At 39.7% G+C, this 144,179-nt stretch overlaps 1 protein-coding gene across 2 annotated transcripts; it reads left to right on the forward strand.

The window, feature by feature from the left end:
• Nucleotides 1-20,175: 20,175 nt before the first annotated feature.
• ZEB1 (zinc finger E-box binding homeobox 1) lies at nucleotides 20,176-119,719 on the forward strand (the record flags this gene model as incomplete). 2 transcript variants are annotated; one of them, XM_083376207.1, is made up of 9 exons in its annotated part: nucleotides 20,176-20,233; nucleotides 93,830-94,030; nucleotides 96,437-96,499; nucleotides 98,818-98,976; nucleotides 101,795-101,997; nucleotides 109,463-109,568; nucleotides 110,546-112,332; nucleotides 115,760-115,940; nucleotides 117,255-119,719. In XM_083376207.1, the coding sequence occupies 9 exons, from the start codon at nucleotides 20,176-20,178 to the stop codon at nucleotides 117,812-117,814; spliced, it is 3,318 nt and encodes a 1,105-aa protein (XP_083232333.1). In that variant the 3' UTR covers nucleotides 117,815-119,719. The 2 variants fall into 2 exon arrangements, with proteins under 2 accessions (XP_083232333.1, XP_083232334.1); XM_083376208.1 differs by lacking the exon at nucleotides 20,176-20,233 and adding an exon at nucleotides 78,333-78,355.
• Nucleotides 119,720-144,179: the final 24,460 nt, after the last annotated feature.

Here is a 144,179-nt window from a genome sequence, read left to right on the forward strand (position 1 = left end):
TAATCCTCCTGTTCGTGGACCAGTATTAGGCCATGGCATGCCAGCAATCAGTCCGCACAAACAAGCAAAGCTCCATCCACAGGATGCAGGCAGCATACAAAACCACACCCCCTCCGGTCCGCAGAAAAACCTCTCTCCACGGAACCAGTCCCTGGTACCCAAAAGGTTGGGGACCTCTGTTCTTGATGGGCTCTCTCATTTAAGTCAGCCTGGAACTCAGATTTTTTATTACCAAGTTCATACGTGGCACTATACTATATGTGATTTATTGGTTTCAGGCTGGTTGTCACCTGGCCACCTTGAGTCAGCAAAACCCTGGATGTTTGTAGCTGGTCTACTATTTTCTTAGTTGCAATACTCCATGGACTCCCATAGACTACTTTTCATTGAACTAAATGAGGATAACTTAGTAGGTATGTATGGATCACATTGTACATACAATATTTAAAACATTCTTCAAGTTATTTCTGGCACCTGCATTTTTAGAATAGGGAAAGGTGGTAAGAATTTGGGAGCAGATCACACATAGTGCAAAGTATTTGATATCAATTCTACTTTCGCATTCCCTTCAGCTGCTGTTAAATAACACACTGCTTGGTAATAAGACAAAGATCCATGGCAAAGATTATTATGGATGAGACAGTCAACCTGGCAAGTATTACTGAGACTTGAGTGCTTTGTAACAAGACAAAAATCCATAGATCTTAATATGGATAAGGCAGCTAACTTGGCAAGTATTACTGAGACTTGAATGGGCTCATCCCTCTTTGAAATATGCACACCCGGATTCTGTTCATCAACTGTACTTCCAGGACAAGAGAATGTATTGGCAATTGTCATCTAGAAAGCCTTCGCAGGTTTCAGAAAATCAGATGTGAGACCATACGGTTAAAGTTGGGCTCTAAGTAGTAGTTCTATGTATAATACATATGTATGTTTATCTATACATATTATACATACTGTATATATAATTCCATCGTATAGCTGGTAGTGAAGTCTCCAAAACTGATAGTTCTGGGAGAGTTAAAGTTACCCTCGTATGATGTAAAGCATTGTGGGGCTCAGAAGCTCACACCCATTATAGCAAGTGTCAGCCTCACTAGGTAGACCAGATCAGGAAAGCAACTCTATATCTCCATCAAAGTAATATTCTTTACTTTCAACATCAGGAATGGGTCTGACCCAGATTACTGAAGATCCAATACATATATGGCATCATATTCTAGATCTGTTTTTTTAATCTCGGTGAGGTTGAAATATGAACTAAAGGCAAAGGACAATACCATTATTCGTTAGTCAAGATCATGTCACTGTCTGGTTGTTTTTGGCTTGTTGATGCTATCTTTGTACTCCTCTCACCCCAGCAGTTAGGTCCTATTTGATCAATCTGCTGCAGCACCTAATGAATTTGAATTGATTTCAGAGCGAACTTGAGGTTTTTCTTGGGATCTGGTAAGCAGTTTGACAGCAATCCCTGCCTGGGATGGGTGCATAATCAGAGTCTCCCTATGCAGACTCCCTTGTTCATTGATCCCATGCAAAATCCTGATTTTTCATGGCACTTCAAAAGATGAAATAACAAGAAAACATCATTGAAGAAATAGGTAAAGGTAAAGGTTCCCCCACATATGCGTGCTAGTCGTTTCCAACTCTAGGAGCCGGTGCTCATCTCCATTTCAAACCCGAAGAGCCAGCGCTTGTCCGAGGACAACTCCGTGGTCATGTGGCCGGCATGACTAGATGCCAAAGGTGCACGGAACGCTGTTACCTTCCCACCATAGTGGTCCCTATTTTTCTACTTCCATTTTTTACGTGCTTTCGAACTGCTAGATTGGCAGAAGCTGGGACGAGTAACAGGCACTCACTATGTTACGCGGCACTCGGGATTCGACCCGCCAAACTGCCGACCATCTGATCAACAAGCTCAGCGTCCTAACCCACTGAGCCACCACATCCCAAACAGCCAAATCAACCAAGCACAGGTAAGAGTGTGAATCAAGAATTGCACTATGGCAATAAGAACAGCTAAACAGAGCTTCTCAGCCACTCTTACCACATACACAAACAGCCAATAGCCCTGTTTAAAGTGGGGAGGAATAGGTCACAAGAATATCTACAGGGCTGCTATGAATAATACTCTAGGAGTCTTAATTTTATTTTTAAAATTTTTAATAGCTTTGATATTGTTTTATTGTTAATTGTACACTGCTCAGAATCACACTCATTGAAATGAACAGGCATGTATATTTGTTAAATAAATAAAATAAATGTGATGAATAAACCTATTTAGATTCCCTTTGAATTAGAGCAGGCACTGTTGAATCAGCTGGACCATGTGCTGTTACCTGATAAATATTTCATCCTCTAATTCCTGAGAAAATATATAGGATCCTTATATAAGCCAGTCACTTGCTCAACAGATTCATGTATCTACAGGTGAACTGTGGAGAATCCATCTGGTGGTAAATTCATCCTTGAGAGGAGTTGCCTGTCTGGAAGACAATGGTGGTACATCCTCTGCTTGTGAGACCATTGCTGAACCCAACAATTCTAGGAAATTTTTACCTTCCTCTCTTGGATACATTTATTGAGAGAATAATTGGACTACAGCTCAAGCAAAGCCCAGAAGAAGCAGATCATCTGGGCCCCTTTAGTACTGTTTCATGCCAGGTTGCAGTGTACAAATAACTTTGTTCATTTGTTCATCTGGTTCTTTTTGTCAGTGGCTTTCAATAGCATTGATTATGGTATCCTTTTGGACTGTCTGCAGGATTTCTCTTTTTTTCATGATCAACTTTAATCAATACATTATTGGCAAGTGAAAAGCCTATACCAAAACCCGCAGTTTTAAGAATATCTCACAAGACAATACACTCTCCAAACCTGTTTAACATCTCCAGGAAGCCTCTAGGTGAGACTATGAAATCAGCTGTATATCTCAGCCTGTCAACCAAATGTGCTGCCAAGGTCTGGTCCCAGTCCTTGGAGATTGTTTGTATCTAAATGGAGAGCAGCAGGCTTAAAGTCAATTCTAACCAGACTTCACTATGCATTCATGGTTCTCTATCTCTGGTTTGTATGGGATGGCACTTATCCATACAGAATTTTGTGTAGTTTTGGCAGTGAGGGTGGGGTCCTTCTTGATTACAGTTTCTGTCTGAAGAACAAGTAACTGTAACCAGGAAGGCCTTTGCACAGATTTATTTAATGCACTAATTGCTCTCATTTCTGGACTATCTTCTTATAGTCACTCATACCTTAGTCACCTTGAGCGAGGATAACTGCAATGTGCTTTATATAGTGTCAAGTTTGAAGAACACTCAGAATGCAGTGGTACAAGCCATAATGACCACACTTTAGTACACCCATGTAACCCATCTGCTACATGAGATGTACTGGTTACCAGAAAATTAAGGTGCTGATTAACAGGCTGCATTAACAGAGGGATAGAATCAATATCATGTGAAGTGTTAATAACACTTTACAATACCTTGGTAATACTGCATCCAGTTTTGGTCACCACGATGTAAAAAAGATGTCGAGACTCTAGAAAGAGTACAGAGAAGAGCAACAAAGATGATTAGGGGACTGGATGCTAAAACATATAAGGAACAGTTGCTGGAATTGGGTATGTCTAGTTTAATGAAGAGAAGGACTCGGGGTGACATGATAGCAGTGTTCCAATATCTCAGGGGCTGCCACAAAGAAGAGGGAGCCAAGCTATTCTCCAAAGCACCTGAAAGCAAGACAAGAAGCAATGGATGGAAACTAATCAAACAGAGAAGCAACCTAGAACTAAGGAGAGATTTCTTGAGTTAGAAGAATTAATCAGTGGAACCACCTGCCTCCAGAAACTGTGTATGCTCCAACACTGGAGGTTTTTAAGAAGAGACTGGACAGCCATTTGTCTGAAATGGAATGTTTCCTGCCTGAGCAGAGGGTAGGACTAGACCTACAAGGTCCCTTCCAACTTTTTTATCATCATCATCATCATCATTTATAAAGTCGTTTGTGGCAAAAGGGCTGAGGAATTGGTTCTTTCCATCATTTCTGCCTACCCCCAGAAGATCAAACAGAGTTGGCATGCTAGATCAGGGGTCCCTAGTCCCCAGTCCATGGACTGGTACCGGGCCAGCAACTGGTCTACACAAACAAGCAAAGCCCCATCCGCAGATACAGGCAGCACACAAAACCACGCCCCCTCGTCTGTGGAAATCTCTCTCCACGTAACTGGTCACTGGTGCCCAAAAGGATGGGGACCTCTGAGCTAGAGCATTCTCCCTGCTTGGAAGGATATAATCCCAATGTCTAAGGACAGTATTAAATGCCCTTCTGTATCACTAACATGGTGATGTGTCATAAAGCCAGTTTACATAAAAGTGATATATATTAATGGACACATCTTTTCCTATTGGCTATTCTTACTATTCCTACTTACTATTCTTTCCAGTCAGTCTGGCTCCTCTAATCCTACTTGAAAACTAATTCTTCTTAAGTTGGTCATTTTACAAGAAATTACAAATCTTCAGCTTTTTGAGGGCTGCAATCTCTCTGATGGGCTATGAATATTCAATAGTTGCTGTCAACTAACATGCCTTGCCTAGAAACATTTTCTTCAGTGCCACATAAGAACATTAACAGTGCCTTACTGGATCGGATCCTGGCCCAACTAGTCCACCAGTCTATATTTACAGTGGCTAACTAATGGTACAAGTCCATTAGTCTCCGTGAAAATGCCCTTCAGAGGCAGTCACATTGCTGTGAAAACTAATAGCTATTGATCCCCTGGCTTCCATGAAGTGATTCAACCCTTGTTTGAAGAAGCTGTTAGCTCTTCTCACCCATTTCAGTCAGCAAGGTATCTCAACAAAAATGTAAAAGGGCCTTAGGTCTGGCTAGATTCAGCAGCTCCCAACAGCTGTTACTGAGGGGAGATATCAATTCCCTCTGTACTTTCTGTGTGTCCATGTGTTGTGTATGTACCCTTGTCATGTGACTAAACCTGATTTTTTTTTACATTTTTGTGGCGATCATTAAATGAATCAATTTTCTCTATGAGCTTTTTTCTTCCAGAAACTGGAAGTACATACAGAAAACTGGCAAAAACATCATAATCAGTTATGCGACCGCAAGACACCACAAATGGCTATAAAGGATCCAGTTGCCAAACATCCAAAATACGATCACATGACTGCAGGGGTGCATAATATCAAAAAAGGGCTTTTTATAATTTTAAAGATTTTTAATAACAGCTATAATACTTGTACATTTTGTCCACTTGTACTGAGCCACGGTGGCACAGTGGTTAGAATGCAATACTGCTGGCTACTTCTGCTGTCTGCCAGATGACTGCAGTTCGATTTTTCACTGGCTCAAGGTTGACTGAGGCTTCCATCCTTCTGAGGTGAGTAAAATGAGGACACAGATTGTTGGTGGCAATGTGCTGACTCTGTAAAACTGTTTTGAGAGGATTGTAAAGTACTGTGAAGAGGTATACAAGTCTTATTGCTATTGCTACATTATGTTTTTCAGCTGTTTTATGCCACTCAAAGTCACTTGTCTATTAGATGAACAGCCATGTAATTATAACAAATTAAACTAAATTTTAAAAATTCTGTAAGTAGAGATAATGTCCCTGCAGTGGAGGGGCTGCCCATAATATGCTGACATTTAGCAAATGTCCATTTCTAGCTAAAATCTGGTTGCTCTAAGTCTTACCTTAAGTTCTGTTATCAGATCAAACTGACCATATTTCACATTATTCTAAAAATATGCTGTAAAATAAAATCAAGCAACTTATATTTTTTCTCCAGTTTTACTACCTTCAGATATGGTTCTTATCTACCTGATTACCTACACTACTTAGCTGCAACTTAATGTATATTTTAATTGTCCTTCAATACCTTGTTTGTTGTAGTTGACTTACAACAGTTCATTTAGTGACAGTTCGAAGTTACAATGGCCCTAAAAAAAGTGACCTATGACTATTTTCCAGAGTTATGACTGTTGCAGCATCTTCATAATCACATGATCAAAATTCAGACACTTGGCAACAGTCTCATATTTATGACTGTAGTATCCTGGGGTCATGTGATCACCTTTCTGACAAGCAAAGTCAATGGGGAAGCCAGATTCACTATTTTGCTAACTATTTTGCTAACTTAACAACTGCACTGATTCGCTTAACAATTATGTCAAGAAAGATTGTAAAATGGGGCAAAATTCACTTTACAACAGAAATTTTGGGCCAAATGTTGCTGTAGGTCTATTACATTCATTCATTCATTCTTCTGAGGGGATCTAGGAAGCAAGACATCTCTGTTGCAATGCCTTTGGAATAGCATCCCTCATATGTTCAGAATGATCCAATCCTGCATGCCTTTAAAAAATTTCTGAAAAATCTGTTTTTTTCCAAACTCTGGCATAGGCTATATGGGCCCATCTGATCTGCACTGTCTATTTTGGTTAAGGTATATCTGTTCTCTGTTGTGTTTACTTTTGTGTTTACTTTTTGTTTTATTTTTAGTTGTTGCATCTGTTTTTAATCTGTACCCTGTCCAGACCTAGTGCTAAGTTGGGCAGCCTTATAAATCTAAATTAAAAATAAATAAATATGTACATACCTTAGAGAATATCATTTATCTGCACAGTAACTGAATGACAAAGCAAATTATATGAATTCACTACAGTGTCAGCTTTGCAGGTCAGCTAAATGTAGGTATAACATACATAAACACACAAAAATGGCAATGCTTTGTGTATATATGTGTGTGTGTACACACACACACATACACACACACACACACATACACTATGGCTAAATCAGGCTCATTTTCTATCAAAAAAGGAATTTCATATACAACAATAAAATTTATTCCTCTTTTACCACTTTGAGTGTTGAGTAAAATTGCTATAACTAAAGTGAAGGATAGTACTTAAAATTATATGTTATATACTAAAATATTTAAAGTTTCAGAATGACATCTGTGAATGTTGTGCATTTACCATATGTAATCTACACAAATAGAATTCATGGGCCAAGAAAATGTCTCTCTATTTAAGAATAGTTGAAGGAGAGGAAATATTTCAAGCAATTGTTTCTTAATTCATTTTTTCATTATTTTCATTAAAATGTTAATTTTACATACATACACATAGCTATTTACTAAAAGACAAGTAAGATTCCATACTCCTCTGATGCCTATAAAGTTAGATTTCAATTTTTTTCTGAATGAAAAAAGCAAGGAAAGCTAAAGCCGCTCTTGTTGCCAAAGGAAAGTTATATTTAACATACAAAAGAATATTTTAATAGTTCTTTTCTCACTTAGTTCTATTAACAAATTATCTGAGTAAGTGCATCATCATGATAGAAACAAATGATTATTATATTCCCTGCTATTTTGTAGGGCTTCTAATAGTCTTCTATAGAAATTTCTTAATTAGCTTCAACATTCCACATCATTTATTAATCCTGAGCCATTTACTAAGTAGAAAAGGTAACCTAAAGTTGGCCAAGTCCTGTTTATTGGAAAGTATCTTCCATAGAATATTTCTTTTTTGTTTGCATTACTCTTTTAAATTACCACATATTCTCTCAGTACGATTCACTAGCAGGGTTCTTGTGAGGATAATAGGAGGAGGATGGAGAATTAGGTATGTTTACTATCTTGAGTTACTTGTAAAAATAGTAAAGGTGGGATATAAATAAATACATATAAAATACTAATGAGATTCATGCTTTATCTATCTTTAGGCACCTGTTTAAATTAAACTACATATTAAAACATTAAACAATCCCAAGAGTACAAGTGTAGGTATGCCTAAAGCATTAACTTTACACTTGGGCCAATGTAATTTATATTTTATTTCACATAGATTGCTTTTTCCCAAAGAATATTCCTATACGTATATTTGTGTTCATTGCAAGTGTTTATTAAAGCCCAAAGCCTACCCATTTCTTAGATTGTATGGCACATTTTGGAAAATGCATTCAAGTGTAATTCAGCTAATGCAAGATGAGCGTCAGGTTCATTTACATCGGCTCTATTACCTTGTAAAAACATGAGATAGTCAGGTTGACCTCTAGTTTTTTCTAGGATAACATGTGAAAAGACAAGATGAGAATAATAGACATGGCTGTAAAGATCTAGAATGGCTTTTCCAACTTCAAAATTAACTTAAAAGAAGCAGAGCTTATTTTCAGATAGACAACAAAGTAGAAGAGAAAATACTTGTCATTGTTGTTCTCAAGAAATAAGAGTATCATGAAGCTGTGGCATATGCCCACTTCCAAAGTTGAGTGTACACAGGCACTTCCAAGTTGGAACTGTATCATTCCCAAAATTACCAAAAGCAATTTGAAAATCATCCATAATCATCTTCACTTCTCTTAGCTTTCAAATATAGAGAACAGGAAGTACAGAATATTATGAAATCATTGCCATGTCTAAGCTGGCATGAGTCTCAGAATTTTTTTTTAAAAAAGAACCACCTTAACTCCTTCAACACGAAAAAAGGAAATAAAATAAATTACTTGCACTTTCATGTCCTCACTTAATGTTATGTGCATTTCTCTGATCATATGCAAAAAATTATTCCTGAATTATTGGAAACTGCAAGGCTCTTAACTCACTTTAGGGAGTCTATAGCTCAGGAGTGGAAGTCATAGAGAAGCAAAAGTTATTGCAAGCAGGAAAGTCATGAGTTTCAGACTAGTTTTTCCTGCACTCTGCTGCAGCTGAGCCAGAAATAAATTAATTCAGTTGCCAAATAGAAGAGATAACAGTGTAAGATCATACAGACAGAACTGATTCGGGAATAGTACAGTGATTCAAGCACATGGGGATCATGCAGCACCTGTTGACAACGACTTAAAGCAGTAGGGTCTTTGCTTGAGATTGCACAGCTACTGCCTTCTGCAGCTATTGCTCTCTAGAAAGGATGCATAAGATTTAAGGATACGGACAGGTGCTACATGGATTGCCAATGCCTGCTCAGAGCACTGCCCACAAAATAACCCTTTGGCAATGCTTACAATGATATAGTCAGGAATATTTCGTAGTCTTGTCTAATCCAAAAATTGTGGGTTTTATTTGTGTTGCCATAATTGTTAGTATTTATAGTATTTCATCTCTATATGCTATGTTTCTATTACAAGATTATTTTTACGATGTGGTTTCAAGTATTGTACCTGTATTAATTAGCCTTACAATTTTAACACATCTACATAATAGTATTCTGTATTTCCGTGCATTATCATTTTATGTGTATTCTTACAATGGCAAAAATATTTTACTTGTAGTGTGCTGCAAATGGAATTAATTTAGTTTGGGTTATAAACAAATGTATTTGTTAGCGAGGATTTCCAAACTCCCAAATGGTACTTTCTTGTAATTTTTCAAAAAGCTAATCTATCCTTTTGTTCAAGTGAATAAAATGCTTCATGTATAGTATTTTTTTCTTCTGTTCAATCATGTCTGATTCCCAGAGGCAAAGTTTGAACATGGCAAAGTTTTTCAGAAGTGGTTTACCATCGTTTTCTTTCTAGGACTGAGAAAAAGTGACTGGCCCAAGGTCACCCAGTTGGCTTTGTTCTCAAGGCAGGACCAGAACTCACAAACCCTAGTTTCTAGCCTGATATTTTAACCACTATACCAAACTGGCTTTCAACTAGGATATTGTGTACTTCAAAAGCAGCAAACATCATTCAAAGGCTTTGAATAATAAAGTCATTCTATTATTTTTCATCTGTGAAGTATAAGCTTTAGATAGTGTCCACTATGGAAGTTTTCCAATAGATTGCCACTACAATTTTGTCAGCAGCCATGACTATTGTTTGGGAATTCTAGGAAACTACACACCTAACACATCTAATGGCAAAAAAGTTGAAGAAGATCGTTCCACAACTTGCGTTGAAATCCTATATTCATTCACCTCGTAATAAGTTCAGGAAACTTGTGTTTAGAGTATACTGTATAAGCCTAAGGCTGCATTTGATTTATGGTAGGACATTTAGTAGAAATTTTTCAACTTATCAGTCAAATTTAATCATAATCTTATAATTTTTTTTTAAAAAAACTACAGAATTAATGTTCCACTATATTTAAAATGTTTCAAGGCTAGTTACAGAATCTGTATAAAAGGACAAAGTGATAACAGCAGAATCTATAGTGTCTTACACACCTCTCAACAATTATACCAGTCAGCAGTTTATTCATTTATGTAAACAACATATAACATCCTTTCCTAAATAAAATTTTAAAAACTATCAAACAAAACTAAACACATACTGTGGTTTCCATGAAAATAAGACCCGGTCTTTTTTTTTTTTTTGTCTCCAAAAGAGGCACCAGGTTTTATTTTCGGAGGTGGGGGTGTCTGTTCCACGGTTTCACCTCACTGCCATGGCACCGACAACCCCACCCATCTGACTCACTTCTTTTGCGGCCGAAAGAAATGCCTCTGCAGCTGAGAATGGAGCTCTGGATTGAAGCATGCAGTGCCCTCAAGCCTGCATTTTGCCGTCAGAGGTCTTCCAGAAAGGCCTCCGCAGCCGAGAACCAAGCTAGGATTTAATCTGTTGCTTGGTTCTTGGCTGCAGAGGCATTTCCTGAAGGCCTCTGATGGTGAAATGCAGACCAGGGGGTACCGTAGAAGTGGGCTGGCAAGGCAAGGAAGTTGTCAATTCATGGGATGCCTGGCTGCAACGGTAAGCAGGTGTGGGGCATGTGGGGCAGCTCCACCCCCTCACCACTATCACTCGAGCTTGATTTTTAGGCCTTATTTTTGGGGGTAGGGCTTATATTAGGCCCAACCTCCAAAACCAAGCTAGGTCTTACTTTCAGAGTAGGTCTTACTTTCAGAGAAACACAGTACATATGACAAATGAGGTTTTTAGGAATTGAGTTCTTCTGAAGTAAATAACATATTTTATACATCAGATATTGTGTCTGCATGTCTAACATACCTATAGTTCTCATTTAGTGACTCTTCACACATGGTGAAAAAGTAACTTTGCGATTAGTCCTCACGTGTACTATCTCTGCAGGTCTATAAAGCCAAGGAATGCTGAAAATAGTAAGCATTCATAGGTTCACTGGGTGACTGCTTACTTAATGATCAGGTTGTTAATTACATCTGTGGTCACTAAACAAGGACTAACAATTTGGTTTGTCAATATAAACATGATAAACAGATAAAGAATATGTATACAATGCAAAGCAGGTTTATAATGAAATTGCAATCTAATTGTATTTTAAAAGTAATTTGGTAAATTTGTATTTCCAGTATGCAAAACAAAATTCAACTATCTTTTTAAAACCTGAAATTCAGATGTAACTCCCCAACAGATACACAATTATGTTTATCAGAACATTTACATAAAAATCCTTATGTCAATCAAGTTTTAAAGCGTTTTACATTGGGAGAAAAGCATACAAATATTTTATTATCTTTTTTCTTTTATGGAATGTGTATGAGAACAGTTATGTGGAAATGGTAAGTTATATATATTCTTTGTAGAAGCTTCTCTGGAATGAAATTCCTCTCAAGATTTGAATGGCTCCCAACCTAGAAAACTAAAGTTTGAGATTGCCTGGTGTCCTTTTCCTGAGGCCTTTGGCATGGGTGACTGAAATCCTCTTTAGAGGATGTGTCGTTTTCTTTGTTCTTATTATTTGGTTTTAACTTCTTATATGCTGCCGTCAGCACCAAAAATAGACCAGATGGGTAAATCAAATTCCCATGTGGAAAAAATCAGTTCTAGTTGAATGGGATTAAATAAAATGACTATTTAGAGATATAAGTTTATTATATTATTACAACAATCCCATAGCTTTGCAATGGGTAATGTTTTTTTGGTGTCTGACATTCCCAAATGGCCCCATCCTTTTGATTTATAAAGAGATGTTTTTATCTATTTTTTATCCTGTTATTCTTCCCTTTTGCTTTCTGAAGGAAAAATGGAAACCTGAGCTCTCTTTATCTATAGTAAATTGAGATCCTTTACTTGTGAATATGTATACTTGCATCATCTGTTACTTATGCATTAGTCTCTTCCACCTTTCTGAGATGTGCATCCAAGCATTACAAGCGGTGAGGCATCCCGAGGTCCCGGGAGCGAGGATGTGCAGCCACCTGAGCTCCGGCTGGTGTACTTGAATGCCAGGTCCGTTGTTAATATGGCTCCTCTCGTCCGGGATCTGGTTGAGGGTGAGCATGCGGACCTGGCTTGCATCACGGACTTGGCTGGGCCCAGAGGGTGGTATCCCTCTGGTTGATCTTTGCCCACCAGTTTTCCGGGTGCTACACCGGCCTCGGGCTCAGGGTAGGGGTGGGGGAGTGGCGGTAGTTATGAGGGAGACCTTGTGTCCGTGGGAGGCCACCGTTCTCGAGTCGGGTGTGAGTCTCTCCTCCTGAGATGTGGTCCTGGGGCGCAGTTGGGCTTGCTGCTGGTGTACCTTTCGCCTAGTCGTGCAGCAGCAGCCCTGCCTGAACTTCTCGACATCCTCTCGGGGTTGGTGATTGAGTTCCCCAAACTTATAGTTTTGGGTGACTTCAATCTACCATCCCTGGGAGGATCATCTGAGTTAGCTCGGGAGTTCATGGCTTCCATGATGGCCATGGACCTGACGCAAGTAATTCATGGACCGACTCATGTGGGAAGCCACACCCTTGACTTGGTTTTCTTATCTGGACAGTGGTTAGATGATCTTGGTGGGGGCTCCCCAATTGTTATGCCCCTATCATGGACCGATCATCATCTCCTGCGGCTGGTCTTCCGTTTTGCCACTCCCCGCCGTGGGTGTGTGGAGGCAACTAGATGGTACCGCCCCAGGCGCTTAATGGACCCTGATAGGTTCCAGGCAGCGCTGGGGTCCCACCTGCCTCCGTTGCTCACAACTCAGCGGATGCCTTAGTGGAAGCCTGGGAAAGGGCAGCCATGGAGGCACTTGACCGAGTTGTACCCTTGCGGCCCCTGACCCGGTGCAGATCCCAGTGAGCTCCATGGTTTTCCGTGGAGCTTCGAGAGATGAAGCGTCGGAGACGGGGCCTAGAGAGCTGTTGGAGATCCAGCCGATTCGAATCCGACCGATTGCGACTAAGAACCTATATTAGGTCTTATCTCGCAGCGATAAGGGCGGCGAGGTCTAATCAGTTCACTACCCTTATCGCGTCTGCAGATAACCGCCCGGCCGCCCTGTTTAGGGTGACCTGCTCCCTCCTTAATCAGGAGGTGAGGGAGGAACCCTTGCAGGGTCGTGCCAAGGAGTTTAGTCAACATCTGTCGGACAAAATCGCTCGGATTCGGAACGGTCTGGACTCCGACTGGGCAGAGTCTGACAATCAGGACACGGGTGGTCTTGTCGATGTTATCTGGGAGGAGTTTGATCCTGTGACTCCGGAGGAAGTGGACAGGGTTATGGGGAGGTTGAGCTCCACCACATGTTTATTGGACCCGTGCCCTTCCTGGCTGGTTTATGCGGCTCGGGAGGGGACACGAGGCTGGTTCCAGGCGGTTATATCTGCCTCTTTGAGTGAGGGCAGTTTCCCCGCCGTCTTGAAGGAGGCGGTGGTGAGACCTCTCCTCAAGAAGCCTGCCTTGGACCCAGCTGTGTTAAATAACTTTCATCCGGTCTCCAACCTTCGCTTTCTTGCGAAGGTTGTTGAGAGCGTAGTGGCGCATCAGCTCCCTCTGGTCCTGGATGAAGCAGATTATCTAGACCCGTACCAATCGGGTTTCAGGCCCAGGTACAGCACGGAGACGGCATTGGTCGCTCTGATGAATGATCTCTGGAGGGCCTGGGACAGGGGATATTCCTCTGTCCTAGTCCTATTAGACCTCTCAGCGGCTTTCGATACCATCAACCATGGTATCCTGCTGCGGCGTCTCAGGGGATTGGGAGTGAGAGGCACAGTTTTTCAGTGGTTCTCCTATCTCCTGGGATGTTTGCAGTCAGTGTTGGCAGGGGGGCAGAGGTCGACCTTGAGGCCTCTCGCTTGTGGAGTTCCTCAGGGGTCGGTCCTCTCGCCTCTCCTGTTCAACATCTACATGAAACCGCTGGGTGAGATCATTCGTGGTTTTGGAGTTGGGTATCATCAGTACGCTGATGATACCCAGCTTTTTATTTTGATCCCAAACCACCCCAGTGATGCCCTCAACATGATGTCCCGTTGCCTGGAAGCGGTTCGGGTCTGGATGGGGAGGAATCAACTGAACCCCGACAAGACTGAGTGGCTGTACATACCGGCATCTCGGGATATTCAGAATATTCCATCTCTTTCTATGGGGGGTGAGCTATTACCCCCCGTAGATAGGGCTCGCAACTTGGGAGTCCTCCTAGATTCACAGCTTACTTTGGAAGACCACATAGTAACTGTGACTAGGGGGGACTTCGCCCAGGTTCACCTGGTGCACCAGTTGCGGCCCTATCTAGACCGGGATGCCCTGCGTACGGTCACTCATGCGCTCATGACCTCTCGTTTAGACTACTGCAACACTCTCTACATGGGGCTGCCCTTGAGGACCACTCGGAGGCTCCAACTGGTACAGAATGCAGCCGCGAGAGTTGTGTTGGGAGTCTCCTGATACTCCCATGTTACACCTTTGCTCCGTGAGCTGCATTGGCTCCCAGTTGTCTTCCGAGTGAGATTCAAGGTTCTGGTAATGGTTTTCAAAGCCCTACATGGCATGGGTCCGGAGTACCTTAGGGATCACCTGCTGCTGGCATCAACTTCCCTCCGCCCTGTGCGTTCCCAGAGAGGGCCTCCTCAGGGTTCCACCGGTCAGAGAATTGTCATCTGGTGGCCCCCAGGGGGAGGTCCTTCTCTGTGGGCACCCCGGATTTATGGAACCAGTTGCCGGTTGAGCTCCGGATGGCGCCCGACCTTCGCTCCTTCCGACGCAATCTGAAGACTTATTTGTTCGAACAAGCCGGCCTGGCCTGATGGGGGATGGGTTGGGATTTTATTGTTGTTTTTAATATATTTACTTATTGTTTTAGCTTGGGAATTGTGTTTAATTCTTTTTTAACTTTTGTATCTTTGTACTTTTATATGTTTGCCCTGTTCACCGCCCTGAGTCCTTCGGGAGAAGGGCGGTATACAAATAAAATTATTATTATTATTATTATCCCTTTGTTGGGTCAGGCTCCCTCTCAATATTCTTTGGAGTTCCACCATCGTGTGCTATCTAATAAATACTGCAGTAAGCCATGATTATTTGTTTTGGGTCCTATGTCTTATTACACAATAGGTAGGCTATGTTCATTGAGATTGGCTATAATCACAGAATTTTGCAAATCTGATTGTGCTCTACCTCCTCCTACTACTTCAGAGAATTAGGAAGAGACTGAGCTGTTCTCAAATGTTATCTTGTTGTTTAGTAGTTTTTGGAATGGTTCCTGCATATTTCCATGAAGGTCATCTTTCTTATTCTCTACAACTATTGCATTAAGGTTAGAGTTGCAATTGGATGGGTGGGTGTGTAAATTATTTAAATGAAAAAATAAAATATCATTGTGACACAAACTGCTTCTCACCCAAGAACAAGAGGGCAGAATTAATATCATCAAATGACAGCGCACATTGTTTTGAAAAACAAATGCATTATTTTGAAATAATCAAGGTTAGATTGCTATGAGTCTGGGGCAAATAACAAATAATCAGATTTAATGAAGACACAGAAATCTGTAGAATGATAAACACTAGGGGAAAGTACACTCTCTTTAAAAAATTAAAGAACATGTATACAAGTTTTTATATTCAGCTACTAACCAAATTCTAGGCCATTTCAAAACTCTTGTACGGTAACTATTAGTATCGACTGTACAAATTATCCTGTGGCATAACCTATTTTTTAAGTACATGACAATAAATCACTATCACTAATCTGTAGAGGGGTTAGAGCTAACAATTAGACCAAATGAAGATGTAAAGTATTACAGATCTGGAGAAGAAATGGCACAGCTTTTTAATCAGAACTCTATTATTATTCTTGTAAATAGATGAAATTCATTATCCTTGTGCATTCCAATTTTACACTTTTATTCCAAAATACTTTAATAGAACTTACATTTTAAAGTGTGTTTTCTCTTTAAGATCTCAATTGCCTTTCTGGGTGTTCCAGAATTCCAGGTAATCTAGCAACCATAATTTTCAATATCACGCAAGCATGAAAGCAATGGCCACCTCTGCTGTTAAAGATATACTTACTTATACATTAGTGTTTGGAAAGTCTCTGATAATAGATGTCCTAGACCAGGGGTCAGCAACCTGAAAAAGGAAAAGAGCCACTGGGAACTGGTTCCATCACACACAAAAAAAGTGGGAGCTGCATGCGTGCGTCCATGCACGTGCATGCGCAAAAAAGTCTTGCGCATGCGCAAAACGGTTTTTTCTTGCGCATGCGCGGACGCCCGCGGTTACCACCTTCCTGTGTGTGTGATGGAACCGGTTCCCAGTGGCGCGGCGCCGCCGCCTTCGGCAGCCTGTAAATGTGCCGCGGCAGCTCTCCCAAAGAGAGGAGGGCGGCGGCCTGCAAACGGGCCGTATGCTTGCTTTTTTTTTAATTCCAAGATTTTGATAATCTTCAAAAACGTTCTTCATTTCCTTTTCTTTCCTTTTCTTGGGCCGAATGACTCTGTCAAAAAAGGCTATTTTTCACTAATAGGGATTTAACAGTTTCTTTAATATTAAGGTCATTATCATATTCAATATTATTTTGCATCATATTGGTCACTGAAAAGAAAGAAACATGAGAAGTAACTTCATACAGGTTCAAACTAGTAGTATGTTTGATTGTTAGTTCCAAAATGAACATTTTAACTGAAGATACCAAAGACTAAAGCAGGAACTTTTTGCATAAAAAGCACATGTGAATCGTGTGCTAAAATTTCTGCTCAGAAAATGATGTAAATATAATATCATTCCTGTGGGAAATTCCTAAACGCTGTACAATATGTTTTATGCCCTTTCGATATTCCCAAAGCAATTCAACATTCCCAGATATCTACATAAAGTAAGACAATTTTTATAACTACAGAAAGAAAACTCTTATACTATGTGACTGTTTAATAATCTAGTAATACAGCACAACTCTAATGCATTCATATTGCCTTTTGCAAAGATCTCTGAGTGGGAATAATGTTATTATAAAGATTGGTTATCTGATTAGTCCTCTGTGGTTAATTGGATAAATATTGGCCTTGAACACTATACATTTGTAAATAAATAAAATTTATTTTCATATAAAATAGCATTTCAGAAATAAATATTTTGTGATTTAGATTCTACAGGTCTGTACATTTGAATGGGAGAATGCATTCAGTATTTACTTTCATGTCTGCAATGACACTATAATTTATTATTCTAATATCATTGAAATTATGTTTTATTTCAATGGTTTATATCCTTATTTGTAGAAACTGCTCTGGAGCCTTTAAAGCCTTAAAAATAGGGCAGTAATAGGTTGAATGTGACTCAAATCATAAAATGAAAGTATAGTTTCTGGATTATAGTCCAGGATTGAAATAGCAATCTGTTCTTCATAGGGTTGTACTCTTACATAGAACCAGGTTCACAGCTTGGATTGTGTTGACATCATTCCTAGTGAATCAAGCAACTTTGGTCAAGAGCATCTTTGCAGCTTTAAGCAATGCAGCACTTGTGCCGCTCTCTGAAGATTGATTTTATATTGACCCATAACTTACACAAGTTGGAATTTATAGTATCTGTAAATACATGATTGATTTCGAAGACTATTTGAAAATTTCAGCTAAGACGGTTGTCAGAATGGTGGTGGTGGTGGTGTGTGTGTGTGTGTGTGTGTGTGTGTGTGTCTGTGTGTGTGAATACATCTTAACATTAATCCTGAAAAATAGCTTGAAAAAGCAAACCATTCCACTTTCACCTAGAATATCTGACATTCTACTTCCTGTATTAATCTATCCATAGTTTGGGATCCATTCCAGGGAATTTTTATATCTTTAACCAACAAGAAATTGGTGTAAGATCTTTTCAGTATATTTTCCTGATTGCAAACATTTCTCATTCAAGAGATTAAAGCTGGCCATTTCTTTCTTTAGTTTTAGATATTTTAGCAGGCTTTTTAAATTTCTTTTATTTACAGTGAATTTTACAAGGTTTAATTCTGTCATGTCTTTAATTGCAATAAAATTGTAACTGTAAATTAGTACTATTGTTATTTAATTTTATTATAGATCCCTGCTCCTGCAGATTTTGGGCAACTTATAATATAATAACACAATACAATAATAATAAAAGCAGTTAAAATTGTTTTATTCTTTCAAATTTATATACATTTCATACTTGCATATTTGCATAAAACTTATACCACTTTTAATTTATAGGAACTCATTTCTGGGATGGAGATTGTTTGACAAACAAGTTGACTATAAATAGATGTAATATTTTACAATATTTGTAATAGTTGCAGAATTTGTCCAACTACAACTACTCCTAGTTATGACAATAGAGCCCAAATTTTTTCTTGCTAAGTGAGGCAGTTGTTAAGTGACCTTTGGCCCATTTTATGACCTTTCTTACCACAGTAAATCACTGCAGTTGTTAAATTAGTAACATGGTTTTTAAATGAATCTGGCTTCCTCATTGACTTGGCTTGTCAGGTCATAAAAGGTGATCACCTGACCCCTAAATACGAAGCAGTTTTCAAACGTTCAAATTTTGATCACATGACCATGGAAATACTGCAACTGTCATGTGAAAAACAGCCATAAATCACTTTTTTCCAGTGTGCCTGTAATTTCAAACGGTCACTAAATGAATGGTTGAGTCAAGGACTACCTGTAATATTTATATTAATCAGAATTAAAACACAAGATTTTCTTCTAAGTGTATGTACTATCAAAAAATATGTGAAGAAATTGACCAATCATATAAAATTATGTTAGTATATATCAGGGCACTGACTGAAATTGCACTACAGGTGAGACAGTTATTATGTTTTAATTTTACCGATTCCTGATGTTTTTATTGATGTTATTATCAATAGTATTTTATATACTGTGGAATATTTGGATCAGAAATGGGATAGAATTTCACATGTACAGCAAATTCTGTGGGCCTTTCAAGACACCATGTATACAATAACGTTTTGCAAGAAAAAAAAAACTCTGTATTTGTCATGGCATAATTTTTCATGGACTTGAATCCATGTGCTAAATATTATATAGAGGTGTCTGGGATGTGTACTCTATTTACCTGCTACTTTCCCTTTCCTTCATTATTTCAAACATGAGAATCCACTTCACTTTGTTGTTAACATGACAAAAGAAACAAGTGAAAGGTTGTGTATATATGTTCTTCAGGGTCTTCTTTTGGAAGGGGACCAGTAACTCACCCCATACATTTTTACTAGCTAGCTTTTTTTTGGGGGGGGATGTAAAAGTAATGCACTCCTTGTGTATAGGAAGGCTGCAGGTTCTGGAATACGGTAGTTCGTGCCATTATAATCTTGCTCGTTTGCAAGAGGGCTGTTTTAGAATGTGTTGTTTTGTTTTTTCCTCCCTTTTAACTTTTTCCGCATTCTTTTTCCTCACGCTCTGTAACTCCGTTTTATTAAAAAGAGAAAGTGAGAAAAGAAGGAAAACTTCGCTAACGGAGTTCGGGTGGTCGTCTGCCGCCTTAGAGAACCCCCCCCCCCCAAACACACACGCCCGTCCTGCTCGGCGGCAACTCCACTCGGGCCATTCCAGCGCGGAGCCTGGCTTGGTGCGCCTGAGGAGACTCTCCGCTCCTCGCCCCTCCCCCTGGGCATCCCTCCTGTGAAAGGAAACTCCCCTGTATCCCTTCGATCCCATCCCGCTCCCTTAGGGGGTCCCCCCTCCCGCAATAAACAGTACCTGCCTACTGACGAGCTGAGAGAAACTTTTCCCTCCTGCCGGTTCAAACGCGCTGCCGTAAAGCGGCCGTCTCCCCTGGCAACAAGGTTCCGGCGGCCGAGCACTAGGTGTAGGAAGGTGATGTAAAAAAGTAAAAAAAAAGCACCACGCGCGCACGCATACACACACACACATACAGACACACTGACACCAAACCACCCAGTGTCGTAAACCAGGTCCGGGCGGGGGCTGAGGGGGGAGTGCAGGGGGAGGGGGGAGGAGGTGACTGGAGCATTTAGACACAAGCGAGAGGATCATGGCGGATGGCCCCAGGTGTAAGCGCAGGAAGCAGGCGAACCCGAGGCGCAATAACGGTCAGTCAGCTTCGCCGGGCAGCGGCCCGAGCTTGGCTGGGGCCGCTCAGGGCGCCGGGCCGGGTCGGGCTGAGCTTGGGTGGATCGGGAGACAAGTAGAGAGAGGGAAGGAGGCGAGAAGTAGAAAGTAATTGCCCGGGAGCTCGTCCCTAGGAGCCCGGTCCCTCTGCACCGTTAGATCCGCTACCTGCTGCCTGCCCGACCGCCTGCCTCTAGCCCGCTCTGCGCTCCCTCCCCGCCTGGCTGCTGCTTCTCCGCCTAGCGGTGCCTCCTCGCTCAGCCGGCTACTGCCCGATGCCTCTCGCCTGCCCGGGGACCGTTACTCGCCGCCCGCAGCCACCTTCTCTCCCCTGCCTCCTCTGCTTCGCTAGCGCGCCGTCTCCCTTCGCCCCCTTTTCGCTCTCCGCTCTCCGGGGGAGAACTGAAGGGTGCTTAGATCTCCCACGAGGGGCGGCGGAGGCCGCTCCTTTGCCTCTCGGCGACCTCCGCCGCCCCAACTTGCAAACTTATTACCTGAGCTGAGGCGGGTCCCGGTGGCTCTGAAAGGGGGAGGCCGCGTTGCCCCGCTCCCCAAACTTTTCTGGGCGAGGGCTGTTGAAGGAAGGGGACTCGATCCCGTCTCTTCCTCTTCCTCTCACGCCAGGAAAGTCAGAGGGAGACGCAGTGCTTTGGGGGAAACCCCTTTAGCTCTGCCCTTACTCTCCCTCTCCCCTTCCCTCACATTTGGGGTGCTTGGGAGGGGATATGGAGGTTCGGTGGGCTTTGAGCACTTTTTAGCGGAACGTGGGAAGGAGTGCGCGTAACTAGCAAACTCTTCGGGCAACGAAACGTCGAAGCAGAAGGAGGGCTGTAATGGGGACTTGGTGTCCGGGAGGGTGGCGTGTTTTGGCCCCGGCGGAGGAGGAGGAGGCGGCGGCGATGGAAGCACTGTTGCTTGCTGCAGTGTGTATCGATTTGATTTTATTTTTTCTTTGCAAGGGAAACGCGCCACATGCGCACCCCTGACATCGCCTTGAAAGGGACCCCCTCCTTTGCTCTCACTTTCCTCCCCTCCCTCTTCTGCTTTTTTCCCCCTCTTCTCTCCCCCCCCCACTTCGCCTCCGCCTCTTTTAGTGCCTGCAGTGCATGTTGATTTATCTCCGTAGCCATTGAACATATTGTTTCTCCTCTTACACCCCGCCAACCTCCAGATCTTGGCAGAACTAGTAGAAGTGGACTCCCCCTCCCCCCTTTTCCCTAATATCTTCTCTCCTTTATCAACCTGATTGGGGGGGAGCTCTCTTCGCTGTGGGTTAGGGAGGGAGCGTGAATCAGCCAAGTTTCTCTTTCTCTCGTCCTCTTCTTGGATTTCGTGGTACCTGTTTGTATAATAATCATAATAATGGGTGGTAACGATTTGGCCGCTGCGGCCCCCCCCTTCTCCTTCCTCCGCTTCTTCGCAATGAACTGTTACAGCCTATATAAGGAATGAGGCTTACTTCTCCCATTTGTCTGTTTTTGTTTTTTAGAAATGAGTTGAAAAGGGGGAAATAAAACACACGAAAGTTCTGTGTTGTTGGATTCAGTCCCTTAATTCTTACAGAAAATAACGGGAAAGCTGGTGATTTCAGAGGATGTCAAACGGGAGGTTTTGTAACCTTTCTTGGCAGTTTTTTGTGTTCGTCTGGCATTTCCTGTATACGGTTATGGATAGGAAGGTTTTTAGCGGTTGGTCCAAGATCATGACGTTTTGCATGGGGTTTTGATATCCCGGAGAAGGAATTATCGTTCCCAGGGCGGGAGGGCGCCATTGGTTATGAATCTTAACGTGCGAAATGCTCATATAAACACCGGCCTTCTAACCGACTAGCAAGTTGACCTGGTGTTGATTCTGAAGTAGTAGTTGTGGGTGGGTTTATTTATAGCACAACTGTGTGTGTGTATGTGTGCGTGTAGTTATTTTCCTGTTTTAGACCTGTGCATATATCATGATGAGTCTATATTATAGGTAAGTTTGGAGAGAGCCGCTCTCTTGTTACCTTATTTAAAATGTTAATGATAGAGAAAAGGGGGCTTTTCTTGCTGACGACATGTGTGTGTGACATGCAAATCTGAACCACCCAGTCTCTGGGCAGGATCTGTAAACATGTTTACCTGAGCAGGAAAGGAAATGCATTTTCTATTAAAATTACTTTTATTGGAATATTATACTTGTAAAGCTTATCAACAGATGCCTTGAGAAGTGCCTGAATATTTTGCTTTTGAGACCAGCTGGGAAAAAACGATTCTGAGGGCTGCAGCAAATGGCAACTTGTGCAGGTAGAAAAAAAATGGTGTGTGAGGTTTTTCTTGCATGCATGTCAGCCCTCTTCTGTCTGCTGCTTTCATTCTCAAGGGAGGGATTTATTTACCATGCTTGTTGTCAGTGTTTTTCCTTTGTGCTTAATACTAGAAAACCAGATTTGAGATTGTTTAGCACAAATGTTTGTCTGCAGCATGCATGATTTGTAGAAAACAAAAGGTGTATAGGATATGTGCTACTCCAGGTATTTTAAGCGTGATTTTTGATTGAAAATATCTCACCTTGTGCTCAGGAGCAAAACCTTTGATCTATTGTTACTTCTAATTATAATATTTTAAAATAAATAATAACTTAAGCTGCTATACATTCATCATCATTGGAAAAGACTAGATAATAGATTCTGGATACTAGAGATTTCCCAGCAGTAGAATCCTGTTTGACTTGCAAATGTTTACTGATCAAAATTACTGGGAGAAGTTAACCCTTAATCCTTTCTTGCAAATAGGCAGTTGAAATTATTTCTGTTCTTTATGTCTTCTATAAAGATGCCATTAATGAGTACTTCGTCTATTGCTAATCTTGTGTTTTAATTTTCTTTCATTAGTTTTAAGGCATACAGACTTACAAAAGTACATTTATTAGCTGCATCACAGATTAAAAGCTATTATTGTTTAATGGACTGGAATATTATTTTAAAGATGATGTTCATCTTTGCCTCTATTGATGGTAAATTGATGCCTCAACTTTTTTTTTCTTACTCACTCCCTGACATTTAAAAGAGTATACCTTTTTATGTGTTAAGTATATATTTAATATCTTCCATTTTAATCTCTAAATATAATTACTGTGCTATTCTTTTCTTGATTGGTATGCACAGCAGAGACCCATAAAAATGGTATTTCCTATCAAATTAAATTCATTCCATAATCTTGATACAAATTAATTCCATATAGTTATAATCAAACCATAACTATATGCAATGTTTAAGAAAGTTCTTAAGCAAACTTGTCTTGAAAGTCATAAATTTCATTCAGATGGAAGAAATTATGTAGTAGTTTCAATGAAAATTTAACAAAAAAAATTTCTTGCTTGAATCTCTCCAACATTGTGGCTTGATATATTGTTTATAGAATATCTGTATATTCAAGTACTAAAATATTAAATGTATATTTTATAGAATATATATAAGAATGGAAAAATTATTTATATTGCTGACTAACTGGAAGTTGCTTTATGTAATTTGTTCTTACATAGTCTATGCATAACAAAAGTAAAAGACCTGAAATTGCTCAACCAAACTTGTTATCTATATTTTTCTTTAACAATTCCAAATACTTTTGAATAGTAGTCTTAAATATAGACACTGGAAGTGTGACCACTTGATTTAGAAAATTTGCATAATCTGAGAAGTATTTTTCATATTAGAGTTTATGTATACTCAGACAAAATAAAAATAGCATCAAAATATGACTTTTTAATTCATTTTCTAAGAAAGTCCTTTTTTATAAACTGATGATAAACTTTATATTCTATTGAATCCTTGCTCTTTCTAACAGGGATGTTATTCATCTAGTACAAATATCATAACCTATATGTTGTTATGGTCATTAAACTTCCAAATATAGATACATTGCTCTTGCCCCCAAGGTAGCTGTCTAATGTCTACAGAGGTTCTAGTCAGACTGTCTTGGCTTTGGTAATGGAGCAAGGCATGCCCTCCTTTTAGACTTATCTCACTTTTCTCAGCCAAATTTAGTATTAGAACTGATGCAGTGTTTAAATTTGTACTACTTCTAATGGAAAGTTCTTTCTATAGATAGCCAACTTGATAGCAGTAATGTTTTATTTATTATGTATTTATTTTATTATATTTTATCCTGCCTTTATTACTTTGAGTAATTCGAGTGGTGAACATACATGTCTGCATATAAGTTTGTTAATCATAATAGAAATCTAAATAATAACTTCAGCCATAATGTCATATCCTGAGCTCATAATATAGTTTATATAAACTATCTGGAGTATTTGAGTACTTCATTTGCATATACTAGGCCTAAACAGAAGAGAAGTTATAGAAGAGGAAGTCTTTGTATATGAGTAAGCTTCAACAAGACTTTGGAGACTTCCAAAGAAGAAACAAATATATTTCTTTGCATATAGGTCAGTATTTTTTTTATGCTAGTTGACTTCCATGAATCCTTATCAAATGACTACTTGCCTATTTCAACTATGCATTTTGATATGCTTCTATATTATGTTATATGAAATTTATATAACAGTACAGAAGAATTCTGTGCCACATATTCTCTTGTCTAACCTCAAGCAAATCACAATTCACTCTAATTCCTCTTATCTGAATTTGGCCAAAGGGGAATTTCAGTTTGGCTCAGTTTATAAGGGAAATAATAATAACAAATGCATTAATAATAATCCAGTACATCACTGAATATATAAAATTAGTGCTTTAATTTCAGCAACTATGAGATTAGAACCTCACAGCCAAGTATTCAGATGAAAGAATGTTGTGATGACAAAGAGTCAAGAACTCCTTTCCAAAGCAGATCACATACTACTGAAAATCTTTGCCTTTTATCTTCATCTGTCTCCCGGTTGATAACTACAGGGCTCCAATGGAGAATCTTAAGATTATGACTACATTTATTATGAGAAGGTGTTTTAAGGACTAAGGCTGAAGATACAGGAACCAGTGGTTCTCAGGTTATAAATGGCTTTTATATAAGCATGTCACAACAACCTGACTTCAAGGCCACCAAGCACTGCATCAATTACATTAATCTGAAAGTATGAGAGAAAAATCCTTGAGTTTAAATCCTTGCAAAAATATAGATGTTCCTGATGTTATTGCATTGCAATGGACCAGCAGTTTGTAGCTTCATTCTTGTCTGCAGTAATGATTCTAATCTAGCCAGGATGTGTGGGTGAATCTTATGCCAAGACAAGTTGATCTAAGGATGAAGTATCAGGAGATTGGTCAATCTGACAGGCAACCTTGAAAGGCATATGGTATTAGACAAAGGGGGAAATACCAATACACATTATAACACAAATTTTGATTTACCATAATTTTAGATTTCTGTATTAATTTATTAAACAAATAGATAATTGGCAATTTCTAATACTGCTTGGCATATAGATTTGTCATTTTTCTTGTTCCAGTTTTCATTTTATTGGAAAACGTGATATGGTTAGTGATAAGACATTCTAAATGCAGTTTTGTCTGTACTTGCATTATCCTGAATTCAGTGACATCCTTCAAGTTAGTATTTTGATAATGTTTCATTGAAAATCTCTGTACCATTTTAAAATTTCTTAGGTGTATCATGAAGGAAATACAATTAACAGTCTCAAAGTAGTCAATTATCCACTATTAATTCTTTGATTGGTGCACTCTGTATATTTAGATGCCAATCCGAAATAATTAGTTCTGGGAACTTAGTCAAAAGAAATTTAAATTGCTCATATCATTCCAACAACATTCCAATAGCAGTATCTGTAGAATACTCTAGAAATTACTTGATTTATTTTAAAACATTTAAAAACAGTGCAAAGTTTACCATTAGCAAAAAAAAATTGAATTGTTATAGTTACAAGCTGATGTTTTCCCTTCACTTGATAAAACAGGTAGAAAATTATTAACTAAAAATGTATACCGGTGCAACATATTATGGCATTAAAAATATATATATAGTTCTGACCATGAATTGTATGATCTGTGATGCTAATGTTTTATTGATACTTTTAGACTTACATAAGTTTGTTCAGTTAGTAGTCATACATATATTCTCTCTAAGTTTTTTAATCCACATTTCTAGTCTTTCCAAGAGAAAGGGCAATGTTCCATCCAAGCTTTGTGCATGTGCACATAGATACAGATAATGAACCCAATATCCAAATAGTGTTCACAAAAGATAAAATATTACACAATGGTAATAATTTTAACTTAATTCAAAAATGAACCTAAAAATATCACCAACGATTTGTATCTTCACATGCAGAAATCTTGCTTGCATTGTAGAAGAAATTCGTCTAGTTCAGCTTTCTCCCTTATGTGACTAGAACTCCTTTCCAATGCTCCTTATATTTGGGTACATTCTTCTTATCAATAGTTTTTGTGACTCTTGGGTCCTTCTAAATTTTGGTGGAACTGAAAACATTAGCTTAAAGTGCTGATTGGCTTGAAGTGCTGCTAGTCAGATTGGAAGCAGGCAGGAAGATTCACAACAGAACTGTTTTCTTGGAGCTAGTTTTATTACTATTGCTGTTTCAAAAATATATCTTACATAGTGGGAATCATCTTTTTTCTTCGATGTAGTAAATAGAACAAGATCAAAAGGGACAACCTTGGTTCCAGCAGTCCGGCCTGGCCTGATAGCTCTAATTGGGGTCCCAGTTTGTTTTGATTATTGTTTTTCAGTACTGTTTCATTATGTTTGCCTACCTTACTCTGTACACCGCCCTGAGTCCCTCGGGAGAAGGGCGGTTTATAAAAACAAACAAACAAACAAATAAATAAATAAATAAATAAATAAATAAATAAATAAATAAATAAATAAATGCCTTCTAGATATGAGCTCTCAAGAAAAAAAATGGATATTAATTTCATAGTTACTTTCATAAATACTCTGCATGCCCATTTGCAGATGTTAACAGGATGAAGTTCAGGAGTTGAATGCAGCAATAGCATAATGTAATACAAGTTTTGGAACTGAACAATGTTCTATGTTCAAAATGCAAAGACATTCTTACTGAAGATACACTATAGCCAATCAGATTGACTATTGCATAAAGTTTGCAATAAGTAAAAAAGATCAAAAGGAAGTTTGTCTCAAATTATCTGGTTTGGTGACAGCAGATAGAATAGTTTCAAGATTTGCTACAGGTAGTAGATTTTTGTGGAATCTAGTGTTCACTGTGAGCATTGCTTCAGCTTAATGGGTACTTAAAATCAAATTACAAATTTATAACTAGATCATTTGGACCTGGTGATGTGGGTTGAGAGTTTTCAACATAATGGAGGATTACTAGATCTGGATAGAGTTTATTTTGCAATGATCAGATGCTAAATATCGTAGGGAAAAACTATAATGTTAACCTTTCTCTCTGTACTGATATTGATAATGTGATCAATATTCAGGTACTTGGCGACTGGTCTGTATTTACAATAGTTTCAGCATTTTTAGGGTCATGTGATCGTCATTTGCTACCTTCACAGCCAGCTTTTGATAAGCAAAGTTCAATGGGGAAGTCTAATAGTTTCCTAAATGACATCAAAATGGAAACCATCTAGATCGGGGTGAGGGGAAAACCATTCCAGAGGGCAGATGCCACAACAGAGAAGATCTGATTCTTGGATCCAGCTAGATGAAAATACTTGATCAATGGAATGTGAAGAAGACCCAGTCAGCACACTCCAGTATCAGATGGAAAGGGAAAATATATATTTATTATTTCATTAATTATCCACATGCAGTTTGTTGCCATAATAGAAATATAAAGTGACAATATTATTCAGTTGTAGAGATCCTGTTCACAAAAGTACTGTTTGTACAGATGAATAGAAACAAGTTTGATTTTGATGGGTTTTTTTTTTAACAATAGGCTATTAGCTGCTTTAAAGTGAGAAAAGAAAGTGGAAAGTATTTCCAACCAATAGAAACTGTGATGACTACAGCTATGATTTGCTGTGAAATGGCTCACCCTGCATTGAACAGGAGAGTGGGGGTGATATATGGAAGTTGTTATCTGATTGATCTCAGGGGTCTGAAGAGCTTGCAATTGACTCCCTGAAGTTTATCATCTATCTGTTGACCATTTAACTAGAAACAATTTTACCTTAGTTTGCTGGATGATAATAAATTAAAATCAAGCTTTTGCATGTATTTATATAATTACGGGCAAGCCTAACCCAAGGGACATTTACTGTTGTTTCCCTTACATCTTCATTCTTCTTCCCACAAATGGCTTATATTCCCCATGAATTTGGAAATGTGGACTGAACAAAGCAAGTTTTGAAATATATTGTGATGCTCATTGTTTTCTTTGAAAAAAATGCTGGAACAAACTAATTGGTAGGACTTTCCCAGTAGCTATTACATAATAATAAACATACTTTCTCCTTTCACTACTCAAAATACTATTTAAATCCTAAATCCACTTATCTAAATTATGACAGCTACTTTAACAGAAAAAAACTGATTCACATTGCAGATAGTGGCACTTGTCAGTTATCTAATCAGTGAAAAACAGCAACAAAAATGAATGTGGAATTTACAATATTTATCGGCAGTGACATAGTTTGAGTTATTATTATTTTTAAAAGCAACTAACATACCGACTTTCAGAAAGCTACCACTTGTTGGGCTCTTGCTTAACTGAGGATGAAAACTGAGGAAGAATGCTACTGTTTGCCTGGATTTGGGATTACATAAACTGTTAGCATGTTTTTCTGATTTCAGACCATCAGTACTGATGGTATAAAAGGTTTTAGGCTATTCTCCTTTGCTCATTTGGGAGATTTTTTTTGTTGAGGTAATTCATTTATTCAACATTTTTCCTTTATATTCTTACATAGCAGCATCTTTTACATTTGTTTTTAATATGTACAGCTTTTTCTTCATTTAATAAAATCCCTGAGGTTTAACAAGACTATAAAATACAGTTAGCCTCAGCATGTCAATAAGCTTAAGTATATGTCTGTCTGGTTAGTTCTAGGATGAGTAGGCTTTACAATAATAGGTGTGTACCTGTTGAACGATTTATCTATCTGTAATTATTGAAAGTTACACTATTTGGGATATTGCTTAGCTGCTGTGGTACTCCAAAACCTTATTTCTGTTATCAATAACTTTTAAGATCTGACAGAGTTTGGTCTATTTTCTAGCACTAGGCTACAGTAGGACACTATGAATTATAATGATGTCTTAGGCATGAAAACCAGCTGGGTGATTTGAGCCAATCACTCTGTCTCCACTCAAGCCCCGTCCCAGGGTTGTTGTGGGGAAAATAGGAGGAGGAAGAAATATGGACATTCATCATCTTGAATTATAAAAATAGTAAAGGTAGATTAAAAAAAATTTAAAAAAATATCTTGTTAAGGCAAAAAAGATAAATTGTTTAAATATCCATATTGCATCTATTTTGAAGAGTTTGATTTCTGTTGAGTGAGAAGTGATGCTCAATATTAGAAACAGTTAAGAAAATATCTGAGGCTATTAAAATACCAGTACTTTAATACAGGTTTATATTTTTTCCCCAGCTAAAAGGTACACATGGATTTTAAAAGCATCGCAGTCCCAACATTTTAAAGAGTATGTGGGGCTAGGATAAAAAAGAAACCTGGCCAAAGTCAAAACTTAACACTCAGCTTATATCCAAAGCTTTTGGAAATCACATATTCATTTTGGTTTCTGGTTCTGCATTCCTGCTTGAGAAGTGTGCTAAACTACTTGTGAGTTAATGGGATAATTAGGGATATATTACAAAAAGCTGTAGCCCTAGAATAATCATTATCTGTTAGAATCTTTTGCACCTGCTTAAATAGAACAAATTAACAAAGATTAGAGCTGGTTAGCTTACTTTTCTCCATTTGGACTGTGTGGGGGAAAAGAAAAGTGGAATTGAGAAGTAGTCTTCGCCATGATGGAATTATACTGGTTTATTTGAACATTTAAGTTATAGCTGCATTTGCACATTGATAAGTCACTGCAGTTATCCATTAAAATTAAATATAGAAACCACATTTAGGACTAAGATCAGTAAAGTTTTTTTCAAAACACCTAACTGATTTCACGTGCTGTCAAATGTAACTATTGCAACTAATATTAAATATTTTAAAGAAAACTAGACATATGTATATGGCTATCAATGGTTACTAATCTTGATGCCTGTTTAGCTCTAGAAGTAAGCACACATTAAGTACCAGACTGCTATTTCTGTTATACTTCATTTTGGCTGGGAAGAGGGGGTGCTTCTGGGAGAGATGAGCAAAGGACACGGAGAATGTGGAATATATAATATCACCATGGCCATCCAACTGCCCAGCTAAAGCAAGCAGGTACCTTTATTGGGTACAGCAACATAGGAAGATACTGGAGGCAGATGATCATTACTTACGGGAGCACCTGCTGCCGGCATCAACTTCCCTTCGTCCAGTGCGCTCCCACAGAGAGGGCCTCCTCAGGGTGCCATCGGTCAGAGAGTGTCGACTGGCGGCCCCCAGGGGGAGGGCGTTCTCTGTGGGCGCGCCAGACCTTTGGAACCGTTTACCGGTTGAGCTCCGGATGGCTCCTGACCTTCGCTCCTTCCACCGTGACGTAAAAACTTACTTATTTGAACAAGCCGGCCTGGTCTGATGAGTTTGGGGTATTTTAATATTAATTTTATTATTTTCACTGTAATTGGGCCACAATGTTTAATTCTTTTTTAACTTTTGTACATTGTATTTTTATTGTATTTATTGCCCTGTACACCGCCCTGAGTCCTTCGAGAGAAGGGCGGTATAGAAATTAAATTATTATTATTATTATTATTATTATTATTATTATTATTATTATTATTATTATTATTATTATTATTATTATTAATTTTATTTTATTATTATTATTATTTATTTTAGTGACAGTGGCAAAGACATCATTTTACACTGGGCAGGAAAAGGCAATGATAAGCCCCTCTTGCATTTTTAACAAGAAAATCACATGAACAGAGAGTATAAAACGATAAAAGATATAATGCTAGATGATGGGCCCCTCTGGTTATACAGCTCTCAACATGCTTTTAAGGTAGAGCTCAGCATCTTTGCAGTACTAATGATGTTTATAACTTGGCTGGATTAAAGCCTTTAGGATGTCCTTTCTTGTTTCCATACCGAAAAAGAAAATCCAATGCTGCAAGGACAGAATTATAATGGGAACTTGGAATATAAGAAGTTGGGTTAAGTTAAAAAGGAAATGAATTAACTACACATTGACATCTTAGGCATCAGTAAATTGAAATAGACTGGAACTGGAGATTTGAAGCCATAAGAACATTTTGTTTAATACTCAGAACAAGAAAAATAATGAATGGTGATGCTTTCATAGCAAGGAGCATATTTGATATAGACTATCCTTTAATATAACAATTACCCAAGTTTATACTCCAACCATTGATGCAGAAGAAGACTTTGATGGGTTTTATGATCAGATTTAATCTGAAACTAACAAAACATGTAAACAAAGTATGCTGTTTTGATTGGAGTTTAGAATGCCAAAGCTGGAAATACTAAGGAAAATAGTTGGATTGTTTGGTCTAGGTAGGAAGCAAAAAAAAACTATTACCATTTTTTTGCCAATTCAATTATTTCTTGATTGCTATCATTCCAACAACTCCAACTGTCAAAAGTTACAAATGCATATTATCAGATGAAGTAAAAAAAATCAAATTGACTATATTATTGATAAAAGAGGTGAAAGAGCACAGTTATAAAGCAAAAATCTATCCAGGTTCTAACAATGGAACAGATCACAAACTGCTTATATGCAAATTTCAAGTCAAGCTAAAGTGGAGGAGTAAAGCTAACTAGTTTTCACACTATTTGTGCATATAGCTACCATTTTCAAGGAGAGCATCAGGAATCACATTTAAGTCCTGAATCTCATTTATAAGGAATCAGAAGTATTATTGAAGTTGTTGAGGGTGAATCTAAAAAAGGCAGCCAAAAGCCAACACAACCAGAAAAAGCCAACTGAATCTCAGAACAAACAGTAAAAATTGCCAAGAAGAGAAAAGAAGCCAAAGCCAAGAAAGATCTTGGAAGCAATATCGAGGATTTCAGAGAACTGTTAGAAGCAGTATTACAACATATGTAAAGGCATTGAGCATAGAAAGAGACTGAAGACAGAAAAAAAATTATTTCAAAGCATTTTGAATTCAGAATGAGGTTCCACCCTCCATTAATAATAATGATGATGATGTTGGAAGGGAACTTGGAGGTCATCTAGTCCAACCCCCTGCTCAGGCAGGAAGCCCCACACCATTTCAGTCAAATGGCTGTCCAGTCTCTTCTTAAAGACTTCCAGTGTTGGAGCATTCACAGCTTCTGGAGGCAGGCTGTTCCACTGATTAATTATTCTAACTGTCAGGAAATTTCTCCTTAGTTCTAGGTTGCTTCTTTCTTTGGTTAGTTTCTATCCATTACTTCTTGTCCTGCCTATTCTGCTTTGCAGAATAGCTTGACTCCCTCTTCTTTGTGGCAACCCCTGAGATATTGGGACACTGCTATCATGTCACCCCTCGTCCTTCATTAAATTAGACATACCCAATTCCAGCAACCATTCTGTTGTGTAGTCAGTTCGTTGCAGACATTGAGCAAGATGGAAGGTTCAAACAGCAACAGGCTTTATTGAAGGTCAGAACATAACAGAAGCAACAAAGGAGCTGCTGCGCAGATTTAAATGGTTGGCCAATAGACGGCGACCAATAGGTTTAAAGCAGTGGTTTCTTGCCCAAAGAACTACTTATCGGGCTGGAGACAACCAGCCTAGGCCGGCCCAGCAACTGTTACAACATAAACTAAGCAATTAGCAAAGCAGCATAATTTAAGCAAACACTAACAGCACATAAAGGCCAGTACATTACACCCCTTTCCCCTGGATAGTACACACAATTCATTTGGTTACAAAATCTTGTAGGTACTTGGGGGGGGGTCTTCGTGCTCGCTCGGAGTGTCACGGGGTTGCCGGAATATCTCGGTCTAGCGGTTCACCTGCCGTGCTGGGTAGACCCAGGCTCTGTAGTTTGGTGGAGTCAAAACAACTAAGTCCCTTTGGCTAGCCTGTCCCGGTGGGTCCAAACCACAGTCTACAGGTGCTGCGAAGCTTGTCCAGCTCTGCATCAATTTTATGCTTTAATGCAAACGGCACATGGAGGGGCTTAACCCGAATTGGCATGACCTGGGGATCAAGTTTAAAAGCTATCAGAGGGCCCTTGTACTCTCCCAAACGTGGGCTGAAGACATCTGCGAATTCCTTGCAGACGAAAGACAAGTCTGCCGTTTATGTCCGGTGACTGCTGGTCACTTGGATGCCCAATGCATCAAACCAATCGAGCCCTATGAGGCTCATATGTTGGCCATCTACCACAATAACATCTAATGGGCCTGAAAACCCCTTGAACTTCACCGCAAGTGTGGCCTCACCCTTGACCGCCACTCTGGAATTCTGGAAATCAGTAAGTAGAATATTAGATGGTTGTACCTTGACCCTTCTGTTGCTACCACTGCGAACGTGCTGAAAAGTTCTGATGGAGATGATGGACGCAGCGGAGCCTGTGTCCAGTTCCATTTTACATGGAATTCCTTGAACTTTGATGTGCATTCACAACTTCTGTTTAAGAGGTTGGTAGGCACCAGTGCGGAAAATGCTCCGGTGGCTGGAGCAGAACCCTGCTTGGTGTAACCCTGGGGCCCCGGTACCTCTCCTGAATGGCTCGTGTGGCTTGCAGTCCCTCTGGTAACCTCAACAGACGGCAGCAATGCAGCCTGGTTTTCCACATGCCCAGCACATAGCTGTTCTGAAACAGCAATCTGCACATTGATGGCGGCCTCTGCAGCCCAAACACCTTGGGAACAGAACTGCCTAGTCAGATGGCCTCGTTCCCCTTTCATGGTACCACTGGATTTTGTCGACTTCGTGGTCAGAGTCTGTCTTCCAATCATTCGGCATCCTCATGGTGGACGGTTTCTGTAGATGGCATGCTTTTGGAGGGCTGCAATGCCTTCATGGCCCCTCCGGTGGCTTTGTCTGCTATGACCTCTTTTAAGGCCTCTTGAAGTGAAAGAGTCTCCTTCACAAAGAGTTTTTGTTGGAGCTCTCTGTTCCTAAGTCCATAGACTAAGCGATCTCTTAATCGCTTCTCTAGGTCGGAGAAATTGCAGACTCGCAATGCTTGACGAAGAGCAGCAATGAATTCTGTTGCCGATTCGCCGGGTTGTTCGCGTTGCTCGAAGACATGCCTCCACGCTATCACTGATAGCTTAGGCTCAAAATGGTTGTGCAGTTTCTTCTTGAGGTCATCATACATGACGGTTTCTAGAAGCGCTGGGGTGACCAAGTTCTCCAGTGTGATAAATGGAGAATCCACGAATGGGTTAACTCTGTCTTCCTACCAAATTAGACTAAGTCTGTCAAACTTGCCATGCCTCTCCTGGGCCAGGACACCTCCCAGTCATGACTTAGTCTGTGCCCAGAAAAGACATAGCAAATTTGGCTCCCAGAATCCTGCTGAGTCATCTCTTCAGAGAAATTGAGCAGATCGTATAGTTTTTCCCCCCTTAGTGGATTCTACTCTCCCTCTGCTCTGGATCAGTGCAGTATCTGGCTTCTCCTTCCGCTTCCCAGCTGCAAGCTCTGTCTGAGCTGCATCCTTCCAAAAGTCTCAGGCTTTCATTTTCGGTGGCCGCCGTTTTGAATGCCTACTGTTTATTTATTTGTTTAGATTTATATACCACCCTTTTCCCGAGGGACTCAGGGCAGTTTACAGGGCAAATTAAAACAGTGCAATGTACAAATTAAAATTAAATTAACAGCCCCAAGAGTTTAAAATTTAAAATTTAAAACCTTAAAATCCCTCAGTCCAGGCCGGCTAATTCAAATAGCCAGGTTTTTAGGTCCCGGCGAAACGAGTGAAGGTCGGGGGCGATCCGGAGTTCCACAGGCAGTTGATTCCATAGGGCAGGTGCGCCCACCAAGAGCGCTCTCCCCCTGGGGATCACCTGCTGGCACTCCCTGACTGGTGGGACCCTGAGGAGGCCCTCCCTGTGGGAGCACACAGGACGATGGGAAGTTGATGCTGGCAGAAGGTGCTCCCTAAGATAATCCGGACCCATGCCATTTAGGGCTTTATAGGTCATCACCAGCACCTTGAATCTCACCCGGAGGGCAACTGGAAGCCAATGCAGCTTTCGGAGAAGAGACGTTACATGGGAGTATCGGGAGACCCCCCATCACAACTCGTGCAGCTGCATTCTGCACCAGCTGAAGCCTCTGAGTGGTCCTCAAGGGCAGCCCCATGTAGAGAGCGTTGCAGTAGTCTATCCTGGAGGTCACAAGCGCATGAGTGACTGTGCGTAGGGCATCTCAGTTCAGATAGAGCCGCAACTGGCGCACCAGACAAACCTGGGAAAAAGGCCCCCTAGCCACGGCTCCTATATGATCTTCCAAACTGAGCCGTGAGTCCAGGAGGACGCCCAAGTTGCAGGCCCTATCTACGTGGGTTAACACTTCACCCCCCATAGTTAGCGATGGAATAGATTGGTTGATCCGAGATGCCAGTATGGACAGCTACTCAGTCTTGGCGGGATTGAGTCGAAGCTTGTTTCTCCCCATCCAAACCCGGACTGCCTCCAGGCAACGGGACATCACGTCGAGGGCATCACTGGGTTGGTTCGGGGTGGAAAGAAAAAGCTGGGTATCATCAGCGTACTGATAATACCCCACCCCGAAACCACAAATGAGCTTACCCAGCGGCTTCATATAGTTGTTGAACAGGAGGGGAGAGAGGACCGACCCCTGAGGGACTCCACAAACGAGAGGCCTCGGGGCGGACCTCTGCCCTCCTGTCAACACCAACTGTGAGCGGCCCAGAAGGTAGGAGAACCACTGTAGAACAGTGCCACCCACTCCCAACCCCTTGAGACGCCGCAGTAGGATACCATGATCGATGGTATCAAAAGCCGCTGAGAGGTCTAATAGGACTAGGACAGAGGAACAACCTCTGTCCCGAGCCCGCCAGAGATCATTCACCAGCGCGACCAATGCCGTCTCCGTGCTGTACCCGGGCCTAAAGCCCGATTGGTACGGGTCCAAATAATCAGCTTCCTCCAGGAACAGAGGGAGCTGATGTGCCAAACCAGCCCGAATCTGAGCGATTTTATCTATCAGATGCTGGCTAAACTCCTCGGCCCACCCCTGCAAGGGCTCCTCCCTCACCTCCTGATTAAGGAGGGAGCGAGTCACCCTGAACAGGGTGGCCGGGTGATTATCTGCGGATGCGATGAGGGCAGCGAAGTAGTTAGACTTCGCTGCCACCATCGCCACGAGATAAGACCTCGTAGAGGTTCTTAACCGCAATTTGTCAGATTCAGACTGGCTGGATCTCCAACAGCTCTCTAGGCCCCGTCTCCGACGCTTCATCTCCCGGAACTCCACGGAAAACCATGGAGCCCACTGGGATCTGCGCCAGGTCAGGGGTCGCAAGGGTACAACACGGTCGAGCGCCTTGGTGGCCGCCCTTTCCCAGGCATCCACCAAGGCATCAGCCGGGCTGTGAGTGAGGGAGATAGGTATAGACCCCAGCGCCGTCTGGAACCGTTCCGGATCCATTAGGCGCCTCGGGCGGAACCACCTGGTCAGCTCCACAGCCCAGCGGCAAGGGGTGGCATAGCAGAAGACCAACCGCAGGAGATAGTGATTGGACCGTGACAGGGGGACAGTAGTTGGCGAGCCCCCTCCCAGATCATCAAACCACTGTCCAGATAAAAAGACAAGGTCGAGATTGTGACCCCCTCCATGAGTCGGACCCTGAATTACTTGGGTCAGGTCCATGGCCGTCATGGAGGCCATGAACTCACGAGCCAACTCTGACGACCCTCCCAGGGAAGGCAGGTTAAAGTCACCCAGAACTATTAAGTCTGGGAAACTCAACCACCAACCCTGAGAGGGGGTCAAGAAGCTTGGGCAGGGCCGTTGCCACACAGCTGGGCGCAAGGTATGTTAGCAACAAGCCCAACTGAACCCCAGGGCCGCACCTCAGGAGGAGTGACCCACTCCTGGCTATCTGTACGACAGTGGCTTCCTGCGGACATAAGGTCTCCCGTATAACCACCGCCACCCCACCGCCCCTGCCCTGAGCCCGCAGCCGGTGAAGCACACCGAAACCTGGAGGGCAAAGCTCAGTCAGAGGGACACCTCCCTCTGAGCCCAACCAGGTTTCCGTAATGCATGCCAGGTCCGTGCATTCCTCCTCGATCAGGTCGCAAATGAGAGGAGCCTTATTCACAATGGATCTGGCATTAAAGTACACTAGCCTGAGCTCAGGGGCCTGGTCCCCCTCACCCCCAGATAAACGGGTACTGACTGGAGGGTCGGTGCACGCCACTGCTTGAAGACAGCGGGGGCGTGATCCCAGGTGTTATGATCCTCTGTATAACTGCCTGCTGCCATTCCTAATCGTTGTGGGGATTTGAAACCCCACCCCGCTTCTGGGAAAACCAGAGGCCCCCAAACCCATTTCGCTGGGAACCCTCTCAGGCCCGGACTGACAACCGGTTGGTGGAACACCCCCCAATTCCCACCCAACCGTACCATCCACCTCCCGCCCTAATCCCTTAAAACAACCGGCTAAAAAACATACCAGGGGCCTCTTAGTATATTTCCACCAGAGGCCCCTGTCTATTTATTTATTTATTTATTGATGGGATTTATATCCCGCCCTATCTCCCGAAGGACTCAGCCCAACCACCTCTCGGGGTCCCAACAATTGGGCCCGTCCTTAAGGGAAAAGGTGGAAAGGACGGCAGGTTGCACCCAGGAGGGGGGGCCCTTCTTGAGGGCGTACAGGTCCGCACTGGAATAGCGCAAATGAGCCATATAATAATGTCCACATGGGGCAGCTATGGGCAGATAGATGGTCAAAAGATGATGTTAAGTCTGGGAAGTATCTCAAGTCCACCAATCCAGCTCCGCTCTCACCGGAGCCGGTAACCAGGCGAAGAACAACAACCGCCCTCTCACTGCAGCTGAGGCATCCAACCTGGGGTAGACAGAGTACGAACCACAGGAATAAACCTACCCCAACTGATCTCTCACATCAGTGGGGTGGTTGATGACCGATCCATAACCGCCCTCTCACAGTGGTCAGTTCCTGGGTTCTCCCGGACAGTTCATGGGGATGTCACAGGGGCAGGGGCATATAACCATGCCCAAATATCCAACCAAGCCGACCCAGATGGGTCACGTGATGGTGCCGTTGGAGATCTTCCAGGAGCATGCATAGTTCTCCCCCATTCAGGCATAAAGTTAAAGGTGAGCAGGAAGACCCGATGAGGGGTCGAGGCCATATCGTTAAGGACTCATGCGGCACAGAAAATAAACGCCGGTTAGCAGCCAGCGGGTCCACCCATCACCACAGTCCAAGCTGCGGGCCTCCAGGCCATCCCAAAATTGGGCTCCTGAAAGCAGCGGCCGGCCGCTGTCCACGCTGCCCAAGTCGCGGCACCAGCGCGCCACAAAAACAACTCCAGAACCGCAGCCACGGCCATTCTACAGGCCGGTATCCTTCCAGGTTGCCGTTCCGGGGGGGTTTCTCTGCATCGTAAAATACGGCACCCACCGTCATGTGGCCGATCACCAGGCCGCCATGGTCTCCCAGCCGCTCCTGCTGTTCCGGGGGGGCAAGGCCGCCCAAGGCCCTGGATCCAAGACACCATAGTTGCAGTTCTGAGGCCGTGTCCACGGCCGATCTTCGGGGCTACCACGCCAAGAAAGCGGCGCCCACCAGCTGTTCCCTGCTCCGATCTACAACTGAGGTGCTAAGGTCGCGGCCGATCTTCAGGCCCCCATGGTCTCCTGGCCGCTGCTTCCATTCCAGAGGGGGGGCCTTCGTGCCAAAAAAGTGGCGCCCGCCAGCTGTTCCCTGCTCCGAACCTCCGTTGGGCTTCCCGAGCCTCCGTTGGGCTTCCCGAACTGCCCAAACTGCTATAGCCCGTCACGAAGGTCACGGAGCTCAGCCGAAGACCGCCATCTTGGGCAAAAAAAAAAAACACCTCGTGGGGAGCTTTCTCCATTCAGCTGTCTGTTTAAGAGTGCCTGAAATTTCAGGAGCCTGTGAAAATATTCCCTTTTTCCTGCAGCCTCTTCTGACTTCTCTGGCTTTCGTTTTCGCGGCACATTTATTGCGGCTGCCATTTTGAATTCGGTTTTTGAATTTTGCAAGTCTGTGGGGAGGTTTGCACTTAGAAATTCTTCATTGCCTGTTTTTAAGCATGCCTGAAGTAGCAGAAGCACGCGAAGAGTTTAACAATTGTTTGCCTTCTATCTGGTCTAGAGGAGAATGAACAGATTCTCTCCTGTGGTCATTTTCAGTAGCGGCCGCCATTTTGGACATTGCTATCGTCCCCGTTCTTCCGGAAGGCTTTTGGTTCGGTTTGTCTTTGCCAGCTCAGGACGGGGAGGGGCTGGATTTCAAGCACCCCAAAGTACAGAATTGCAGTTTGCTTTGTCAATCCAAGGAAAGGTGGCCTTTGAGGCGCTGGACAGGTGCAGGGCCTCTTTTCAGGCTTCCTTCTTCTAATCATTGCAGAGGGCTCTGAGTTCAGATTCCTTCTGCTTGCAGTTCAACTTTTCTCGTGGTCATCAGTTTTATATTGACTCAACAACATCAGACCCATTCATTGTTTGTCTTGTCTCCACAACTTTTCAGAAGTGAATGGTCAAGCACAGAAGGCTTCAACTGCAGTTCTAGGCCTCAACCTAGTAGTTCTCATTGTCCATTCCAACAAAGTGTGCTGGCTGTGCCATTCTTGGCCTCACTGCCACCAACTAGGTCTAGTGAGCTGGCTGTTATCACTGAGGTGATCTTGTTGCCACTAGGTATCTACCTGTGAGCTGGCCATTATCACCGAGATGATCTTGCCGCCACAGTAGACTTGGCCTGTGCTCCAAAGGTGCTTTAACTAGTCTTAAGGCCATCAGGAGCTTTGCAGGTGTGCCAGTTGTCCATTAAGTTGGTCCTGCAGCCACCATTGCCATAGAGTACTTATTGATCCCTGGGAGTGGCACACAGCCTCAGATCAGTACTCGGCTCCTCTGCTTGAGATCCCTCTCAGCATTCCACTGAGATATCTCCCAATTGTGATGGCAGACAACACTGCATCTCAGGCTTCACACAGGGCCTCTACCACTCCTGCGCAATCAAAGCATAAGTCCTCCAAACTGGAGGCTGCTGGAAAGCTCAAGGCCATCTCTGGCAAAAGGTCCTCCAAGGTGGTAGAGAAAGAGGCCAGCAGTTTGCCAAGGCCCAGGAACAGGGCACAATGGGCGCTGAATAGGTCTCTTCTCCTCTGACAGAGGACTCTGTATTTGGGCCACAGCTTGCTCCTCCTCTCTCATCTTCCCAGAGGGTCTGGTCTCCAGAGGGGGATGATGATGACCAACCTTTTCTTCCCAGGGCTGAGCAAGAGGAGATGGTTTCCTTTACCCAGGGACCAGGTATCCAACTGACACCTCCAGTCCCCAGAGCAACACAGTCCAGGCCCAAGGCTACCTTTACGCCCACAGCAGCTGGTCTTCGGCCCTCAGAGGGACAGGGAGTGTGGTCGCTGGAGCAGTTTCAGGCTCTGATCTCCCAGGCGGTCGCCCAGGGATTGGCCTTACAACATCAACAAAGGTATGCATCTGAATCAGTGGCCTCGATGACCCTGCCTTATCTCCCCCAGTTGGAAGCACCAGAATATTCTGACCCTATTTCTCCTAACCCGGTCTTTTTCTGAGGAGTATGACCCGATGGAAATGCCGCTTTCGGAGGATGAGGATGTTACTCTGGACCCTCCTCTCTTTGTTGGTCTATTCAATTCGGCGCTGTTTAAATCTCTGTTTCATAAGGCCAGTGCTACTGCTTAGATTGGTCCTGACCAGGTTCCCCATTCTGGTCCGTCTACCAGCCAAGACTCAAGGCCGGTATTTTCAGAGCATGTGATCACTGAACATCACATCCCCTGTCCCCCTCTCTTCCTCAACATGGTACAAAAGCAATGGGGAACACCTCTCAGTTTTCTCTCTCCAGGGGGAACGGACAAGAAGCTCTTTAATGTTGACCCAGCCTTGTCAGGAGTGCTAGAGATTCCTTCTGTGGATGAACCTCTGACTCCACTCTTCTCCTCCTCCACGGTGTCCGGTGATATGGCTAAGACCTTGAAGGTGGAGGACAGGAAATCTGAACTTTCCTTCCGCAGGACCCACCAGGCCTCAGCATGGGCGGTGAGGGCGGCCACATCCACCTCTTTCTTTACCAGAACCTCCCTTCTCTGGCTCCGCCAACTTCAGGCCAGAGTACCCCCATAGGAAGTCCGAATGCACCAGGACTTAGCCAAGTTAGTGGCTGCTTCGGAGTACATGGTGGACGCATCTCTACATGCTGCCAGGTTCTCTTCTAGGGCCATAGCCTCCAATGTTACCGCTCGCAGGCACTGGCAAGCAGATGTTAAATCCAAGTGGCGCTTGGCGACTGCCCCTTACCGTGGTCAGCTTTTTGGGGAGGCCTTGACACCTTATTTGGTGGAAAACAAGGACAAGCGTAAGGTGATGTCTCATCTTCTTAGATGGGCAGATAGATGGCCTACCCCATACATCCAGAGACATTTTTTCCGGTCAGGATCAGGATCGGAGTTTGCTCAGCCCTCCCATTCCTTCCCTCCCAGGTCTGACCATCAATTCGACCAACCAGAGACAGACCCAGGTCGCAATTCCAAGCAAAGTGGCCCTTTTGAGGCCCGGGGGGGTCATCCCTTCAGAAAGTCTAAATAACTTCAGGGCGGTCTCCCCAATTGGTGGCAGACTGACGTTTGTTCAAAAATGGGAGACCACCACCACAGAGGCTTGGGTCCTCAACACTATCGAATGGTCTGTCCCTAGAATTCATGTCCGTCCCCCCAGAGCGCTTCATTCCTTGTTTGCTGTCAAACAATGCAGTCAGGAAGGCTCTCATGTCAGAGGCTATTCAGCACTTCTTAGAAATTAGGGCCATAGAACCAGTCCCGGATGGGCAGCTAGGAAGGGGGTTCTATTCAATCCTCTTCATCGTTCCGAAGACGTCTGGAGGATGGAGGGTAATACTCGATCTAAAGGGGCTAAACGCGCATCTCGCATATAAGAATTTCAAGATGCAAACACTACAGTCCATCTTGGCCAGCATCAGAAAGGGAGACTTCCTGATGTCCATCGACCTCACAGAAGCATACCTTCACATTCCCATCCTTCCCGCCCACCGGAGGTTCCTCAGGTTTTGCTACAAGACTCACCATTACCAATACAGAGCCTTACTGTTTGGCCTTTCGTTGGCCCCAAGAGTATTTACCAAGATCTTGGTGGCGCTGACCATGCATTTGAGGTCCATCCGCGTACACATCCAGTGCTATCTAGATGACATTCTCATCCAGTCCCTATCGGTCCAGGCAGCTCAATCGGACCTGGCTTTGTCTATTAAGACTCTCCAGGACCACAGGTTCACGGTGAACTTTCAAAAGAGCCAGACAGTATTATTGCAATTAATATTTATATTAATTTAAAAACAATGGTAGTGCCATATAACATTTTAAATCAAAGAGATAAAATTTATTTTGATTCATTGTAATGTCTAAGCCCAAAGTGTATTGTCTGTGGCTATTAAACATGAAATTAATTGCATAGCTCGCTCTTAGGAATATAGTATACTGATAATAATCAGAAAGGTAACACATTCTAATTAAAAAAAATTTCTAATCTGTGCAAAAGTAGTTTTTCTAATATTTTTGCTACTTACTATATTTCTGATTTGATACATACACTTACACAGCTGATTTGATCATGAGTAGATAATAAAGAAGAGAAGAAAAGTCACATAAATGCAACAGATTTGCCTGTTACAGAATATTGAAATCTACCTATTTACTTCCTTACCTACCTACCTACTTGTCTATTTTATAATCTATTTTAATTGTGTTGGAGAAACTGATGACTATGGTGTAAGTTTCTTATGAACTACAATTGTCACATAATATATAAATCAGGGCAAATAAAATGTTACTTCATTAATCCATATTAAAATAAGAGCAAATGTAATAATGGCTGCTAACATGAATGAAGAGAATTCAGTGCGTCCATAGAGGATAAGGTTATCACTGACCTATGAGTCACACAAAATCTTAAATTTTAATATAGCTGGCTTGGTTTTGATTTACATGGCCTTAGTTTTTATATAAATCAGAGTTAAGCCAACCATAGCATAATATGCTGTATGAATCCAGCTACTGTGCAATTAGGTACATTATAATTTACAATAGAGTACACACAAAATGGAAAGTCTTTTTATTTCAAACCCAAAACAAACCAATGTCTCTCAAAAGTTCTGTTCAGCCATTTCAGACTGGGGGAGGTTTGGCAGAAAGAAAACCTAAAATACCAATTAAATGTTTCAGTAGAAATAAATACCTAAAACAGGTCAGATACTTTGGTCATGGAAAATAGGATTCAGAATAAGTACTTAAATTACATGTGTATGAATACAAGAATACCAATTAAATGTTTCAGTAGAAATAAATACCTAAAACAGGTCAGATACTTTCGTCATGGAAAATAGGATTTAGAATAAGTATTTAGATTACATGTGTATGAACAAACACCAGATGGCAGTAAAGAGGTAGAGAAAATTCTAACTATTTATTGCCATCCAATGAACATGTGTATTTTTGCAGTCTGCCTTTTCATAGTCTCTCTACAATTTGAGACCTTTATAAGAGTAAGCATCAATCATGAGCTGAAGCCAATAGACCCTCGAAGCAATTGCTTCTTCTGCTTTGTAGTCATTTTATCTTCAGCTAGGTCCAGAATGGTTCCTTCTGTGTCAAGACAACATCCCAATTGCAAGAACTTCCAATCATAGCAGCCAAAACAATGGAACACCTGAAACACTCGACCCCAGATATCCACAGATCAAAAATAAAACAGGCCACATTTCAGTCCATGTCTGGAACAAAACCATCCAAAGCACACATATTTCTGTTCGGCTATGGACTATTTGAAATCTTCTGTTCCATACAAAAGAATGTGTGTTCGTCAAACATTTTTGACATTCTTAACTTCTGCTATTACAGTGCTGAAGAAAATGTGCAGGGGGATGCTATTGTAGTGTTGTTCTCACCCTGATATAAGCATCTGGGTGACAATGTAGGCCAGACATGTCAAACACAAGGCCTAGGGGCCAGATCCTGCCCGCAAAGTGGTTTCATGTGGCCTGCGAAGCCATCCTGGAAACAGTGAGGGAACGGCCCCCACTGCCTTGGCCCTAGCCCAGAGACCCTCCTTCTGCCAGAGACCCTCAGATCTGTCCCACTCCTGCCCAGGCCCCCATAGGCACCCTTGATGCAAACAATGTAGAGCTGGCCATGCCCACCCAGTAGGCCATACGCACTCTAGCCATGCCCGCCTAGTGGGCCACGCCCACCCTGGCCATACCGACCCAGCCCCTTGAGGGCAACCGCAATGCTGATGCGGCCCTCAATAAAATTGAGTTTGACACCCCTGATGGACAATACAATGATGGACTAAATTTGCTTTTAATGTATACAAGTTTTTGCCTTAATGAGTAGTTACTTAAAATGGTGTGAGATTATTTGTGTGGTAGAAAACATAAGTGGTTCACACATTGCTTTCCAGATAAATTCTACATCCAATGAAACACTAGTATTAGTTTAAATAAACTATATATAAAGAATCCAATAGACTTCAAGAGTAACATTCATTCCTTTTTTTGTAACTGACACAGAGCTCATAACCGTTAATCCACTGGGGTATGGATTATAAACACTTGCTCATAGACATTCTTCTCCATAGTGTCTACCTATCACAGTGAATTTAAATATTAATGTTATATTTTGATTATACTGTACACTTATCTTCTAAGATTACTATTCATTCCTTTTAGTTTGCTTTTGGGCTACAATATATCCTTTAACATATAAAAGAGATAAAGAAATAATTATTGAATATTACCAATCTATCTCCCTATCACAGCACTATTAATTAGCCAATAAGCTAAAATCTGCTAGTTAGATAACCAATAAAGTATCTTTGATGTCAAAGATAGCTGTGAAGAGATACCATTCCTTTCTTATACAAGAAGAAAAGCCCATCTATGACTATCCTAATCCAGCACTATATTTGTGACTTGATATAATTGATTATGATCTACGTGGTAGATTGAGAGATCTTTTGATAGAGTGTGATGCAGATAGAGGTTAAAGCCTTTTAAATCTGCTTTTCCTAATTGTTTTAACTTTCGCTGAACTTGAGATTTTCCTCAAAGCAGGGAAAAAACTTCTTAATTACACAATCTGAGTATAAAGTGTTATAATCTTTCTTTGTTGCTTTAGAACTTTTTCTTTCTATACTTTTTTGAAAACATCCACAAAGTCAGTTGGGTGGTAGTGAACAGCACACTAACCATATGTGCAAGTCGTAAGAAAATATTTTTAATATAACTATGAACTTAATATTACCAAAGGAAGACAAAGAACCGATGGGAAGATATTGAGTGAGCTAGTTGGGTTATTGTCAGCTTATTAAAACTATATCTGGAAAAGCTGTAACAATGCATTCTATATTTCAGCAAGCATTAACTGAATTATTGTCATATGATAACAAGTGTTGCTGAATTCAGAGTTACTGTGAAAATATATATATATATATATATATATATATATATATATATATATATATATATATATATATATATATATATATATATATATATAGTGCTTAAAATTTTAAGTGTAAAACAAAAATATTTATAGGGGGTAAAAAAGAAAAGAGTACATCTTTGAAATTTCTAGCAAAATCAGACCATGAGGGCACCAGAATGTGACTTTAGCTAGAGGTCCAAAATATCTAAATGTTGCCATGTGTCAGACCATGCTTTCCATAACCTGGGTCCAGGAATGAAAGAAAGAACACAAGTTTATCATTTCTCCTAAGGATATGGAGATTCTCAGTTATCCTCAGGCTAAGGTTAGAAGGGAAAAGTGGAAGAATTCTGGTCATTTTCACATAGTTAAAAAAATCATCTTCACAATATCAAAGCACTTGGAAAGGGGGAGGGAGGGACGGTGGGTAGAGGTAGGGATAGGGTTTAAGTGAGGGGTAGGCAACCTTGGCTCTTTTATGACTCATGGATGCAATATTGGAATTCAACATTCTGGAAGCACAAGCAATAGAACATAGCCAAACTAGAGTCTTGGACTTTAAAAGAGTTTATTTCAGTAAACTTAGAGAGACCTTGGGAAGAATTCCATGGATGAGAATCCTAAAGGGGAAAACAACTCAAGAAGCTTGGGAATAATAAAGGCCCAGTTTAGCACAATACCTACAAAGAAGAAAACAGCTCTCAAAAGAAACCAGGATGGCTGCATAAAGAACTCTCTGATAAATTGAAAGATAAAAAGGACAAGTATAAGAATTGGAAAGAGGGGCACATAACTAAGGCAGAATATCAGCAAATAGCCCGTGCCTGCAAAGATGAAGTGAAGGAAGCTAAGGCTCAAAATGAACTAAGGCTTGCGACCAAAGTAAAAAATAACAAAAAAGCTTCTTTCAACATATAAAAAACAAGAAAAAAGTTAAGGAAATGATTGGTCCATTAGTGGGAGAAAGTGGCAAGAAGGTGACAAGCAACAGGGAGAAAGCAGAACTATTTAACTCGTTTTTTGCATCTGTCTTTACACAAAGCAAAAAAACATTCCAACCTACCAAAACCAATACCATAAAAAACAGAATAGAAACGCAAGTTAAGATAGGCAAGAAAATGGTAAGTGATCACCTGTCCAGCCTAGACGAGTTCAAATCACCAGGACCAGACGGATTACACCCCAAGGTTCTCAAGGAACTGGCAGACGTGATCTCAGAACCACTGAACTATATTTTTCAAAGATCCTGGAGCACTGGGGAACTACCAGAGGACTGGAAGAGAGCTGATGTAGTTCCCATCTTCAAAAAAGGGGAAAAAATAGATCCAGGAACCTACAGACCTATCAGCCCGATCTCAATACCTGGGAAGATTCTGGAAAAGATAATCAAACAACAAATCAGCAAACACCTTGATGCAAACAAAGTCATCACTAAAAGTCAACATGGGTTTGTCAAAAACAGATCATGCCAAACAAATCTTATTGCATTCTTTGACCAAGTGATAAAATTAGTGGACCAGAGGAATGCTGTGGATATAATTTACGTGGACTTCAGTAAGGAATTTGATAAAGTAGATCACAACCTACTACTTGATAAGATAGAAAAATGTGGGTTAGATAGCATCACCACCAGATGGATTCGTAGCTGGCTGGCAGGCCGTACTCAGCGTGTGGTCCTCAATGAAATTGCATCTACATGGAAGGAAGTGTATAGTGGGGTGTGCCAGGGCTCTGTTCTGGGCCCAGTGCCTTTCAACATCTTCATCATCTTCAATTGGATGAGGGGATAGATGGAAAACTCATCAGATTGGCAGATGACACCAAGCTGGCAGGAATAGCCAACACTCCAGAAGATAGGCTTAAAATACAGGAGGATCTGGACAGACTCGAACACTGGGCGCTATCTAACAAAATGAAATTCAATGGTGAAAAAAGTAAGGTTCTACATTTAGGCAGGAAAAATCAAATGCACAGGTATAGCATAGGTGGTACCTTGCTCAATAGGAGTAATTGTGAGAGGGATCTTGGAGTGGAACAACCTGCCTCCAGAAGTGGTCAATGCTCCAACACTGGAAGTTTTTAAGAATAGACTGGACAGCCATTTGCCTGAAATGGTATAGGGTTTCCTGCCTGACTAGATGACCTCCAAGGTCCCTTCCAACTTCTTATTATTCTTATTTATTATTATTATTATTATTATTATTATTATTATTATTATTATTATTCCCAGAATTTCTGAGCCAGCATGGCTGGCTCAGGAATTCTGGGAGTTGAGGTCCATGAGTCATAAAAGAGCCAAGGTTGCCTACCCCCGGTTTAGGTAAAGGGTTTGTTTATGAGGAACTGTAGCAGTGTGCAAACTGGACAGCAGGGCTTGAGACCGGGCAAGTTAGAAAATCTCATTTTTGGAAGAAAGCCTGAAAACCGGCCCAAAGAGATTGCGTTCGACTGAGAATGATATCATGCATTCCTGCCTTCTAGAAGTAGTGGGTAGCTTGGGGTTGCACTGGAATAAGCTGGAAACAAATTGCCTTAAGAAATATTCAAAATAAATATTGGATTAACTAGATCTTACTAGAAATAGTTTCCCAAATAGAAAACAAGAATTGTTGATAGTAAAGCATCCCTGGGAAGAGATTGAAAGGGTGGCAATCTGACTTTAATTTTGGTTGAGGTTGTTCTCTATTTATTCATCCAATTTATATAGCCATCCATCTCACAAGCAACTGACTCAGGGCAGTGTACACGAAAGCTAAAACAATATTGCTAATACTGAAACATAAAGTAAAAATATGAAGTTCATAGCCTAGTTTAAATAACTATTCCTTTCTATGCGACATTATGATCAGAAGAATATTCAGTTTTAATTTTTTAAAAGAAAACAGCCCAACTTACTTGGAATATCAGAAAATAAATCTTTTTTCTGGAAATTGATTAATGCCATATGGGTGCATTTTAGATTTGCTTTTGAGGGGATGGGCAATAAGAAATTTGTCCCTGGGGTAAACTTGACAACTGCATGTAGCTGTAGACTATAGTTTGCCCACGAGGAAAGCTAAATTTTATGTATGAGAGAGAGAGTTGATTAATGTCATGTCCATTCTCAATAGAATAGATTGAAAGCAACTCCAGAATGAAACTTTAAAAAAATTGTATTGCTATACAGGTAGTCTTCGATTTATGAGGGCAGTTGGGAAATAAACCTCCATTTGGTTTAATAATGACAGATATAGAACTTTTAGTATACATGTTAGAAAACTACAACATTACATTACATTTCAACATGATCACCATTCAAATTGAGGCACTTGTCATAACGTCTTATAAAGTTTGAAATTCCTTAGTAGTAAGTTGCTCGGCGCCAAATATGGGAAATACGGAGGGATGGGTGATCAAAACCATCCCAGCAGAACTGCTTCAAAGTTCTTGGGTATGTCTAGTGGTGTGCGGGCGAGCATTATCGTGAACCAACACCACACCAGACGTCAGCATGCCCCAGCGCTTGTGTCTGAGTTTTTGTAACAGTTTCACAGTAGACTTCTGAATTGATGGTTGAACCACGCTTCATGAACTTCACTAGCAGTACTCATTTGGCATGATTTTCTATGGCACCACCTCCAGTGTGGTTCACAATAATGCTCACCCGCACACCACTAGATTCAACCAAGAACTTTTGAAGCAGTTCTGTTGGGATGTTTTTGATCATCCCCCATATAGCCCAGATTTGGCACCGAGCGACTACTACTAAGGAATTTCAAACCTTGTAAGACGTTATGACAAGTGCCTCAATTTGGATGGTGAGTATGTCAAAAAGTAATGTTGTTATTTTCTAATGTGTATAATAAAAGTTCTCTATCTTCAAATGTCTGTCAAACAAATGGAGATTTATTTCCAAATTGCCCTTGTATAACCATTCAGTCACCATTCAAAGAACATTACTAAAAAATGACTTATGATTTGTCTTCACGTTTCAGTATTTCCATGGTCAATTGATCAGAATTCGGTCATTTGGCAACTGGCATGTATTTATGATAGTTGCACTGTCCAGGTTTATTTGATCACCATTTATAATCTTCAGACAAGCAAAATGAATAGGGAAAAGAGTGATTTGTTTAACAACTATGCCAACAAAGGTCTTAAAATGAGGTACAACTCACCAATAAAAGAGAAAAAATTTATATATATATAAATTATTATTCTATATCAAGCCAATATACATACATACATACATATATATATATATATATATATATATATATATATATATATATATATATATATATATATGTATATTGGCTTGATATAGAATGATAATTATGGTAGACATGACTAAGCTATACTAATCTAGGTATACTTCTAATAATACTTTGCATTTCTTGTTCCTTCCATTTTGCTTATAGCTTGAAAATGACTATCCTTCAGTCTCTTTTGTTGAAAGCCTCTAACCTTTGCAAAAATAGAAATTATACTTTTCCTGTGCAATTGCAGCAGATTTCACAATAGACTTGATCTTGTATGGCACAGCTCCACATTAACAGGATAGGTGATAGCCATTATTCTCAATACCCATACTATAATGTTGACTGGGGGAGTCATCACAAGAAATACACCTTAGGAATGCTTTAGTTTGGATTCTTATTGAATAAGGAATTAAAGCCTTTGACCTCAGTGGCCTCATCCAGCTCTATGGTTGGATTCACATGACACATTCAATTATGAATGTTTAGGATTATTATGTGCATCAGCACTGAAGTAGGAGAGAATCCAGAACAACTCTCCATCTGTTCAGGATTAATCTAAAGGACTGTATTGTACAAGCATGGAAGAGAGAGTTAATGTAGAGTTCTCTTCTAGTCAACTGCAGAAAGAAGAGAGGGCACTACAACATGGACTTCTTGAAGTCCACCATCTCTTCCCTCTCCTAGATGTATGTGAAGCTAAATAGGAAAGAAGTATATTTCTCCTCCCTCTCATATCTTCAGTTGAATGGGATACCATGGATTTTTGTTTTTCCTGAAGAGATTACAAAGAAAATGATAGATCATCTCTGTAAGTAAGTATAGTATACTATAATATACTCTAAATGTCTTTCAAGATTGTTTGACTCAGAGTTTCCAGTCTAATGAAGTTTAGAAAGATAAAAGAGGAAATGTAAAAAGATATTAGAGATGTTTAGAAAGAGCAACCTAAGCAGTTTGGTTGAAGAAAAAGAAAATAAATCATTTTCCATTTTCTGTGTGCATCTTTTTTCCAATTTAGATTTCTCCTGGTGTTTTTTTTTCATGTGTGTGCCAGTGCAATCCCACATCTTTGAATGGACATATTCTCATGATAATCTTTCATATATGTGCCCATGGAACTCTTCAAACAATTTCAAACAAGTCCAAAAATGTTTGGGAACTTCTGAGACAATTAGCTTATATGCAATTTTTAGATTTTATTCATTTTTACTTGAGGTAGCTGGCCAAATTTTTATTCTGCCCTGGGGAATAAGAAGAATTGGAGAATGAGAAGTCTCAAGTTCTGAATATCAATGATAATTAGAAGCAAAGTGGTAGGTATTTTTATTATCACTTGATTATGCTATATTAATAATTGGGAATAAGTTTGCATTTATTCTTAATAAAAGTTTCTGTTTTTCATACCAAGACAGATTAATAATTTGTCCCATTCATTTCAAATATTTTCTGATATAGATTTCTCTTAAATTCAGTCATGTACCTGACATGCACTGAATTTTTTTATGTCACTTTTGTTTAATATCACATGCATACTAGTATGTTAATATTATCCTATTAATCCTTAAAAGTGCAATACATATATGTTGCTTATTTGAGGAATAAATAGAATGCATGGAGAACAGGATGGAAGTAAAAGAGGAAGCTATCCAAGATCATAAAGAAATCCACTTGCATTCCAAAGCAAACTTGTGTGAGCTTAATCTCCCAGATGGAATGTGGTTCTTCAGAATTTGTGTATTGGAAACGGGTCCCTCAGCAAAACTTTATTCCTCTCAGATTTTATAACCTAATCTAACAGCTACATTTAAATCTTTCTTTTAACTGTAATAGCTACTTGGAATTGTTTGAAAGTATAACAGCTGCCACATACCTTAGAAAAAGGGCTGCAAATACCTCTGGGAAAAACAGATTCTCTCTCTACTCCTTCCCTCCCTCCCTGTCGCTCTCTCTCTCTCTCTCTCTCTCTCTCTCTCTCTCTCTCTCTCTCTCTCTCTCTCTATCTATCTATCTATCTATCTATCCAATTAGACTTCCACATGCAATACTTAATGGTTTGTTCCATTCCACTCTAAATACATCATTTGTCAGTTGTATATGGATGTAGAGTTTAATCATTTAATTAAACGAATTGTTCAGCAAAACTGGCTATGCAAACCAACAGAAATGTTATTGCATCGTAATATGTTGCTAGTTCTATAAATTCATCAATTCTTTAGTTATGTTTCCTTAATTCCAGTCTTTATCTGCATTCAAAAATAATTCAAATATAAATTTAAAATAATCAGTTTCTAATTATCCGGTCAGGATTGAGTTCAACTTTGTTTAAAATTCTAGCTGATATTGTTTGTTCACTAAAAATGCATTGGATCACACCCTCCTTTACATATGTAAGTAGTTACAGGAGGATATAAAATAGAAATATTCCATATTACTCCACAAGGGGGCCCCAGGAAACAGCAAGATCCTTGGTAGTCTGTATAAAAGAAGCTGGCTTTTTAATATAATAGCTAAAAAAAATACCTCTTTTATGGTGACTGCAATTTTGGTATCATTTTGTTACAAAGAATTTAGAATGGAAGAATATTTAGATTTACAAAATGAAAAAAGATTAATGTTTGGGATATTTAGGGAAATTCCCTGAGATATTTGGTATGGAATGAACATTTATTCTGAATTTATTAACTTTCTTCCAGGTATTTTTTTTTAAAAAATCAACCCTATTCCTTGTCCAAATATATTTCTGTTTAAATCCTGGATTCAGACTGATGCAATTTTGTAGTAGTAAAAGTACAGGCTTTATTTTAAATCATATGCAGACTAAAAAGACCAATTATCCCAATAGCACAGATTTAAATGCACATATAGCCCTTGCTTAGCAAGGACTGCCTTATGAGATATGGATCTCTTTTTGAATTATCTAGAAGAATCCAAGTGTTATAATTTAATTAGTTAGCATAATAGTCCTATAAATTTACGGTTTGTATTTAAAATACTTCTTGCATATTTATCTTGGTAATATTTCCATTAGTTGCTAACAACACCATATGCAAATCATATTTTGCCCTATTAACTTGCACCAAATACTTTTAACATCCAGAAATCTTTGTGTCAGGGATGGGCAACCTCAAGACTCCTTTGACTATAATTGGTGGTTTCTGCCATTTTGAGGCAGGAAGTCTGTGGAAAGTGTGGTATAAGGGTTAACACAGCTTAAGAAAAAACATTTCAAAGCAATTCTGTTAAAAGCATGTATCTGGGAGAGCAAAATTAACCGTCTGTTTATATCTTTATCTTGTCTGCTATGACTAAACTTTATCTTGTCTACTATGGCTTAGCTTACTATGTTAAATATGTCAGATAGTGACCAAAAATATTCACCAGGTAAGAAAGTAAAAAGTGAGATTCAAACTTCAAAAATTATTAATGTTTAGGGTGTCTAAAGCTAGCCTTTATATTTTTATAATTTTTTTTATTGAAAAGTTTTATCATACATTTTATCTTTAACAGTCCCCCCTCCCCCTCCCCTATCCCTCCCTCCCTCTCCCTCCCCCCCTCCCCTCCCCCCCCCGACTTCCCAGAGCTAAGTACAAGGTATAAAAAACAAAAAAAACAATCATAAACATCTATATGCTAACAACCATAAACTCTAAAATCTATCACTCTCTAGCTCATATAGGATAACTACAAACACTATTAATATAAAATATATAAAAAAAAGAGAAAAAAGAGAAAAGAAAGGAAGACTTATTCAAATGCTACATGAAACTTTTTAGTCCCATATTTGTTCTGGATATACTCAATCCATTTTCTCCACTCCATAATATAACGTTCTTGCGAGTGATCTTTCAAATAAGCCGAAATCTTTGCCATCTCTGCCAGGTCAGAAACCTTTAAAGTCCATTCTTCTATAGTCGGCAGTTCCTCCTTCTTCCAATACTGACCTATTAAGAGTCTTGCTGCCGTAATTAAATTCAACATCAACTTAGTGTCCACAACCGTAGCATCTGTAATTATTCCCAACAAAAAAAGTTGCGGACAAAACTTTATCCTTTGCTTGAAAATCTTCTGCATATTCCACCAAATTTTTATCCAAAAAGCAAGTCCACCATATGTGAAAATATGTTGCATCTTCGTCACCGCACTCCAGCATTTAGGCTGATAATTCGGATACATACTTGCAAGCTTTTTAGGATCTAAATGCCATCTGTAAAACATTTTATAAAAGTTCTCTCTTAAATTTTGAGCTTGTGTAAATTTTACGTTCCTCACCCAAATCTTTTCCCACGTGTCCATTGTAATAACTTCTTGGATGTTTTGGGCCCATTTTATCATACAATCTTTAACAAGTTCTGTTTCTGAGTCAATTTCTATCAATGCAAGATATATCCGTTTAATATGTGCTGGACCCTGATTTCTAATTTGCTTTATCAGATTTTCATCAGTCATTGTAAAACCAGTTTTCTGATCTTCTTTCCACCTGGCCCGTAGCTGAATATATTGAAACCAAGTTTGGACAATCTTCTCATCTCGCAAGAGGCTGTATGGTTTCAGACACCAGACATTTCTTTCCAAGCTTAAAATCTCCTTATACGTAGTCACATCATGTTTAAAACCAACATTTATATTTTCTATTGCGTGTTTTGGGATTGCCCACAATGGTATCTTACAGTCTAACTTATGTCTATACTTGTTCCAAACTCTCAACAATGCCTGTCTTAAAATATGCACTCTAAACACATTATCTACCTTCTTATCATACAACAAATATGCATGCCAGCCAAACAACAAGTCATGGCCCTCAAGATTTAATAATCTCTCTTGTGTCAAATTAATCCAATCACTTATTCCTGCTAACGCAGCAGCTTCATAATATAATTTAAGATTGGGCATTTTAAGACCACCTCTTTCACGAGTATCCTGCATAATCTTAAGTTTAACTCGTGGCCTTTTCCCTGCCCAAACAAATTTATTGATACCTCGCTGCCATTCCTCCAGATTAGAATCTTTCTTAAGAACCGGTATCATTTGAAATAAAAATAAAAATTTAGGCAGGACATTCATTTTCACTGCTGCGATTCGCCCCAACAAAGACAATTGCAATTTTTCCCAACTCTCCATTTCTTTTTGAATTTTCCCCCATAATTTTTCATAGTTATTTTTATATAACTTTGTATTAGAGGGCGACAGAAGCACCCCCAAATATTTGACCCTTTTAACAATCTCAAATCCAGTTAATCCTTCTAAGAGAGTCTTTTGCGAAGCTGTCATATTTTTGGCCAGAATTTTAGTTTTTTGTATATTAACTTTAAATCCAGAAACCTTCCCATATTGTATTATTATCTCCATCAGGTCCACAACAGAGTTCTCCAGCTGGGTCACTGTAACAACCAGATCATCTGCGAACGCTCTCAATCTATAATCCTGATCTCTAATTTGTATACCCTTAATTTTTTCCGAGTTCCGTATTTTAACCAATAATATCTCCAATGTTAACACAAATAACAAGGGCGATAACGGACACCCTTACCTTGTGCCCTTCTCAATATTACATGCTTCTGTCAGGCTATTATTAACTATTATTCGGGCAGTTTGTTTTTGATATAATGCCCTAATTGGTTGCAAAAATTTTTCCCCAAAATTCATTTTATCTAGAACTTTCATCAAAAACTGCCAATTCAATTGATCAAAAGCTTTTTCAGCATCTAAAAAAATTAGCGCCGCAGGGATCTGGTTGTTCCTCTCCAAAAACTCTAACACATCAACTATATGCCTCACATTATTTTTCATTTGCCTACCACTAATAAACCCCGTTTGGTCCCCATGAATCACCTGTTGCAGAACCCTCATCAGTCTATTAGCCAACACCTTAGCAAATATCTTATAGTCTGTATTTAAAAGTGATATTGGTCTATAATTTTTAACTTGAGTAGCATCTTGGTCTTTCTTTGGAATCAAAGAAATAAAAGCAGTTTTCCAAGACAGAGGCACCTTTCCCCCCCTCTGAATTTTCTGGAACAGTTCCTTTAACGGTTTTATCATCTCTAATTGTAAATTTTTGTAATAAGCCGCAGTCAAACCATCCGTACCTGGCGCTTTGTCCACCTTCAATTCCTTAATTGCTATAAGAATTTCTTCTTCTGTTATCAATTGATTAATCCCGTCTTTTTGTGCTTGCGTAAGAACCGGGATGCTAGCATTCTCCAAATATGCATCAATGTCTTTTTCATTAATCTTCTCCTTAGCATATAATTTAGAATAAAAATCCACAAAGGCTTCCTTAATAAGATCCTGTTGAAACACAACCCTTCCCTTATGCTCAATTTTATCTATATTAGAAGCCCTTTGCTTTTTCCTCAGTCTGTAAGCTAGCCATCTACCTGGCTTATTAGCATTGCAAAAAGTGTTATGCCTGGCAAACCGCAGATTGGTTGCCACTTGGTCAGCCATTAGTTTATCAAATTGTCCTCTTAATAGCTTAATAACCTCCTTACTCTTCACATCCACTGGATTCAAAATCAAAGCCTTTTCTTTTTCCTTAATTTCATTCTCCAATTCTTTCCTTCTGGCTTCCAAAGTACGTCTGTGTTTATTATTCATATATATCAACACCCCTCTCATATAGGCCTTGCTAGCATCCCAAACCATGTCCATAGAAGTATCCTTATTCATATTAATTTCAAAAAAATCCTTCAACCGCTGTTTACATTCTTCCACATTTCTCTGGTTTCTAAACAAATTCTCATTTACGCGCCACGAACGCCTATCTCTATTCTCCTTATTAATCTCTAACCAGACTGGACTGTGATCAGAAATAGTTCTTGCACATATCTTTACCTTCTTAATCCTAGAAAAAAAGTCATTAGTCAGCAAAATAAAATCGATCCTGGAAAAAGATTGATGTCTGTCAGAAAAAAAAGTATAGTCCTTTTCATGCAGATGTATGTCACGCCAAATATCTCGCAGTTCCAAATCATCCTTCATTTCAAAAAAAGATTTAGGCAGTCTGGCATGACTCGGAACGCGCTTAAAAGAACCAGCCTTATCCATCTGTACATCCAAAACACCATTCCAGTCCCCCATAAAAATAAACGATTTGTAATCCAACTGAGTAAGCTTTGTGTGAAGTAAACTAAAAAAATCAGCTTGTTGTTGATTAGGAGCATACAATCCAACTAAAAGCGTCTTTTTACCTTCTAACAGCAACTCTATCATAACGTATCTTCCATGCTTATCTGCTTCAATTAAGTCCGCTGTTAAAGCACTTTTAACATAAACAACCACTCCATTTTTCTTATTCATTGCAGAAGCAACAAATTGCGTGCCCAACCTTGAGTTCGATAAATACTTTTGGTCCATAACCCTAATATGCGTTTCTTGCAAACATATAACATCAATCTTGAATTGTTTTAAATATTGAAAAACTTTCTTCCTCTTCTGTGGTGAATTTAGTCCATTAACGTTCCAGGTTAGAAATTTAGTCGCCATGCATGTCATCCCAAAGCTGTTGAAGCACATCTTTAATAGCCCCACTATCTCCTTTGGGCCACGCTCCTCCCACTGCTTCGCTGTAAGTACGTTTTGAAAGTTCCATAAACTTCTGCTGGTCTTGTTCTTTTATTTGTTTTGCTCGTTTTAAAGCGGCACGCGTCACCCTCTGCTCTCCAGGATCAGCCAACGAAGTTATAACTTGATCCCCTCCAGCACCATTCTCCTCTGTCTGTCCAGCTTCGGCCTCTTGAGGTTTTCCTTCTCCAGATCCCTTTGCAGCTTCCAGAAGTGATAGTGGGGTTGCTTTTAAAACATTATTGTAGAAATCACGCACTTGTGTCACAGTAACCAGACGGTACCTTTTACCTTCATGCATCACCACCAATCCAACTGGAATCTCCCATCTGAACCTTATATCACGTTGCTTGAGTTCCTGCACAAGAAATGCAAAGTCCTTCCTTCTCCTTAAAATCTTTGGAGGAATTTCTTTTAAAACCAAAACTTCTTGGTCAGCAATCACAACTTTAGTATCATAGGCGGCTTGAATAACTTCATCTCTAGTTTCCCTCTTTGCAAAATAAACCACCACATCTCTAGGTAGCTTTCTCTGTCTAGCAATCCATGAGTTTACACGAAAAACTTTATCCATGCAACCCTTTATTTCAGATGCTGGCTGACCCAATACTGCTTCCAGAGCCTCAGAAATCAGCTGCTTTAGGTCTTCTTTAATATTTTCTTTTAAGCCTCTGATTCTAACAGCATACTGCATCTGATGATATTGAACAAGACTCAGTTCTCTGTCCATTTTGTCTCTTAAAACTTCATTCTCCAGTACCTTTACTTCTAATATGGCATTCTTTTGACTCAGGTCTTCCACTTTTTCATCCAGACCTTGCACACATTCAGCCACACTTTGCACTGTAGACAAAATGTCTACCCTCATCGCACTGAACTTCTCTTCCATCCTCTCTTCTATCCTCTCCTCCAATTTCTCCAATTTCTCCGACACCTTTGCCAACTTATCACCCAGTGTTTCTAAGATTACCTGGGCTTGTTTTTCAAGAGCATCTTGTAAATCCTTCGATGTCAATGCAGCAGGAGGAAGCAAAGCTTGCAACGATGTCTGTTGCACTGGGGAAGTTCCAGCACTCCGAAGAGTTTTTGAGGGAGGTTTAGCCGCCATCCTTTTACTTTCACTTGTTGCGCACTTTCACTTTAAGTTTATAAAGTCCATTAAGCTAGAGAGTAAAAATAAAAGTCCTCTTCACCTTGTCCTCCTGTACCGCTCTGCCTGCTCCTTTTTATTCCAGGGTTTTTCCTTCTGGCAGGGGTGGTCGCAAACGCCTGGCTCTGCTCCAAAAATCCCGGAGCAGAGACGCTGAACAGCTGGGAGCAACCCAGGCTACGGGGGAATTCAATCCTTCAGCCGCCCAAGCTTTAAGCTCAGGCGGCCCCGGAGAACTCAACCCCTACCTGGGGCCTCACCCCCTCCTCTTCTCCCGAGGAGGGGGCTTCCAATCCACCCGAACAGCTGATCGGCGCTGTTTCGGGTGAAAACAACACAGCTGAGCAGCGGGCAGCCTGAAACGGCTGTCTCCGGCGCCGCGCCGCCACCGGAAGTCCCAATTTTTATACACTTTGTAGGATGAACTATGAACATGAGTAGTAACAGCATAATAGTACATAATGGTTAATATCTGAGCGGCAGTTAGATGAAAGTAACTAAAGTTCTAATCAGTGCAGTTGATGTTCTCTCTTCTGCTGCATTCAAGATTGTATTCATTCTAATAGGCTATTATTAAAGCTGTTTTGAATTTTACAAAGATCAAGAAAAAAATTACTGCTTAATGTAACTCAGTGGCATCTAAATTTTGTAACAAAGCTACATCATTTGGCAAACAATAATACATTTTGCTCAAATATCCAATACTGTTTCATTCAGTAACAAAGAATGTTGGTCTTTATCTGATTTTATAATCTGAAAATAGTTTTCTTGAGTGTCGGCCCCATTGTTGGATGAAAAGATTCAGAGCAATGAAGATTCATTGCCCTAATGCCCTTTACACTCCTGTAAAGATCAGATAATATTTGCCATAGGATAGATACTACTTCAGATAAGGAAGGATAGTCCTAAACTGTAAAAGGGGATAGACATCACTGTAATTTTAAGTGTATTCTATTGATGAAACCTATTCAAGATTTTTAAAAACCTTTAAAGATAATATGAAATGCCTAAGTAATTTGTGTACAGGTAGTCCTTGATTTATGACGTCAATTGAGCCCAATTTCAATTTTGAATATTGCCTAACACATTTATGCAAGTAATAAACTGTTGAAATAATTGCGTTATAAGTGAAAAAGAACTCATACCTATAGAATGTAATGGAAAGATTGATATATTATTCTTTTCATATGATTTTATCACTTGCTTGTATCAGCAATATTTTATAATTTCCTATATTATTTATAATTATATAGCATTAACACATTCATTAATCAATAATATAAAATTATTATATATGATATAATTAATAATATATATTAATTTCTACAAGAATCAGCACAATACATGCCTATAGGTAATCCTCACTAGTTGGTTAATAACTGTTTGATATAATAATGGATTGAAAAAAGGTACTTGCAACTTCTCCTTGAAGTTACAACTACCGCACCTCTACCCTGTGGTCATGTGATCACATTTGGGGCACTTAATAATAATAATAATAATGTTGGAAGGGACCTTGGAGGTCATCTAGTCCAACCCCCTGCTCAAGCAGGAAACCTTATACCATTTCAGGCAAATGGCTGTCCAGTCTCTTCTTAAAAACCTCCAGTGTTGGAGCATTCACCACCTCTGGAGGCAGTTTGTTCCACTGGTTAATTGTTCTAACTGTCAAGAAGTTTCTCCTTAGTTTCTAGGTTGCTTCTCTCGACTAGTTTCCATCCGTTGCTTCTTGTCCTGCTTTCAGGTGCTTTGGAGAATAGCTTGACTCCTTCTTCTCTGTGGCAGCCCCTGAGATATTGGAACACTGCTATCATGTCACCCCTCACCCTTCTCTTCGTTAAACTACACATACCCAATTCCAGCAACCGTTCCCTATATGTTTCAGCCTCCAGCCCCCTAATCATCTTTGTTGCTCTTCTCTGTACCCATTCTAGAGTCTCGACATCTTTTTTACATCGTGGTGACCAAAACTGGATGCAGTATTCCAGGTGTGGCCTTACCAAAGCATTGTAAAGTGGTATTAGTACTTCACTTGATCTTGATTCTATCCCTCTGTTAATGCAGCCTAGCACTGTGTTGGCTTTTTTGGCAGCTGCAGCACACTGCTGGCTCATATTGAAGTGATTGTCTACTAGGACTCCGAGATCCCTCTCACAGTTACTACTATTGAGCAAGGTACCACCTATACTATACCTGTGCATTTGATTTTTCCTGCCTAAATGTAGAACCTTACTTTTTTCACCATTGAATTTCATTTTGTTAAATAGTGCCCAGTGTTCAAGTCTGTCCAGATCCTTCTGTATCTTAAGCCTATCTTCTTGAGTATTGGCTATTCCTGCCAGCTTGGTGTCGTCTGCAAATTTGATGAGTTCCCCATCTATCCCCTCATCCAAATCGTTAATGAAGATATTGAAGAGCACTGGGCCCAGAACAGAGCCCTGGGGCACCCCACTACACACTTCCTTCCATGTAGATGCAGTTCCATTGAGGACCACACACTGAGTACGGCCTGTCAGCCAGCTACGAATCCATCTGGTGGTGATGCTATCTAACCCACATTTTTCTATCTTATCAAGTAGTACGTTGTGATCTACTTGTATCAAATGCCTTACTGAAGTCCAAGTAAATTATATCTACAGCATTCCTCTGGTCCACTAATTTTGTCACTTGGTCAAAGAATGTAATAAGATTTGTCTGGCATGATCTGTTTTTGACAAACCCATGTTGACTTTTAGTGATGACTTTGTTTGCATCAAGGTGTTCGCTGATTTGTTGTTTGATTATCTTTTCCAGAATCTTCCCAGGTATTGAGGTCAGGCTGATAGGTCTGTAGTTTCCTGGATCTATTTTTTCCCTACTACATCAGCTCTCTTCCAGTCCTCTGGTAGTTCCCCAGTGCTCCAGGATCTATAAAAAATATAGCTCAGTGGTTCTGAGATCACGTCTGCCAGTTCCTTCAGAACTTTGGGATGTAATCCATCTGGTCCTGGTGATTTGAACTTGTCTAGGCTGGACAGGTGTTCACTTACCATTTTCTTGCCTATCTTAACTTGCGTTTCTATTCTGTTTTTTATGGCACTGGTTTTGGTAGGTTGGACTGTTTTTCCCCTTTGTGTAAAGACAAATGCAAAAAACGAGTTAAATAGTTCTGCTTTCTCCCTATTGCTTGTCACCTTCTTGCCACTTTCCCCCACTAATGGACCAATCATTTCCTTAATTTTTTTCTTGTTTTTTATATGTTGAAAGAAGCATTTTTTGTTATTTTTGACTTTGGTCACAAGCCTTAGTTCATTTTAAGCCTTAGCTTTCCTCACTTCATCTTTGCAGTCACGGGCTATTTGCTGATATTCTGCCTTAGTTATGTGCCCCTCTTTCCAATTCTTATACTTGTCCTTTTTATCTTTCAATTTATCAGAGAGTTCTTTATGCAGCCTTGCTGGTTTCTTTTGAGAGCTGTTATTTTTCTTCTTTGTTGGTATTGTAGTAGACTGGGCCTTTATTATCTCACTTTTCAAAATTTCCCAAGCTTCTTGAGTTGTTTTCCTCTTTAGGATTCTCATCCATGGAATTCTTCCCATGGTCTCTCTAAGTTTATTGAAATTAGCTCTTAAAGTCCAAGACTCTAGTTTGGCTATGTTCTATTGCTTGTGCCTCCAGAATGTTGAATTCCAATATTGCATGATCACTTCCCCCCAAGGTTCCTGTGGCTTCGACACCTATCATTTCATCTCTGTTTGTGAGAATTAAATCCAATATGGCTAATCCCCTAGTTCCCTTCTCTACTTTTTGGGAGAGAAAGTTGTCTGCTAGGTTTGACAGGAATCTGTTTGATCTTCCACTTGGTGCAGAGTTTGTCTCCCAGTTGATATCAGGGTAATTAAAGTCCCCCATTACTATCGTGATGTGCTTCTTACATACCTTAGTTAGCTGACTAGCAAAAAGTTCATCTATTTCCTCTGCTTGGTTGGGCGGCCTATAGTATACACCTATGGCAATGTCATTTTCCCCCCTTTTATATTGACCCAAATGCATTCAGGTTTACAGTTTTCGTCATTGTTGTGCTCTATTTCTGTAGAGATAAAGTTATTTCTTATATATAGAGCAACTCCACCTCCTCTTTTGTTTAGTCTGTTTCTTTTAAATAGTTTAAATCCCTCTAGCTGTGTGTTCCATTTGTAGGTTTCGTCCCACCATGTTTCCGTAATGGCAACAATATCATATCTGCCCTCATTTACCTGAAGTTCTAGTTCACCCTGCTTACTGTTCATACTCTGTACATTAGTGTACAGACATTTGAGTCCTTTATGACTGACCCTGTGTTTACTTGCTGCATAACTTGTATGGTGCCTGGCTTCCCCTATTTTCTTAGATTGCCGGGGACGGTGATGTTCTGTATCAATTAACTCACTATCCCCATTATTTAGTTTAAATGTTCCTCCAAAAAAGCTGTGATTTTATTGCCAAGTAACTCAGTCCCTTTCTTGGATGGATGCAGACCATCTCTTTTATACATTTTTTCATTGGACCAGATACAGACATCGTGACTTGGCAACTGGCTCACATTTATGACCAGTTGCAGCATCCCACAGTCATGTGACTGCTATTTGCAATGTTTTTTTTACAGAAAATGGGAAAAAACCATCATTGGACAAACTGGATTTGGTTAATAACCACACAGTCAGGTCACCAAACCCAGTGGTCAAATATGTTTTTAAAGCCTTACAAGAAGCTAGTAGGATTGGGGCCAATGTTGTTTTCAGGGAATGATGATCCAAAGGACAAGTGGCAAAACAGAAAAGGTTTTCTGCCCAGAATCCTGCCAGATAAAATTCCTAAAAAGTGATAACTGAAGCCTGCCATTTCTCCTGGACCTAACAAGATGGGCGGATGTAATCAGTAAGAAGCAGGCCATCAAATCATCACTCAGTATGTTGGGAGTTTTTACTAAAATGCAGGGGTGTGTTAGAAGTAGTTTTCGGGTTCTAATGGCAATTGGGACTGGGATTTCTCTCATTAAACAATGCAGATATAAAGCATGACCTCATCACATAACTGCATTACTTAGTGATGACAGAAATGCATGCAGTCATGGTTGTCATTGTAACCCAGAAATGAACAGTTTGTTAAGTGAGGACTTCCATGATTATGATGTGGGAAAAGGCAGGAGTCAATCTGTCTGGCAGATAAGAGCCGTGGGAGGGAAAAGTCCTGGGGGGAAAGTTGCCATGGTTAAGCATTAGGGAATATGGGTTGTTGGAGCCTGGGTCTTAAAGTGCCAGTCTTCAATGTGGACAGTTTTTAGCAACCTCAGCCTGCTATGAAGCGCCTCGCCTCGCCTCACCTCCACTCTACTCTACTCTACTAACAGCCAATGGGCTGCCTCCAGCCCACCTCTTCCCAGGCCAGTCCAAATGTTGATCATGTAACTGTTGACGGGACATTGCAATAGCCAGAACTTTGAGGATTAGTCATATGTCAATTTTTTCAGTGCTGTCGTAACTTTGAACGTACTATGGTTAGTGAACATAACTAGAGTACTAACTGTCAGAATCCATTTATATCACATTTCATAAATGTATAGGTAGAACAATGTGCTTATTCTGGGGATTCTGCCATCTCTCCGAAGGGGGGGGGAGAGGTCAGACTTTAGGCATCTTCAAACAACAGGGAACATTTGAACAAAAAAGGAAGCAATAACCATAAAACCAAGGAGAGTTCCCTTTCCCATGGAAGGGCCTGACATCTGACCAAATGGATGAGGGGAGGGGCTGAAATGGGAATGCTTTATATAGGATTGAAATGTAACTTTGTTAGATTCCGTCTTGTATTGCCACAATCGATTCCATCCTAGTAAACATTTTCCTTTTGGACTAAATTTGCATCCAAGAGTTCTTATTTCCTAAGACGTGGATTGAGGTGGGTCCTGACAGTAGACGGAATCTGCTTTAAGAGTCAACCTGGAAGGGAAAACCTTACCGGGGGACTTTGCAACAAATACAATGTCTGGCGATGAAGCAAGAGAGGAGGGAAGCCCCATGGAGGGGGAGTCTTCCCCCCAAATAGAATCCCAGAGACAATGGGAAGCTGAAGCAGCATATTCCCCCGGGGAAGAAGCAGTGGAGCAGTACGACCGAAACCCCCGATGGTCGATGGGCGTTGGAAGGAAAAGTGAGTGGGAAAACGCTTCGGAAGAAGCGACCCTGAGGCGGAGTAACCACCAACCGGAATGGAGGCAAGAGATGGAGAGTTCACTGCACGCCAGTGAGGAGGAGCGGATCCTGGAAAAGGCCATTGATATGATGAAAGCAACCCTGAGCTCACTGAGGGAGGAGAGAGCTGAAAATCGCAACCGAGGCAGCGCCTGGGGATGTAACTGGAAAGGTAACGGAGGGGATCCAACACCTGAAACCCCGGGGCCAGTACCCACCCACCCCAGAACCACAGACGGGGACCAGGATGAGGAGCGATACCGGCCCCGGCGCAGACAACGCTCCAGCCAAAGATTCCCGCCCCTGGAAGTCAAATGCAAGGGAAACCGCCAGGTCTGTTACAACCAGTGGCAAACCCCTCAGCCCCATGGAAAGAAATAGCCATGGATTTTATCGTAGAACTGCCAGAAAGTTTAGTTATAGTTATAGTTTATTTGATTTATATACCGCCCTTCTCCTTGGTAGGGACTCAGGGCGGTTCACAGGGCATATATCAAAAAGAGAATACAAAAATTAAAAAAGGAATTAAACCCATGCCCAATAAAACAGTGGTACAAATTAAAAACAATTAAAAACCCATAATCCCCCATCAGGCCAGACCAGCTAATTCGAACAGGTAATGGAAACACCGTAGTCTGGACTGTCACAGATCTGTTCTCTAAGTAAGTACATTTCATACCTTGCCAAAAAATCCCGACCGCAAAAGCATTAGCAAAACTTTTTGTACAGCATATTTACAGATTGCACGGGGTACCACAATGCATCATATCTGACAGAGGGGTGCGATTTACGTCGGCATTTTGGAAAGAATTTTTATCCCTCTTAGGAACCACCCATCCTCAGACAGACGGAGCTTCTGAAAGACTTAATAATATACTAGAACAATATCTGAGATGCTTTATTAATTTTCAGCAGTCCGACTGGGCGGACCTACTGCCTTTTGCAGAAGTAGCATATAATAATGCAGTCCACTCAAGCACAGGTTACACTCCTTTTCAAGTAGCTACAGGCCAGAGTTTCAACCCAATACCAGAACTAACCCCAAAAGAACCGGTTATCCCTGATCTGAAGGAACGGATTGCTCAATTACAAAATACATGGCCAATCGTTAGGAAAGCGTTGGAAGATGCCAGAAAAGCATACAAGACACAGGCAGACAAAAAAAGAACCGATCCCACACCATTTAGGGTAGGAGAGATGGTATATTTATCCACAAAATACCTGAAATCACTCCAACCCTGTAAAAAACTAGGAACAAAATATATTGGACCCTTTCCAATTAAAAGAATCATAAACCCAGTAACACTTGAATTAGAACTACCCAAAAATCTTAGACGAATACACCCAACCTTCCACTGCAGTCTATTAAAGAGAGAACAACAATCACCACTACGAGCAAAAATCCCACCACCACCACCCATCATGGTGGAAGGAGAACAACATTTTGAAGTGAAAGAAATCTTAGATTCCAGAAAACACCATGGAACGATACAATATTTAGTGGCATGGAAACACCTCCCCTCCTCAGAAAATGAGTGGGTTAACAAACTCCATGTTAAAGTACCTAAGTTGCTTAAGAGGTTTCATACAGAATATCCGAACAAACCAGGCTAACATTTATGTTTTCTTTCCCCACAGATAGACTCATCTTTTTTCTGAAAGGAGAGCCGAATGTCAGAATCCATTTATATCACATTTCATAAATGTATAGGTAGAACAATGTGCTTATTCTGGGGATTCTGCCATCTCTCCGAAAGGGGGGGGGGAGAGGTCAGACTTTAGGCATCTTCAAACAACAGGGAACATTTGAACAAAAAAGGAAGCAATAACCATAAAACCAAGGAGAGTTCCCTTTCCCATGGAAGGGCCTGACATCTGACCAAATGGATGAGGGGAGGGGCTGAAATGGGAATGCTTTATATAGGATTGAAATGTAACTTTGTTAGATTCCGTCTTGTATTGCCACAATCGATTCCATCCTAGTAAACATTTTCCTTTTGGACTAAACTTGCATCCAAGAGTTCTTATTTCCTAAGATGTGGATTGAGGTGGGTCCTGACACTAACTGTATTACATTTTTTTTCAAAGTATTAAGGAAATAATCAGGGGCAGAAAATTTTGAACATCTTTTCCCTTCTATAAAATAAATTAGCATACTTAATTATTGTATTTCAGTATTTAACATTTAAAGCCTATGTGAACAATTGGATATTGCCACATAAGTATATTCAGTTAGCCATAGAATTAGTTCAGTATTTTCTTGGGTTTTATCCCAGGTTTAAAATGGCATTGTGTTAGCTCTCTTACCCAATTCCAATAGTCTTTCTGTGAAGTCAAGCTGTAAACAAACTATCAGTCTTGTTTTATTGCTGCCTCCAGTCTTCAACTGGTTCTCAATAACTAAAGATGTAAATGTAAAGATTTTTTAAAAAATATGTATTAGTCTTGCAAAAGCCTATACAACTTCCAACCACAATTGAAACTGGAATTTCAGTTGCTAAAAAGATACATTTATTAAGTAAGGCATCACTTAACCAGCCCTAATTTTATCACCTTTTTTACCATGGTGCTTAAATTAATGTGGTTGTTAAGGGAATCATGTGGCTCACTTAATGTTGTTAAGCAAATTTGGATTCCCTTTTGTTCTAACTTCGCTTGTTAGAAGCTGGCTGGGAAGGTCCTAAATCGTAATCAACTGACTATTATAACCATTGTAAATACGAACTGGTTGCGAAGGTGCCCGAATTGCAATCATGTGACCATAGAGGTGGTGCGACAGTCATTAACTTCAAAACCTGATCATGTCACTTTTCCAGCTGTAACATTGAAACATTGCTAAATGAATGGTCATAGGTCAATAACTTATAAGTCATAACTCTATGTAGTAACATTTGCACTTTTTCATGTGATTACATTTTCCAAAATCATTAAAGAATCATTCAGATGAGGGGAGGGGGTGAGAGGAGCCCCGGACAGTTTCACACACTTCTCTGTATTATCTTAAATGTTAAATAAATCTGTAAACTAATTGTTCCTAAACTGTAGTACATGGTGCATTAGTGAGACATGAAAAGATAATCCCGAATTCAGGCACCAAAGTAAAAAAAAAATTTTTTGAATGATTGTGATGTCACAACATTTCCCGTGTTTGATTTTTGTTGTTGTTCCAAATCTTGCCAAGTTTTATCAAAATCTCATTAGACTTAGTGATATTATTACGTGATTTGGGCTATTTCGTTTAATACAGTTAAATAAAGTATTCTGGGGGGCTCATGTTTGATTCAGTGGCTGCAAGCCGAGTATTATCATCTCCCTGATTCTAACATATTCTGCAATGAGTGGTTTCATAAAAGGTTTGGAAATCACTGCTGCAAAGCATAATCAGAACTGGAGGAAAAATTAGCATGTATATTGTGAGCTAAAAATTGGCTACACTGCATTTCTTTAAAAGATCAGTTAAGGTAGATAGAAACTAATGCTGCAGGTCAACATTTGTCTGTGTTATAGCAAGTCCTTAGTTCAGATGCCCCTTTTTACAAACACTTCCCCTGAGTATATTTTCAGCAAACTCAGGGGAAGGAAGGAAGGAAATCACTCAAATACAAATAGACCATTATCTTTTTGCTGTTCACTCCTGCCAGTTCAGATCTGCATATAACTGCTACATTTCTGATTCAGTCATTTTATACATTAGATCAGAGGTCCCCAACCTTTTGGACAGCAAGAACCAGTTCCGTGGAGAAAGGTTTTTCTCAAAGTTGTTTGGGTTTGAATGCTGCCTGCATCCCATGGATGGGGCTTTGCTTGTTTCTGCGGACCAGTTGCTGGCATGCCACGGCCCAGTACCAATGGGGATCCCTGTGTTAGATTAATGGGAATTATAATCTACTGTATATAATCTGTATAATCTACTTGAGCATAACCTTCAAGATTTTTCTGCTAAATATTGTTTTTATTTAGAAATGTTTGTAAATAATCTTATTGCCCTAGATTTTTATTTACTCAAAGTTTACCAATGTCTTTCTGGAGTAAATATTTCTTAAATATAATAAATATAATTAATAATTTGACTATTGTTAAAAGTTCTTCATCCAAATTTCCATTTTTTAAAACTACATATAATTTGTTAATTATTATATTAACCTTTCTGCATTTGTTAATTTTATGTAACAATTTATCCTGTTAAAAACTGTTCTGTTAATTGGGAAGGTGGGAAGTGAGGAAACAGAAAGGACTGGACATGCCTCCGAAAAGAGGTGCTTTGGTAATAGAAAGAACAAAGTAACAAAGTGTTTTAATTTTTGGAGATTATATATTTTAATCATTTCCTCTAATGTTGCCATTTGATTGACTGAGCCAATTTCTCTGCAATATTTTTTATTTATTTCATATCCTATTATTTTTATAAATAACTCAAAGTAGTGAATACCCATACAGTAATATATTTTAAATCTGCACTAAGCACTTAGCTTCTGTTGAGCATTTCAAAGATCTATGACACAAAGTCAGAAGTTTTACCATCTGTTTTAATCTCTATGGCATTTGCTGTTCCTTAATCTGTTAATAAATTATTAACTTATTTTGAAGTCTTTATCAATTAATTCTTTTCAAATCTTTACAGTAATTTTTCTACAAACTTTAGTAATGCAGTTACAGATGTTGATTTGTGTTAATTTCTTAGAGCTTCAACATAGATACAGATCAGCCTAACTTTCTATTAAACTTAGTCACAAGTGTCCAGGGGGAGGGATGGGGAAAGGAACCAATAACAAAATGAGTATTATAGTCCCATGATGCAAACTCCTCCCTTTTGTACTTGCATCACTTGAAATTCATGAGACCTACTGTCGGGATTAATCTTTTAATTACATTAAAAGGATCAAACCTGTAGATTTTATGAGTAACACATCTTAGCAATTTTGTTTTACTTGTGTTTTAATCTGAATTATTTACTAATTTTTTCCTTTAAAATATTCAGTTTACTGCATTTTTAAACTTGATTTTTATATTAATATTATCATTGTTTTATTTTGGAATGCCCTTATTTAAAACTGTATGAGTCTATTTATAATTGACTCTGGCAGTGATTAAAGAGGTGTGAATAGTAGGTTAGTAAATGTTGACAGCTCTTTGTTTGCTAGTCTGCTGTTAGCATATTTATGATGTTCAAACCTCTCTCATTTATTGTAAGACAACTGCATTTGGCATCTGTTTACTAATGTTATGTATTCTTGGGAAATAACTGAGTTTTGAGAGTAAATTACTCATAAATCATTCTATATTTGCACTTCAGTATCATACTTCATTTATGAGTTGACGGATAATATTTGTTGATTTATTCAATTTCTATAGCACTCCCATCTTAAACAAGTGACCCTGGGCACACATATTCAATTTAAAATATGTATTTATCAGAAAGATTCTTAGTAAATTTTGTTAATTAAAATATGTTCCAGTATGAAACCAATATTTTTATATCAGAATTGTATCGAAGCACTCAAAACCATAGTAAAAATCCAAATCCATTTTCTAAACAATACATTATTTTTAAGTGATGTCATTGCATATCTATCTACCTATATAGGAAGTAAAATTTTGAATACATGACAGAACCTTAGTAAATCTTATGTTGTAAGAGGTAGACTCTGAAAATTAGAGAAAGTATCATAATTGATTGCATGTTTTCATTTATTTTGGAGTATACTCCAATGAACCTAATTGGGCTTACTTTTCAATAAATGAACATCAAATTGCACTGGATAATAATGGAACAAGAAATATCCTGATTTTTTTGACAATTGAAACTGTTACATAAGGCAGCAAAATCAATGAATATATGTTCCACACACATGCTTTTTGCTTATATCTCTGTATCACTATAAACTTAACAATTGTCACAAAGTGAAGATAGATGTGTCTATGCTAAGGTACAGATTACAAAATCAATATCATACTTAAGTGCAAAATTTTTCCTGATTGTGCAATATCAACAATTGCTATTGTTGATTTATTTTTCCTATGTAAAGAACTACCTCTGTATCGCAAAATATACAGGGAGGAAATAGATTTTTTCTCTTTAGCACACGCTAAAATATCTAGACAAATACTTTAAAATGCAAGAGTGCCATTTTTGACTGCTAAGAGTGGTAAGAATAGACACATGACTAAAATAGTACAAAAGATTTATTTACATCTGATCTCTATAGAGAAGTATAATTTTAAATAATGTTGCTCTTATCTTAGAAACTCTGGATTATATTTCTGCACCCTCCCTTTTTCACAGATACATTGAAACAGAGAAATATGCCTCCTTTCAATGTTTTTTAGCATTGATTGTTATTTAATATTTTTCCTAAGTAAAGTGAATCCCCCCCCAGCTCTTTCCAAGGCTATGGTTGTATCTACCTTTTTTCTGAAATAGGATATGTCTATCCTATCTTTATTGAATATTAAATATGTAACATTTAAGTTATGGTCATTGATCAGACATATAGAATTGCAAAATATATCAGATATTAAAAGTAAATATTAATTTATACCATTTATCAAAAGTAACATAGAAAGGCACCACAGCTATTCTGACCTATTTTTATTCTAAGGCAGGACAATATATAACATTCAAACAGGTCCTTATTTTTTGCCTCAGCAGAAGGGGAGTGCCGCTCAAATTTCTGGGATCAATTTTGCACGTCCCTAAATATACTTTCATTGCAGTTCTAAAATCAGAATTGGGTGTCATAAGGGTAGAGTCTTGGATCTAGATTGCTATTCTTAGGTATTGCCCTCTATCCAGTCATAGAATTTGGAGTGTAGGTATTTATGTACATTTTGCTGACTATGTTCAGGACATTGGGCTGTAATGCAGGCTCTTTTTGGCACAATAATTGCCATTTCCCAATCTTTCAGAATCTGAGCCAAATGGTCAAGGAAGATAAAGGTTGTTGCCAGTACAACCAGTTATTGGACAGGTAGTCCTCAACTTACAACAGTTCGCTTAGTGACTGTTTGAAGTTAAAGCAGCACTTTAAAAAGTGACTTATGATCATTTTTCACATTTATGACTGTTGCAGCATCCCCATGGTCACATGATTTACATTTGGATGTTTGGCAGCTAGCTCACATTTATGATGGTTGCAGTGTCCCAGGGTCATGTGATCATCTTTTGCAACCTTCTGACAAGCAAATAGGGAAACTGAATTCATTTAACAACCATGTTACCAATTTAACAACTGCAGTAATTCACTTAACAAATGTGGCAAGAAAAGTCATAAAATGGGGCAAATTTCTCACTTAGGAACATACATTTTCAGCTCAATTGTGGTCATAAGTTCAAGACTACCTGTATTTTTTGAATACCTCAGCAGGGTCAAAGTCATTACCAAGGGTCTTATTGCTTTTCATCTGCTCTATTAGTTGTCACACCTTTGTTACAAAATCTTTTTGCCATCTTGAGAGTAGGGTACATTGTTAGCTACCTGCTCATTTACCTCCCACCCTCTATCTAAATCAGCTAGCTTTTTATTTTCATTAAATTCATTAAGTTCAAACAAATTTTCTAAGCTGGTTAGAATGCAACAATTCATTACCTTGCTCAAGCATTCTGTCCATTTAGCTGTTCTACCTCTCTTTTCCCTCCTAAATCAATTTGATGAAATTTGTCAACATGGGTGTATGTTTCAGGAAACATAACAAACAATTAAAAGTAATAGATGATTACTGTTAAATATTCAATTCTTGAAGGCATTAAGCAAGACGAAGTGTTCAAACAGCAACAAGTTTATTCTCAGTCAGAGCATATCAGAAGCAAGCTAATAGCTGCTGCGCAGCTATTTATACGGTTGGCCTCTAGACGGCGACCAATAGATTTAAAGTAGCAGTTTCCCGCCCCAAACCTACTTAACATACTGCAGACAGCAAGTCTAGCTCAACCAGCAACCATTACATAACATACAAAAGTAGGTCAGCCATTAAGCAAGCAGTTAGACATAAAGCAATTAATTTAAGAATATAAGGCCAATACATTACACCTCTTCCCCCTGGATAGCACAAACCCATTTGCTTTACATAATCTTGCAAATACTTAGGCGGCCTTCATGCTTGTTCAGAACGTCTGGGGGTTACAGGAATTGCCCGGTCTACCTGCTTGCCTTTCAGGCTGGGTAGACCAGGGCTCTGAGGTTCAGTGGAGTCAGAGTGATTTGAGTCCCTTTGGCTGGCCTGTCCCGGTCAGCCAAACCAGAGTCCAATTGTTCAGTGAAATCTGCTGGGCTGCTCCTTGGTGCAGGTTGTCTGTCCAGATCCTGGGATACAGTCTGTGTGTCAGAAGGGGACTCTTCTATGGCCATTTCCCTGTCACCATGTGCAAGAGTTCTCTCAGAGCATGGAAACTGCTCTGTTGGCCCACTGTCCTGTGGACCCAGTGTCTGTTCCTCTTAGGAGCCCTGAGCCAGAGACTGATCTGCTAGCCGCCGACACAGCTGATCAATGTGCCGGCGAATGACTTACCCATCTTCCAGGACCACCTCATATGAGAGTGGTCCTGACACCTTAACAACCCTTGCTGCCACCCGCAAGGCCCTTGCCCATAATTCGAGGTCCAAACCCAATCACCCACTTGCAAGCTTCTGGGTGCTTTTGGCCATGCCGTGTCTGAGGTGACTCTGTCAGGGTGCAGCCTGTCCAGTTTGGTGATCAAACGCCCCATCGAAGCTCAGCTGGACTTTTGCCCATGGCGGTGCAAGGCATTGTGTGCTCGCAGAGTAAAAAATCAGCCAGCCTGTGGTGCCAATCATCTGTTACAATGCGTTTCAGGGATTCCTTGGTTGTGCAACCAGACATTCTGCTTGTCTGTTCAACGTCGGGTGAAAGGGAGCCAACATGGCATGCCTTATGAGGTTGGCCCTGAGGAAGGCCTGGGATTCTGACATAGTGAACTGGACCCCAATGTCAGAGACTAAGACGTCTGGGAGCCCATGTGTTACAAATAGTTTCCGCAGCACCTGGATGGTCCTAGCAGTAGTCATAGTGGAAATTGGAACCACCTCTAACCATTTAGAGTGGCTGTCAATCACTATTAAAACAATTGTCCCTGAAAGGGCCTGGCAAAATCAACGTGGATTTTGGACTGCGGTCTGTTTCCTCCCATCGGTGGACAGGGGCCTACAGCATCTCTGGTCTAGATTGTTGACGTGTAGCAACTGTGTACTTGGGCCTCAATAGCTTTATCTAGCCCTGACCACCAGAGGTAGCTCCTCGCCAGTGCCTTCAGCCAGACTATTCCCGGATGGCCTTCATGCAGAGACTGAAGAACCCTGGGCCATAATGAGCTGGGGACTATGACTCTACTTCCCCAAAGGATGCACCCTTTATAAGCATCTTTCCTCATAAAAAAACTTTGAAATTCTGGTCCTGGACATTTGCCCACCCATCTTGTGTGTACCCAGGTTAGTATGCGGCTAAGTGTTTTGTCAGCTGCTGTCTCAGCAGCTACATCTCCAGCATGGAGAAGGGACTCTAGCAAGACTTGTATGGCTAAAATGCGTGCAGCTGGAGCCAGATCTGGCTCCACATGTGGCAAAGGCAATCTGCTAAGGCCGTCTGCATGGCCCATTTCTTTGCCCGGCTTATGAATCAGCCTGTAGCTGTAGGCTGAAAGGAATATTGACCACCTCAGCATGTGGAGGGACAGAATCTGAGGTGTCTGCCTGTTTGTCATGAACAATCCTAGCAAGGACATGTGGTCTGTGAAGAAAGTGAAATGGCATCCATACAAATAATTATGGAACTTTTTAACCCTGGCCACAATGGCCAAGGCCTCTTGTCAATCTGCGTGTAATTGCGCTCCGCAGAAGACAGGGTCCTCAAATAATAAGCGATGGGAGACTGTTTCCCATCAGCCGACATATGGCTCAACACAGCCCCAACCACCTATGGGTATGTATCACACGCAATGCAAACTGGCAACTTTTTGTTAAAGTGCATGAGCAAGTTTGAGGACAGCAGTGATTTGACTGCTTGGAAACTCCTTTCATGGACATTGGTCCACTGCCACTGAGAGTTTTTGTCTAAGAGCCGGTGTAACGGCTCTGCCACTGCGGCCTTATTGGGGAGGAATGCATGGTAAAAATTAAGAAGGCCCAAGAAGGCTTGAAGCTCTCCTTTGGACCTAGGGCTTGGTGCCTGCTGAATCACTTTCAGCTTTGACTCCGCAGGATGGATGCCATTGGCATCAATGCAGAATCCCAGGAACTCAGTTGACTGTACCCCAATCTTGCATTTTTCCTTTTTCAATTTGAGTCCCGTGGCACGGAACCACTGAAGGACGGCTCTAAGCCGTTCAGCCAGGACTTCCGTAGACTCCCCGGCAATAAGCATGTCATTGAAGTAGGGGCAGACCCCCAGAATACCCTTGAGCGTACACTCCATCACTCCCTGAAAAATCCCTGGGGCTACTCTCACCCCAAACTGTAGGCGCTTGACCTTGAAGGCCCCCCTATGTGTAACAATGAATTGGGCGGCTGCCGTGGCCTCATCCACCAGCAGCTGTTGATAGGCCTGTGCTAAATCTAATTTAGCGAACATGTGGCCTCCCTGCAAGGATGCCAAAATATCGCTGACAACTGGCACTGGGTACGTGTGCTGTTGAAGTGCCCAGTTAATGGTGCACTTTTAGTCAGCACATATGCGTACTTCTCCGTTGGACTTGAGTGGCGTTACGATGGGGGTCTCCCACACCGCACTGTCTATGGGCTGCAATACCCCCTGACTGACTAGCTTATCCATCTCTGCATTGATTTTAGACTTTAACACGAAAGGCACTTGACGGGGCTTAACCCGGATTGGTGTTACCAGGGGATCAAGCTTAAATGCTACTGGAGGACCCTTGTACTCTCCCATGCTTGGACTGAGAACATCTGCAAACTCTTGGCAGACTGAAGACAAGTTTGCCACCTGTGTCCGGTGAATGCTGGTTACTTGTATGCCCAATGCATCAAACCAATCAAGCCCTATGAGGCTCGTGCATTGGCCTTCCACCACAATAACATCTAGTGGGCCTGTAAACACCTTGAACTTCACCGCTAATGTGGCTTAACCCTTGACTGCCACTTGGGAGTTCTGGAAGTCTGTGAGTAAAATGTTAGATGGTCGAAGTTTGACCTATCTGTTGTTGCGGCTGCAAATGTGCCAGAAGGTTCCAATGGAAATGATGGACACAGCTGAGCCTGTGTCCAGTTCCATTTTACATGGCACTCCCTGAAATTCAACTTGCAGTCAAAACATCTGCTTAAGAGGTCGGTGGGCACCAGTGTGGAACATGCTCCTACGACTGGAGCAGAACCATACTCGGTGTTGCCCCAGGGCTGAGGTACCTCTCCTGAATGATTCTTCCTGCTGACGGTCCCGCTGGTGACTTCGACAGATGGCAGTGATGTGGCCTGGTTTTCCACACGCCCGGCACGTGGCTGTTCGGAAACAGCATTCCGCGCATTGATGGCGGCCTCCACAGCCCATGCACCTAGGGGATGGGACTGCCTTGTCAGATGGCCTCGGTCCCTTCTCCTGGGGCCTCTGTAGCTTGTTGACTTTGTAGTCAGAGTCGGTGTTTTCCAACCGCTCGGCGTCCTCGTGGTGGACGGCTTTGGTACTTGGTGCGCTTTTGGAGGGCCGCAGTGCCTTAGCCCCTCCGGTGGCTTCGTCCGCCATGACCTCCTTCAAGGCCTCCTGTAACGAGAGAGTCTCCTTAACGAAAAGTTTTTGTTGGAGCTCTCTGTTCCTGAGTCCACAGACTAAATGGTCTCTTAGTCTTCTAAACTGGTGAAGTTACATAGTCGAGACGCCTGCCGAAGAGCTGCAGTGAACTCCATTGCCGACTCACCAGGTTGTTGTTTGCGTTGTTCGAAGGCATGCCTCCACGCTATCATGGATAACTTTGGCTCGAAGTGGTCTCGGAGCTTTTTCTTCAAGTCCGTGTAACTGACGGACTCTAGCGGTGTGGGAGCGACCAAGTTCTTGGCGATATCGAATGTGGCTGGGCCGCACACGCAGAGGAGAGTCGAGGCCTTCAGCCCATCTTCGCCGACTTGGTTGGTGCAGAGGTAGTTTTCTACGCGGGAAATGTAGGACGCCCATCTCTCCGGGTGTGTCACGCCGAACTCTTCAAGCTTCCCGACCTTCGCCATGGTGAGTAGTCTTCGTGGTCTGTGTCTCGCGTTGCCTTGTGCTACTGGCTTCTGCATAGGCCCTAGGACAGACCCTTAGGGCGTGGTGGTCTCCAGCATGGCTTGCTAGGCAGACCCAGGGAGGGAACATAGTTCCTGCCAGGCTCTGTGCTGGCTTCACCCTCTAGTGACTTCAGGCTCTTACGATGAAGCAGCACATCCCACTTTCGTCGCCAGTGTTAAGTATTCGGTTCTTGAAGGCATTAAGCGAGACAAAGTGTTCAAATAGGAACAAGTTTATTCTCAGTCAGAACAAAACAGAAGCAAGCTAGTAGCTGCTTTGCAGCTATTTATACGGTTGGCCTCTAGTCGGCGACCAATAGATTTAAAGTAGCAGTTTCCCGCCCCAAACCTACTTAACATACTTGAGACAGCAAGTCTAGCTCAGGCAGCAACTGTTACATAACATACAAAAGTAGGTCAGCCATTAAGCAAGCAATTAGACATAAAGCAAGTGATTTAAGTATATAAGGCCAATACATTACAATAACTGTATAGGATGCTCATTGTTGCCTGAAATTAGGCTATTAAATTAAGCACATTTTTCATACAGTAATATAGTTAAGCATTCCAAATCCCTGGAATGTAAATTCTTTGGAGAAATTACCTTCTGTTGCTCCATTAAGGGTGCTCAAATTTAAGCAGTAGATTAGTTGGGGTAAGCAGAAGGAGAAGGCAGAAAGATTAGAGGTTCTATTTTTAAATTTGCTTTTTACTGTATGATTACTAATTTTGCAGACACTGATGGAAACTTGTATACAAGGAGCCCAATTTGGCATTGAAATCTTCACCAGTTACAGGAGTAAATGCCAAAGAAAATTGTCTTCACCAATATAATTTTCAAATTTATCACATTGGTGATAAAGATTGACAGACATTGAAAATGAGCAGACTAACAGCACCAACATTAATATCAACAGATAATCATCACTGGGTGTCTGCAAGATGGGAGGCAATGGAGGTTAGCAGGTAAAGCTGTAAATATTGTTATGGCCAGTTGGCTTTCTTTTTTTCTGGTTTGATATTGCCATTAAGGTAAATGTAATATAGTAAACCCATGAAAATAGATATATTTCATGGATTTACTATACCCAATATAACTAGGAGCCAAGTTTCCTGCAAGAGAATTATATTGAATTTTCTTAGAGCCTCTGCAAATGGAGCATTGTTTCTTTTTTCATTCCATCCAGTGATGTTCCAAGAGATAAGAAATAGGGACTTTGTAAAGTTAAATGTCATTAATAGACTATGTGATTTTTTCTTACTAGTTCCTCTTTTGATATCAGGCCCAAGCCTGAAGACAATACAGTGAAGTCTAATTGAGTACATTCTTTATTTGCCTATACCTGTTGTTCAGTTGCTATGATGTGTCCGACTCTTCATGATCCTTTGGGTCATAGCATGTCATTGCATACATTTAATGGACAGAAACTCGCCAACTAAAGCTATAGCCCTCTACTCTAATAGATATATCCTTGACAGACAGTAGGGTATGGCTACCCTGAATCTCTTCCCTAGTCCCTCATCTCTCTGGGGACTGCACAGCCTCTTAATTTGGCCTTCTCTTTGGAATGAACTCCCTCCTCTCTGGTAAAATTCTCTGCTGCTAAGACTTCCCTCAACTGCTTCACCAACTGCACATTCCATCACATCTGGTGCTTCCAAATTCTAGTTAAAATAGACCTTAGATGTTGTTGCTTCCCTGATGACTGAGTTACCATAGAAAGATTGTATAAGGGGAACCTCTTAAAATTGGGGTAGTTATAATGCCTGAGTGCAATGATGTTGTTCAGAGTTCTATATAAGATGTACAAATTAAATATATGACCATATTACAAACAGGGACAAGATCTATTGCTCAATGACAGATCACATGTTTTGCATGCAATAAGTCATAGGTTCAATCCTGACTATCTCAATTAAAACGTACAGATAGCAGGAGAAACTTTGTCATAAGTCTTGAGAACCATCATGAGAGTTTAATATTTTGTGTTTTGACACCTCTTAAAAGATATTGTGATTAAAATGTAAAAATCCTAAAATTTGTTCAGTAGTACAAAGTTTGAGGAAGACAACCTGCTCTAAAACCTATATAATCTAGTTGAAGAACATCTCTAAAGTTAACAACTAAAAGAGCATTAATAACAGGAAGTTTGGTTGGAAGATAAAGCTTGCCCTTCACCAAGAGTTCCTGATGATGTAGCAGGCTTTCTTTTCTATAATATCTTTCCTTTCCTATCAACAAGAAATCCGTCTTAAGGCAGGTTAACTATTATTGACTGACTCAAAGAAACACAGTTCCTATGTTATTTTTGATTAGGATCCCATAGCTTGTACTGCTCCACAATACAAATAACCTGGTTAAACAAACTTATTAAAACAATCAACATCACAAGGCACAGTTGTATTAATGATTTGAGAATACTTCTCCCAAATAACTTGTCTTGAGACAATTTATGTAGATTATAATAGGAACATCATATTCTGACTGAAATGTTGAAATGGATTGTCTGGTAAATATGATTTTGGTAATTTTGCAGTTCAGCTATCCTTCAAGAAGTTGGTGATGAAAAATGTGGCACCTAGATTGCTGACTGCTAAAATTACAGGGAAAATATCATTCTTGTACTGAAAGAGCTATACTAGTTGCATTTAAGGTTCTGGTATTAATGTGTCTATCTAAAAGATTGCCTTTCCTGTTACAAATCTATCCCATTAAGATGCATTGGAGAGGTCTTGAGAAAGCATCTCCACTGTCAGTTCCATATTTTTGTGTCAATTAAACAGTCTCCTTTTGGTCGCACTCTATGAATCTAATTGGTTAGTAATTGCATTTGATTGCCACTTTGTCAACATTTAGAAAACTTAAAAAGATACATATTTTTCACCATACAACTTACTGATTTTTTTAAATAGCATTGATCAGTTTTATCTTTTAATATTTTGTTTTTACGTTTTTTTTAACTGCCTTGGAGTGCTTACCACCATGGAAAGATATCGTCACAAACCTGCACCTGACTTTTGCCCTGACTGATCAGATCACATATGTCCATGTCCATGAAGACTGGAGAGATTGCTAGGAAGAGACAAACTCTAAACAAACTGTTCAGTTAGCATACTGGAGCTGGGAAAATAGAATTGCTTGTTTTGTCTTGTAGTTCAAATTCCAAAGAACAGGAACTTAAGCCTTGATCAACGCTAGGGAGAAAGATGGATTCAACCCTACCTGAGAAGGACAAGGTTTGGACCAAGCTGTTTCAACAACTGCTTGAGAAATATGAAAGGAGCTTTGCTCAAGTCTATAAAATGTAGCAATAATGCCCTTTGTCAGATGAAAACTCATCCCTTAAAGTATGATGAGGACATTGAAAGATATTATTTGAGAAAAATATCTGAGCATGAAGATGTCCAAAAGACATGGCCAGAAATATTAATTATTATACATACAAGGAAAGCACTGGAAATGTGCAATACCTTTCCACCTACAGATGTTGAAGTTTATGATGCAGTAAAACCTATGATGCATATATACTAGCAGAAGTTCAAAGGCTATAGGGTAGTCCTTAATTTGCAACCATAATAATTTTATCTTAGGGAGCACCTGCTGCCAGCGTCAACTTCCCATCGTCCTGTGCGCTCCCACAGGGAATGCCTCCTCAGGGTCCCGCCGGTCAAGGAGTGCCGGCGGGTGATTCCCAGGGGGAAAGCATTCTCAGTGGGCGCTCCTGCCCTATAGAATCAGCTGCCAGTGGAACTCCGGATCGCCCCCGACCTTCGTTCGTTTCGCCAGGACCTAAAAACCTGGCTATTTGAGCTGGCCGGCCTGGACTGAGGGGTTTTTAAGGTTTTAAATTCAATTTTAAAGTGTTGGGGCTATTAATTTAATTGTATTTTAATCTGTATATTGTATCTTTTTAATTTGCCCTGTAAACCGCCCTGAGTCCTTCGGGAAAAGGACGGTATATAAATCGAATAAAATAAAATAAAATAATAAATAATGAGAATTTCCATTGCTAAGTGGTATAGCTGTAAAGCAAGACTTTACATGATTGTATCACTTAGCAATCATAATCCCAGCACTTCCCATTACTGTCTTTAACTGAGAATCACAGATTCTTAAGTGAGCACCTACCCCAATCCAGGCCATTCTGGACTTGGTGTCTCCTAGCCCAGAATGGCTTGGACTGGGGAGGCAAACCTCCCAGATCCATGTGGCTGTTTGTCACACTCCAGCAATCTATAGCTGCCCCAGCCCAGTCCAAGCCATAGTCACTCTTGCCATCTTGAACTCTGACCCCTGCAACCTTCCATCCCTCCAGGTGACCTTCACTGATGATGAGGTATGCCTTGCCTAGGCATGTGAAACAAAAAAACAAAAGCAGCCCCTCAGTCACAGTGCAACAAAAATCCCCTTTGCAAAAAGCTCCTGGTTGAAATGGAGTTTGGGCTTCAGGAGGGCTGAGGACCAAAAAGAGGACCAAATTAGTGCAGATTTGAGTCCCACCAGGCTCAAGGTTGACTCAGCCTTCCATCCTTCCGAGGTAGGTAAAATGAGGACCCAGATTGTTGGGGGCAATAAGCTGACTTTGTAATAATGCTGCTTGGGGGGTCCCCGAAAGCCCTAATAAGCAGGCGTATACATAGAATGAAGGCTATTGCTAAGCACATTGATTTGTGCTTAGATTGTAAGCCGTCCTGAGTCTTCGGAGAAGGGCGGGATATAAATGGGATTAAAAAAAAAGTTGTAAGTGGTGGTGGGTTGCCAGTGAATTTTAATCATGTGACATGGGGGCACAGCAACTATTGTAACTTCAGGCATGCTGAAGGGACCATGGAGGGGCACACTGAATAACCATAACTTTATTTTTATTTATCACATTTCTATATTACCTATCTCACCTAAGTGATTCTGGGTGGTACAACAAACTTACTGACTGGGTGCCATAATTTGAGGACTAATGTACATATGACTCAGGGGAAAAGTGTTATGTGAAAGAACTTGTGTCATTGACTACAATGTGAGGCTCAGATTAGAATGATGGAAGAAATACTTCCCCAGTTGACTAAAAAGTATGTTGCTGCTTGGAAAATTGAAAAGCACAAAATGAGACTTCTGAGTTTGTCAGTCCACCTAGAGATTTGGAGTAGAACTAAAAACAAAGTCAAATTTTAAAAATCTAGGCTTTCTGCAAGACAGTGCCAGATAAAGAGCAAGTAAAATCCTCAAAAATGAAGCAGAATGGCAAAAACAAGGGAGTAGAGATTGCCTGTAATGGCGTTAATGGCGAAAGCACTAGGCATAGGAAAAGATGAAATGTTGGCGGAAATAGATGAGATGAATAGGGTCCAAACTAATTATGCGAGAAGACATAATCTTCTGAAAGAAGTACATGTGAGATTGGTTAAAAAAATTGACCCAGGATGAACTACTACATAGATCAAGAGAGGAGCCGCTAGATTATGGAGGACAACAAATAATAATTCTCAAACAAATACCTAAAAAATGAGAGACTTGAGACAAGGCTACCAATTTTTGACATCAAAACTGATTGCATACAATGTGAACCTTAAATGGCTAACTCCAGAAGTCATCCTAGTCACGTGGCAAGATAGAAGGTATAGATTAGATTCAATAGGCAAGGCAGAAGATTTTTATAAGCTCCATTTTAATAATGAAGATGAAGTAGAAGACCAAGATGGAAAGAAAATAAGAGAAAGGGATGCAAGACAGATGGCTATAGAAGGGAAGGTACTAGGAACAGGATAGAGGAAATAAATCTGGAGAGACTACAGAGAAATATGAAGGAAGAGACAAAGAAACAAAATAGATCCGCACAACGAGAAGCACAAGACCCAGATATAAGTAAAATAAAGGGAACCACTGAATATCAATGGTTTAAATTCGCCAATGAAAAGACGGAAAATTTTTAATAAACTTATTCGTGAAAAACTAGATATAATAGCAATTCAGGAAGTTCATATAAAAGAACAACAAAAACATCTGTTAGATCAGCCAAAACTAGGAAATATATTTATATCATTAGATCAATAAAAAAAAGAGGAGGGTGGTATTATATGTGAATGAGAAACTGGTAGCTAAACAAGTTTATAAAGATAGAGAAGGTAGAATATTGATAGTGGAGGTAGAAATAAACTATAGGAAAGTAGTGATAGTAGAAATATATGCCCCGAATGGAAATCAAGAACAGTTTTTCAAAACGTTACATAATAAGATATGTGATATAGATTACGATGAGATCTGTGTGCTAGGAGATTTTAATGCTATTATCGATAATAATTTGGAATACAAGGGTAACAAGACCAGGAAAAGGAAAAGAAAACACTACCAAGATCCTTTTTCAAATTGGCCAAAGAACTAAACATTCAGGATATACAGAGAGAAAGGAATCATGAGGCAATGCAGTATACATACTAGTCTAATCGACATAGCTCATGGTCTAGGATCAACATGGTGTGGATGTCAAGGCAAATTAACTCTGAAGTTGAAGATGTGTGTATAGAGACAAACACCTGGGCAGACCACAATCCTGTGAAATTTAGCTGGAAAGGATCCAAAAAAACAGATAGATGGACTATACAAAGATCAATATTAAAAGATGACTTCAGACTAAAGATGGAGAGGGAATTGAATTTCTTTTTTAAAGAAAATAAAACTGAAGACACCTCTGTACAAAATCATTGGGACACTGCTAAGGCAATTATGAGAGGAGTAGCTATAGCATATATGGCGAAAAGGAATAAGGAGAAAAAACAGCAACAGAAAATGTTAGAAGGGGAATATAAAAGATTAGAAACAATACTCCAAAAAGAACCACAAAAAAAGAATGTAAAACGACAAATGGACTTAATTAAACATAAACGTAACATTTTAGAAAAAGAAAAATTAGCACAACAGATAAGACGTATAAAACAGAACTTCTTCGAAAATGCAAGCAAACCTGGTCGATGGCTTGCACACAAATTGAAAAAACAAAAGGAGGAAAGTTGGATTAGTAAATTAAGAGACGACAAAGGGAGAATACACTATCAAGAAGAAGAGAAAAAAATTATAGCCCAGGAATTCTATGAGAAATTATACAAGGAAGATAACCAGGAAAATGAAGAGAAAGCGGAGGAATGTTTCAAAAAACCAATACTACCAAAAGTTACAGATGAAATAAAAAATATGTTGAATGAGTCCTTCGGGAGAAGGGTGGTATACAAATAAAATTATTATTATTATTATTATTATTATTATTATTATTATTATTATTATTATTATTATTATTAAGAAATTAGGATGACAGAGGTGATCACGGCCATTAATAAACAAAAAAATAATAAAGCACTGGGCCCTGATGGTCTTCCGACAGAAATCTACAAGGAACAACAAAATATCTTAGGACAACCTTTATTGAATGTGTTCAACACAGTCCTCGATGAAACAAAAATTCCAAAGTCATGGTCAGAAGCGAATATTGTTCTGATCCCAAAAGATAACACGGACCATATATAAATCCAAAATTATAGACCAATATCTTTACTTAACTCTGATTACAAGATATTTACGACAATTATAGCTGAGCGATTAAAAAGATTTTTTAAAAAATTTATATACATGGATCAGAACAGATTTTTACCCAAAAGACAAACTAAACACAACATTAGGATAATATTGGACACTCTAGAATACTATAAAATACATAGTGGACAACAAATGGCCTTTGATCATGTTAAGTGGTCATTTATATATCAACAACTTAGGTATATGGATATGGGTGAGAACTTTATAAACATAATTAGAGCAATATATTCCAATCAGGAAGCCAAAATAATAATAAATGGGGAAACAACCAGGAAATTTCAAATACAAAAAGGAACATGACAAGGATGCCCTCTATCCCCATTATTATTCATACTGACGCTAGAGGTCCTAACGAGGATAATTAGAAATGAACTGTATATAAAAGGATTAGAAATTAAAAAAGAAATTTTTAAACTTCAAGCATTCGCGGATGATTGGTCTTTATTATGGAGGATCCACAACAATCGGGACCAAAACTGTTGGAAGAACTAGATAAATATGGTGAAGCCGCTGGGCTGAAAATAAATAAGGGTAAAACTAAAATGATTGTTAAAAATATGACGAATAAACAAACAAAATTTGGCTAGGATTATGGATATACATAATTAAGAAGATAAAATATCTAGGAATTAGTATTACGGCCAGATGTACTTCAATCAAAGAAGACAATTACGATAAAATAGTGAAACAAATAAAAGAAGACCTGGAAAGATGGGGAAACTTGAGTTTTTCACTGTTAGGGAGAATTGCTTTAGTAAAAATGAATGTACTACCTAAAATCCTATTCCTGTTCCAAAATATTCCTATAGAACTAGATCAAAAAAAATTTGGGAACCTGAACAAACTGACACTAAATTTTATATGGCAAGGGGAAAAAACCGAGGATTAAAATGAAACATTTGCAGGATGCCAAAGAAAATGGGGGTTTAGGACTGCTGGACTGGGAAACATACTACCATGCAGCGGCCCTAACCTGGGTTAGAGAATGGATAATTTTAAAGAATAAAAGATTATTACTTTTAGAAGGCCATGATTTGCAATTAGACTGGCATGCATTCCTATGAAATGAAAAACAAGGGCTATATCAACATTTTCAAAAACATTGGATTAGAAAAGCACTACTTAAAATTTGGAATAAAATTAGAAAACAAAACTGCATTAAAGTACCAGTCTGGCTGTCCACCCTCTAGGCGATAGTTTATCCAAACTTGTTCAATTTGGAAAATAGCATCTCGTACAAAGATATTATGAACGATTTGGGGGAATTGAAATCCAGACAGGAACTAGAACAACAAGGGATAAAATTGGAATGGTGGGCTTACTTACAGATATAAACATGATATGGGAAAGATAAGAAAGAGTGGGGGATAAATATTCAAGAAACTGCATTGTATAAAATCTTATTGGGGCCAGATGAGAAACAAATGAGGAAATTGTATAGTCTGCTATTGGGGTATAAAATGTTGTACCGGTGGCATCTCCCTCCAGCTTGATTAGCTAAAATGTACAAAACTATATCCCCTACCTGTAGGAAATGTTCTGAAGAAATAGGTACTTATTTTCATGTTTGGTGGTCTTGCAATAAGACGCAAAAGTATTGGCAAAGGATATGGATATGTGTAGAAGAAATATCAGGACGGAGAGTAGATTATAGACCAGAATTTTTCCTATTTGGCATAACAAAGAGAAATATACCAAAGAAGAGTTATTTATAATGATACACATCATCACGGCAGCGAGAATGACGTTCGCCCAGAAATGGAAAAATAGTGAAATACCTGACAAGAGTGAAGTGATAAATAAAATTTTGGCATGCGCAGAAATGGACAAGTTAACTATGGAAATTAAAAATAAAGATCAGTCAGATTATTACAAAATTTGGAATAAGTTTTACCTATGGTGGGAACAGAAAGGAAGGTCTAAATAGAGATATACAGGATGCTAATTTCACACATTATTAGAATAAGATGGTCAATAAGATTGAATATTGTATAATTGTATATAAATGATATGTACATTAAATGTATATATGTGTATAAAATACAAAAATGATGTAGACAAGAAGGAATGTCAGATCGTTAACACTTTGTCCAAAGTTTTAAATAATAAAATTTGCAATTAAAAAAAATAATAACTGTAGAGCTCAAAAAACAGAAGAATTTTTGTACTCTGGCAATAGGACTTTATTTAATTCAAAGGCCATCACTAATATTTTTCAAGAAATTAGAGAAATCCCTCTGGTTAAAGTCTGGATTATAATCACCAATGGTATTTTTGAAGAATTTCCCTATGAAATAATTATTGGTGTTGACTTGCCAGTTTATGGGCAACTGATTCATAAAAACCCTGCACTGCAAAACAAGAAGAAGGAATAGCTACAATGACCGCAAGAGCTGAAGATAGCTTCAGAAGCTGAATCAAGAGAAATAGGAGAAGAAGAAAGCAAAAAAATATTCTGATATTTTGCCCTTCACCCAGACCGAACGCCAGGCACACCACCAAGAAAGGAATTTGCTATTGACAAAGTCAGTAAGAGCCAAGGCTAAACTTTTGACACAGAATTGAGATGGTGATATTAAAAGTTTTCAAGACAAAGGAAAATTGCAAAAGAGCAGTAGCTGAAAAAGAGGATGACCAAATAGAAAAAAGGGCAGGGATCTTATACAGAATTTGTAGTGATAGCCATTCTGAAGTTGTTCTACAGTTTTACTGAGATATGTCCATTAGTGGGATTCAAATATGTGAATAACCGGTTCTTTGTGTGGATGCCGCTTCTTGGCCTAGGCAACAAAAAATTAGCTAACGGTTCTGCCGAAGTGGTGCAAACTGGCTGAATCCCACCACTGGATATGTCCATAAAAGTCTATTCTCAGATCACACAGGGCAAGATTTTTTTAAATAATCTTCAGAGATAGATTCATTTAGTATGTGAAATCTAAATGAAAATAAGTAAAAGTATCAATGGAACAAAATATACTCTAGAATTGCTATGTTTATACCTTTACCAAATATGCCAAAGGATATCAATATGTACTTTTGATTTTTCATTATACTACTAATAATTACTAATTACACTAAAGCAATTTCCTGCACACAATCATAGGAAAAGTTATGCCAGTCAGTTTCTTATGTTGCTCAGTAGATTAGGAATATCTAAAGAGGTTCTCAAATCAAGCTTCCAGTTTTTAATCTGCTTTCTGAAGAATTTGTGCTCAAATTGGGAATATTTATCCTTTATATTATAAAGATATTGACTTATTGAGGTATTATAATTGGTTTAAATCAAATTCATGTATATTTAATCAGAATAATAAAGAACTAAATAAATCATTCCTGGGCAAATCTCACTTTAAGAATGAAGATGAAACACTATCAAACTGCATTAATGCTGTAGATTTTATGTTTGTTTTTTAAGTTTTATGATGATATTAACATTTCTGCTCATCTGTAATTTCATACACACACACATACATATAGAAATACCTTTTGTGATAGAAACCAGGGTCTCTGCACAACAATCAGTGGTCCAATGTAGCCAACACGTGGAAATGTAAGGAGCTCCTCCATCTCAGCCATGGAAAGTAATGTACTGTTGGAAAAAGAATAATTCTGCAATATGACATGCTGAAAATCCTGTAGTACTGATTTATGCAATACTACAGAAATCCTAAGCTATGCAATTACCTTACATATGAGGTACAATAATCTTTCAACCAGGTATATACTTCATGTATGGACAGATAGAACAGTTCATAAAAATCTGGAATAAAAAAGATACGACCACTTAGCAGGAAAACTGATTCTAGGTCTACAAGACTTCTACTTCATATTAAATTTTCCGCTGGATATAGATTGAGCTTTACAGATATGTTAAGACCAAAAACTTCTAATAGGGTCTAGTTATTTTTTTAAAAGATGTGTGGTTCTGAAGAGTAGTTTTGTAGGGTATCACACCAATCAGGTCAATATGTGAATATTCCTGAACCAAAAGACAGTATTTCAACAAAATACAAAGATTATACTGTTATTAAAAGTATTCTTCACTACTTTCAGGGTTTACACAATATCTGCTTTATGAATATGAATTAATCAACAGGCAGATTACTAGTCACATCAGTAACCGTTTCTGAACTGTTGGAATCATGTATTTTCTTATGCTATAAAGCTGAGCACAACTTTGTTCTTGCAATGGTCCATCAATTTGGTCCAATAGGAACAAGTTCGGGGGTTTTTTGGTAATATTGCTTCCAAAATTTTCTTGGAAGTGATTTCCAATATCTTCTTCCCAAGACTGAAAATGATTGATTCAAGTTCATAGCTGACTTTCATGCCTAAAACAGTTCTAAAACTCCCAGCTGTTAACTTTGGACTAAGTCTTATATAGATGCCACCACACCATTTTAATAACCTGAAAATGGGTTTCTGTACTTCTGATATTTTGTTTTACAACTGTAATTCAAATAGATTCTGGGAATATATAAGGCATAAAAGCATTTTAATAAATACAATAAAGCAGTATAATAAATAGCAGGAAGTCTGAGGAATATATTTATAATTAAAAACATTACACATGTTTTACTAGGGTTAGGATATGTAGAGTTCCCTCTGGTAGAATATTACATTTGAGTTTTTGAGGACCAGTTAATTGTTTTATTTGTATTTGCTTGTCTTTTTGTTTTTCTTTGCATTTTTATTTAATTGTTTTTCTACACCACCCAAAGTTATGTTGTTCAAATTAGGAGACCATAGGAATGCTTTTAATAAATAAAAAGCTTACTGTGAGGGTTCTTTGCTTTACAAGGAATGGACATGCCACAGTGTCGCAAATCTATACATAGTATATTGCAACACACTTCTTCCCAGCCACAGGCTTTCACTTTGGCTTAGCTTCACCTTTCTAGATTTTGCAAATTGCTGTTGCCACTTTAATACTAATACTTTAATACCAAGCCTGTTCATACTCCATTTAAACAAAAGTTTCAAAGTTTTAAAATAGCATACAACCTTTGCCTTTTTTCCCCCAACATTCTTGCACCAATTGGGATTTCAGTGTGGTTGTTCCTCCAAGCAAAGCTCCAAATAGGACTGCTACCAGGATATGCTGGTCAACATAGATTGTTGTCCTGGCAGTTGAGTGAAAGTCCACTTGCCTACTTTTAATCTCTGCCAGATGTTGCTTCCACCTCCTCCTCTGCAGGCTGCTTGCTTTTACCTTTCCTACTACACATACCCCTTTTCTCCCTCTAACTTAGCTTTTGCTTTATAAGCTTAAAGAATGGGTGGAATGAGGCTACCTCTGAATTTCAGCAGGTGCTTGCAAACACCAGGGTGTGGCTTAATTAGCCGACAGCTGGAACACCCGGCTTGAATACATGTGAGTGCAGTTGATGAATGGAATGGATGAATGCTTAAGGAAGGGGGGGAGCTTATCTGCCTTACTGCAACTATTTTTAAAAACAGCAGACAGCAACCCAATTTCAATACTTTAAACCAGGCAATTAAAAATGTTTTGATCCAGTATTTTGACCCAGTATTGAAAAAATTGCTATGAAGTTGCCTGTCTAAATTCCTTAAAGAGTACAGTATATTCCTTTTGAAGTCCACCACAGAAAAGGCCTTTTACTGTATATATACATAATGGACTTCTGTTGCTAGTTGACTCAAAGCATGTTAAAAGATTTTAATCCACAGGTTAATTGGCATCAAAAGAGGTTCCTGGAATCCCAGGACTTCCCAAGGGGTTTAATTGAAGGATTACTACATTAAATAGAATATAGGATAGGTACCATACATGTAGCTCCAATATTGCTAATTGCAACTTCTAACATGGCTAATGGTGAGGGATCCTGAGAGTTGAGGTTTAATAACTGTATGGTTGCTAGATAGTAATAGTCCACTGGTGCCTGTTAAGTTTCACTTAGCTAACCCTTAGATTGAATTTTGCATTTCTCTACCTCTAGTATCTTTACAAGTGGCCCTCACACAGTCCAAACAGACAAATATCAGACTAACCCACTAGGTATGGGATCAATAAGCAAAATTGTCAAAACTGATAAGAGATAATAGCATATGTACTATAGTTTGAGATTAATGATATGCTCTCCAAAATAGTTTTAACAGCAGTTTCAAAGAACTAATAAGAACATCCATTCATACTTTTTCTGTCTTCTCAAAATTCAGCTTCTACAGTTTGTATCCAACTCATTTCCACATCCAGACATTCAACATTTGTATAGCCAATAGTAAAGACAAATAGAGCTGGAAATATTAGTGACAGTTACAGTATGTCTTTATCTTTATCTTTATTAGACTTATATACCGCCCTTTTCCCGTAGGACTCAGGGCGGTTCACAAGGTTTTTAAAATAACAATACAACAATTACAAAAATTAAGAACAGTTAAAATGATTACATTTAGACCTTGAATAAATATAAAACCCCAATTAAAATCCAATTAAAACCCCAATTAATACTCTCAGTCCAGGCCAGAAAGCTCAAAGAGCCAAGTCTTCAGGTCCCAGCGGAATGAGCGAAGGTCAGGGGCAGTCCTAAGCTCTACGGGCAGCTGGTCCCAAAGGGCAGGCACACCCACAGAGAAGGCCCTCCCCCTGGGTGTTTTCCACCGGCAATCTTTTACCAGCGGTACCCTGAGAAGACCCTCCCTGTGGGAGCGCACAGGACGAAGGGAGCTTGATGCCGGCAGCAGGTGTTCCCTCAGATATCCCGGACCCAAGCCATTTAGGGCTTTATAGGTCATCACCAGCACCTTGAATATCATTGATACCACAGTGGAAATCTTGCCAGTATTTTTTATGGTGTGTGTGTGTGTGTGTGTGTGTGATGGCTCAATAGCTAAAGACTCTGAGCTTGTCATGTTCGAGACCTAAGTGCTATGCAATGGGGTGAGCTCCCATTCCTGCCCACCTAGCAGTTCAAAAGCATCCAAATGCAAGTAGATAAATAGGTACCACTTCAGTGGTAAGGTAACAGCATTCTTCACACCTTTGGCATATAGCCAAGCTAGCTGTAAGTCCACGGAAAATGTCTTCGTACAGTGCTGGCTCCCTTGGCTAAGAAACAGAGATGAGCACTGCGCCCTAGAATTGAATATGACTGGACAGGGAAACCTTTACATTTTTTCTTTGTTTTAATAAAGTAGTTGTGATACCAGGTTTAACCTGCAATGTTAAATTGTTCAGAACTTTACTTGTAAGTAGGAGAAAGAGGCTGTTTGTAGTGAGGAAGAGGCCGAGAGATTCAAGTTTTCACTGTCTGGTAGTGATGTGAGTATTTCATGCGGGTAAAAACAAAGTGATTTAAAATTCTGATTAATATTGCATAGGTTTTCATGAATTCACTTCTTCAGATGTTTGGATATAATTGCAGGAAAGGAATATGATATATATGTATATGGTTGCTGAGAAGGGGAATAGAGGGAGCTGAATAATAAAAAGAAAGATGACAGATGGCAACCTTTATTATTAACACTGAAGTAGTTACAGATTGATACATGTGTTTTTAGAGATGTGTAAGATTACATGCTGTGATAATAAAATTTGGCTATTGTTTAATCAATAAGAAATGATGTTAAATATTGTAATAATTCTAGTTCAGTTGTTTCCAATGAAATTAGAAATTCTGCTTCCTTTTCTAAAGAATACTTTGAAATCAATTGCAGAATATCCACAGGAATTGAAAGATCACTCACTATTTCCAATTGAGAATTGATATTTGTATTTGCTATTATGTAGACATCGACCAGTTTGGCGGATGTAAAATACAGTGGTACCCTGGTACTCATTAATTGATTCCAAGAGGCACAGTGAGTACCAAAACTGATGAGTACCAAACAGTATTTTCCCATAAGGAATAATGTAGTCACCAACATGACAAATTTTAGTTTTTGCTTTGAGTACCATATAATGAATACCAGGACAAAATTTTCACATCAAAATGCATTGAGTATCAATTTTTTCAAAGCAGTTGAGTACTAAGGGACCCCTGTATGGTGGAGCATTGCTGAGAGATTGTAGCATAAAGTAGAGTATATTAGAGAATGAATAGGTGACCGTTTTGATAGAAGAGAATATTTATAGGTGAGGATTGACCTGTGTTTTTCTTGGTGGTCTTTGAGCTTAGTACTTTTCTTGCAGACATTTCATTACCAAACTAACTAATATCATCAGTGCTACCAAGTAGAAGTTTCCTTGGTTAGTGATGCAGTCAAATCCCAGTCTTTGGGTGGAGGAGCTGGTGTATTTCTGTTACTATTCTATTCTGTTACTGTATCGTTTTTAGTCTAGGATGCCTATGTTTATGTTTAACTGCTTGGTAAACTGCCCAGAATGTACTGAGTAAACAGTCATTAAAAAAAATAAACAAAATAAACCCTGTAATGATGTTGCCAGACTTGCAAACAAAATTAAGTGTATTTTAGTTTTTCTAGTTGATTAAATAAGTACTATTTCCTGAACTTAAGTAGCAAGTTATGAACTTATAAGGAGCATTAATAAGAATTAATTCTTATAAATAAGATTATAAGAATTTTCCCAAATTTTCTCCAAGAAGATTAGCTGGTAAGGAGTTATGTTTGAATGAATGTTCTCTTCTATAGACAAAATGACAAAATTATTTATTTATTCACTGGACCTGTAAGATGTTGAACTACTGTACATTACACCTATAGGAAGATTATACTTTATTTACTTGCCTCGATGAGAATTATAGTATGTTTCTATGTATTTAGAAATGAGGGCTGGATTCGGTACAGTAGTACCTTACTATCAGTATTTTTGTTAGCAATGAATCGTTCCTGAACAACTGTAGATGCATTGATCTTTTTTCCTTGTATCTCTGCAGTTACCAATTACAATAATGTTGTAGAAACGAATTCAGATTCGGATGATGAAGACAAATTGCACATTGTTGAAGAAGAAAGTGTAGTAGATGGAACAGATTGTGATAATAGCGTGCCAGATGATGACTTGCCAAAAGACCATGCAGTATTACCAGAACATAATGAAAAAGAAGGAAGTACAAACAGTTGCTGGGAAGATGAAGGTAGGAATCAAGAAATGTATCTCTTCATAAACTTAGAAATAGTATAGTGCAGGTATTTATATCCTAGGAAGGTATAATTATCATTTAATCTTTCAGTTTATATTGATTGCACAAGCTTTCTTTATGGATCTTTTATCATTTAGCTCAATGATATTTGTTTCTCAACACATATTCACAAATACTATAATGTCAGTAATTAGTAGTGAAAATATAGAACTCACTGAACATGCAAATGTCCCTCCCTTTCCAACTAATACTTCAGTGGCAGGAAAGATGGCAAAATGCAGCCCTTGTGAACTTTTCTCACTGCATTCTCCTCATTCATAGAATTTCAGTAATCTGCCTTCTATCTGCTACTCAGCTTTCAGCAGTACAGAAGCCCCATGAGAAGATTAAAAATAGTGCATTTGGGAAGAATTGGCCTTGAAGGTTATTATAATTAGGTATTTTTTTAAATCAAATGTTTTAGGTTTTTTACTCCCAGTAAATTGGTGACTTTCAAGTAGTCACCAATTGCAAAGATAAAGATCTCTTTGAGATAATATTTTCTTAATCACAGTAGGAACTATACTGGAATAATAAGAAAATTGTGCCCTTCAGCCAGATCCTACTAGTGGCTATTCAGAAGTAAGCACTACTTTCCCCTATCTGTTTATTATCTCAGGAAAATCTTTATATTGGGGGAAAGATTTATTTTGCAGAATGTAAAACACTACAAATGGAAATTAGTAACAAGCACCAAAGAAAGAAGGATGCGTAATATGTTATCTACCTTTCTCAGAGAGAACTCCCCTCATTTTGTCTCAGTATACATCTTCTCCTCTGTTTCTTCTATTCTACATATTGCTTCCTTGTTAGCTTTGAATTTTTTATGTGAAACCTTCCAAGTCATATTAGCAGCAATTCCAGGGTCAAGATCTACAATACCAGGGATTTTTTAGACTCTTCTTTTCCCAGGCAAATGGAACATGTGAATCATTTTCAATGTAGTTTTAAATTCGCTATCAATAATATATTTACAAAGGGGATAAATATAGTGTAGCTGGAGTCATTAACATCAATTAATGTACAAATTGACAAAATGTAGTGCATTATATGAAGATGTCTTTCATGATTCTTCAGAGTTCAGTAGGGGGATAATCAACTAGTACTGTCAGAGAATAGAGAATACCAGAACTTAAATAATTGAATTCAATTTATAAGCCAAATCACTTGGATTTCTAAGAGACTTAAAAGCTAGAAACTGGAATAGTTAAAGGAAAGGAAGTGAATTTAGCTAATTATTATGATTTTCATCAGAAGCCTTCCTCATGATATTCCCTCTTGAAGTGAGATAGATAAGCTACATAAGACTGGGATTTTTCAGTGTCATTCTCTAGCAATTCCATAAAATATGTTCTCATATTTGTGCTATTTATACATATACAGAAAAAATTTGTGTGTGTGTGTGTATGTGTGTGTATGAATGATACATACATATCATACATCACAGGTCCTGAATCTATGGGCCATTGTTGCCGCAAGTGTGCAGGAAGTGGGAGCGCCACTAGTATTGTGCGGGCAGTGGCATTGCCATGAATATTGCGCATTGCTACAAGCGGCAGGTTGGCAGCAGTGAGCCACACGGAGGTGGTGGCATTGCCACAAACCTTGTGCAGGCAGCAGCACCACCGCAAGCAGCAGGTGGGCCATGGTGCAATCCTTGCACGGGGTAGCGGTGCAAACCATGTGCCGGGGCAGCATTGCTGTGGGCTGTGGCACGATCAGTGCTGTGAGCTGTGGCGTGATCATCGCACCAGGGCAGCACTGCTGCAGGCGGCAGTGCAATCCTCACACCAGGGTGGCATTGCTACAGGCCGCAATGTGATCCCTGCACTGGGGCAGCATCACTGTGGGCTGCAACGCAATCCTTGCACAGAGGTGGTGGCACAAACCTCATGCAGGGGTGGCAGCACAATACTTGCGCTGGGATGGCATTGCTGCAGGACACAGCGTGAACCACAGCATCACCTCGCAAGCATGATGGTGATGGTGCCACAAATCTCTCACAGACACTGCGGTCACTGAGAGCCACACATGCATGCTCGCAGCCCCCTTGCGTGGTGCACAAGCTCGCAGCCTGTTTGTACGTGCGTGCGCACATGTGGCCACATTCACTTTTGCGCATGCATGCATAAGGCGCTTGCCCCTTCCTCTCCCACCGGGCCACCAATCCAAAAAGTTTGGAGACCCCTGTCACACATGATATATATGTATCATTTTTCTACAGTGTGGCTGTAGAAATTAAATTAAAAGCAACAATATTATATTACAGTAATATGAATGTTGATTAGTGTGACTCAGATTATTTCAAGTAGATAAGCTAAGTAAAAGATTGGTCTTCATTTGTATCCTATTATGTTGCAGGTAATAAAGAAGCAAAGGAAATCCTGGGGCCTGAAGCCCAAATAGATGAATCTGGATGTCCAGGTATTGTAATTAATTTTCTTTCTAGTGTTTAAAATATTCTTCAGGTTAGTAGAACCTGAAAAGAAAATAACTTCTTTTCTACTACTATATGTTCACCTTCTAATCCTTTTTTCTGTCTGGCACCTTTCTACTTGCAATGCACTTAATGCTTTAAACTATGGATATATGGTTACTGAAAATGATCAGATTAGGCTCCCAATAGTGCAATTTAAAAGTGTTACTAATAAATTATGCAAAATTCCTGCCTCTGACTGCAGTGCCTCTGCAGTTTCTTAGCTGTTATTCTTAGCTGAACAGTGGATAAAGAATTTATTTGGGTTCTGTTGTAAGATTATAATACAAGATCATGATGAGTCACAGCAAAGGTAACAGTTACCCTTTTTTGTTTTAGATTTATCTTCAGCCATGTGCTTAAAAGTCATTGATATGACTGATATTTAAATATTGCAATTCATATTTTAATCATATGAAAAAAATATTATTTTGTACAGTATAAGATTTTATACTGGCAGCATAACATAGCTCTGGAATAAGTGACATGTGTCTTTGATCCATGTGATCACTTAGAATTTCTATGCATCTTGAAACCTCGTGTTACTGTCACAGCCGTAGATGTATATTTAAAAGTTCAATGAACAAGGCTGAAGAATGAAAAATAAGGACCATACAAAAAATGTGTAAATAAATGTACATTTTTCAGCTGCTAAGATTAATTTTACATTTGCAATAGCCATTTCTAAAAATAAGGAAACAAATCCAACAAATTTATTTTGGAAACTTTCAAACTTTCTCCTTTTAAAATATATGGCAATAAAACTGTAAATAGAAATAGCATTGAAAAGTTATAGGACAACAAAATATATTTAAGTCAGTATAGACTACATCTATATTAAAATATAGATTACATCTTGGAGGATGTAAAAAAAACTCTCAGGTGACAAATTTAAAAGATTGACCGTATTTTGCGATTCTACCAAGCAAGGGATCCAGGAAGGATTGCAGGAGGAAAGACAGTACATTGTTCCTGTGGAAACCCCCTCTGATACTGATGATGCTTCACTCGATTAGATACATATATATAATTCTTTGAAATATTTCTGGCCTCCAGCCTCATCTTTATTGCTCAGAGTTCCAAATGGACCTTATAACCTTTTTTACAAAATAAAATGAATATTGAATATTGTTTAAACTTTGAAGACAAATCTTACTCTTTGGAACAGCGTAAAATAATTTTTCACCAATTTTCATTTTTTTATCACATCCTTAGCGATGTATTACATCCCAGTGCTACTTTGACCAAAAAAACCAAATCACATTCCTGGAAAATGCGGTAAAACTTTGACATAGCTAATTAAATTTGGTGAACGATAATAAATGTTATCAAATAAAGCCTTACTCAGAGTAAGGCAAACTGGTCGTGAAACATTTTTATGAAAGTATGAATACTTTTTATACATAATTGATACAGCACCTTTTCCCTGCCTACTTGTGTTTGGGACCAATTTTAGTTTTAAGCATTAACTAAGATCTTCCTTCAATCTCCCCTCTCTTTTTTTTCCTGAATTTATGCTACTGAATCATTTTGTGTTTTTCTATTTATTTATTTTTTTGCCATGGTCTTGTTTATAAAGCTAAAATAAGAATTTAAACTCAGACTTTTCCCCTCTTTTCATCTGGAATTTCACTTAACTACCGTTTGAGCTATTAAATACTATGGAATAATTGCAAAATATAGAATATTGAGGATAAAAGAATTACGTTTGTCCAAAAATAAAAGGTTTTTTGGAAGGAGAGGAAGAAGCTCTACATATATTATTGTATCTGTAGTTCTTAACAAATTTCAAATGTCAAGGTAAAAATTAAGATGATGTAAGTAGAGCATATGATGGAGATTGTACAGAAATGACCTGTACATTCGATTATAGCATGTTAAAATAAACCTTGGTAAAATACTGAACTTCTAACACTGATTACCAGAATCCGTTTACACTTATCAAACTTGTCTGAGGTTGGTAAAAGCTATCATATTTACTATCGGTATCCACAGTGGAGGTAAAAAGTCAAGATGGCAGCCACAACCATGCAAGTGAAGCCCTTCCCCTTCTTAATATGTGTTAGGTATAAGGAATAGCATTTTGATTGCATTATTGTGGCCACTATCTTGACTTTTTTGACACAGAACTCACAGCCACCCTTGCTTAATGTTAAATACTATTTTGTTGTTTCTTTACCTTAATTTTTATTAGCCAACTTGAGTACTCAGGTTTATAAAGACATAATATAAATAATAAAAGAATATTATTAATCCTCATTTCTAGTAAAAGATGAATGTGATTCTGATGCAGAAAATGAACAAAATCATGACCCGAATGTTGAAGAATTTCTGCAACAAGAAGATACAGCAATTATTTACCCTGAAGCACCTGAGGAGGATCAACAGCAAGGTACACCTGAGGCTAGTGGCCAGGATGAAAATGGTAAGCACTGTTTGGCTTTATGTAACTTTTATAATTAGAAGTAAGTCTGTAATTTCTAAACTGGTGTGATTAGAAGCAAGCGCTGAATAAGTTGCATCTAAAGCAGTGTTTTTCAAACCAAGCAATTTTAAAATGTGTGTGCCTCAACCCCCAGAATTCCCAGCCAGCATGCCACACATTTTAAAGTTACCAAGTTTGAAAAACAGTGATCTAAAACTATATAAAACCATCTGTGGGTGCATTGCCTCTCTATAATATCTAACAAGCAACAATTGACACTGTACAGAAAAGAAGTTTGGGAAAATAAGTGAATATACACAGACACAAATCTAATCTGTCTCTGTCTCTGTCTCTCTCTCTCTCTCTCTCTCTCTCTCTCTCTCTCTGTGCCACTCACACACACACACACACACATTTTAAATATATACTGTTTCTATTACAGTGCTCATTCCAGAAAAGCAAAAAAGCAGCTAGCTTTGGGGGGAAAACATACTTTACCCATGCCTAAAATATTGGAGTCACATAATCCACAGAGGACTTAAAATTTTCCTTAAACAAAAAACATTGGTGAAAGAACTGATGAAGAATTCAATTAGTGAAAATTGGATAAAGTAAAATCAGATGGAAATGATCCAGTAAGCATCTGGAAAAGAAAAAGATCTTTTCTGACAAGCAAGAATCAAGTTTGACAGAAGAAGAAATGACAAAATTCTCACCACTTTTATTATAATACTCTATTCCTGCCCATTCTAGTCCCATTTTCTTCTTGTTTAATATTCTTTAGGTTAAATTAAGTATAATATAGAAAAACAATAATCACAACTTTTCAGATTTTTTTCTCTAAGCCCACCATGAATTAGCATTCTCACTTCAGTGCTTAGCTCTTTGCTTGCATTAACTGCTTAACTGATTTTCTCCAATGAAACTGCTTTACACTCCATCAAATAATAAATTGCATATTTGATAGATATTTTAATTTGGGAAATTAGCTTTGCAAATACTATGTCCATCAATGTCAATATTCTGGTGAAAATTAGTCACCTATTTCCCTTGGTTACTTCAAGGAGAGAGGATATTAGGCATTTCAATATCAAATATTTTGGCTCTTTCCTATAAGATTATAGGCATAGTCCTTATCAAATGCTGTATCTACTATATTTTGGACATTATTTAAATTAATGATTTGCAGTAGTACATTTCACTAAAAATTCAGCACTTATATGAATGTCATAATGAAATAATAATTGTCATAAGTTATTATGAAAGTAATGTTACATAAAAATATTTAAAAGAGCAACACAGATAGTTGGTAATTGGGACTGCAATATTGCTAAGTAATATGATCGCAAAGCAAATCTTGACCACAGTGCTTAGCAACAATAAAGTCCATTGCCATCATTAGAACGAGAAATGTTGTTGTTAAGTCCCAGGCTTAACAACAGGTTGTTAGGTCCCAGGCAGTTTGCAAGCAGGCCAAGAGGTAAGTGGCTATTGTCAGGGGAGGATGCATGGGTGACCCTCAAGGCACTTCACAAGTACATCAGGGCAGGGTTAGGGAAGTATGCAAGCAACTTATCACATCACTTGTAACCTTCCCTGGCAGTTCCCACTGACTGGCAATTATGTGAGTGGGGCGCAGCAACCATCATAAGTATGAGTCAGTTGCCAGACATCTGGATCACAATCTCATGACCATAGGAGTTGAACTTCAAAAGCCAGTCATAAATGCCACTCATTCAGCGTTGTAACTTCAAACAGTCACTTAAAAAAGTGGCCATTAAATAAGAACTACCTGTAGTAAATTACCTGAAAGCTACTTATGTATATAAACTTTTCAAAAGAAAAAATTTCTTAGTATTTTTCTTAACCTGGTGTCTTTTCCCACTATTGAATTAAATACTATTATCTGTTCTTGAGTCAGAAGAAAATTATATAGGCATGACATTTGCTTGCCCCACAATGTAACTCTCCTGGCTCCATAGCTTTGATTCTGAATCACTATAAAATGGAGCTGTATGTGATTTGGTTCTTTAGTTTTGTTGCCCTCACATTTAAACACCTTATTAGAAAAACATCTGCCAATCCAGGCATTGGAACAGGAACCAAAGTGGATTTGTCACCAGGATCTATCAGGCAAGAGTTTTGCCCCAAGTATATCTTGACAAGTAACATGTTAAGTAAATTTTGACCATTGGTGATAATAGCAATAGCACTTAAACTTATATAACCCTTCATAGTGCTTTACAATCCAGTCTAAGTGGTTTACAGATTCAGCATATTGCCCCCAACAATCTGGATCCTCATTTTACTGACCTTGGAAGGATGGAAGGTTGAGTCAAACTTGAACTGGTGAGAATCAAGCTGCTGGCAGTTGGCAGAATTAGCCTGCAATACTGCTTTCTAAATACTGCGCCACCACAGCTCTTCAATAAGGTGTTCTTGTGGTTTTTTCACAACAGCTTGGAAGTTTGACAGTAGTTCAAATCAATCTGCTCAGCTGTTAAAGAAGAAATACAAAGTAGAAAGTGGTATAGGAAGTTGATCAGGAACAGGTAGTTATTCAGCTGTTATCACTCTTACAGACATCAACTATCAGTAATCTTGCTATTTGATTTGCAAAAGATTGTTTTATGCTTTTAAACTGAATTAAATGACAGGAGACTTAAATATGTTTATGCAGAATGGATAGATATGTTTTACCACCATTTGGTTCTTTATAAACTGACTAGAGGTGAACTGATGAAAATAAAAAGCCAATTTTGAAATAAAGTGACTTTAATAATGACCAACAAAATCATACTTTGTTATTCTTATTCAGGCACACCAGATGCATTTTCGCAGCTACTCACATGCCCTTACTGTGATAGAGGGTATAAACGCTTTACCTCTCTGAAAGAACACATAAAATATCGCCATGAAAAAAATGAAGATAACTTTAGTTGTTCCTTATGCAGTTACACATTTGCATATAGAACACAACTTGAACGCCATATGACATCACATAAATCAGGAAGAGATCAAGTGAGTAATCTGTGGTCATTCTGTTTAATACTATTAATTGCTTTAGATGGATTTCATTTTGTTTGAATTTGAATCTGACTGTGCACAGATGTATTTCTTGCAGTATTTTATGTTTTATGCACAGGTTTTTCAGTCAGCTTTACACTAACTTTTTTGACGGCCAAGCTTTGTAAAAATTCACAGTTTCTGTAAATCTGTATTTTGTGATTGATCATTTTTATCCAAGAATTTGCTTTATGCAAAAAAAAAATCACAGTTGTGTGATTTATCTCAGGTTAATCATTTGCACTAAAGATCTGGAAACATTCCAGGACTTCTTGCAACCAAAACTGTTTGAACAGTTCTCACCAAAATCCCTTTCTGTCACCCATGTTGTTTTATATATCCTCTGCTTACTTCTGTACCTGCTACTGCTACTGCTACTGCTACTATGGGGCTAAAATAACTATCAACATCTAGTCCAATCTTATCCAAAAGGAAAAGGACCTCCTAACAGTAGAAACAAATAATGGACATATTATGTTGTACTGAGACTAGTGAAGTATCCTTAGTCCTAAAATAATTGTTAACTTAGGAACATCCTTAATATGTGCAACATTACAAAGAATGCTAAATTTTGTAGTGCTCTGGTGCCTTCTACCTCTTTGTCTGCTATGATAATATCAATCCAGCTGTAGAAAATATGGAGAAAATGCTTTCACTGTTCATACAATAGGAGATGAAACAAGGAAGAAAAAATGTTTGAATAATGCAGTGTTTTAGAGTAAGACTCTAAAAATGTATCAGCACATTTGTCAATGCATTTATATTATAAAATTTGACACTAAACCTCAAAACTTCTTTTTTTCAGTGTCCTGCTTTATTTAAATTCACTTCATGCAGATTTTCAGGGAATATATCTCTAGCATAAAACAAGGGAAATATGTATTTTGGCATTTCCCATAATTTTAAATATTACATTTTGTATTATTGATGAAATGTTTTGGAACAATTATTTCATGTTCCAAGTATTGATGAATTTTATTTTTCGGTTAGAAGTTTACATTCTATAAAGCAGAAATGATATGCTCTACTTCATACACTGAAAACTGCAAGATGAAGAATAAAAAACACATTGCAGGTTATAATGGCCTGTAATATTGCTTTTAATTATGAGTATAGAATTTCAAATGACCTATTACAGAAGTCCGGTGATCTGCATGTATTTCATAATTGTTCCAAACTATTAACTTTTAGAAGGGAACTGTCCACTAACGAGGCTTTGCCCTGAAAGACAGAATATGACTATTTTAATAAACAGTTAAAATGTTGAATAGATATCAGTGTGCACAAATTTATATAATCTGAATAACATTGTATATTGTTTATATAATGATACATTAAGAGCATCTCTAAAATGCAATACATGTGTACATGCCATGGCTTTCTCCATACTGGTGGGGGATAGATATGGAAAGGGCAAGAAAAGAGCAAAGTGGCTGATGATTTAATGTTTTGTCTCTACTTCTTTGACATATTCAATTGGTTGTGTAGGTTAATTCAGAGTTCAAAGGGAATTGAGTTGTTCTTTGCCATAGAGATCATATAAAATTTATGCTATAGGTGTGCTATTATAACCAATCTCAATAAATATAGTTTCAACATTTCTGTGGAATTGATTTCCTGATCTGGTCCATCTAGAGTCACTGAAACTTACTGAGGGTACAGATCTGAAATAAAGCCAGTGCATGACAGATCTGGTCCAAGGCAATAGTCCAGGCAGATCTCCTGAACTATACTATACCACATGCAATCATCAAAACTTTCTTTAGAAACCTTTCGGACCACAGGGTGCCTCTTTAAGTTTCGCATAGCCTCTAGTCATTTACTACTATCTGGCAAAATGGTTTGGCTCTGAACACTACTCACTCTTCCCACCATCCAATTATGCTCCAAGATGAAGTCACTTCCAGTAACCATATTTGTATGCATGTATCTCTAACATTGTTTCCTCCTCCTTTACTGTACTCCTCACTACACTTTTATACTTACACTGCCCCATTTAATCCAATGAATCCTATACCCTACTCTTCCTATACTACTTCCTCTTACAGTATTCAAAACTTCCATGTTTCTCCATCTATCTGCCTTCCCTATTCCAACCTCACACAAATTTCCAGCTTCAGTGTTCTTATTCACTCTATCACAGCCTCCCCTTGAGTATCTGTACCCTGCCTTGCTATCCTCAAAATCACAACAATCGCTGATCCAACACACTTTCTTCATTTCTTTCCCAATTTACCACTAGTTTCCAAAGCCACTGGCCGCTGGCTCCAATGTCCAGATTTGTATAAAAATCGTAGCCAGGACTGGAAGAAGTAAATGCCCAGCTTCACATGTAGACTTATTTAAAATATGATCCATAGTTTGAAATCTTCACATGGATTGACCAGTTTCATTCAAGAGGATAACTAATCAGTTAACACGTCATACTAATTTCAACTTCTACAAAATACTAACTAAATTAACTAAATTTATATGCAAAATAAGAGTAACTACCCTAACACTTAGTTATCCATATTATTCCCCTTTATGAACACTTTCTTTTTGAATACTTACATGAATTGAACAGCTTTTATTTATGTAGTACTCCATTACTTTCTTCTGCTTCACAAATAGATTTTTTGAGTATATCCTGCAATTGGAATGTAATTAATTGCCATACACTGGAAAAAAACTGCATCCAATGCATAGACAGAATTTCATGCAGTCCTTCAATCTATATACTATCAGACCATAAAAATGCCTATCTGAGCCCTTGGGATCTTTGAATTTGGAAAAAATGCTAAGTTTATTGATTCAGGTAATAATGAACCATTGAGCTGAAAATCTACTTGATGCATGGTTGTTATTTTCTTCAAACACTAAGAATCAAGATGGTTTATGTAATAATTCTTAGAATACAATGGAATTAGTTAAATACAATTCAATATATGTTTAAAGAAATATATTAAAGCGGAAGATAATTACATTTTCACATTATAATAAAAGGTATGTTTAATATCAATATTTATATTCATATGAGTCAGTACGCATATGGGGGCATAATAAATCCAACCTAAAATTGAATATTAATGATATAATTATTTTCAGCCTTACCTGTTAAAATATACTGAGAAATCATTTTAGATATTCTATGGAAGATAAATTAGGAAGGCTTTTGCTCAATAGCTATAATCAATCAACTGTTGCTAATTTTTGAAGAGATGTTTATTAAACTGTACACCCTAGTACACTTTCTAATACGTCATGTTGATCTGTACCCCAGAATGTCTAGAATAGGATAAGAGTTACGTAGAACTTAAGTCAGACAATACAGAAATGACAGACCATGTAAGATTTAGTAATATTACCAACATACATACCTAGTGAATTGAGAGAGCAAGCTAGTAAAAGTAATTTGCACTATAGAATTTTTCATGGTCTGCAAGCTAGGCTGGTAGAGTCGTTCTCACATACATTGTGTTTTTGGGAAATCCTGATTTAATGGAGCAGCTTCTGAATGGAGAAGAACTAAGATCATTCTCTTAAGAAAGTAGTTTAATTTCTTCTTCCTTTTTTTTTAAAAAAAATTGTTCAGTGTTACTGGGATGTACCACAGATTTAAATATTTAATGAGGTAGCGGTCCTGATTCTGGTCCTGGTTAAGGGATTGCCATTTAATCTCCTGGTAAATCAATGGCAGAGAGGACTTTTCTCAAATGAAGTAGCTGATGGCAGCCTCTTTAGTAAGCTTGCCCTACAAGCTGTGGAGAGGAAGGGGACAGCATATTTTAGGAGGAGAGTTTGGCAACAAGATATCAAGCCACTACAGTAGATTCCCTCTGCAGGTTTGTTTCTGATCTCTATTGCCTGCAAGTCTTTTTTTGCATTCATGACATAAGGGAGAGTTTAATCTCATCTGTGTAATCTGCTTTATGTAATAGGTTTTTTTAAATAAAAAACAACCATGTGCTTCTCCCATTTCCTGCAGAAAACAGGGGGACACAAAAATCTACATTCTGTATATTCCAAAAAAGTGCTTTTTAAAAATTACAGTAATTCTAATAGCTATAAAAGTATAGTAAATTCATTTTAATGCTGTTCAGGAATACTGATTGTTAAATTTTGAATTGTATTTTTGAAATAAGATATATGTGCATTTATTTGGAGAATAATTTGTTACTAAATATATTTGTTACTGGACTATCTTCTCTAGAACAGTCCTATGAAGTGGATGCATAAAGGAATTCAAAGCCAACAGTAAGAGTAAGAAGCACATAAATGAAAAAAATCAATTCAAATATTCATGGAACAGATTGACTGACACTATTGTGGTATGGAATACATGATCCATGTATGTGCTCATGCCCAAAGAAGACCTAAACTGCACATGCATTAGATGTAAACTATGTGACCTGCTACAGGAAAAGATAAAGAACCTAGAGGCAACTCTAGCCAAACCCCAACGTACAAAAGTAAGCTCTACTCAAACAGAACCAATTAACGAACAAATAACTCCCAGAGGATTTGACCTTACTGATAAACCCTTGGAGGAAAACAATAGGGTATGTCACACAAAGAAGGAAACACATACTCAAAGAAAGGAAACGCATACTCAAAAGAAAGAAGCAGCATACAACTAACAAACCCCTTCTGCCCAATCCAATCCAACCATAAGCAGCCCTCTAAAACTGAGCAATCAAATTCTCTCCCTAGATGGAAATACGCAGACCCACAATCTTCCCCTTAAAAAAATGCAGACACCTAGCAAGGGAACAACTTCAAATATCCCTAAAAAGTCACCTCAACAAACACCAGAGATAAATAAAAAAACACCCCAGACTTCAACCCTCCCCCAAAAGAAGGTGAGTGTTGGTAATAGGAGATTCTATCCTCAAAGGAACGGAATCATCCATCTGCACACTGGACATATAATCCAGGGAGGTATGTTGTCTCCCTGCAGCAAAAATCAAAGATCTGGCTGAGAACCTAACCAAAATAATTAGGCCTACAGATTACTACCCCTTCCTCCTCCTCCTCCACATTGGGACAAATGATGCATCAAAGAAACTGAGTACAATAGTGAGTGACTACAAGCAACTTGGCAATAAAGTTAAGAAGCTAGGAGCACAAGTAGGTTCTTATCAGTACTCCCAATGAAAGGTCAACACTGAGGGGAAAAAGAATTCTAGAAATAAACCACTGGCTAAAGGATTGGTGTTGCCAAGAAAACTTTGGTTTCCTGGATCACAGACTGGATTTCCTTCGCGAAGGACTCTTGGCAAGGAATGGGCTGCATCTCACGAAAACAGGCAAAATTGTACTCAGAAAAAGACTGGCCCAACTCATCAGGAGGGCTTTAAACTAAAATTGAGGGGAAAGGGTGGTCAATCTTCAGAACCTCAAAAACCCCAAACCAATCATAAATCCCAAGAAAACAAATCAAACAATGAGGTGGGCAGAGATGAAAAAAAAACATTTCAGGAGGTGCAGGAAACATACCCATGCACAGGGACAAAAACCTTAAATGCTTATAAACAAATGCTCAAAGCTTGGGGAACAAACAGGGCAAACTAGAAGCAACAGTACACGAGGGAGGGTATGACGTAGTTGGTATTACAGAAACTTGGTGGGACGAAACCCGTGAATAGAATGGACTTGATGGATGGATACAAATTGTTCAAAAAAAACAGGTCTACAAAAAGGAGGGGGAGTTGTACTATATGTAAGAGAACACTACATATCTACAGAAATCAAAGATAAAATCTCTCCAAAATGCATCAATATAAAAGGGGGGCGAAGTAACATTACCATAGGTGTATATTACAGATCACCCAACCAATCAGAAGAAATAAATGAACTCTTTGCCAACCAGTTAACAAATGCATACGGAACCATACCACAATAATAATAGGAGACTTCAATTATCCAGATATCAACTGGGAGACAAACTCTGCAGCTAGTGGGAGATCAAACAGATTCCTAACCAACCTAGCCGACAACTTTGTCATGCAAAAGGTGGAGGAGGGAACTAGACATAAAGCCATACTGGATTTAATTCTAATTAATAGAGAAGAAGTGATAGAGAAAGTTGAAGTTGCCAGAATCTTGGGCAAAAGTGACCATGTCATACTGGAATTTAATATAACACAAACACTAGCAACAAAAAACAATCCAACCAGTGTCTTGAACTTCAAAAGAGCTGACTTTAACAAACTCAGAGGGAACCTAGGAAAGATCCCATGGATGAAAATCTTAAAGCAGAAAACAAACCACGAAGTGTGGGAAACTCTTAAAAATGTGATCATAAAAGCCCAAAGTTTTACATTTAGGCAGGAAAAATCAAAGGTACAAGTACAAATTGGGCCAGACCTGGCTTAAAAAAAATAAGTGTGAGAGGGACCTTGGAGTCCTAGTGGACGATCACTTAATCATGAGCCAGCAGTGTGCAGCAGCTAATATAATCCTGGGTTGTATAAACACAGGCATAGAATCAAGATCACACGAGGTATTAGTACCGCTTTATAAAACCCTAGTAAGACCACACCTGGAATACTGCACCAATTTTGGTCACCATATCACATAAAAGGTGTTGAGAGTTTGGAAAAAAAAATCAGAGAACAACAACTAAGATGATCAAAGGCCTGGAGACTAAAACATATGAAGAACGGCTGCAGGACTTGGGTTTAGCTAATCTAAAGAAAAGAAGAAATAGAGGAGACATGATAGCAGTATTAGAGTATTTGAGGGGCTAACACAAAGAAGAGGGGGGTCACATTATTCTCCAAAGCACCAGAGGGTAGGACAAGAAAAAATGGTTGGAAACTGATCAAAGATAGAAGCAACCTGGAATTAAGGAGAAACTTCCTGACTGTGAGGACAACTAACCAGTGGAATACCTTGCCCCCAGAAATCATGGGCACTCCATTACTGGAGTTTTTTAAGAAGCGGATAGGCAGTCATTTGTCTGAGATGGTATAGGTTCTCCTGCTTAAGCAGGGGTCTGGACTAGAAGACCTCCAAGGGCCCTTCCAGCTCTGCTCTGCTCTATTCTATTCTATTCTATTCTATTCTATTCTATTCTATTCTATTCTATTCTATTCTATTCTATATAATTAAAAATAATGTTTCTATAATGTTTCTTCATTCAGATTCTTTATAGATAACAGTATGCCTTATAGAATTTCCTAAGCCTGTAAAATGGCAAAACCATCTTTGTCTGAAATTCAGATAAAGGATAAAGTGATTTTTGTGGCTTGTTTACCTAATGGGGGTCACCTGGTTTCCTTCTTGTTCTTTATTCACAAGCAATATCTTCAATCATCTAATGATTTTTAACTCTGTTAAAATTCACCGTATCTTATAAATGAGAGGTTTCTCCTCACATACAGACTTCATTATTCCTGTTTAGTCTTCTGATTAACTTTTATATTTTGTCTTACAGAGACATGTGACACAATCTAGTGGTAATCGAAAATTCAAGTGCACTGAATGTGGAAAAGCTTTCAAATATAAACATCACTTAAAGGAACACTTAAGAATCCACAGTGGTAAATATTCTGGTATTTTGTTTGTCAGCGTACATATTTTTAACCTTTGTGTCATAGCTTAAATTTTGTCTATTTTGAGTATGATTTTTCAGTGAATAGTTAAAATAGAATAAAATTGTATAAATAAAATTAAATATACAGTTAAGTATTCAGATTTACTGAACAATATTGAAGTAGTTTAATCTTATCACTTTATGGGTTAACTTATTGTTGCTTTTACATTTAATAATTGAACTAAATCAAAATATAGTGTCTATGCATGGGCTATTTTATATTTGCACTCTAATTTTCTTCTAGAAAAGTTATATTAATTCACAGAAATTTCATATATACCAGTTGTTTACCTTCTTGTCCAAATGATTAGTATTAATCTATGTATATGTATTTGCATAATGTAAAATGCTTTGACATAATTTTCCTTTCAGCGATTTCCTTGCCTCCAGCACAGAATGAGAACTATGCCTACAGTGTAATTCATTTGTCTTAGATATTACCATGTAAAATGTTTTGAGGCGTGTATACCATATTACATTGCCGGTTCAGTTGAACTATTTATATTCAAAAGGCCAGAGAATAAACTGGTGTTTTTGAAGGTATTTTATGCAATGTACATGTTGCATAAACGCAAGAAATAGAGATCCTTTGCAGAAAAATTGGGAATGCTTTCATTATCAGTAGAAAGAAGGCGAGCTGTGAATGTGTAAATACCATTCCTTTTAGAGGGTAAGAGTTGGGTTGTGTCGATTATAAAGTTTGAATAACATATCAATCAACCTATATTAATTCTATATCTGGAAATCTGAAGCTGTTGCTATATAGGTATCAGGGGGGATAGGCGCTTCCTTCCTCGTCTGGAATGCATTTTTTTATTCATAGAACTATTTCAGTATTGATTTTGTAAATCCATCCCATAACTTTTAAGTATAAGTAACATTTCTACATTATAATGTTTCTTTTTTATATATGTATATATCCAGGAGAGAAGCCATATGAGTGCCCAAACTGCAAGAAACGTTTTTCCCATTCTGGTTCCTACAGCTCCCATATAAGCAGTAAGAAATGTATTGGGATGGTGCCTGTGAATGGCCGAGCACGATCAGGGATCAAGACATCTCAGTGCTCTTCTCCTTCTCTTTCTGCATCTCCGGGTAGCCCAACAAGACCACAAGTACGACAAAAGATAGAAAATAAGCCGTTACAAGAACAACTCCCTGTAAACCAAATTAAAACCGAACCTGTGGATTATGAATTCAAACCTATAGTAGTTGCATCAGGAATCAACCCTTTGCAAAATGGGGTATTTACTGGTGGTAGCCCATTACAGGCAACCAGTTCTACTCAGGGCGTGGTGCAAGCTGTTGTTTTGCCAACTGTTGGTCTGGTATCTCCAATAAGCATCAACTTAAGTGACATTCAAAATGTACTTAAAGTTGCGGTTGATGGTAATGTGATAAGGCAAGTATTGGAGAATAGTCATGCCAACCTTACATCCAAAGAACAAGAAACAATCAACACTGCACCCCTACAACAAGCTGGACATTCCCTTATTTCAGCTATCAGTCTTCCTTTGGTTGATCAAGATGGGACAACCAAAATTATCATTAATTACAGTTTGGAGCAACCTACCCCTCTTCAGGTTATGCCACAGAATCTGAAAAAAGAAAACTCTGCCCCAAGTAACAACTGCAAAACTGAGAAGCTACCAGAAGATCTCAGAGTGAAGTCTGAAAAAGAAAAAAGTTTTGAAAGAGAAACCAATGATAGCACTTGCCTTTTTCATGATGACTGTCCAGAAGAAGCTAAAGCACTTCAAGAATCAAAGCACCATGACAACAAAAATTCCACTCAGCCACCTCAGCTCAGTGGTGCAGAAGTTGAGAAGTCTGAACCATCTGCTTTATCAGAAGCAGGGGAGGTTAACCCATCTCCTGGTCAACCTCCTTTAAAAAACCTTTTATCCCTCCTTAAAGCCTACTATGCATTAAATGCACAACCAAGCTCAGATGAGCTCTCCAAAATTGCTGATTCAGTCAATTTGCCATTGGATGTTGTTAAAAAGTGGTTTGAAAAAATGCAAGCTGGCCAGATTTCTCTACCGTCATCTGGACAGTCTTCCCCTGAACCTGATAAATTAAAAACCTCTAATGAGGACCGCATTGGACCTACAGCTGAAAATGAACCCCAGGACAGCCAGTCTAATGCTGTAAGTCCTCTTAAGACCAATAAACCACAGAATATATCAGCAGGATCAGCTCACACTGGCTCGCAGCATAACACACCATCCCCATCACCCCTTAACCTCTCTTCATCTAGAAATGCACAGGGTTTCTTGTACCTTAACGAGAGTGTCCAGGAAGAGCCACAAATAGAACCTCTTGACCTTTCATTACCAAAGCAACATGGAGAATCATTGGAACGATCTACTAGTGTTTACCAGAACAGTGCATATTCTGTTCAGGAAGAACCTTTGAACTTAACTTGTGCAAAAAAAGAACCAGAAAAGGATAGCAGTATTACAGACTCAGAACCAGTTGTAAATGTAATCCCACCAAGTGCCAATCCCATTAATATTACTATTCCTACAGTTACTGCCCAGCTACCTACAATTGTTGCCATTGCTGACCAGAACAGTGTTCCATGCCTAAGAGCTCTTGCTGCCAATAAGCAAACCATTCTTATCCCACAGGTAGCTTATACTTATTCAACTACAGTTAATCCTACAGTTCAAGAAACACCAAAACAGATGCAGGCCAATGGAAATCAGGTACCTAAATTTATATCCATTTACATCTTGACCTTTTCAATTTATTAGCAATGTTATCAAAAAAATACCAGACATGATATGGAAAATGTAATCTTAGTTTTGCTATTATATGCTACTTTGAGTAATCACATGTGGCTGATAAAGTTTAAAACATTTTTTACTTCCTGCGTAAATACGTCATACTGAACACTATAAATAAGGGTCTTTCATATCGCTTCCTGGATGTTCATTAATTATATCACATAACCTACAACCAAGAGTGGACAGCTCAAATCAAAACTTCAAGAGTGATGATGCCGTTGTTTCAGCCTTCTCTATGAACCTGTCTAAATGGATGTTTAATAGTATAACACACATGTCTAACATGCATTTTTACATTGTAATATATTTCTGAAAAGATATAAATATAATTCTGAAGATGCATGCTATTATTTTTGAATTTATGAAAGTGATGGATCAGTAAATACTATGTCAAATATTTTTGAAGATGGATATTTATATAATAATAATAATAATAATAAATAATAATAATAATAATAATAATAATAATAATAATAATAATAATAATAATAATTTGGAAGGGACCTTGGAGGTCATCTAGTCCAACCCCCTGCTAAGGCAGGAAACCCTATACCATTTCAGACAAATGGCTGTCCAGTCTCTTCTTAAAAACCTCCAGTGTTGGAGCATTCACCAATTCTGGAGGCAGGTTGTTCCACTGATTAATTGTTCTAACTGTCAAGAAATTTCTCCTTAGTTCTAGGTTGCTTCTCTCCTTGACTAGTTTCCATCCATTGCTTCTTGTCCTGCTCTCAGGTGCTCTGGAGAACAGCCTGGCTCCCTCTTCTTTGTGGCAGCCCCTGAGATATTGGAACACTGCTATCATGTCACCCCTCACCCTTCTCTTCATTAAACTACACATACCCAATTCCAGCAACCTTTCCCTATATGTTTTAGCCTCCAGTCCCCCAGTCATCTTTGTTGCTCTTCTCTGTACTCTTTCTAGAGTCTCGACATCTTTTACATCGTGGTGACCAAAACTGGATGCAGTATTCCAGGTGTGGCCTTACCAAGGCATTGTAAAGTGGTATTAGTACTTCACGTGATCTTGATTCTATCCCTCTGTTAATGCAGCCTAGCACTGTGTTGGCTTTTTTGGCAGCTGCAGCACACTGCTGGCTCATATTTAAGTGATTTAAGATTTAAGATTTAAGATCCCTCTCACAGTTACTACTATCGAGCAAGGTACCACCTATACTATACCTGTGCATTTGATTTGTCCTGCCTAAATGCAGAACCTTACTTTTTTCACAATTGAACTTCATTTTGTTAAAGTATTGCCTATTTGGGCTATTGGAACAAATGATTGAAAAATGATTCCATTTGAATAGTTGCAATATATTACCACCTTTTTGCTACTGCAGTAATCCTTTAGTTGCTATTTTTGTATACCTAGAGTTCTCTTCTTCATCTCCCCCTTCGTTGTTCTCTGCTTCATATATTTCCCTTTAATAGTTTTCAGCATGCCTCATGATTGAACATTAAAAATATTCATGAAGTTTTCACAGTAAGCATAGCATTCTGATTTTATCCATAATATTGTCTTCTTGTCTTACCAATCAGATAAAAAATGTCAATAAGGCTGAATTATAGGGACCAGCAAATGTAATTGTGTTAAATGGGATGTGGCAAGATGATTGGTAAGATGTGTCATAGACATCCCAATATGGAGTAAGTTGATGAAGTCTCAATTAATTATTATTATTATTATTATTATTATTAATTTAATTTGTATACTGCCCTTCTCCCGAAGGACTCAGGGCGGTGAATATGCCTCCCCTTCTCCTTTTAGACTGATTTACAGGTACAGTTAAGCTGCCACTTATATGAAATCTCTATAGCCTGGTGAGAAGTCTGTGGCCTTTCAAATGCTGAGAACTAAATTGATTTGCTACCTCAGGATGATGGAAATGTGGGTCCACCTGTTTCTCCAATCTGTTCTGCTGAGTAAAATCAAAGCAGACATAGTCTATACAAGGGGTCTCCAACCCCTGGTCCCTGGACCAGTACCGGGCCGCAGCATGCCAGCAACCGGGCTGCATAAACAAGCAAAGCCCCATCCACAGGCAACACACAAAACCACTCACCCTCTGGTCCACAGAAAAACCTCTCTCCACAAAACCGGTCCCTGATGCCCAAAAGGTTGGGGACCTCTGGTCTATACAGAAGCCATCCAGAATACTCTTGTCTTGCTAAAAGGCAAAAAGACAGGTGTCTGCTCTTATATAATTGTTTGATGTGGACTGATATTGTTAGTAATCTTACAAACTCATAGCTTTTTCTTTATACATGGACCTGTTGTCACTTGTTCTTCATGTATATGTGTGAAAACTATTCCTAATGACTATATTTCATTTTCCTCATTGTGGGATTCTTAATATCATAGCAAAATTACTGAGATTTTCCACCCATCCAGACATAGTGCTACTATAATTATGTAATTGATGCAAATCTAAATGTAAATTTAATTGCTAAGGAAAATTCACTTGCTCTGGTCGCATTACTTAAAAAACTGTTACAAAGTTTTTTTAAGCTTGTTGGTATTGTTGGAACAGAGCAGGCAATCAAAATTAATTCTGGAAAAATGATTGCAAAGTACCATGGTAGCTAAACAAACCATGTGATAGGAGATATTTGCAAAGATATTTGATTAGATAAAATTCTCTAAACCAGCGGCCCCCATCCTTTTGGGCCCAAGGGACTGGTTCCATGGAGAAAGGTTTTCCATGGATTGGAGGGGGCATATTTTTGTATGCTGCCTGCATCCGGCAGATGGGCCTTTGCTTGTTTGTGCAGCCCAGTTGCTGGTCCACTGACTGGGGTTGGGGACCCCTGCTCTAAACCATCTCATTTAGATGAAGTTCTGTTGTGCAGCACCACTAGCATTGCTCTTGTTCTGGTATGTATTGTCGGACACAAATTTGAATATAATTGCACACATTGGTGGGAAAAAATATTACCATTTATCACCATGGTATTTATGAATAGTCATTTAATAGGGAATTACTAAATGAGGACTGCCTGTCATAGTAATGATCGTTAGGGCATAAATATTATTGTTTACAAGACATAAATGAAACTCCCTTTGGCATTTTTCAATCTACATATTTTTTCTTACAGAAACCTTTATTTTACACTAGACTTACCAACAGTTTTTCTATTAGTGTTAAACATAAATATCTCTTATTCTGAGATGCATATATTCATGGCATTTCAGCTATTAACAGCAGTATTTCTGGATATGTCATAGTTGAGATTAAATGAGATACCAAAGTACAGTAAACATTGATTTTGTTTTTTATTGCATAGCCTATTACCAACATTATATTTTAACAGATTAAGAATTCTGTCCCTTGATTTTTTTTAGGATGAAAGACATGACACTAGCTCAGAAGGAATATCAAATGTAGAGGATCAAAATGATTCTGATTCTACACCACCGAAGAAGAAGATGAGAAAAACAGAAAATGGAATGTATGCATGTGATTTGTGTGACAAAATATTCCAGAAGAGTAGCTCACTTTTAAGGCATAAATATGAACATACAGGTATGTGAACACAAAACGAAGTCACCAAATTTTTAATTCGGGACTTTGCCAGATACATATTTGTATTGATCATAGATTCAGAGGATTGCAAGGACATTTTCCTTGCTAGTCTGAAACATTTTTGAAAAAATGGAACAATTTGTAACTAATTCATTAATTTAAGTTATACTTTAGAGACAGAATATTGCAAATACTTTCTCTATTAAGGAGGGTAAAGCAGAGGAAGTAACTGTTGAGCTGTTTTAGATAATTGAGATGTGATTGGGACATCCACATTTTTGGCTCACATGTTGGACCCATTCACATCTAGAGCAAGGAAAGGATTAGAAAAAATGAGCCAAAAATTATAGAAAGAAACAACATAAAGTGAAAAAGTAAGTTCTCATTCACATGGACTTCCTTTTGTAAAAGATGGATCATGGCACAAATCTAATTCATGTTTGAATCCTGCACAGGAATAAAAGCTGTAGTATAATTTCCAGTTTCGTATTAGCTATTAGCATAGCTTTATCATCAATTTCCAATAATTAGTTTAATTATTTATTTCATTAATTATTTTTTTATGTTGCCCGTCACCCCTATAAGACAAATTTGTGCAGCTTATAGATTAATAAAAAGACAAATAGAAAAATAATTAAAATATTTAAACCATGCACATTAAAATTTTAGAACTATATGAAAACCAGATTGAGATGGACAACATGGGGATGAAGTTTATGCTAATATTAATTATAAGAGGTTATTTGTCAGCTATTCATATTTTTAAAAGACGTGGAATCCTTAACTTATTAAGTCTGTGGAGTTGTCAGAAAACAGAGTCAATAACTTGCTAACAGTTGTTTGATTTTATGAACTAATATTTTCCATCATTATTATTGTCCCCATCTCACTACTAAGATAAAATGATATTAATTTTCCACTTAAAAACCCATACTTTTTCCTTAGGAATTATGTATCTGTTTATATAACTTACGCACCCTCGCAGATCCTTATTTAGAACTTTTGGAAAACTTAACAGTCTGCTAATCTCAGGGTGATACCTATGATAGAATTACAAATCACCAAATCCTATTTACATTCTATAAGAACAAATCTACCAATTCTCACTCTGTCCTGATATTTGTGATGAGAAGTCAAGAAGGGGCCTCTCGTAACAGTTGTTGAGAATAGTACCCCACATTTGACTTCTGATGAATTAATTTGTCTTTGAGATTCCCTTTAAAAATTCAGCTGTATAGGTGCAATGAGCAAGTTCCCGTTCAAGCAAAATATACTCCAAGGAGCTTGGAAATAATCTTTATTTTTATTTTTCAGGTAAAAGACCTCATGAGTGTGGAATCTGCAAAAAGGCATTTAAACATAAGCATCATTTAATTGAACACATGCGACTGCACTCTGGAGAGAAGCCCTATCAATGTGACAAATGTGGCAAACGCTTTTCTCACTCGGGGTCTTACTCTCAGCACATGAATCATCGCTACTCCTATTGTAAAAGGGAAGCTGAGGAACGTGACAGCACAGAACTAGAAGGATCCGCACAGGAGCACCTGGGGAATGAGCATGCAAGGCCCGGAGCTTCTCCCTCACAGCTTGACTTTGATGAGAGAGAAAGCTTCACAAGAGAGGAAGAAGATAGTGAAAAAGAGGAAGAAGAGGAAGACAAAGAGATGGAGGAAAAAGAAAAAGAACGTGGAAAATTACAAGAGGAGGAGGAGGAAGAAGAGGAGGAGGAAGAGGAGGAGGAGGAGGAAGAAGAGGAAATAACTGAAGAAAGCATGAAGGACGAAGAAGCCGTAAATGAAGGAAACAGTATTAAACCAGAAATTATATTAAAAGAGGAGCTAATGTCAGAGGTAGCAACAAATAAAGTTTAACTGATGCAGAGATTTTTACACAGAGAAAGAATCTCAATTAGTAATGAAAGTTGTTCTATACTCTACATGCTTTTTATGGAAGCACAGTAGTCTGTGCACTGTGATTCCTGTTCACTACTGTGTAACAAAAATTTAAAAAAAACAGAAAATATAAAAAATATATATATCCAGGTGTGCCTGAATCTCAAATCTAGTAATTTTTCACAGTTTTCAAATTTAAGAAGTTTGTGACCCGAAACAGATTGGAAGAAAATGACGACTCTGGAAGCAAATAGGTTAACATGTTACAGGAAACATTTGGTATGTGTTGGACATCAATTTGTTACCATCAGTATTTTTTTGTTTAATATTTTGATTGTACAATTGGGAGAGATTTATGTTCTTTTTTATTATTTTATTTTATCAGTGAAACAATTCTGCTAATTCCGCTTCAGTATTTTATTATATTTTTAAAATGTGAGAATTTCTGCACTACAGACTTCCCTTAAGCAGAAAGATATGACACAGTTCCAAACAGTGTTTGACTACCTTTGTAAATTCAGCTTAGAAGGTAGCAGTTTATAACATTTAGATGTTGTTAGTAGAACATGTTCTCATTTAAAGTGTATTGTTAGCCTTAAGGGAGCAGCTGATAGAAGGACTGAAGTTTACTCATGTGATTGAAAGTATAGTTTGAAAAGAAAGATTGTGGTGGGTTTCTGATTACAGGGACTAACAGTGTTAATACTGGTGAGGACAGCCAAGTTGTCAAAATCAGTGTTTGTAATTGTGTCTGGAGTGTGTAGTAAAAAATATGAAGGATATAACATGAAGCTTTGAATCTCTTTTGGCCTTATGCAAGACCCTGTGTGCTGTAAGTGCCATTTCTCAGTATTTTTAAAGGCTTTGACTAGCCTTTCTCCAATGTGTGGCCTACAATAACTAGCATTTGTTGATTTGTATTAAATTTCAGTAAACTAAATCATGAGACAAAAAAACCCCAGCCATCAGAGAAGTAAAAGCACTGGTACATTTCATAAAGTAATTCTTCACTCTTAGCTGTTGCTTTTTCATTACTTATTTGGAGAATTTCTCTACAATAATTATGAAGGGAAATTTCTAATCTATTATATTGGCTCACTTTATTTCAGACAAATACATAATATATTATTGGGCTCATATGTTTCCAAATGTTAGTTATTCTGGACCTCATTTATTGACAATGTTAGCTGATTTAACCTATCAGTATTATTTTCTTTCTTTTAGATTTAGATCTGTGCAACATTTTGTACTGTATGTTTTCAAACCTGGCAGTATTAATACCCTTCTTACTGACATATGTACCTTTTAGGTTTAGAAAACTTTTATATTTATGTGTCTTATTTTTATATTTCTTTATTTATTACACAGTAGTGTATAATACAGTAGTTTGTATTAATACAATAATATATTTTAGTATGAAAATTTGGAAAGTTGATAAGATTTAAAATAGAGAGGCAATTGGTTCTCTTGCATTGAGATTTGATTTAACAGTGTTATGTTAACATTTATACTTGCCTTGGACTGTAGAAGAGAAGAATTAAAATGGGAATGTATCAATTTACAATTACAATCAATTCATTTCATCTTTTCCCAGTTTTTAGTATAAAGCTCTTAAATTTTTGAAATTCACTGTATGTCTAAATAGCATGATGCTCTGCAGTTTTATTAACCTTACCATAAAACACTCATTTTGTTAAGGAAACCGAGCTAGAATAATCTTCTAGACAGTGTGGGAACAATGTTTAACATTTCTGTGCCAATTTGTTCCTGTATTCATATATGTGAGTTACAAATCTGAAGCTTCATTTTTTTTAAGTTCCTTGTTATATCATGGTCATTTTCTAGTTTTTTACCAGACTCCCCATCTCACAATAAAAAAAGCATCAATAAGCCTGATTTACTGTCATTATTGTGGTAATGAAATTTATCCTTTGATATATTTCTATGGGATGTCACTGAGGTTTTATTCAAACAACAATCACCGAATTCCTTTCCCCCTTACTGCTCCCAAAGTACTCCCTGCCTTACCTAGCAGCTACTATGGGTAGGGAGAAGGTTTTCTTCTAAGAAAAAAGCATGAAGTTTTCTTCATAATGAGAACATTTTCACTGAATTCCACAGAAGTGAGCCAAGTGGACAATCATCCAAGCTTGTTTATACTAGAGGAAATATGTTTGTGTGTGTGCATTTGCTATAAATCAAAAAGTCTGGTAGTGTTTTATCTAATTTACAAATTGTATTAAAAGGCATAAACCTTTTTGCACTACAGCTTATGCCTCTTAAAACATTTTATTAGTTAGAGAATTTGCTACTAGTCATCCTGATTTTTGCCACCCTAGAATAACAAAGCTGTCCCTATAAAGCGTGCAGCTATGGATTGCTCATATTTGAAACAGTAAAAGCTGATCCACAGATGCTGCAGAGATTGTACTTACATTGCCAGGAATTCTGCAACCTCCAAAAATGTATACTATGAGGTCCCTGATGCTCTCTGAATTTGGATATTTTCTTGCAGAAGTTTCATTATCCAACTGGGTAACATTTTCAGTACTAGAAGGGAGTGGGGTTTGGTCTCTGTTTATATATAAAATGGCTTGCCCTATTAGTACTGGTGGGAGTTGTCTTGGTAGTTTCTTGATTAGGCTGTTATTTACCGTTTAGTTGTTTGTAGACATATATAAACAGAAAGTAAACTTCATTCCCTTCTAGCACTGATGATATTACCTAATTGGATAATGAAACATCTGCAAGAAAACAACCAAGCTCAAAGGACACCAAGGACCCACATTCAATCCTGAGCTACAAATATTCTTTTCCATTGGAATGTATATTATCCTCTACTTTTTGCATACTTCAGAAATTTTGTTAATTTCAAATGCTAAGAGTATTAGAAATTTACTAACAATTAGGTAAAGGTAAAGGTTCCCCTGCACATGCGTGCTAGTCGTTTCCAACCTAGGGGCCATCTAGGGGCCATCTCCGTTTCAAAGCCAAAGAGCCAGCGCTTGTCCGAGGACGTCTCCATGGTCATGTGGCTGGCATGACTAGACACCAAAGGCGCACGGAACACTTACCTTCCCACCGTAGTGGTCCCTATTTTTCTGCTTGCATTTTTACATGCTTTCGAACTGCTAGGTTGGCAGAAGCTGGGATGAGTAACAGGTGCTCACTCTGCTACGCGGCACTCGGGTTTCAACCCGCCAGACTGCTGACCATCTGATCGACAAGCTCAGCGTCCTAACCCGCTGAGCCACCACGTCCCTTTTACTAACAATTAGTGATAACATAAAAAGTAGGCTCTACTGATCCTGCCAGAAACATCACCATTTCAGAATTGTTCAGACCTCAAAACAGTACTACTTCAAGTATGAAGTATTGCTTCAAGCATAGTCAAAACACTATCAGTAAGGCTGAAGCAACTGCTTTGAACTTAGCTTGAAATGGGGTGCTATGAGTAAAACACCTTTCAAGATCATAAGTTTGCACACAGCTGCTAAAGTCATTGCAGTCAAGAATCTATGCATCAATAATAATGGAAGTATAGCAAAACATGGCTAAGATTTCACTGTCCTGAAGGATACAATTAGCTAACCTGAACTAGAAAATATATATTCTGTATAATTGGAATATCTGGTTATATGAGGCTATTAATAATTACAAGAAAGTACACCATAGTTGCCCTGCCTAGTGTCGATACTACCTGCCAGATCTGTTCACCCACCCATTATATTATGGATGGAAACAGTCTTACTGCCATATGTCAAGAGCAGTCTGAGTCCATGGTGTCCCAGTCCTAGGAAAGTGCTTAAGAGCCACACTAACACTTGGTTCCCCTTTTCCTGGAATGGCAAACTAAGCCCCACAGTACTTTCTTAGTTTCAATAAAGCCCTCACTAGTCCATCCCTAGAATCTCATCTTAGACATCTTTCCTCCACCATCTCATTGGACGGATCCTCACTATTCATCCATTTCACCAGCACCAACTGTTGTATGTATATCACTTCAGTAGGTACTTCCGAAGCATTCATTTATAACTGCTTATAGATAATCTCAACCATGACAGGCAATTGGGACTGCAGTGCAGTCATAAGGTACAATCACAATCACTATTCTGGTTGCAGTTGTTAACTGAATCCCACAGTAATTAGATGAGGCAACTTCCTGCCAGCCTCCTACAGTCAAATCCATAGGGAACCAGCAGGAATTTGCAAGTTCCAAGTGGTTTGCAAACAGGCTGTCAGGCATCTAAGTACCTGTTGCTGGGTGTAGAAGCACAAAGCTATATGCAAGAGTCAGGAGGATACAAGGGGATGTGTGGGGGTATGACAAAGGTTCAACAAGGGGATAGCATGACACAGAGGGGCTGATGTCTGGTGGGGGACAGACTCCAATGACTTGCAAAGTCTGCCAGCTTCCCCACTGATTTTCTGGAGAAGCTTTCAAGGAAGTTTTCAAATAGTAATTACATGATCATGGAGCACTGCAATGAGTCATGACTATGATCCAGTTGCCAAGTGCTCAGATCATGATCATGCGACCATGGAACATCCAGAACTGGTCATAACCATAACCACTGGTCATAACCACCATTCAAAACCGTCAATTCAAATGGTTGAACAAATGATTGTAAGTCAAGGACCACGTAGAGTCATGCCTCATCTGTACCTTCCAGAATATAAAAATCATTCTTTACTCCCAAATACCAATATTTTATCTTTATCCCAAGAAGGCGACATTAGGTTTCTTAAATGCCAATTTAAAATTTAGATAGCCCTCGATTTACAACCAAAATCGAATCCCAAATTTCCTTTGCTAAGTGAGACAGCTGTTTTTGACCTTTCTTGCCACAGTTGTTAAGTGAATCACTGCAGTTGTTAAGTTAGTAACACAGTTATTAAGTTATTAACCTCACTTCCAATTTACTTTATTTGTAAGAAGGTTGCAAAAGATGAGCACATGATCTGGACACTGCCTGTCATAAACACATGCCAGTTGCCAAGGATCTGGATTTTGATGCATGATGTGATCATGAAGATACTGCAACAATCATAAATTTGAAAAATGGTTATGTCACTTTTTTCAGTGCTATTGTAACTTTGAATGATCAAGTTTCCCTTGCCTTCAGATAAAAATATACTTTTCCTCTTTTCCACAACATCACAGGCCAAAAGAGAATAGCAGTCCAGAAGTTTAGATTGATAAATTGATTGATTGATTCATTCATTCATTCATTCATTCATTCATTCATTCATTCATTCATTCCTAGAATAGAATAGAATAGAATAGAATAGAATAGAATAGAATAGAATAGAATAGAATAGAATAGAATAGAATAGAATAGAATAGAATAGAATAGAATAGAACAGAATAGAATAGAATAATAAGAGTTGGAAGGGATCTTGGAGATCTTCTAGTCCAACCCCCTGCTCAGGCAGGAAACTCTATACCATTTCAGACAAATGGTACACCAGTCTCTTCTTAAAAACTGCCAGTGTTGGAGCACCCACAACTTCGAGAGGCAAGTTGTTCCACTGATTAATTCTTCTCACTATCAGGAAATTTCTCCTTAGTTCTAGTTTGCTTCTCTCCTTGACTAGTTTCCATCCATTGCTTCTTGTCCTGCCTTTGGGTGCTTTGGAGAATAGCTTGACTCCCTCTTCTTTGTGACAAATATTAGAAGACTGATATTATGTCACCCCTATTTCTTCTTTTCTTTACACTAGCCAAGTCCAAGTCCTGCAGCTGTTCTTCAAATGTTTTACTCTCCAGGCCTTTAATCATCTTAATTGCTCTTCTCTGCACTTTTTCCTAAGTCTCAACATCCTTTTGATAATGTGGTGATCAAAACTGGATGTATTATTCCAGGTGTTGACACCCCCCCCCCTTCTTGCAGCAGCCCCTTAGATTTTGGATAACTGCTATTATGTCACCCCTAGTCCTTTTCATTATTTTTCCCTATTTTAACATTTTGTTTTTGAGAGTGTTTTGCCATGCCATATCTATATCCAAATGCAGTGTTTACTGAAACACACCATAATGTGATTTAATAAGCTAATTTGTCTATCACATTTGTTATTACAATCACACTTAAAATGCAAAATCTTGTAGCTGTGATTACTCTCATGTGAGTAATCCAATCCCGTTAAAAAAACAAAAAACACTGAGGTTGATGCTTTCTCAGTTGCAATTTGCCAGCCATCCACATTGAATTTAACAGGTACAAGTTAGTGTTGCTTCCTTTCAAATGCATTTTTTTTCATGTGGTATGTTAAGTCGTGGGCTCTGGTGAGCAGGAATGATGACACAAGGCTGAGTACAGAGAAATTCATTCTTTTATTCTTGCTGGAACTGTACTTGAGCTTGGGCCGCCCCCAGCCACAATATATAGCCTAGCCCTAAGGTGGCAGCCAATAGGTTTCAACCCACACTTGCCGCCTGGGGCTGACCAATTGCAGGACTGGAGACGGCCTGTCTGGGTTGCTGGAGAGCCTTTAGCTCTCCAGCAACGCACGTAGTGTAGTACCACAAGCCCAGTACATAACACCCCTCCCTCCTAACATCAGGCTATAATACCCCTAAATAAGCTTAACAGCAGTCAAAACTTATGAATCATTCCCAACAACCATAATAAAATAATAACAAAAATAATAATTAATAATGCTATAAATTCAAGGTGGCTACGATGACATTAGGTGACCTTTACAGACGTGCCATTGTAGTAGGGACTACAATGAGATTAAACAACAGCTAAACGGCTCGCCAATGCAGTAAGGACTACAATGAGATTAAACAACGTCTCATGAACATGCTTACAAGCAGTACAGGCAGTTTCAAAATGCCCCAATTTCTGTAGGTAGTGGTACAATTGTCACAACACTATACATCACTTTATTTTACAATATAGTCTGTGAGATATGCCAGAGGTTTGTGTGGCCTGGAGGAACACCTTGGAGTTCCCCTCACTACCAGCTTACCCAGTGGGCTGGGTAGACCCATGTCCCCTTGTGCTCCATCGTCCAGGGGGATTGAAATGCTCTGGCTGGCCTCACCAGGTTGGCCCACCCCAGAGTCAGTCTGTTCTGCAGAGTAGGCACAGTGTGTGCTGAGATTTGGCTGGCTCGCCTGGTCAGGGGTTCCATGTTGCACTTCTGAGCTTCCTGGTTCTTCCTCATATTCAACTTCTGCTGAGAAGGGAAAACCCTGGTGGTTCTGGTGTGGGCTGGCTTGGGTACCAGTCTGAGGACCTCGGGAGGGACTTATGCCACAGTCCTCACTTAGTGACCGTTCTGGAAACCTTTTCCTGAGTTGTTGTTGTTGTTGTTGTTGTTGTTATTATTATTATTATTATTATTAATAATAATAATAATAATAATAATTTAATAGAAGTAGCCCATTACAATAAATAATAAAAATTACTAATTAAAATACCCCAAACCCATTAGACCAGGCCGGCTTGTTCAAATAGGTAAGTTTTCAGATCACGGCGGAAAGAGCGAAGTCAGGAGCCATCCGGAGCTCAACCAGTAATTGATGCCAAAGGGCTGGCGTGCCCACAGAGAATGCTCTCCCCCTGGGGGCCGCCAGCCAGCACTCTCTGACCGGCAGCACCCTGAGGAGGCCCTCTCTATGGGAGCGCACAGGATGAAGGGAAGTTGACGCTGGCAGCAGGTGCTCCCGTAAGTAATCCGGACCCATGCTATTTAGGGCTTTATAGGTAATCACCAGCACCTTGAATCTCACCCGGAGGGCAACCGGAAGCCAATGCAGCTCGCGGAGTAGAGGTGTTACATGGGAGTATTGGGAGACCTCCATCACAACTCACGCGGCCGCATTCTGCACCAGTTGAAGCCTCCGAGTGGTCCTCAAGGGCAGCCCCATGTACAGAGCATTGCAGTAGTCTATACAAGAGGTCACGAGCGCATGAGTGACTGTTCGCAGGGCATCCCGGTCCAGATAGGGTCACAACTGGCACACCAGGCCAACCTGGGCAAAAGCCCCCCTGGTCACAGCTCCTATATGATCTTCCAGACTGAGCTGTGAATCCAGGAGGTCACCCAAGTTGCGAGCCCTATCTACGGGGAGTAATAACTCACCCCCCATGGTTCAAGATGGAATAGCCTGAATTGGTCGATGTGTCTTCTGACCAGTCGCCCTCCCTCCAGCCCCACACTAACTGAACCCTGGGCCCCAGTACCTCTCCTAGTCGGTTCCTCCGACTGGTGTTTGGGTGGCCTGTCTCTCTGGCGAGCTCAGCAAACCACCACGATGTGGCCAGTCCTTCCGCAAGCTCTACACATGGCCGAGCGAAATCTGCAATTGGCGCAAAGATGGTTGCCTCCGCACCCCTTACATCTAGGTAAGAGAACTGCCTTGTAATCGTTCTGTCGTTGGTGGTTGCTGCAGTTTTGCGCATTTGGTTGCCTTTGGAGCTTGTTGATTTCGGGTTTTTCATCTTCTAACGATTCTCCAACGCATTTGGCGACCTCAAGATGGATGGAATCTTCAACCTTTGAAGGTTTGGTGGGCTGAAAACTGTCTGCACTGCACCCCCGGCAGCTTCATCAGCCATGACCTCGTCCTGTGCCTCGGAGAATGTGAGATTGCATCTAGCAAACATTCTCTGCTGGAGGGTTCTGTCTCGAAGGCCACAGACAAGCCAGTCTCTTAGTCGTTCCTCTAACTTGCAAAGGTGTGCAGCCTACCTTAGGCCCGCGATAAACTCTGAAGCTGTCTCTCTGGGTAGCTGCACTCTTTGGTCGAATTTAAAATGCCACGCCATTACCGACATCTTGGGCTGAAAATGCCCAGTCAGCTTCTTCTTAAGGTCTGCAAACGATACTGCTTCGATGGGCGTCGGCGCGAAAAGATTCTCTGCTAGGTCACAAGTTGCTGGTCCACACATGCATAACAGCGTGGCGGCTTTTAGGCCTTCCTCTGCAATTTGGTTTGCTCGTAGATAGTTCTTCACTTGTGAGAGGTAAGACGGCCATTCTTCCGGATGCTTTACATTGAACTCTCTGAGTTTGCTGACCTTCAGCATCTTTCCTCGATTCCTGCGTTCTTGGTTCCTTAGGCTCAGGGAATGCGTCCGCTGAGCATGTGGCCGCTAGCGTGGCTTCCTAGCTGGCCTAGAGTGGGGGGAAATGCCTCTTCCCTCCAGCGTGTATTGCCGACCCCTCGTTGACTTCAGCCCCTTAAACGGCTAAGCAGGATCCCACCTTCGTCGCCACTGTTAAGTCGTGGGCTCTGGTGAGCAGGAATGATGACCCAAGGCTGAGTACAGAGAAACTAATTCTTTTATTCTTGCTGGAACTGTACTTGAGCTTGGGCCACACCCAGCCACAATATATAGCCTAGCCCTAAGGTGGCAGCCAATAGGTTTGAACCCACGCTTGCCGCCTGGGGCTGACCAATTGCAGGACCGGAGACGGCCTGTCTGGGTTGCTGGAGAGCCGTCAGCAACGCACATGGTGTAATACCACAAGCCCAATACATAACATGGTAGGTACACAATGCTCAAACTTCTGGACACATTGCAAGTTAGAGAAAGGCATTGCATAACTGTACAATATCAATGGTACACTATCTGTGTAGTGTATGCAGGTTTTGCATACACGTGTGGGTCAGTGAATTAAGGAGGTGTGGAGCTGGACAACTCCGCGCAGGAACAGCAAGCAGGAACAGCATTCGGTGGGAAGCCAGAACAAAGAGACAGCGTTCGGCAGGAGATCCGGATTTAAAGGGATTGGCTGACCAGCCGGCAGGACACTTGGATTTTAACCCATTGGCCAGGCAGTTACCTGGCCAGGTATAAATGAGGGCTGAAATTCTTTGTTCCCCAGTTTGGCCATGTTTCTCAATAAAACAACTTAGCTCTTGAACCAGTGTCATCTCTGATTCCAGAACCCAACTTAACAACCTGCATAGAGAAAGGGTGTTTTTTTTCCAGTCTGGAAAGAAAATAATACATTGACATTAATACTCCAAATTCTCTTTGATAGAACAGGCTCCCATATCTCATAACAGCTTTAAAATGTTAGTAAGCAAAAGGAACACACTCTTCCTATTGTGATAAAGAGGAAGAGTCCACAGGCTCTGTCCTTAGGGCTGCAAATGCAGTGATAAAAATGCAATTTGCAATAACTGGATAGGATGTAGGCTGGGTTAATTATTCAGTGAGACATAAATGCTTCTAACTGCATTGTTATTTGTTTGAGATTATTTCCACAACATCCTCTTGATAACTCCTAAATTTAAAAATTAGCAGCACATCTTTGGGTTAGGGATAAGGTTAGGGTTAGGGTTAGGGTTAAATCAGACTTTACTGGGTAGCTTTAAATGATGCAGCTTCAATAGCACAAAAGCTACCAAATCTGCTACCAAATCTGATTTTTTTTAAAAAAAAAAACAACAACACCCCACCCCCGAAATATACATTTAAAAAAATCCTTATTGAATTCCAAGGGAATTAGCAGCAGTTGTACTTTATAGCACATTATAAAGTTAGAAATATATAAGATCTACATACGGTAATTTCTACAGCTTGTTAGTAAAAACTAAAGGAAATTGTGTTTATTAGCTGCATTTAATAATTTCCATTGTGAGCTCTGTGACTTCTGAACGTACCCATTTGTTATTTCAACAATGCAGCAGAAAGTGATTGTTTATGAGGATACCAGCACAAGTGCCTAAAAGGTTATTCAGATGGAGATGAGAAGAACGGTTTAATTCTCTTTTCAAGAATCTTTGAACAGAAGCATCACATTTACTAAGGTAGTGAAAATCAGCCAGATGGCAGAGTGTAGCAATGCACACCCTACCCCTTTTGAACATCTTATCAACATATTTCAAAAGAGATGGAACTTAAATTGCAACACTGCATCTACCATCTGGTTGGCTTTGATCTTTATTGAAGGCCGCTAAAAGGGGCCCCAGCTACTGAGATATTTTCACTTGAGTATAGGCAGTGATACCTAGAGTCGTTCCAGATCAGTGTTTCCCAACCTTGGAAACTTTTAAGATGTGTGGACATCAACTTAAATGCTGGCTGGGGAATTCTGGGAATTGTAGCCCACACTTCTTAAAATTTCCCAAGTTTGGGGAACACTGTTCTAAGATAGGCCATCCAGATACATTTCTGTCACTCCTACTGTTTCCCCTGACGGAAGAACAAGTTTTATAATCTTGTAGTTTTCAGAGATCATATTATGGACTGAATCAACACTGCCTGGGTGAACCTACTATGTCTTCAGTAAGCTATGTAACTTGAGTTAGAGTTTTCTAACTTCCTATTCGTAGCAGACAAACAGTTGCCTACATTTATCTGGTCACACATCTTAAAATAAAAGAGTATGAGAGGCAACCCTTTATGACATGATGGAAAAAATATGAATTCTTCAAAGAAATATTTTCTTGAAGGAACTGCACTCTGGATAGTAAATGAGAGAAAATAGGTATGAAGTAGAACTAGCTACTTGAGCAAAAATATTTTGAAGATGGTACTTTTTTTAAGACATGCCAGGCCTGAGGTTTATGTGGGTGTGGTTTATTGTTCAAGCCCCCAACATATTATTGTCTGCATTTTTGTTCTGTTCTTTTAGTTCAGGCTGCCTATTTTTTGTGGCTTTTAATTGGTTTGCTCTTTTTATGGATTTTGTAAGCCACCCAAGTTTTCTAAAGTGAGAATGCATTATAAACTTAATTAATTAATTGAGGATTAGCTTGAAATCTGCTTATTAACATTAACTGCATTAACAGAGGAATAGAATCAAGATCATGTGAAGTACTAATACCACTTTACAATGTCTTGGTAAGGCCACACCTGGAATACTGCATCCAGTTTTGGTCACCATGATGTAAAAAAGATGTTGAGACTCTGGAAAGAGTACAGAGAAGAGCAACAAAGATGATTAGGGCACTGGAGGCTAAAACATATAAGGAACGGCTGCTGGAATTGGGTATGTCTAGTTTAATGAAGAGAAGGACTCGGGGTGACATGATAGCAGTGTTCCAATATCTCAGGGGCTGCCACAAAGAAGAGGGAGTCAAGCTATTCTCCAAAGCATCTGAAGGCAGGACAAGAAGCAACGGATGGAAACTAGTCAAGGAGAGAAGCAACCAAGAACTAAGGAGAAACTTCCTGACAGTGAAAACAATTAACCAGTGGAACAACCTGCCTCCAGAAGCTGTGAATGCTCCAACACTGGAAGTTTTTAAGAAGAGACTGGACAGCCATTTGTCTGAAATGGTATAGGGTTTCCTGCCTGAGCAGGGGGTTGGACTAGAAGACCTCCAAGGTACCTTCCAACTTTACTATTATGATTATGATTCTGATTATTAAATCTACTGTGTTTAAAATAGGATGCAATCTGCTATTTCCATCTCACACTTTCTTATATCAGTTTCTCTGACATTTGTTAGGTTCTCTTGAGCACAATATAAAAATCATAGTTCAACTCTATAATGATTACTGTAGTGGACAACATTATAAATTAACCAAAAACAGGAAATCTTCATGAATGCAATGTGGCTTATATCTGGATAGGATTTATGGAGTTACAATTTTTATTACATATATAATTTTGTCATTATGCTTTTAATTGTTTCTTGGGCTATTCATGCAGTTGTTCCAGGACCTTGTAAAGATCAACAGTGAAGGCAGAGCCATCCTGTACGAAAGTTTAAAAACATTAAGATAACAATTGAAATCCTGTTTGTAATGTATTGGGCTTTGTCTTACTAAAGAGTATCACGTGGGGTTAATTGCTGGAAGGTTGCTTAAGCAGGGAAGCTGGCTAACAGCTCCCAGCTCCTCAGACAACCCATCTCCAGTGCCGCCATTGGCTGCCTCTAGGGTGGCAATAGGTTGCTCTAAACCTATTGGCCGCTGCCTAGAGGCCAGGGTATAAATTGCTGCATTCGCAGCCGTGTTTCTCAGTTCAGTTCCTGCAACCAATAAAGAATGATTCTTGCTGAACTCACTCACCTCGTCTCATCAATCAAGCAACGAACCCAGTATCTAACACTGGCGACAAGGATGGGATCCTGCTCCTCCAACTGAGCTGAAGAGTCACTAGGGGAGAGGCCGAACATGCCTGGCAGGAAAAGCAATTCCCACCCCCTATGGTCGGCCTAGCACAGCAACACTAGCGACCATGCACCCAGAGGAGCAGGACAAGAAGACAACAAGCCCCAGCCGCAAAGACCAGCAGAAATGGCAAAGGTCAGGAAGCTGGAAGAATTTGACATAGCTCACCCAGAAAGTTGGTCTTCGTATCTATCCAGGGTCGAGAACTATCTACGCATGAATCAAGTTGCCGAGGACGGCCTGAAGGCCACTACACTCCTGTGTGTGTGCAGCCCAGCAATGTTCGACATCGTGGAGAACTTGTTCGCGCCAATACCATTGGAGTCCGTAACATTCACGGACTTGAAGAAAGGGCTCGGAGACCACTTCCAGCCCAAGCTGTTGGTAATCGCTTGGCACCATGCATTTGAACAGAGGGTTCGGCAACTAGGTGAAACAGCGTCTGAATTCATCACAGCATTGAGGCAGGCCGCACGCCTGTGCAAGTTCTCCAACGTCGAGGAGAGACTACGAGACCGGCTTGTGTGTTGTGATTCAGCGTCAGCCTGTGGTTCCAGAAGCTGAGTTGCATGATTCTGAAGGAGGAGGAGGAGGGGTTTGGAGAGCCTTTGGTGTCATAGGGAGGTTCTGATGCACTGCAGGACTCTCAGCCTGGCCCCTCCCATCTTGTTCAGACTCAGCCGTGTGAGCACGAGGGATTGGAAGAAGACGATCCACAGCTGGCCCTGTGGAGCAGGAGCAGGAGGCAATCTAGCAGAGCAGAACAGAGGAAGGCAATGAGGCAACTCAGGAGGAAGCAATGAGAAGCCATGCCTTGGGTCTGCTGATAAAAAGGGGAAGGTGTGGGAGGTGCTGGTTGCTGAAGGCAACCATTTGAAGATCTTCTGCTAGAGTCCTGGTCTGTTATTCTTGTTTAACTCTTGTTTGAACTTTTGGTTTAACTTTTGTTTGAACTCTTTGTAAATAAATTTGGTTGGGTTTTTTTCCAGCCTGTTGACTATAAAAAGGAGTTGTCCCTGACATTCAAACAGGGCTGGTCGTAGGCTGGAACAGAACATTGTCTGTGGTCTCTGGAATCAAGAGTTACAGCAAAATATCTTCGCCAATGAAACTTTGTCATTCCCAGACGTGCTGAAAGAGATCATGGCGGATGAAGCCACCAGCGGGACCATACGAGCCATGCAGCCCGCCAAAACAGCACAGCATGAGGAAGCCATCCACCACGAGGACGCCGAACATGCAGAAGACCCCGAAGACAACACAGAAGTTGAGAAACTACAAAGACACAATGACCAACAGCATCACCATGACAAGCAACAAGGGGCGACTTACAAGGCAGATCCCTTCCTTAGGTGCCCAGGGTGTGGCAGCCACCACCAATGCATGGACTGTAGGTTCTAGACAGTCACATGCCGGGCCTTCGGAAAGACTGGCCACGTCGCATCTGTCTGCAGAGGTCGCCAGAGGGACCAGCCATCGAATCGCCAGTCGGACATTCTGACTAGGGGAGGTACCAGGGCCCCAGGACAGTATAGCATAGGGTTTTGCTCTGGCTGCAGAAGCATTTGTTATATGGGAGCTCGCCGCCCTACAGTATTAAGCCAAAGTTTAGACTGCAGGTGGAGCTGCAAGGGGTTCCCTGCAAGATGGAGCTAGACACGGGCTCAGCTGTATTCATTATTTCACCTGAGACATTTAATTTCGTCTGCAACCGCAGCAAGAGATGGGCCAAGCTGAGGCCATCTGACATTATACTAACTGATTTCCAGAATGCTAGAGTCACAGTCAAGGATGAAGCCACACTAGCCGTTAAATTTAAGGGGTTTTCTGGGCACCTGGACATTGTCGTAGTAGGGGGTCAGCAAACGAGCCTGATCGGGCTCGACTGGTTTGATACACTAGGCATCCAAGTAACCGGAATCAACCGGACGCAAGTTGCGAGTCTAGTGACAGTATGCAAGGAATTCGCAGATATGTTTGACTCAGCTATGGGGACGTACACAGGCCTGCCAATAACATTTAAACTAGATCCTACTGTAGTGCCAGTCAGGATTAAACCTCGAAGAGTGCCATTTGCTCTTAAACACAAGATAGAACTGAGTTAGATAAACTTGTAGAACAGGGAGTACTTCATCCAGTAGATGGGGGTGAATGGGAGACCCCAATCGTAATGCCACTAAAAGCCAATGGGGAGGTCAGAATCTGTGCTGATTACAAATGCACAATTAATCTTGCACTCAAACAGCATGCATACCCAGTACCAGTAGTAAATCACATCCTGGTGTCCTTGCAAAGTAGTACAATTTTTGCAAAATTAGATTTGGCTCAGGCCTACCAACAGCTTCCTGTTGATGAAGTCACAGCCACGGCACAGACAATTGTAACCCACAGGGAGGCATTTAAAGTAAAATGCCTGCAATTCGGGGTCAGCATAGCCCCTGGCATTTTTCAAGGCATTATGGAGCAGACGCTCAAGGGCATTCTGGGGGTTTGCCCCTATTTTGATGACGTGCTCATTGCCGGTGAGTCCACTGAGGTGCTAGCAAGGAGGCTCAGAGCTGTCCTTCAAAGGCTGCGTGAAGCAGGCCTCAAGCTTAAAAAGAATAAGTGTAGTATTGGAGTACCTTCAACTGAGTTCTTGGGTTTCCATATAGATGCTGACAGCATCCACCCTGCTGAGTCTAAAGTAAAAGCCATTCAGATAGTACCCAGCCCCAAAATGAAAGGAGAGCTTCAGGCATTCCTAGGCCTCCTAAATTTTTACCATGCATTCCTTCCTAACAACGCCGCAGCGGCAAAGCTGTTACACCGGCTCTTGGACAAAAATACTGCGTGGAAGTGGACTAGTGTTCACAAAAGAAATTTTCAGGAATTGAAGGCTCTACTGTCTGTTAGTTCCACAATCACTCATTTCAAGGAATCAATGCCGATATGCCTAGCGTGTGATGCATCCCCATATTTGGTGGGGGCTGTCCTAAGTCCCTTGGAAAGTGATGGAACCCAATTGCTTTTTATTCCAGGACACTGTCCTCTGCAGAGTGTAATTATGCACAAATTGACAAGGAGGCATTAGCCATAGTAGCTGGAGTAAAAAAATTCCACGAATACTTATATGGCAGGGACTTCACAGTCTTCACAGACCATAAACCACTATTGGGGTTATTCACTACAGAAAGACAGACACCCCACATCTTATCCCCTAGAATGCTAAGATGGTCCATTTTTTATCAGCTTACAGCTTTAAGCTAATTCATAAACCCAGCAAGGATATGGGCCATGCAGATGGCCTGAGCAGGCTTCCACTGCCTCAAATCGAGCCAGATCTGGCCCCAGCAGCCCGCGTTTTGTCCATTCAGGACTTGCTGGAGTTTCCCCTCCATGCTGGGGACATAGCCGCAGAAACGGCAGCAGATAAGACCCTAAGCAGAGTGCTATCTTGGGTCCACACGGGGTGGCTAGAGGAAAGCCTAGGTCCAGAGTTCCAGAGCTACTTCACATGGAGACACGAGCTCTCAGCAAATAAGGGTTGTATTCTTTGGGGGAACAGGGTCATTGTTCCCACCTCATTAAGGGACAGGGTATTGCAATCATTTCATGAAGGTCATCCAGGTATTGTTCGCATGAAAGCTTTGGCACGAAGCTATTTATGGTGGCCAGGATTAGATAAAGCCATTGAGGCTCAAGTACATGGGTGTTACACATGCCAGCAATCTAGGCCTGAAATGCCACATGCTCCCATCCACAGGTGGGAGGAGACACACACACCCTGGTGGAGGATTCATATAGACTTTGCTGGGCCCTTTCAGGGACAGCTCTTTCTTATTGTGGTCGACAGTCACTCTAAATGGCTGGAAGTTATACCAATCGCAAATATGACTACTGCTAGTACCATCCAGGTGCTTAGGAAACTCTTTGCAATGCACGGGCTACTGGATGTCGTAGTGTCCGATAATGGGGCCCAATTTACTGTGACAGAATTTCAGGCTTTCCTGAGGGCAAACCTCATTAGGCATGTGACATCGGCTCCATTTCACCCATCTAGTAATGGTCAAGCTGAACGAATGGTGCGCACCACGAAAGAATCATTGAAGTGTATAGTGCAGGGGTCGGCAACCTAAAAAAGAAAAGAGCCACTGGGAACCGGTTCCATCACAAATTAAAAAAAGAGGGAGCCGCGTGCGTGTGTCCATGCACGCGCATGCGCAAAAAGTTTTTTTGCGCATGCGCGGACGCACGCGGCTGCCATTTTTTTAAAAATGAGATGGAACCGGTTCCCGGTTGCCCGACGGCGACGGCCCGTCTGCAAAGCTGCCGCTTTCGGCAGCTTTGCAGACGGGCCGTGGCAGCTTCCTCAAAGAGCGGCGCCCCTGCCCATTCCGAGAGGGGCGCCGCTCTTTGAGGAAGCTGCCACGGCCCGTCTGCTAAGCTGCCGCTTTCGGCAGCTTCACAGATGGGCCGCGGCAGCTACCTGAAAGAGCGGCACCGCTGCCCATTCGCGCGGAGGTACGCGCGCACCTCCCCAAAGGTTTGGGGAGGTGCGCGCGCAACTCCGGTCGTTCGGAGAGGTGCGCGCGCACCTCTTGGAATGGGCAGGGGCGCCGCTCTTTGAGGAAGCTGCCGCGGCCCGTCTGCTAAGCTGCCGCTTTCGGCAGCTTCACAGACGGGCCGCGGCAGCTTCCTGAAAGAGCGGCACCGCTGCCCATTCACGCGGAGGTACGCGCGCACCTCTCCAAACGGGCGGTGCCACTCTCCATTTGGAGAGGTGCGCGCGCACCACTGCCCGTTGGAAGAGGTGCGCGCGCACCGGGCGGCTGGGAGCCGCAAGAGACGGCTCAAAGAGCCGCATGCGGCTCCGGAGCCGCAGGTTGCCGACCTGTAGTATAGTGGCTGGGAACTGGCACCACAGACTGGCTGACTTTTTGCTCTGCCAACATTCCACGCCATGCATGGCAACGGGTAAAAGCCCAGCAGAACTGCGCTGGGGGAGGCATCTAATCACAAAACTGGTCAGGTTGCACGCAGACCAGGTGGCAGCTGAGGCCTCTCACCCAAAACCCCCGAGGGGGCTGCAAGTGGGCAACGGGGTGTGGGCCCGGAACTATGGCATGGGAACTTGTGGGTGCCAGGGAAAATCACCAAAACATCGGGCCCTCTCTCATATGAAGTGGGCCTAGAGGGTGGGCGGGTTTTGTTCCAAAATAACGGAGCTAAAATGTTGTACGTGTCATTGATTTGCTGCTAGCCAGGAGAGCCTCTGTATTAGCAAGTATGGGAAAATGTGTATGTTTGCATACTACTTTTGTATCTCTGTAAAACTTGTAATTGCTGTAATCATTCCCTTTGTTGTTATAATGTGTGAACATTCTAGGGGGGAGGGGTGTAATGTATTGGGCTTTGTCTTGCTTTGGAATATCACGTGGGGTTAATTGCTGGAAGGTTGCTTAAGCAGGGAAGCTGGCTAACAGCTCCCAGCTCCTCAGACAACCCATCTCCAGTGCCACCATTGGCTGCCTCTAGGGTGGCAATAGGTTGCTTTAAACCTATTGGCCACCACCTAGAGGCCAGGTTATAAATAGCTGCATTCACAGCCCTGTTTCTCAGTTCAGTTCAGTTCAGTTCGCCTCGTCTCGTCTCGTCAATCAAGCAATGAACCCAGTATCTAACATTGTCCTTTTTTCTCAACACCTTTCACACATGCAATGGACATTAAAGGAAGTCCTCAACTTATGACCACAATTGGGACAAGAATTTCTACTGGTAGGCAAGGCAGTTAGTAAGTTGCACACAATTTTATGACCAAACCATTGCCATTACAGTCGTTAAGGGATGTTCATTAAGCAGATTTAGTTTCAGCCATTGATTTTGTTTTTTGAAAAATTTGCAAATGGCAATCAGATGACTTGAGGATACCGCAATTGTTAAAAATACATGCCTGTTGCCATGTACCCAAATTTTGTTCCTGTGACTGTGGGGGTGCTGTGATAGTTATAAGTGCAAGAACTGTTTACAAGTCACTCTTTTCGGTGCCGTTGTAATTTTGAATGGTCACTAGATTAATAATTGTAAGTGAAAAAATACTTGTAAACATTTATCACCCTGGTTTTTTCACATGCACAGACATGCACACAATGGACACTCCTGTGTGAAGCCCATATTTATCTGCAGATCAGTATCCTCCTAAGTGCCTTTGAGGATGTTTGCATATATCTATTTTAAAATCAGCAAATGAGTAGACTGACTCACCTCTCAGCTGCAATATAACACTTAAGGCAACCCTGCCCAGTTTGCCTTTTTTATGAATTAAACCCAAAGGCCTTATTGCTCTACCCCATCACTTGTGCAAATTGCTTTCCTGTAGGGACCATGGAAGCCAAAATCAAATATGTATTTGATAGATTACACTCACAGGGAAACAGACAGTAGGCTGATGTTGCTATTTCAGGGCAATTGATTGCCATTTCTATGTTTTGCGACTTTCATCATAAGAAGTATTCTAAGTTATCTTGAAGTCACCCAGCAGATTGTTTTAAACAGAGCATGGCAGGTGTTCACGGTTCTGTTACATGGCAAAGAGTGATGGGGTCAGAGTCATCATGCATTTTCATTTCTCAGTCCTACTTTTACAAATATAATTAGTCTTTAAGTCGCCACTATAATGGAGCCTGCCCATTACGGTCATTAAGTCGTTAACAGTCGTAAAACAGATCACTTAGCTTACTAGCCCAATTTCATAACATTTTTTGCAGAGATTGTTAAGTGAATGCAGTAGTAATAAGTGGAAACCAAAGGTTTATCATGGGTGCAGTTTTTGACTTGACAAAAACTAGAAGTGCAAGTTTTCAGCAAAACTGTTGTGAAACCTGATCATGTGACTGTGGGACACTGTAAAAGGATGTAAATGTAGTTGTGTTGCTGAGCACCTGATGTACAGTCGCATGACTGCAGGAGAGATTGTAGCTCACTTTTTTCAGGTAGATTGTAACTTTGAAACTAAGCAATCAGTCATAAGTTAAGAATTATCTGTACATATTCATGTATATCTAGGGCATTTCCATGCATCAGCAATCTGTGCTTCATCACAACTCATAGAATAACAAAAAATATTTCTCCTGACCACCCCTTTCATAAAAAAAAGTGTGTGTGTGGGGGGGAGAAACTAGTCACATTCTCCATGTTTTTTACTATGTATTGTAAACATTTATTTGGCTGTTTGCAAAGCAACTGGAGCAGTTGCAGAAAGGGAAATGACCCTGTTGCAAACAGGCCACTCCTCCGGTTTCTATTTAAAGGCCACTGCAAGCTGTGAAACCAACAGGCAAGCATGTTGCTGCCAGGTGCCTTCCACAATTGTATGAACCAGAAATGAATCTGAATGTCATGGTTCCGACAGATGAAACCCTTCAAAAGAACTTTGAGGCATTGTTTTCCTTAAAGAATCTTTTATTTGGGAAACAAAGTATCGGCACTACATAGCTGAACCCCAAAACTAAATTCCCCTCCCCTGGATACAAAGTAACAAAGTACAATTCCCACCCCCAATAAACAGTCATAAATCACATTCCCCAGTTAGCTTGAAGCATGGGCTTTCTCCCCAGCTCTCCAGCCTGCCAAAACATTATCAGCTCTGGACCCAGTTTGTCCTTGGATTCCCACGGCAGAATTATTATTGTTATGACTAGCTGGATTCTCATCCACATTCCCCCTCCCAGCACCAACTAATTCTAAAAGCATAGAGAAAATGGCTGCATTGTCATCTGTTGTCAAAGCAAGAACATCCGATGCTAGCAGCGTTGATACTGTACAGTTGTGAACATTTGCAGATCTTTGCATATCATTCTGGAAGCATTGTAGAATAAAGGGAATCAAACAGGTGTGCAATTGGTGGTAATTTTGTCTGATTCCTGATTCTTTTTGGAAGGACCCCTGCAAATTGAAAGAGGCATTTCCTAGAGTCAGACAGTTTTAAATGGAAACTAATGGCAGAGGAAGAGAAAGGGAAAAGTTTGGAGTCAAGAAAAGCAAGAAGGTTAGCCATTCCAGACCTCCTGAAAACTGCATTTCAAAGTGGGCCAAAGGAAAATATTACCTTTGCTGCTGTTTGGAGTTACTTGGGGCTGAGCTGGAAATTAATTGGCTCAGCACTCCAAACGTGCTAACACTGTGAAAACACAGAAAATATGCTTTCAAATGGGGTACTCCTATCACAGACAGAGGTATACGTACAAATCTGCTGTGAGCTGAGCAGCTATGGATGGTTAACAATTTAAATAATACAAGTAAATAGATAAATAAATATAATATCTATGAGATATTCAGAAGCATATAGATTTCCCACAATTGGCCTTTCTGAAAACTTCTTGTTACAGCAGAGCATGAAAGCAACAACTGCGGAGATTAATGTACAGGTAGTCCTCGACTTACAGCCATTTGTTTGATGACCATTCAAAGTACAGTACTGAAAAAAGTCACTTATGCGGCCCCTCCTTGCATTTATGGCTGATAAAGCATCCCTAAGGTCACGTGATCAAAATTGCAGAGTCCTGGGGTTATGTGATTGTGACTTTCCCATCTGGCTTCTCAGAAAAAAACTCATTTGGGAGGCCAGATTTGCTTAATGACCACATGATTCACTTGATAATGGCAGTGATTCGCTTAGGAACCATGGTTTAAAAGGTTGCAGAAATGGGTACAACTCATTTAATAAGCACACTGCTTTGTTGTTCTTGTTGTTGTTAGTTGCGAAGTCGTGTCCGACCCATCGCGACCCTATGGACAATGTTCCTCCAGGCCTTCCTGTCCTCTACCATCTTCTGGAGTCCATCTAAGCTCACGCCTACTGCTTCAGTGACTCCATCCAGCCACCTCATTCTCTGTCGTCCCCTTCTTCTCTTGCCCTCAATCTTTCCCAGCATTAGGCTCTTCTCCAGTGAGTCCTTCCTTCTTATTAGGTGGCCAAAGTATTTGAGTTTTAGCTTCAGGATCTGGCCTTCTAAAGAGCAGTCAGGGTTGATCTCCTCTAGGACTGACCGGTTTGATCGCCTTGCAGTCCAAGGGACTAGCAGGAGTCTTCTCCAGCACCATAGTTCAAAGGCTTCAATTCTTTGGTGCTCAGCCTTTCTTATGGTCCAGCTTTCACTGCCATACATTGCAACTGGGAAGACCATAGTCTTGACTATACGCACTTTTGTTGACAGGGTGATGTCTCTGCTTTTTAGTGTGCTGTCTAGATTTGTCATGGCTTTCCTCCCGAGGAGCAAGCGTCTTTTAATTTCTTGGCTACAGTCCCCATCTGCAGTGATCTTGGAGCCCAGGAAAATAAAATCTGTCACTACCTCCATTTCTTCCCCATCTATTTGCCAGGAATTGAGAGGGCCAGATGCCATGATCTTGGTTTTCTTAATGTTTAGTTTCAACCCAGGTTTTGCACTCTCCTTCACCCGCAACAAGAGGCTCTTTAGTTCTTCTTCACTTTCTGCCATTAGAGTGGTATCATCTGCATATCTTAGGTTGTTGATGTTTCTTCCGGCAATCTTAATTCCAACTTTTGATTCATCTAGCCTTGCCTTTCTCATGATGTGCTCTGCATATAAGTTAAATAGGCAAGGCGACAGTATACAGCCTTGCGGGACTCCTTTCCCAATTTTGAACCAATCAGTGGTTCCGTGTCCAGTTCTCACTGTTGCTTCTTGGCCCGCATATAGATTTCTCAAGAGACAAATAAGATGGTCTGGTATGCCCATCTCTTTAAGGACTTGCCAGAGTTTGTTATGATCCACACAATCAAAGGCTTTAGCGTAGTCATTGAAGCAGAAGTAGATGTTTTTCTGGAACTCTCTAGCTTTCTCCATGATCCAGCGTATGTTAGCAATTTGATCTCTAGTTCCTCTGCCTCTTCGAAATCCTGCCTGTACTTCTGGTAGTTCTCGATCCACATACTGCTGGAGTCTAGCTTGTAAAATTTTCAGCATAACTTTACTAGCATGAGAAATGAGTGCAATGGTGCGATAGTTTGAACATTCTTTGGCACTGCCTTTCTTTGGAATTGGAATGTAAACTGATCTTTTCCAATCCTGTGGCCACTGTTGAGTTTTCCAAATTTGCTGGCAAATTGAGTGTAGCACTTTTACTGTATCGTCTTTTAAGATTTTGAATAGCTCAGCTGGAATACTGTCACCTCCACTAGCTTTGTTGTTGCTCAGCTTTTCTAAGGCCCACTTCACTTCACATTCTAGGATGTCTGGCTCGAGGTCAGTGACCACCTCATTGTGATTATCAGGGATGTTAAGCTCATTCTTGTATAGTTCTTCTGTGTAATTTTGCCACCTCTTCTTAATCTCTTCTGCCTCTGTTAGGTCCCTGCCGTTTTGGTCCTTTATCATGCCCATTTTTGCATGAAACGTTCCTTTCATCTCTCCAATTTTCTTGAAAAGATCTCTGGTCCTCCCTATTCTATTGTTTTCTTCTATTTCTTTGCATTGTTCATTTAAGAAGGCATTCTTATCTCTTCTAGCTATTCTTTGGAATTCTGCATTTCATTGGGCATATCTTTCTTTTTCTCCCTTGCCTTTCGCTTCCTTCCTTTCCTCAGCTATTTGCAAAGCTTCCTCAGACAGCCATTTTGCTTTCTTGCATTTCTTTTTCTTTGGGATGGTTTTGGTTGCTACCTGTTGTACAATGTTGCGAACCTCTCTCCATAGTTCTTCAGGCACTCTGTCTATCAGATCTAATTCCTTAAATCTATTTGTCACCTCTACTGTATATTCAACAGGGATATGATTTAATTCATACCTGAGTGGCCTAGCACTTTTCCCTACTTTCTTTAATTTAAGCCTAAACTTTGCAACAAGAAGCTCATGGTCTGAGCCACAGTCAGCTCCTGGTCTTGTTTTTACTGACTGTATAGAGCTTCTCCATCTTTGGCTGCAGAGTATATAGTCAATCTGATTTCTGTGTTGACCGTCTGGTGATGTCCATGTGTAAAGCCGTCTGTTGGGTTGTTGGAAAAGAGTGTTTGCTATGACCATCGTATTCTCTTGACAAAATTCTATCAGCCTGTGCCCTGCTTCATTTTGTACTCCAAGGCCAAACTTGCCTGTTATTCCAGTTATCTTTTGGCTTCCTACTTTAGCATTCCAATCCCCCATGATGATAAGGACATCATTTCTGGGTGTTAGTTCTATAAGGTGCTGTAGGGTTTCATAGAACCGGTCAATTTCATCCTCTTCAGCACCGGTGGTTGGGGCATAGACTTGGACTACTGTGATATTGAATGGTTTGCCTTGGATTCGAACTGAGATCATTCTGTCATTTTGAGGATTGTATCCCAGTATTGCTTTTCCTATTTTTTTATTGACTATGAAGGCTACTCCATTTCTTCTGAGGGATTCTTGCCCGCAGTAGTATACCTGATGGTCATCTGAATTAAATTCACCCATTCCTGTCCATTTTAGTTCGCTGATACCTAAGATGTCAATGTTTAGTCTTGTCATCTCTTGTTTGACCACGTCCAGCTTTTCTTGATTCATGGATCTTACATTCCAGGTTCCTATGGAGAAAAAATCTTTACAGCATCAGACTTTCCAACTCTCTGCTATGACCTGTCCGTCTTGGGTGGCCCTGCATGGCATAGCTCATAGCTTCATTGAATTACACAAGCCCCTTCGCCACGACAAGGCAGTAATCCATGAAGGGGAAGCACACTGCTTAGCAATGGAAATTCTGGTCCCATTTTGTTGTCACAAGTTGTAAGAGCAAGTATCTACTGTATGCAGCTGGCAGCCGTTTTTGTCCTATTTCATGATTATGTGGGAGCTGAGAGAAGATGTGTCAACCTTATTTTCCTTCACTTCTCATCATTCATCTGTGCCCTTTCTTTATTTTTCCTGATAATTCTGGGTACCTATCTTCAGTTCTGCCCTTGTCTAGCAGCCGTTCTGCTAACTTTATGTGCCATTCAAACTGATCAGTCAAGCACAACAAAACTTCATCCAGTTCATACTCAAAAACATTTATGTATTTCCATGAAAGAGTTTTGTTTGACCTGGCTTGCTCCTCACAGATTGGCTTCCAAGTTCCAGGATCACAGCCTTTTGCTCTGATTGTTATAGGCTAACATATGAAAGCTGGAGAGAGGGCTTAAAGAAACCCTTCTACACAGCCATTGGGCTACAGAGAGCTTTCCTGCTGATCCTTGACATATCTGAAACCACTGAGATCAGGAAAAGTTACAAATAAAACATGCAAATAAAATTAAGCCATGGAAGATGCTTGAGTGCTAGGATCAGCAATCAAATTACTATTGGCCCTATGTTGTCCTCCCACACATTGATAATTCATTACCTACAGCTAAATTGCAATCAAGAAAACACAGTGCTCTTTCTTGTCTGGGGATGTGTGTGAAATCAAGTTATAAACTCTTCTTTTTCTCCAGAGAAAGCCCTTGTGGATTTTTTTTATAAATAAAGGGTGAGTGCATCTGAACCCAGGAGAGCAAGCTTTTAGAAAACAAGGCTTAATCCATTAGGCACTATAGCAGCCCCTGAAAGCAATGGAAATTGAGTGCCTCTCTCTGGCAAGCAGGAAGGATGTACATTAAGGAAGAAGGATTTGTAGCTAGACACCATCCGTGTAGATAAAGACAGAGACAACATAACCCTGTTTCTTTTGTGATGCTGCTAAAAAACATGTGGTGCAGCTAATATCATCTTTCCATTTAGACTATGAGCATCATCTGCCTCCTAAAACAAGATAATAGTAAAAATAGAACTCTGAACAGTTCCAATTGCGAAAAGAAAGAGAAATCCACAGTAGCAATAGCAATATTACTTAGATGTATATACCGCTTCACTGTGCTTTACAGCCCTCTCTAAGCAGTTTACAGAGTCAGCACATTGTCCCCAACAATTTGGGTTCTCATTTTACCGATCTCGGAAGGATGGAAGGCTGAGTCCACCTTGAGCCGGTCAGGATCAAACTGCTGGCAGCAAAAGTCAGCAAAAGTAGCCTGCAGTACTGCATTCTAATCACTGTGCCGTCACGACTCAACTGACAATTAACAATGGCTTGACTTAAAGCATAGTGACTCTTTGAAGATTAATAAAGATGATATGTTGGCAATGAAGTATAGAGGTAGCATAGGGCAGTAGAGACTAATGCTCAAACAGCAAAAAATGTTATTCATACAACAAGAACCAATTGGTGAAACAACTGAAAAAAGGCTTTTTTGGGTATGCCTGACTCAAAAGGAAGATGAAAAG

The sequence above is a fragment of the Vipera ursinii genome (assembly GCF_947247035.1).
Source record: "Vipera ursinii genome assembly, chromosome: Z".
NCBI classification, from domain to species: Eukaryota; Metazoa; Chordata; class Lepidosauria; order Squamata; family Viperidae; genus Vipera; species Vipera ursinii.